The 144,179-nt window shown below is 35.2% G+C and overlaps 1 pseudogene; it reads left to right on the top strand.

Annotated features, from left to right (window-relative positions):
* The first annotated feature begins 28,994 nt into the window (after window positions 1–28,994).
* LOC140597798 (uncharacterized) lies at window positions 28,995–112,044 on the top strand (annotated as a pseudogene).
* The last annotated feature ends 32,135 nt before the right edge of the window (window positions 112,045–144,179 follow it).

Here is a 144,179-nt window from a genome sequence, read left to right as displayed (position 1 = left end):
ACAGGCTCCCCGCTGAGTAGGAAACCCAACATGGGGCTCAGACTCAGGCCTCTGGGATCATGACTTGAGCAGAAGGCAGTTGTCCGACCAAGTGAGCCACCCAGGTGCCCCCAGGTGACTATTTCCTCATCAGCTGGTAAGCTCTGAGACTTGTTTGTGCTTGATCTCTAAGAGCCAAGGTTAAAGAGACTGTAGAGTATTCCATGGAATCTGGAAATAAGCTCACTTTCTTCTTAGTGACAGCGTAAATTTTACTCATACCAGGCTTGCCTAACAATACAGAATCTTCAGCCCATTGAAAAGAATTTTGTTCTACTCCAGGCAATTTCAGAAGTTAGAATATCACAAGGAGTCACAAACAGGTCTGATACACAGGATGTTGCTCTTGTTAGGCTTCGCCCACTTGATTGTAAGCTCTTGATAGACAAGGACTGCTAATTCTATCTTGCATGTTTGTTTTTTTATATAGGAATTAAACAGTATCCTGGATGTCACAGGGCTAACAAAATTTCTTTTATTATGAATTAAATATATTAGTCTAACACAAAAGGTAAATTAGTAGAGCTCAGAGAAGGGTGCTTTTCAGAATGTGTGTCACTTGGTTCCTTGACAAGAGGAAAACTGCAGAAGTTATTCATTAAATGTTTGTATTCTAATTTTAGCTCCCAAGCAATCCAATGAGTAAATATGGAATAAAATACTTCCTTCATACCTAACTTATGGTAAACTTATGTTTACCATTTATAAAATAAGAGAAATTTATCAAATTTCCAGCATCTACAATGAGTTGAGCACGATCAATTTTATTAAGGGATATATATAAATATATTAAAATATATAGATGTTCATTTCAGGGTGGCTAAAATGTACCATAAGTAGGAAAAATATGCAATATATTTTACATATATATAAATATATATACAGATATAAACTCATTTCAATAAAAGCATCTGCAATTGTGTGTGAATGTGTATAGAGAAGAATAAATTCCTAGTAGGAAAACAAATTTGTTATAAATAAAATAGTTACTAAGTTGAATGAAAGAATCTTCAAAGTAATAAAAATCAAAAAATAAACAGAACAATTTATATAGCCAGGCAAATAAGATTACCACCAAAGGTAGGAAGGCTATTAGTGCATAACTATGTCATAAATAAAAATGAAGTTTCAGTACAGAAGTGCAGCTTAATTCAAATTTGAAAGCAAAGGCCATCATAAAATTCCATTAGTACATGGCAACAATTGTATCATTGCATCTCTTTTAATCTGAATATGGGCTCCACTGATTATTTGTTGTTCTTACTTTTAGCAAAAGTAAGGTTTTTAGAGTTTGAGTTCAGGCATGGAGAATTTTAGTATTAGTTTTTCCTCTATAGTTAGGCGTGGTTACATATATTAATAATCTATCAAGATCTACTACTAAACTTTTTTGAACAGATTGCTTCTCACATGCAAGAGTTTTGAGTAGGTACTACTTTGTTTTGCACTTCTTTCTTTTAAAAATTTGTGAATATACATTTGCATGATTCAAAATTCACAGTGATATAAAAAGGTATACACACAACAGCAAGTTCACAACTTTTCTGGAATCCATTGGAGTGCTGAAGTTGCAAGGCAGTCAACTGGTCCAAAAAAAATCTAAGAAAAGACTGGAGCCTTCAGGAAAACACAAGATAAGAACGTGGCTTACCAGGACAGGATGCAGCTGGACAGCAAGAAGGGGTTATATGCTCCTTATTGGCAAACCAGCTGGGGTTATTGGAAAATTGGTGGAGAATGAATGTGCATGGGAAGTGGTGAAAACCCTGGGAACTGCAAATACCAGGAGGTCTGGCAACTGAGACCTCATAGAAAGTGTTGGTCAGTTTCTGAGAAAGTCTCCCTTGTGGTACAGAACTAGAGGAGGGAAACAGTCAGTAGCTTCTATAGAGGTGGGGGAGACATACAAGTTTCAACGGAGACATTTCTCCTCTATCTCCCCTATAAAACTAAAAAACCTAAACCTGTAGGGGGGATGGTCAGCACACTGGTGCTCATGGGTCACTGGTGAAAACCCACTGCAGCTAGGAGAAGGAAATAGGAAAAAAGAAACTTGAAACCTGGAGGATGGGCATAAAGGTCTAATGGACTCAGAACTCCAAAGCAAGCTCCAGGACAAAGAAGCAGATATATAGTGCCTATGTCAAACAGTTAATCAGAATAGAGACCAACTACACCTGTGGCCCCCATTCTCAAGCACACACCCCAGGAAAAGAATCATTAAGTAATAAGTAATTTGTAAAAGACAGACCTTCACTGAGGTCCAATATGAAGAGAACTAGTAAGATTGGCATGGAGCAAGCACTGAAATAAAAAGCCTTCTGAAAACCCCTACCCTAAACACATGGTAGTATTAGAATTTGAAACCTGTGGTAACCTGAGAGTAACCATAGCAACAGCAAATCTGAAAAAAAACAGGTTTAATGGGTTAAACAAATTGCTCCCCTAAGGCAGCAGGTAGGGGGGAGCCATAGTCAACAAGGAAGATGGCTTCAAGAAAATATTCAGGAATAAACTAGAAAGCATACCAAAAAAGTAAGAAAAACCAGCACATTCCTAAAAAACAGAGCAGTCATTAAAACCAAACTCAAATATGATAGAGATGTTAAAAGTACCTGAGAAGGAATTTAAAATAACTATGATTATAATGTTAAAGGCTCTTAAGGAAAAAGTAGACAGCATGCAAGACAGGTGGTTAAATTTAGAAATTATAATAAAGATTCAGATGAAAATCCCAAAAATGCATCACACAGTCACAAAAAAATGTCTTCAATAGGCTCAATAGTAAACTGGGTACAGCCAAGGACAGAATCCATTTACTGGAAGACAGGTGTACAGAAGTCACCCAGGACAGAATGCAGACTGATTAAGGAGCCTACAGATGAATGAAATAAACACAATGAAGTGAGTGGGGAAGAAAAAGCCAACCTAAGTAACCAGAAAATAGTGTTTTGACTGGATCGTACAAGGCTTAAGGCTAAAAGAACTAGAGGGATATTGCATTTTAGTTGGTAGACTTATTTCACATGCACCTATGGGACATATTATCAAACTGCTTTATATGAATACTAGGCTTGAACAAATAAATACGTTTTAGGGGTACCTGGCTGGCTCAGTGGTTGAGTGTCTACCTTTGGCTCGGTCGTGATCCTGAGGTCCTGGGATGGAGTCCCACATCAGGCTCCCTGACGGGAATCTGCTTCTCCCTCTATGTCTCTGCCTCTCTCTGTATCTCTCACGAGTTAATAAACAAAATCTTTAAAATAAATAAATAAGTTTTAGATAATGAGAGTCAGGATCTCACTATTAGAGAAAGAAAGGGGGACACAAAGGTCAAATTAAACAGCTCTCAGTGACCAAGGGATGGAATAATTTGAGCAACAAAATAAATAGTAATGATATTAGATTATAACCCCCAAATAAAATATATATCCATGAATCTGAAGACTTCAGTTTTTAGCCCAACATGTAAAATGATTGGAAATCAATACTCTTAACCTTAAATTGAGAAGACAAAGCTAGACAAACTGAAAATCAATGACTTTCTTAGGCAAGAGAACTAAGGTTGCAGGACAAACTACATTCCCAAAAACTGGAGAGTCAGGTGCATCCAAGGAGAGAAAGTTCCTGAGATTGGCTTACCTGGAGCAAGAATTGCCAATCAAGGATCATTTGTGCAGTGTACATTAGGAATTACCAGGTTGCATAGAGACTATGGGCTGTGAGAAGCTCCTAGAGGTTGCATGTAGAGGGGATCCTCTTCCCAGGCTTTTCCTCCAGGAACACCATCAGGTTTTTACTGGGAGATCTGAGAAAGCTCCTAAGGAGCTGGTCCTGGTTCTTCCACAGTTCTTAGATATTTTCTTCTAACCCATTCCATTCCATTCCATTCTATTCCATTCCATTCCATTCCATTCCATTCCATTCCATTCCATTCCATTCCATTCATTTCCCTGGTTCTGACAGGAAAAGAGAGCAGTAGGTATTGTGAAACTCTCACAGACCCTTCCTAATCTCTAGGATGGAGGACATCACTTGAGGATGAATCTGGAAACATATCCCAATTTGGGGAAAGAAAATACACTCTAGAGAGATTCTATCTTCCCATGTCACCTAAGGTGTGGGATGGGGGGAGCCCTAGTCAACAAGGAAGATGGCTTCAAGAAAATATACTAGAAATACTAGGGCCAGAGAGACTAGTGGATACGAGTGACCAAAGCTCTACCCTTTGAAGAGAAGCAGAAATACTTCATTCGCCAAATCCCCAAGACGGCCTATTAAACGAAGCACACTTGGAACACCTGGGTGGCTCAGTGGTTGAGCACCTGCCTTCGGCCCAGGGTGTGATCCTGGAGTCCCAGGATCCAGTCCTGCATCAGGCTCCCTGCATGGAGCCTGCTTCTCTCTCTGCCTATGTCTCTGCTTCTCTCTCTGTGTGTCTCTCATGAATAAATAAATAAAATATTTTTTTAAAAGATGCACATTTAATCAGAAGATTAGAGTACACCCTTTTTTCTCCATAACCTATCATAAAACTAACAAACCTCCAGAAGTAATAAAGGTGGACTATAGAAAAAGGGCTTCAAGACATGCACTCTCTCTAAAAACAGGACAAAAGGAAACTGAAAGCCAAGAGGAGTGAAAAACAAGATCGCTAGAGAAATGCAAAGCCCCTGGTGCTTACAAGTTAAAATGAACATTAAGTGTACCTAAACTCCTAGACAGATTAACACACATCCTCATACTAATGGCCTATTTACCTCAGTTACTATTACTTTGTGTAATGTGTCTGGTCTCAACAAAATTCACAAGGCATGCCAAAAGGCAGGAATAAACACCATCTGAAGAGACAAAGCCGTATCAGAACCAGACTCAAATATAAAAAAGATGTTGGAATTATCTCAGGAAATTTTAAGTAACAATGACTAATATGGTCATAGCTCTTCAGGAAAAAGTAGACAATGTGCAAGACCAGATGGAATGTCAGCAGAGAGATGGGAACTATAAGAAAGGAGAAAAAAGAAATGCTAGAAATGAAAAACAGATTTGGAAATGAAGACTGCTTTTGATGGGTGCATCAGTCAGTAGACTTGACACGGCTGAGGAAAGAATCCCTGAACTTGAACATAAGTAAATAGAAAATTCTCATACTACAATGCTAAAGGACAAAAAAATGGGGGAAAAAGTATAGGATGGAATGAAATGGAGTGGAATAGAGTAGAACATCCAAGAACTGGAGGACAATATCAAAAGTTGTGAAATGCGTGTAACTAGAATATCAGAGAAGAAAGAGAGAAAGGAACAGAAGAAATGTTTGCAGAAATAATAATGGTTGAGAGCTTTCCAAATTAATGATAGATACCAAGCCATAGAACCAGAAGTTTAGAGAATAGGATACTCAAAATATGCATAGACACATCACAGAGTTAAACTGCAGAAAAATGAAGATAAAGAGAAAATATTGATGGAATCCAAGGATTGGGGAATACTTTCCATGCGAAAGAACAAGATAAAAATTACAGCAGACTTCTCATTAAAAAAAAAAAAAAAAAAAAAAAAGCAAGCCAGAGTGGAGTGAGATCTTTAAAATGTTGAAAACAAAGACTGCATCCATGAATTCTATATCCATTGAGATTATCCTTCCAAAGTAAAAAAGAAATACTTTCTCAGATAAACAAAAACTGGGAGAATTCCCAGACAGCAGACTTGCCCTGCAAGAAATGTTAAAAGAAGATTTTCAAGCATAAGGAAAGAGATATAGATCAGACACTTGCATTTACATAAAAGAAAGGAGAGCATCAGAGAAGGAATAAATGAAGGTAAAAGAAATTCTTTCATTTGTCTTATTCTTAACTGACCTAAAGGACAATGATTTGGGGCAATGATAGTAATATTTTATCTTTATGTGGATAAATGAAACAAATAACAGCAATGTCACAAGAGAAAGGGAAGATTTGGGATACTAGGTTATAGTGTATTTGTACTATACATAAAACAGTATATTGTTATGTAAAGATGTACTTAGACAATTTTAACATGTATATTGTAAACACTAGTAAAACCACTAAAAAAAGGGGTTTTTTTTTTGAAGAGGAAGTTTAAATGATAGAACAAAAAGGAATTAAAATTAAATCATACAAAATACAGTGAGTTTATACTGATATAAATAAGTTATCTAATAAGTAAGAGGCTGAGAAGGGACAACTCCTCCTAATAAGAGAATTTGAATTAATAAACACAGAATGACTGAGGGAAATTAAAAGCCACCATTAGAAAACCACAGTAATAATTGCCGTGGTTAAGATTGATGGGTGAGTGCTAAAATTGTTTGGCAAAGTATAAGAAGAGACAGATTTTTACATAGTCTCATCTCAGATTATATTTCTCAAAACAGTATTTACAAAGGAAAAATAGCGACTTTACAATGAAGAAACCTTCAGACACCACCTTATTTTAGTGATCAAGATTAATACCAATGGAAATGAGACATCACATGAGCCCCCTGATCATCATGCAGTAGAGAAGGTCCATTGTCCGTGATCTTCTTCCCCAACATGCATACCCTCAAGATCATTGTGAGAAAACATAATGCAAACCCATTTAAGGTACATTCTTCAAAATACCTTTCAAAGTGTCATCAAATCAGGGGAATAATGAAGAACTGTCAGACTTCTAGGAAAGACTGAGGATCATAACAAATACATGCAAGAGAATTCTTGGTTGGATTCTAAAACAGAAAATGAAGATTTGAAATACTGAATAAAATCATCTGAATAAAATCTGTATTTCAATGAATAGTATTTACTAATGTTATTTATTTATTTTTTTAGCTATATGAGATGTTGAGATTTAAGGAAGCATGGAGAAAGGTATATGGTACTCTGTTTATTATTTTTCAACTTTTCTATAAGCCTAAGTTATTTCAAAATAATTTGTTAAAAGATATTTAAAAAGTCCACCTCAGCTCCATTTCTATCAACTCTATTCTTCCCTCATTCTCAGCTTTATGTTTATCGTTTCAGTGATGATTTATGCAAATGCAAAGAAATGTCAATGTATGCTTATTTTGCCTTTCTTACATGCCAGTAGCATACTATATATACAATCCTAAATATCAGTTTATTTACTTAAAATATATCCTAGAAATTGCTTCATTGAAGTCTTCTCATTCATTCTCACAATTGCATAGAATTCCACTGTGTGGATACACCATAGTTTATTCAAGCAAAAATTTGGACTCGTGGGTAGCTTAATCCTTTGGACTGTTGAATTTCTAATCTAATAAAAATAATATGCTGTGGATAACCTTATATATAGTATATGTTATCTCATGCATGGGAAAGTATTTCTTTGGGATATATTTCCTGAATTAGGACTGCTGGATCAAAGAGTGAATACAACTGTAATTGTGGTGGATATTTCCACCCTCCTTAGCACAATGGTAGGATTATTTTTCATTCCCACCAAAAATATAATGGACACCTGTTTATTCATAGCTTCACTGTGAGGATCCTAAAATTTTCAAAGTATTTTGTGATAGGTCATTTTATTATTTTTCTAATAACATTATCATGTTACCATTCCTCTTACAGTTAAAGAAATTGGGTCCTAAAGAGACTGTCTTCCTCATATAAATAGCACCATTCAGTGATGAATCCATATATAGAGGTAGTCTTGTTGCTATGGAGTAAGGTGAACCAGGGCACTGCTTCATGTAAGCAAACTGGGTAGATATTGTATCAAATTGCTTCACTGACAGAAACTGGCCATATAATGTCAAGTAACTCTCCAAATTTATGTATTTTCCTGTTCTTTTCATTTGTTTCTGTTATCACTTTATTAATTTTGTATTTACGTAGTCATTCCAGCCTGAATGCCTAGAGTACCTATCAACTCAAAAATATAGTATCCACAACTTGAAACAGGCAGAATTAAATTCTGGCAGTAGGGGATCCCTGGGTGGCTCAGCGGTTTAGCACCTGCCTTTGGCCCAGGGTGTGATCCTGGAGACCTGGGATTGAGTCCTGTATCGGGCTCCCTGCATGGAGCCTGCTTCTTCCTCTGCCTGTGTCTCTGTCTTTCTCTCTCTCTCTCTCTCAATATGTGTGTGTCTTTCATGAATAAATAAAATCTTAAAAAAAATTTTGGCAGTAGAAGTCTAAATAGTGGTTACCCTTGTTTGAGTAATAATCGGCAGTGTGAAACAGGAAGTTTCCAGAATATTGGTAATGTTGTTTCTTTTTTTTTAATTTTTATTTTTTTTAGTGTTCTGTTTCTTGAGCTGGATTCTATGTATGTGTTGTGTACTTTTTCTGTGTGTATCTTAGAATTCAATAAAATGTTTACAGAAAAATATTACATGGCTTAAACCCTTACTGGATAGTTTAACTGAACACCTGTCCATGTCCATGTCCTTTTCTTTACCTTAGTAAGTAACAAGAAGAGTGTTCTCATTCATTCTTCTCTATAGCCAAACCTTGGCACACGGGACTCCAGCGTGGCTCAGTGGTTGAACATCTGCCTTTGGCCCAGGTCACAATCCCAGAGTCCTGGGATCGAGTCCCACATCCGGCTCCCTGCTAGAAGCCTACTTCTCTCTCTGCCTATGTCTCTGTCTCTCTCTGTGTATCTCTTCTGAATAAAGAAATAAAATCTTAAAAAAAAAAAAACCCTTGGCACAAAAATAAAATTTACAAATTTAGATGTGCAAGAGATACCAATTTTTGGTATATAAGTTAGGTAGTGATTTGATTTCTTTTGATTCTAGGATGGTACAAGAATATGGAATACCAATTTGATACAGGAAAGTCATGTTAAGGTCCATGGGCTTCCTTCCATACATCTTGGTAACTACAGACATGCTCAGGGTTCAACCTTACATAGCTCTCTGAAAGTAGGCTTCCGACAGAGTCTGCACAAAGAAATCTGTACCCAGACAGGTTGTCTTTAGTTACAACCTCCCTAAGTGTACCATATAGCCAGTCTTCTTTGAGTTTGGCAGTTTTCTTTCTGTGTTGTCCAGTGTATGTCAGTGTTATCTAGATAAACAGAACTAATAGGATATATTTATGACAGGAAATATATATTTATATAACTCTGTATAGATATAATAGTATATGTATGTGTGTATGTATGTATGTATGTATGTATCTATCTATCTATCTATCTATCTATCTATCTATCTATCTATCATCTATTTATCTATCTAGAGAAGAAAGAGAGAGAGAGAGGTTGAGATTTAATATGGGAGTTGGCTCACACAATTCAGGAGCCTGAGAAGTCCCATGACCTGCTCTCTGCAGGCTAGAGAACCAAGGAAGCCACTTGTATAATTCAGTCCATACACAAAGGCCTGAGAACCAGAAGGTCTGAGAACAAGGAGTGCCCATGTCTGAAGACAGGAAAAAAAAATGGATGTCCCAGCAGCTCAAGAATAAAGAGCTTCCTATCTCACTCTGCCAATTATTACTCCACCTAAAGTAACCACTCTGCCTTTATTTCTATCCAGGCTCATAGGAAATTGAATGATGCCCATCTGCATTGGTAAGGGGGATCTTTTTCATTCGGGCCACCAATTCAAAAGCTAATCTGTTCAAGAACCTCTAACAGATGCACTCAGATATAATGTCTTACTAACTCTCAGATAACTGGGTATTTCTTAGCCCAGTTAAGTTGACACATAAAACTAACCATCACTTCCAGTATATTGGTCTGGGCTCTTCAATTTTTCAGGCCTGGGAAACTACTTTCTCCTTTCAAGTCTTAAATATATCACCAGCTCTCTTGCTGTGCTTGTCCCCTAGGCCACCCTCACTCCAAAAGCCTTGAAATTCTCTCTTCATGCTTCTCACCAGCAAAGGATTCCATTGTCATAGGCTTTTAAAAATAAAAACTTAAATATCAGGAAAAGAACATGTCTTCAAGAGACACTACAAAGGTATCCAGCTCCTGTACAGAGATTTTAAAAAAAAATTAAGAGAAAGGGAAAACTACATTAGAGGAAAAAAATTCAATAAATTACCTGTTATATATTTTCCAAAGAATCAAACTCTTATTTCAAGTACTACACTGGACCCTCTAACACACGTGAAATTAGCTATTTTTGTGCTTTTTAAACTATCAAGATTAAGAATATTGCATTTATCAGGACACTTCTGAAAGACTGTCCCTTTTGTGATTGGAAAGAATATTTTGATAAGCTATCTTTTTGGGGGGAAAATGGAGAGCAATGATTAAAAACTCAAAAGCCACCATAAAGTAACAAGAAACTACCTTCAAAAACAAATTGATTCAGTTACCTATAGAGAATATGTTTTAGGTACAAAGTAGTGGTTGCCCATAGCCTGATTAGATATTACTCAATGATGTTTCAGAACACATCGTAAAGAGCAATCACACTTATACCTAATACTTATGTGTCATTCTCCAGAGATTGAAGATAAAATCTTCCTTACTCACAAGACTTTCCTAAATTTTCATTTAACATTTTAGAGATGTTGCAATGTAATTTTTTTAAATACAGTTTAAGTCACTGCCATAACCTAAGCTGTATCTATAAATACTACAATGAAACCACTAATGTTATTTAATACCATTAAAAGTCATGGTTTAAAGTTGGTTTCCTATATATTTATATGTCGAAGTAATGAAATCATGATAGTAAATTCACAATTACTTTTATAAATCCTGAAATAGAACTATTAGATTTTCTGATAGGAAAATCGGGTACTCAAGGTTCTCCTTTATGCTTCTTCGTTCTCCCTGTTTTGTTTGTTTTTCTCCAGGTTGTGTTTCTTAATGGTTGGAACAGTGGGGAGAGCAGGCGTAGTGGAGAGGGAGTAAAGAAGTGTGTGTGAAGGGGGAGCCTTCATTGTACAGAATGGTCATTAACTGTGATGCAAACGCCAATGTTTCCATGGAAACCTCTGTCCACTACAGAATATACTAGAGCAATTTTTGAACCATTTGTCCATTTGATTAATTATGTCTTTGTGCCGAAGGCAGCTTGGCTTGATTGTCTCATCATGTATTAGAGAAGCTACTGCTCTAACAAATGGGCCTATTGTTTTGGGCCTATTCATCTTGGTGCATCCCTGCGAGCTGATAGACATTTCAACAAAATGACTGTCCCTTAATGAGCTGCAGCCTGTCAGAATTGTTTAGGGCTTCATGTGAGGCACAGACTATGGTCATGACAGCCTCAGTTATTATGACAATGAGTAGGATGTCTATAAAAGAGTCTATATAAATACAATGACCCTCGTTTTGATATTACATAGTTGCTTTTTAATTATCAAACATATATATTATAGTCATAAAATACTCCTGAATTTTGTTCCAACATAAGCTGGAGAGTTTTCTGACAAACTAAGTGAATGACCACCAAATCAAAAAGAGGAAAATATTTTTCATAATTTGATAGGATTGTTCTTGGCTTCCAATTATCTGAAAAATACTATGAATGCAATTATGGGAACTGGCTAATGGAAGCAAAAACCAACATTTTTGTTATATTCTGATAATCATGTTGAATTTTTAGCACTCCTAAATGAGTAAAAGCTAATTTTACTTGAACAGATATTTCTTTAACAAAATAGCAAAACTAAACAAAACAAAAGCAATTCTTAAAAAAAAAAAAACTGGAGGAAGATCCATAATATGTAAAGAAAAATAAATGTTTTTGGTAAATAGGACAAATAAAACATTTTTCTGGCACTCCCAAAACATATGAGATGGTTGAATAATAACCTCCTCTGGTTTGAGAGTACACACCTGTTGATTTGCTCTAAAGACTTGGGATTATGATTATCCCAAAGACCAAATATCTTTCACAGGGATCAGTACTTAATAATGATGTGTTTTCTGTCCACAGTAAATTGTAATAATTCTGCTAAAAAAGAAAGAACATATTGGCAATTTTGATTTCATGTTTGCTCAAAGCAAGAGCAAATTCTCCTTCAGAACAGATGAATGCACTTTATAAGAGGGATGGTGTGCCAGTCACAGCCAGAGTCAACACGCCTGAAACATCCCCTTTGCCAAAAGTTAATTATGACACTTAAGAAAAGCTTCCTACATGTTTTTAAATTGTATATTTCAGTTTTGCTTCTCTAGCTCTTCTGTGCTAGGAGCAGTCATGGTCTATGCTTTATTTCTCCATACAGAATCAATGATTAAGTTGTGTCCCTAAAATTCACAGATGGAAATCACCATTCTGTAGCTACCAACAGCCACACTTAATCAGTTAATAACTGGGGATTAAACTTAATTCAGATTAATTTGTATTAGTATAGAGTTTGTAAATCAATTGCTTTCATATTAATTTACATGTTGTCTAGACATGACATCATGTTAATTCTTTGTGGTGGTTCAACTACTAATTACAGACTTTAAGGGTAACAGATGCAAACTTTTTGTTTAAAGCTTGAAACATAAATCAAGGTTATGGGGTGGTCCAGTTTATTGTAGGTTAGGATTTTTTTTTTTTTAAGTTGGTACAAAGCTACATATTAAAGTCTGGAATGGAAATAATTTAACCAGTTTAACATGGAAATGGCTTCTGATAAAGATGAAGAGGGACAGATTTAATTGCTGGTAAGATAAATTTTAGAAAAACAAGAAAACTGTTAAAAATTAAATTAAAATGCTCCAAACTCAATCAGTATGTAAGAGACTAAAACATTATTAAAATGATTCTTATTTGCAGGTTTCAGTTTGCGCTTCTACCTATTGTGTTCAGGGTCTAAACCTTACATAATAGAGTAACTGTTCTGTGGAAAGTGTTTATTTCATTCTGATAATTCATTTAATTCTAATATCTTTTGAACTTCTTGGAGTTAATGATCTTAATTTTCTGAATACAGTAGGGAGTTGTGATAAAAAGTAAACCAACTAAAACAAATTGGAAACTTTTCCAGCATTTCCTATTACTCTCCAAAATCCAAAAACAAAATTGGTGACCTATGTTCAGGTTGTGGAGACATAATCAAAGGTCATTTGTTTACTAGTTCACAAATTTTCCTTAAAAATCAGAATCTATAAAAATCCCAACCCTTACATTTCATTTTTCCTTATTTGGCTTATATTTGAATTTTAAAATGGACAAGCCCATAGAATTAATTATTGTTTTCATTTGTTAAAATTTTCCTGAACTGGTTTAGGAACTAAGATTTCTCATTTTCAGGACACATGTTATAGATACCTATTTTTTTAAAATCAATGTCAGTTATGCATTATGCATTTTATAACCCGGTTTTTATTTATTGGGATATCCATTTTCTCCTTACAAAAATAGCATTACTTATACACATGTGAGAAAGTCACTGCAGAAGACAAAAAGACTTGATGTTATGTCAAAGTGATTCATATATTCTCTGTTCTTGAATGGATAGAAAGGATGAAATGCCATTGCAACACTACCTTTGTTCCCCAGCTTTTTAATGTATCTTGTATTATTCTTAAGCATGACATTTCTACTCTGCTAGTAATTCTATTGTTTTTTGGTAATCTATAGGGAAGATTGTCCCTACCAGTAAAATGCTTCAAAGTTTAATATTTATGAAACTATCTTTAAATGTGAATAAGTATTAACAACATAAACAGTAGTCTATTTATTTATGCACCATTAGTGATAGCTACTATCACCTTTGTCCCTGAATAAATTTGGGAGAAGTTTCATGAAGTTTTATTTTCAATAAATAACTTTAAACTTAAAATTTGCAAATGTAGTAGAAGGGACTTTTCCATCTACCCTTCACCAACATTTTACCAAGATGATTTTAAATATTATTATTTTATATATATTTTTTAAAGATTTATTTTTATTTATTTATGATAGACAGAGAGAAAGAGAGAGAGGCAGAGACAGAGACAGAGGGAGAAGCAGGCTCCGTGTTGGGAGCCCGAGGCAGGACTCGATCCCGGGACTCCAGGATCGCGCCCTGGGCCAAAGGCAGGCGTGAAACCACTGAGACACCCAGAGGTCCCCTCATTTTATATTTAAAAGTGTTGTTGGTGGGCGCCCATAGGTGGCTTAGTTGGTTAAAAGGCTGCCTTTAGCTCAGGTCAGGATTCCAAGGTCTTGGGATTGAGTCCTGCATTGGGCTCTTTGCTTGGCGGAGAGTCTGCTTCTTCCTCTGCCCCTTCCCTCGGCTCATGCTCTCTCTCACATACACTCTCTCTCTCAAGGAAATAAGCAAAATCTTAAAAAAAAAAAAAAATAAAGTAAAATGGTTGTTGGTATTCTCTTTCTCTCATTTGCTCTATCTCGCCTTATATAAATATACATATATATGTATGTACGTATGATATAAAACAGCTCTTTAATGAAGAGATTATTACCAAGATTCCAAGGGGACTTCAATTAATGAGTTATCATTTCCCATTTACTTTGGGCATTATCTAAAACAAACTTTTTTTTTTTTTAATTAGCCTTGGCTAATTGATGTAGCATACTAAATAATTTCGTTCCCCACCTTAGACTTATACTCGACCAATAGTCATAGATATCACAGTGAGAATATATAAATGTGATTTCTAAATATATTCAAATCACACTAAGTGTCTAAGTTGTTTTTTAGGTACAAATGTGTAATAAGAAAGAAATGGACATTCTAGATTTGGGCAGAGCACTTTTGTATAAAACCTTTTTTACATGTTATAAGCAGAAACTTGTTTTATTTACACAGTATACTTTTGGCCCAGCATAATGTTAGTTGGAAGAAAGAAAACAAGTCCTACTCCCAGATGATATATCCCAGGGATATAACTTAAGAGAACATCATAACTTCAGTCAAAAGAAAGTAAGTTAAGTCAGAATGTCAAAGTTTGAAGCTATGGGATGAAATTTTTCTTTGGAATGAAAGGATGGGAAGCAGCAAAATTTAACTCCCATTCTATATTTCTTAAAGTTTTATTTTTACGATCTTGCACTGTTCTGAACAGCATCTCAAAGGGTGTGCCAAGATAATCAGCTATCAGGTAAAATGAATAGCTGATAATAAACAAGCTTGGGTTTCAAGAGATGCTCAAATTTCACAGCCCAGACTTTACATACATTTCTCATTGGGTGGTCTTTCAATTCTTAGAAAGTTGTCTTGAATGCGTCCAACCATCCATCCTTCTTTTTCTTACCCTTTCTGTGGATCACAGTCTGGTCTTAAGCACAGGAACTCAACCCCGGCACTCAACAGTGGAGGGATCTAAATAATCTCTTATAATTTCAAAGAACTATAACATTACATATCCTATCCAAATAGGATTGAATATGGTAGGAACAAAACAGTGAAGATAATTGAAACCTTTGGAGTACCATGGCTTTTGTTAACATTTTCATAGCATATTCTCATGAAACCTATTGTTATAGGACCAATAAGATAATAAAGTATTCATTGTAGAGTAAAATTTAGATTCCTTAAGATTTTTATGGGGCAAATCATGTCATCTGCAAATAAGGTCAGTTTTGTTTCTTCCTTTTCTGTTTTTATTTCCATTTTTTGCCTTTTTTGTACTTGTTAGAACTTCCAGTAGTGCTGAAAGAAAATGGTGAGAGCAGAAATCCTCACTTTGTTCCAAATTTTAGGAAGAAAACATTATCTTTCACCATTAAGTATAATGATAGCTGTTTTTCTTTTTTAACCAATTGAGGAATTTCCCCTTCCATTTCTAGTTTTCTGAGAGCTTTTATTATGCATAGGTGTTACAATTTGTCTTTTTGTTTCTGGATTGGATGATATGATGTTGCAATTTGTCTTCCCTAGCCTGGGAATATGATGGATTGTGTTGATTGATTTTCAAATACGGAACTAGACTGCTATCCTATGATACTTGGCCATGGCGTATAATGCTTTTTTATATTTTCTCAATTTTATTTGCTAATATTTTAAAGATTTTTGTGTTTATATTTATGAGACCTATTGGTCTTTAGTTCTCCTAATTCTGCCCTGTTGTCTGTCTACTTTCTTTGTCTGGTTTTGGTATCAGGGTAACACCAGTATCATGAAAAGAATAGGAAAGTGTTCTTTTTTTTTTTTCTATTTTCTATAAAAAGATTGTAGAATTCATGTTAATTCTTCTTTAAATGTTTGTGGAGTTTTCCAATAAAGCTGTCTGGCCTTGAAATTTCTTTTCTGGGAGTTTTTAAATTATAATTTAAATTTTCTCAGTAGTTATAAGGATATTCAATTTATCTATTTCATATCAGGTGAATTGTTATGTTCTCAAGAACATTTATGTTCTTTGAGGAATTGGTCCATTTTGTGTAAATCGTCATTTCATTGTCACACATATTACATTTATGTAGATTGTCATACTCCAAATATACTCCCTTTATCCTTTTGAAGTCTACAAGTCTGTAATAATATCCTATAATATTTAATTGCATGTCATCTCTATTTTTCTCTTTGTTATTATTGCTAGAGATCTGTTGATTTGATTGGACTTTAGAAAGATCTAGCCTATAGTTTCATTGATTTTTCTCAATTTTCTTGTTTTCACTTTATTGATTTATTCTCTTACTTTCATTAAAAAATATTTTTCAGTTGTCATCAAGTTTATTTTGCTCTTCTTTTTCTATGTTCTTGAGGTGGATGCTCAGATTGTTGTATTGAGATTTTTGTTCTTCTCTAATGTGTATTTTTAGTGCTATAAATTTTCCTATTGGCACTGCTTTACCTGTGAGTCACAAAATTTGATGTGTTGTATTTTCATTTAATTCAATGAGCTTTTTAAAATTTCCTTTAAAATTTCTTTTTTAGTTTATGGATTATTTAAAATGTGTGATTTAATTTTCAAATGTTTCAAGTTTTATTATCTTTCTGTTATTTCTAGTTTGATTCTATTGTGGTTAGAGAGAACACTCTGTAGGATTTCAAGTTTTAAAATTTGTTGAGATTCATTTCATGACCCAAGATAGTGGTATATTTGGTATATATTTCATGGAAACTTGAAGGCACATGTTCTCTACTATTATCAGGTGGAATGTTCTATAAATGCCAATTAGATTCTATTAATGGTGTTATTAAAATCTTCTAACTGCTGATTTTCTTTCTAGTTGTAGTTGAAAAGGGGGTGTTGAGGTCTCCAATTAGAATTGTGAACATCTCTGTTTCTTCCTTTTAGTTCTCTAAGGTTTTGTTTTACATATTTTGCAGCTCAAAAAACAGTTTGGTGCACGCACAATTATGATGGCTGTATCTTCTTGCTGCAGTAGATAGAAACTTTTATCATTATATAATATCCTTGTCTGTCTCTTGTAATTTTCTTTGATCTAAAGTCTATTTTATACAATATTAATATAGTCACTCCTGCTTTCCTTTGCTAAGTGTTTTCATTGAATGTCTTTTTCCTATTCCAATTTCAACCACCTTATACTGTTATATTTGTGATGGCATTTAGGGCAGGGATGGTATTTTTTGTTACTGCTAGGCATGGTGATCTTCTTGTGGGCTCCACTGACACTGGTGAAAGTGACCTCATTACAATGGGTAATGGTAAACCTTTTGACTCTCCTCTAGAGAGACACTATTCTAGTAGAGAACTGGCAAAGTGGCCTCTTTGTTACCATCCAGGAGAAGGGAAACTTCCATCTCCCTGTTTGGCAGTCTGACATCATCCCATTGGACATGTTGGGTAGTTTCATGACAGCTTCAGGTGTAGACATCTAGGTTCCCCACTTAGCATTTACTGGTGAGGTTGGAGTAGGGCCACAATTTTTATGTGGTGTTTAGCTGGATTAAAGCAGTTATTATGTAAAAGTTCAGTCTTGCTAGGCTGTACCTTTGACTGGAGAAAAGAGTCATTAATTGTGAATTTTTTTGCCTGTGCTCTTTAGTATTTCCTCGTTGGCTATCTCCTTAGCTTCAAAGTATGGAATATATGAGGCAAAAAGGGAAACCTAGAGTACTAAACACTGTTGATCATCGGTTTCTGAGCCCCCTAAACAATCTTACCTTTTTCTTTCCATCTTTTAGAATCTTCATATATTTGTTTCATATAGAATGGCAGGCTTTTCAGTTGTATTTAATGGGAAAAATGGAGAGAAGTATGTCTATTCCATCTTCATGTCATTCCATTCCTGGAAGTCCCCAGGGAAATTTTAAAGTCTATAAGCCTAAAAACATAGGCTGTTGGTTTTTTAAATATTCTAACCAGAGAAAAATTTATCAATATAAGCTATACTTGGATGTCTTTTGAACCCCAGTCAGTTATTTGCCAGGTCTTAGGTAGTGAAGATTATCTTTGGTAGATACTTAATAAGGCCATTTTAATCTAAATTCTTTGTATTAGTCAAATAATCCCAAATTGCAGTGGTTTATAGTAGCAAACTTCTGTCTCTCCTTCAAAATGGTCTTCAGGTCATCTATAGTTCTACTTAAGGCTGTGTATCAAACTCGGATTTTCTGATTTAGGACTGTAGGTCTGCTCCTGATGTTTTCTCATTCTGGAACTAAGGCTAACAGAGAAATTCTCTGAATATATGCTGTTCTTTCATGGAAAGGTCAGGAATAAAAAAACTAACAAACATATGCAATGACTATTAAAGTTTCTGCTCAGAACTGATATGCTGTTGCTTTAGCTCATGTTTTCTTGGCCAAGGCAAGTAATATGGCCAAGCTGAAAGTCAATTGAATGGAGAAGTATACTGCTTTTGTACAAGGCAGACAAGTTACATGGCAAAAGTCATTGATATCTTTCAAAGGAGGGAGTGAATAAATTTGAAAGTTTTACTATAATAATCAGAAAATTCTCAGGCTCTAGGTTAATTTGGAAGAAACCTGATATGATTTGATATATATATTCTGAAATAGAGAATTGTCAAAATGTATTTTATTTTTTTAAAAGATTTTGTTTATTTGAGAGAAAGCACAGAGGGTGAGGCAGAGGGAGAGGGAAAAGCAGATTCCCGCTGAGCAGGGAGCCAAACAGGGGCTCCATTCTAGGGTCCTGGGATCATGACCTGAGCTGAAGGCAGATGCTTAATCTACTGAGCCACCCAGGCACCCTTCAAAATATATTTTCTCTTAAAGATGCAAACCTAGGGGCATCTGGGTGACTCGGTTGTTTGAGCATCTGACTCTTGATTTCAGCTTAGGTCATGATGTCAGGGTTGTGAGATCAAGCCCTGCATCAGGCTCCACACTCACTGGGGAGTCTGCTTCTCTCCTTCACTCTCTCCCTCTGCCCCTCCTACTCATGCAATCTCTCTTTCTAAAATAAATAAATAAATCTTTAAAAAACCAAATAAATGAAGATGCAAACCTCATGTAGGGGAAAAATAGCTTTATAAAATGTTGTAATTATTTTTACATATGCTTTAAAAGATAAAAATAACTAGTTATTAACTTAAAATGATATGTCAAGTAGGTTACCTGAAATGTATGTTATGTTTCAACTTAATTTTTAAAATAAATACCATAAAAATTATCTTCAGGACAGTACTTCTCAGCCTACTTCTGTTTTACTCTGCATTCCAAAATCTCCATCAGAATATAGGTATACCTACAGAGACAGAGATATCTCTATTTTTTTCATGAAATCTTATGTTAAGGCCAGATACAGAATAATTCATAAAATGATAGCAAGAGAGAAAAAAAAGATTTTTAGGCAGCTGGAGTGAGAAGAAAAATAGAAAGAAAATGTTCTGTACTGGGAACTATTTTAAGTCAAGAATCTGGGGCAAAATTTTACATAGCTTCTTCTTTCTAAATGAAAGAATTGATTCTTATCCCCACAAATTCAATAGTGAACTCAAATGAGTTCCACATAAAGGATTCCAGCATAAAGTAAGCCATACACTGTAGTGAGATATAAATTAGTTTGTGTTGCTTACCTTTGTTTAGTTACATATCTTGCTTTTTGTTGATAACTGCATAGGGATTGCAGCTAGTTACCTAACCTGATACACAACCAACTCAAATAAATAGAACTAAAAATTACTTTTAAAAAAATTACTTAATACATCTGTATTCAAGTCCCTGTATACAATAATTTAAAGGAAATATGGAGGTAATCTGATCCCATCTTTCCTCATAAAATACTTCTATCTTAAATATCCTGTTTGAAATCCTATTGTGATGCTGAGATACTATTGCTTACTTTCTAACACCTATGATTGTGAGAAAGAACTTATATTGACTTTAAATTTGCCTTTCTCTATTTATTATTATTATTATTATTAATTATTTTCCTTTTTCTAGTTTTCATTTAACAATAGCAACAATAAAAAACACCTAGCAAGTGGTAATCATAAATTGGAACATACTAGGTTCTCAGGCACTCCAAAAGAGTTAACTACTTTATATGTTGTTAACATATATAACTACTTTATATATGTTAACTACTTTATACGTTAGAGAAGGTAAGACACATGACCAAAGAGATAAAATATGAGACAATATATCATGTTTACACTGGAGATATGCAAAGTGTTAATGGGACTCCAAACGGTTGGGGGAGAGGAACATATGGGAAAGAAGAAAACTATTTTCAAGGTGGATTTGACACAGACTTCAGCATTTAGGTAGAATCCTATCAGGTAAATATGAGACATAAGTAAGAAGAAAAAGATTATAAGTGAAAGCTGTTAAAATGAATGTAGTTGCAACAGAAGGAAGAGATAAGACTCAAAAGGGAGACTAGATCCCTGTATTAGTCAGTTTGGGCTGCCATAACAAAATACCTACAATGGCTTTTCTTAAAGTATAACTGATTTTTTCACACTTCTAGAGGCTAGAAAACCAAGATCAAGGTCTCCATTAAGGTTAGCTTCTACTGAGACCTCTCTTACTAGTCTGTTGATGGACCTCCTTCCTTTCTATGTCCTTATGCACACGTGGGGAGGGAGAAAGCTCTGGTGATTCTATCTCTTCTTATAATGGTACCTGTTCTATAGGGTTAGGGCCCCACTTACGATAACATTTAACTTTAATTACCACCTTTAAGGCTTTATTTCTAAATATAGTCACATGAGCTTAGGGCTTCAACATATGGATTTTGAAGGTAGACAGTTTAGTCTGTAACAATTCCCAAAGTGGAAAACTGTCAATGCAGTAAGAGATTTCGGATTTAATTCAGTTAGACTTAGGGAGCCATCAACAACAACCCTGGGTTAGGAGACTGATATGCAGTTTTCCTTAAAACTAGTACAATTTCTTAATTACTTTCCTGTAGTTCTAAGGCTAAACATGGCATAGCCTGTTTTTAAGATTCAAAAGTAATGACTATACAAATATTCTTACAGTTTCACTTGAAACCAAGGAGTAAATGAATTCCCAAAAAATCTTCATTGTATTCATAAAATATAAATATAAATAAACCAAAATTATTAAAATTCAACCACTCATTCCAATCAAAACATGCAGTACTGTTAGATTTTTCCTAGTACAAATCTGAACTTCAGTTCTACATGTCTGCACAGAATCAGTCTGTATGAAATACTTGATGCCAAATAATCCAAGTAAAATAGAGATATGTTTTATTTTATAATTACTATGAAAATGTGCGTATCAATAAAAAAAATCACAGAGTTTCTGTCTTTGCTTTCTGAACACAATTTTAGGTTGTTTCTTTTACTGCTTTATGAATTATTAAAAGCTTTTGTCATTTCATTCATTTTTGGCTAAAAAATTAGACATGCTTTATGGAGATTTAAAATAAGGCAATATGAAGTAGAAAGCTAAAAACACAATCTCATTAATTCACAACTTAAAAATTCTGCCACTAAAAGGGGAAAAATATTTTAGGATTTCTTTCTCATAATTTTCAATATTGCCTACATAATCTGAATTCATCATATAATTAAATATTCTCTGGCTTTATTTTTGTCAACTCAGGGCTTATGCTTCTTAACTCTTTTTAATTGGGTATTTTTTAAAATAGGTAAGTTATTAAGACATGTTTCGGTCAGTTTTATTAAAATTTATTAAAGAAAAGTAAAAGTACTTCATACTAGCCATAATTTTTTAAAAAACTAAAAGGCATGTTTTTACAATTTGTAATTTCTTTTTTTATTTTATTTTATTTTATTTTATTTTATTTTATTTTATTTTATTTTATTTTATTTTATTTATTTATTCATGAAAGACAGAGAGAAAGAGAGAGACAGAGACACAGGCAGAGGGAGAAGCAGGCTCCATGCAGGGAGCCTGATGTGGACTCAATCCCGGGTCTCTAGGATCACGCCCTGGGCTGAAAGCAGTGCTAAACCACTGAGCCACCCAGGATGCCCTACAATTTGTAATTTCATACTAAATGTTAGTTTGTCCTGTGTGATGATAACACACCTGATTTCTGAGTAAAACATGGCAATACAAAAATCTCCATTATATCAACAATGATGGGATGCCTGGGTGGCTCTGCAGTTGAGCATCTGCCTTTGGCTCAGGGAGTGATCCAAGGGTCCCTGCAGAGAGCCTGCTTCTCCCTCTGCCTCTGTCTCTGCCTCTCTTCCTCTCTGTGTCTCTCATGAATAAATAAATGAAATCTTAAAAAAAAAATCAACAATGATGCAGAAAATTCATTTGACTCTCAGGTAAGGAAACAACGTGCTTACCCTGGTTTATCACATTGAGTTACCTTCCAAAAGTCAACATCACATTAAGTAGAAGGAACATCTCATTTGAATAAAAATGAATAGAAAGTTATTGTGAAAAGACATAGTCATAGCATCTTATAATCGTCCCAGGAATAAACAAAAACATTTGGTGAGAGGCATGTATTAAAAATCAAGGGAAGGGATCCCTGGGTGGTGCAGCGGTTTAGCGCCTGCCTTTGGCCTAGGGCCCCATCCTGGAGACCCGGGATCGAATCCCACATCAGGCTCCCGGTGCATGGAGCCTGCTCCTCCCTCTGCCTGTGTTTCTGCCTCTCTCTCTGTGTGTGACTATCATAAATTTAAAAAAAAAAAAATCAAGGGAAGATTTTATTTTTTTTTAAAGATTTTATTTATTTATTCATGAGAGATACACACAGAGAGAGATCGAGAGAGAGAGGCAGAGACCCAGGCAGAGGGAGAAGCAGGCTCCATGCAGGGAGCCCGACATGGGACTCGATCCCAGGTCTACAGGATCACACCCTGGGCTGTAGGCTGCACTAAACCACTGAGCCACCAGGGCTGCCCAAGATTCTATTTTTTAAAGTTAAGTCATCTCTTTATGTCCTCTGTTTTTCTACCTTTAATTAGTTTACATAGCAAGTAAAGGCTGATGATAATTCTTTATTAGATGGAACAGATTATATAGGAACATATATATGCCCAGGCTGAACTATATTGAAAGAGTAATGAGAATTCACCTAGAATCCCAGGGAGTAACTTGATTTTTTGTTTTGTTTTGTTTTGAGTTCTAGCCTTGACATGGAAAAGTGGCGGGGGATGATTCATGCGGAAAAGAGGGAAGGCACAGGAAGAGAATTGGGATTGGGTACCTAGGAGGCTCAGGCAGTTAAGCATCTGCCTTAGGTTCAGGTCAAGATCCAAGGGTTTTGGGATGGAGCTCCATTTCTGGATCCCTGCTCAGCGGGGCGTCTACGTCTCTGCCCCTCCCCCAGGCTCATACACACACTCTCTCTTTGTTCCTCTCAAAAAAAATAAACAAAATTATTAAAAAAAAAAAAAAAAAGACAGAATGGGGAAACATTGATAAACTAGCCGAATGGAAAAATAGAAGGGATCGGGCACTATTTTGCCATTTCAGTAACCATGAACCTTACCCTAATCTGATTGCAATTTTCTGCTCTTTATTTCTCTATCTCAAACTTGCAGATGAGAAAACTAAGGCTCAGAGAAGCTAAGTGGTTATATTAAGGTCGTTTAGCTCCCATGTGGTAGAAATGTGTTTTTCATTATATTTTGCCAAGCAATATTTAATCTGACATAATAGTGAAGAAATGACAAAAAAAATTTATTTTCATGAAAAAGACACTTCTTTCATGAAATATTTTCATTCTTAAAAATATATCACTTATTTTGTTATGTGATTTTAGAACCTCTAACTTTAACGGAATATATATGTAGGTTCAATATTCCATGTCTGCATCATTCCTGTTGAACTTCAGAATAAACCTGAAAGGCAGACAGAGCATCTATTATATGATAAAACATCATCTCAGAGAGTTTAAATGACTTACCCATAATAATACTTCAAATATCTGAAATAGGGAAATTCAAATAACTATTTTCAGATTCAAACATCAGATGTTATTCTACTATATTGTTAGGTATTTTCATTAGATAACCAAGTATATACTAAATATCTCTTCTGATATTTACATTTTGAGAAAAATCTAATGTTCCCAAGTATATAAGTAATGTACATTTTGTTTTATGCTTTTCTAATTTTTATTGTACACTTTTTAAAAAATTATTTCTAATTTTTATGTGATTTCAAGATAATTTGAAAATACATATTTGGAGTTCTTTATTTTGTCTTATGATTTTATTTATTTATTCATGACAGACACAGAGAAAGAAAGAGGCAGAGAGAGAATCAGACTCCCTGTAGGGAGCCTGACATGAGACTCCATCCTGGGTCTCCAGGATCATACCGCAGGCTGAAGGCAGCACCAAACCACTGGGCCATAGGGGCTGCCCCATATTTAGAGTTCTTTTTTTTTTTAATATTTATTTATTTATTCATGATAGACATAGAGAGAGAGAGAGAGAGGCAGAGACACAGGAGGAGGGAGAAGCAGGCTCCATGCGGTAGCCCGACGCGGGACTCGATCCTGGGACTCCAGGATCGCACCCTGGGCCAAAGGTAGGTGCTAAACCGCTGAGCCACCTAGGGATCCCCATATTTGGAGTTCTTTAAAGCTAACTAGTTGGTTACTTGCTAGTAGTGACTGGACTTACCCAGCATTGTAGCTTTTATAGAATGTGGGAATGTTATACCCACATTCTCACGTGGTATAACCTTTAAAAAAATAACTACATATTGCCTGAAAACTATTATGATTTCAAATGAAACAAACACATATATTGAAATATATAAGTAGGCTCTGGATTGTCAGTGTTACAGTATAGTTATATCACTTGTGAATTTTAAATAATGATAATACATCTATGGGGGCTTATGAAAATCAAATAGAAAAAGAATTAACAATAACAATTTAAATTCCCCTATCAAATTTTAACATGAATATCATCAGTATGTGCGAAGTGTAATTTTGTCCATTATATTACAATATGATATATAATTATATCAAATATAATTTTACTGTATTAAATAAATGTGCCTGTACAAAACAATATATATTATTTTTAGTTAAAAATTTAAGATAGCTTTTCTAGAGTATTTTGATTATATATAATTTTTGCCATTGGTACTGAATTCAGAAACTAATATTCTTTAAGATGTTCTCCCATTATAATCTTCAAAATGGGAAATAAATAAAGGCCAAAGTAGAAAGATAGGATTTCTTTTAACCAGAAATCTGATTTGAAAAAATGGAGTGGGCTTTTGCCAGGATAAAATGGAAAAGAGGAAGTGGAAGTCTTTCTGATATACAATACAAAGAATTCTATGATTTCTTACTCTTGGTTTGACTAATATCAATTTCCATCAACCAAAGGCCACCGAGTACACACCTGTGATCAAAAGTTATTACTTGATGCAGCCAGAGAGACTTCACACCATGGGAATTCATAGGGTACCTCAAAAGAAAGAGGGGATCCCTGGGTGGCACAGCGGTTTGGCGCCGGCCTTTGGCCCAGGGCACAATCCTGGAGACCCCGGATCGAATCCCACATCAGGCTCCCGGTGCATGGAGCCTGCCTTCTCCCTCTGCCTGTGTCTCTGCCTCTCTCTATCTCTCTCTGTGACTATCATAAATAAATAAAAATTAAAAAAAAAAAAAAGAAAGAAAGAGAGTGTAGTCAGGGAAGGAGAAATGGAGTTTTGGGTGCTGGAGTCATAGGATGTCATCAGACTATGTAAATGCAAAGGTTGCTGGAACTGTCAGAGGTCTTTATCTTTAGGATTTGTGAGTCCATATGAAATCACTTTTGTGTGTGGTCTTATCTAAACCAGATTGGTCTAAATAAACTGGTGCTAAAAGAATGAGTTTAGTGTGTGATAAACATAATTTCTCTGGCACCTTTTATCTATTTTGTGATTCAGGGTACACTTTGTAAGTTGTGGTCTGTGTTTCAATTTTCACTGCCACTATGCCAGCAATTTTTTTCCTTTCTCGCTACTGATAAAATTTACAATTGAGGGTATGTTCTTTAAATTCCCTTTAGTCAGTGCTTTCATTTGTATAGTAAATATATTGCAGTAGATATTCAACAAACTCTTTATACTTATAAGTCTGAAGTACTGAAGCCCAGGTACTAAATTTTAAACATCTAATTTTAAGCATAATGAAGGAACTGAATTTTGTATCGGGTAAGCTTTATCCATCATCATCTCAAATCCCACATTGGAAAAATTGTGTAAATATGATGTTTAAGTATAAAAAACTGAAAATGACAAATTTATTTCCCAAATACTAAACACGTGAAAATAAATTGTTACATAAAATTATGGGAGCTTTCAAACACAATGAATTTGATAGTAAGTGCACTCTTGTTTAAAAAAAAAATGATTATAATGAAACTGTTGACTGAAATGAATATTCATCACCTTTGTCAGAGATCAAAAGGATCAAGGCAACCATAGATGAAACTGAAAACAAACAAGCACATTGTTTTATTAGTTAGTTGTTTTAGTCTGCTCAAGTTGCCATAATAAAAATAACAAGAGAAATTTTCTCACAGTTCTGATGACTGCAAGTTCAAGATCAAGGTGCCAGCAACATTCAGTTTCTGGTGGGAGCTCTCTTGCTGGCTTGCACATGGCAACCTTCTCTTCACAGGGGGTATCTCTTCTTTTAAAAGGACACCATCCCTGCTGAATTAAGACCTTACTCTTATGGTCTTATTTAACCTTTATCACATTGTCACTAGCCCTATCTCCAAGTACAGTCACTCTGGGGGTTAGGACTTGAACATATGAATTGAGGCACAATTCAGTGGAGCACTATAAACCCCAAATAAATAATCTGCCTTTGGCAAAACACTATATTCTCTACAAGTAACCTAAATGTTTTCTTACTTTTATCTAATGAAAAAACAAATCTGCATAAAATGGAGGAATTTCCATTACTTTCTCATTGCAACCCTTTATCTTTCCACTGAAACAAGGTCCCCTATGAGAACAGTGAGAAATCCCTTGAACTGGACTGGTAATATCTGCCACTTCTCTGTGTCATTCCCACCTCTGACCTCTTTAGAGATTATCTTGGTAGGATGTCTGATGGGGTTGGCTTTGAGTGATCTGACCTTCAGCACTTCCTAAAACATGGACATAAAAAGGATCAGCTTCCAGCAGTTTGAACTGAAGTGAAGCAAACTATCAAGATAAAGAAAGAAAGAAAGAAAGAAAGAAAGAAAGAAAGAAGAAAGAATAACTTTAAAAACAATTTTACTTCAAGTTTCTAGTTTTCTTTTAAGACTTATCACAGACTAATTTAAATGAACAGATTTCTAGATCATTCACTATCAATAGATTAATTTTTGACTAGAAAGTTTCCTGGCTTTCATCCTATTTCAAATAATGTAAAGGCTCCGTTATGAGAAGATATAAGTGGCTAACTTAATTTCCAAAAACATTATTACATTTATTTTATTCAATATAGTTGGACTTCTTTTTAATGAGCTTTAAAAAAATAAAAAAACATTTCTAGCTCACTGATTCTACATGCAGTGTATTTTTTTTTTTATTAAATAACCTAATTATGATGTGGCTTCATTAATTTGATTTTTAGTTCATTATCATATCAGAAATAGGAATTCTCTAAATACTGATCTATTATCTTTCTACTTGACCCAAAATAGGTAAAAACAAAATAATACAAAACAAAAAAAACCTTAATTCCCACTGCTATAATGAGGAGTATATTTAATCACATGATTTTTTCTTCCTTGTAAGTGGAATGACATACATTGTTTTAGGAAAGACACCTTTTTTTCATTCCTCCCTTTCTTTTCTCTGATTGCAACAACCCTTCTCCCTTAGATAACTCAATATTAAAAACTCAGTGTGTATTTGTACATATTTTCCTCCACATTTTAATAATCTTTTATAGACTTCATAAAAATATGTAGATAAGTATTAATATATGTACTCATACACACATATGAGAGTTGGGTTTTTGTTCCTGTTATTATTTTTGTTTTTCATTACCTTGAACAACTCTATAAAAGTTATCGTTATATATAAGCTCTTATAAATTGGTACCTTTGGCTCTACAGAATAGCTTTCTAGGAAAGTAATAGATTGTGGAGGCTGAGAAAAATTAAGGCCATTCCACCTCAAGTTTAGCATTAGCACAAGTACAGCCATCTTAGGCCCCTGTGAATAAGAGCTGAACTTTACAGGAAAACCTGTAGAATGTCCTCGGCGGGGAATCCCATATCAGAAAGACAGCAGAGCTCAGAATTGCCCTCGGCAGAGAATCCCATATCAGAATAAGAACAGAGCCCAAGCCAGTGACAGAAAGTCCCATATTAGAATGAGAACAGAGCTCAATGCCCTTGAAAGCCCCATATCAGAATGTAAACAGAACTTGAGAAATTCCTCCACCCCTTCTGAAAATCCCCTAGACCAGCCTATAAAAAAACCCAGCTGTAACCCACTTTGGACTCTGCTGTATGGAGTATACTTGACCCAAGCTCGAGCTTGCTAATAAACCCTCATGTGCTTGCATCGGTGTTGGCTCCTTGGTGGTTTCTCGGATACGCAATCTTGGGCACAACATTTGGGGGCTCGTCCGGAATCCAAAACCTCCAGGACCCTATCCAGAGGTTTTCATGCGTGGTGAGTGCACTCAACTTTTTCCACCTTTTGCGCGCATATTCTCTGAGAGCTCTAAACTGTACTTTTACCTGTAGGAATTCCAATCTGTAGTGGCTTAGGCGGATGTACTGGCGGGCCGTTTACAGGGGTCTTGAGGAGATGTCCCTTGCCCCCGCCTGGAGGACAAGGTCCTCATCTCTAAGAAGGACGGAGGTCCTCATCTGTAAGGAGGACGGGGTCCTCATCTGTAAGGGGGATGGGGGTCCTCATCTGTAAGGGGGATGGATGTCTTCATCTGTAAGGAGGATGGGGGTCCTCATCTGTAAGGAGGACAGGGTCCTCATCTGTAAGGGGGACGGAGGTCCTCATCTGTAAGGAGGACCGGCTGCCCGCCCTTCGGGTTACTTTCTGTTTTGTCTATGCAGCTGCACGGGAACATTTGTCTGTGTTACTATGTCCTTGTTAACTGTGCATTTGTCTGTATTACTGTATCTTTGTTAACTGTCATAACTGTTTACATAAGGAGAGGGAAATTTCAAACTTACTGCATGTCAAAATGGCCAACCTTTGGCGTGGGATGGCCCCAAGAAGGAGCTCTCCACTTACCTATTATCTTATAGGTTAAGGCCATGATCTAAAGGGACAAACCGAATGGCCACCCTGACCAGGTGCCTACATCCTGGTCTGGCAGGACACGATTGAGAATTCCCCTCCTTGGCTAAAACCATTTTTACCCCCCAAAGCTGAACTTGGCTGAAGGTAAGGAGAGACTCCGGGTCCACCTCCAGACTCTAATGGCAGGTCTCCAGGCTGCCGCATGCAAGCCTACCAATCTGGCCGAGGTACGGTTATGTAAGACAGGGTAAGGATGAGAGTCCAGCAGCCTTCTTAGAGAGAATACTAGGAGAGAAGAGCTTGCAGGATTTATAGTAGCAGAAAGAGTCTATAATAATAAAGTCAGGAAGAGCAACAAACCAAACTAAGTGACTGGCATACCCAAAACCTGGCCAAGATCCTGCTGGCCACAACCATGGATGACCCACAGGAAAGATGGAGGCACCTCAAGAAGCTGGCTTCAGGGACAGGTAAAGAGGCTCCCTGGTCCCCGTCGGGACCGCCCTAAGCTGAACAAAAACCAATGTGCTTATTGCAAAGAAGAGGGCCACTGGGTGAAATACTGTCTTAACAAAAGACCTAAGGCCCCTGCCAAGATCTTGGAGATGGAGGATCTGGAGGACTAGGGAAGTCGGGATTCGACACCCCTCCCCGAGCCCAGGGTAACTCTCAGAGTGGAGGGGCAACCTGTTGAATTCCTAGTGGACACTGGGGCACAACATTCGGTTTTATTACAACCCCAAGAGAAATTGGGAAACAAGACATCATGGGTGCAAAGGGCCACGGGCACCAAATAGTACTCCTGGACTACCTGAAGAACTGAGGATCTAGGCATGGGCCGGGTATCCCGTTCCTTCATGGTCATCCCTGAGTGTCCCTACCCGTTGTTAGGTCGGGACTTGCTCACCAAGATGGGGGCACAAATTCGCTTCCACCCCAAAGGGGCAAAAATCCTAAACAAGGAGGGGCACCCTATTCAGGTGCTTGTCCTGAGTTTAGAAAACGAATATCATCTCCATCAAATTGCCCTCAGCCCCAATGACTGACATTGACCATTGGCTGTGGGAATTTCCCCAAGTGTGAGCAAAAACTGGGGGAATTGGGCAGGCCCGGCACCAACCAGCCATATACATAGAACTAAAGCCGGGGGCACACCCTGTCAGGGTTCGCCAATACCCCATGCCTCTCGTAGCGCGTACAGGAATCACACCCCACATACAGCAACTACTGGACTCGGGCATATTGAGGCCTTGCCAATTGGCATGGAACAAAACTTGCTGTCGGTTCGGAAACCACACTCTAACGATTACAGGCCAACCCAGGACTTAAGGGAAGTCAACCGGCGAGTAGAGGATATGCACCCTACGGTTCCAGACCCATACACCCTCCTCTATTTAAAAGACGCCTTTTTCAGCCTGCCTTTAGCACCCAAGAGCCAAGACCTCTTCACCTTTGAATGAACGAACCCTGAGAAAGGCATTAATGGCCAGCTCACCTGAACTCGACTACCACAAAGATTCAAAAATTCACCGACCATCTTTGATGAGGCCTTACATGAAGACTTGGGTGAGTTCTGTTCTGAGCACGCTCATTTGATATCCTGTTGGTGGTGGAGGGCCAGGACACATGCCTGCGAAGCACCAGGGACTTGCTCCAAACCATAGCGGCTCTAGGATACCGGGCCTCAGCTAAAAGAGCCCAGATCTGCAGAGCAGAGGTGAGCTACCTTGGGTCAAATTAAAGGATGGACAAAGATGGTTGACAGATGCACGGAAAGAAACCGTCTTAAGGATCCCACAGTCGCAAACTGTCCTCCAGGATGGACAGAGGCATTTCCCACCAAACATGAAACAGCACAGACCGTGACCAAGAAACTGCTGGAAGACATCTTACCGAGGTATGGTTTTCCTGTTAAGACTGGATCAGACAATGGCCCAGGATTCGTCTCTAAGGTAACACAGGGAGTGGCACTAGTACTTGGGACAGATTGGAAATTACCTTGTGCATATAGGCCTCAAAGCTCAGGACAGGTAGAGAGGATGAACAGAACATTAAAGGAGACCTTAACTAAATTAGCCCTGGAGACTGGCGGGGACTGGGTGACTCTCCTCCCCTTTGCCCTTTATAGGGTGAGGAACTTCCCATATAAGATGGACCGACTCCCTACGAGATCATGGTTGGTATTCCTCCACCTATTATCCCCAATTTAAAACCTGAGGTGCTTGCTGAGTTTGATGATTACCAACTCCTTTTCTCCCTCCAAATGTTAAAACAAACCCATGAGCAGGTGTGGCCTAAGCTGAGGGCCCTCTACGAGACTGGGCCACCCCCGGGCTCCCATTGATACCGGCCAGGTGACTGGGTGCACGTGCAGAGATACCAACACCAGACACTTCAATCTCACTGGAAGGGACCCTACATCGTGATCCTGACCACTCCCACCGCTCTCAAGTTCAGCAGGATTACTCCCTGGGTCCACTACACCCATGTCCAGCCAGCAGACCCACACGCTGTTCTCAAGGACTTTGTTAAGACTGCGCCGTTCTCACTTACCCCACTAATGTTGCTTATGCTCTGTCCTCTTTATGCCAGAACCAATCCCCATTAGCCATTTTAAAATGTGCACCCAATTCAGCCTTGCTTTTAAAGTCTTTTAAGGTTTAAAAAGATGGGACCATCTTAACTGTAGAGAGGCTTTTGCAAGCAAGTGTGGGGGGGAGGTTATGTGTTGCCCCAAATGAGGAGTGTTGCTTCTTTACTGATCACTCAGGAATAGTCCGGGAATCTATGGCAAAAGTCAGAAAAGGTTTGGCTAGACGTAAACGGGAGCGAGAACAGCAACAAGGTTGGTTTGAATCATGGTTTAGTCATTCCCACTGGCTTACTCTGAGACCAATCTGGACCCATGATTGGGTCCTTCCTTAGGTTCCTCTGAGAGGGGGAAATGTGGAGGCCGAGAAAAACTCAGGCCATTCCACCTCAAGTTTAGCATTAGCACAAGTACAGCCATCTTAGGCCCCTGTGAATAAGAGCTGAACTTTACAGGAAAAACTGCAGAATGTCCTCGGCAGGGGATCCCATATCAGAAAGACAACAGAGGCCACGCCCATGGTAGAAAGTCCCATATTAGAATGAGAACAGAGCTCAATGCCCTTGAAAGCCCCATATCAGAATGTAAACAGAACTTGAGAAATTCCTCCACCCCTTCTGAAAATCCCCTAGACCAGCCTATAAAAAACCCAGCTGTAACCCACTTCGGGGTCCAAGTCCCTGCTCCACTGTGTCAGGTATACTCGGACCCAAGCTCGACCTTGCTAATAAACCCTTGTGCGCTTGCATCGGTGTTGGCTCCTTGGTGGTTTCTCGGATTCGCAATCTTGGGCACAATAAGATTTTTTTTTCTTAGTAGATATTGTCATATTTTCATTTTACAGGTTAATAATACTGAGGCTCCTGCATCAGAAGGCTGAACAAAATTAAATCACAGTACATTTCAACCAGGAATCTGAGACTACCCTTTCTTCTCATGTCCACATCAACACTAGGTTTTAGAGCATTTAAACTTTCTCTCAAGGTTAAATCATATTGATTTCTGTTTCCCTAATAACTAGTCAACTTCCTTTTTCCCAAGTGTGTTAGTCATTTGGATTGGCTCTTGGTGCATTGTATATTCATATCTTTGTTCATTTTTATACTGTGTGTTTTGTATTTTTCCTGTCAATTTGTAAGAACTTTTTGTGTATTACTGAAATGAACTCATGGCATGTTACGCATTTTCATTTTTCCCAGATGTATTGTATATCTATTGGTCTTGCTTGGTATATATATATATATATCTTTTGCATACAAATGGTTTAAATTTCATTTGGTAAATTCTGAGTTTCTAAATACTCTAGGTGTTTAACATTGTACATGAACTGTCTAGACTTTCTTGCACTATGGCAAGAATACAATCAGCGTTTTAATTCAACTGGTGTTAATTTTTGTGAGTAGTGTAAGACAGGGATCCATTTTTAATTCCTCCTAGATACATGCATTGCTATTTCAGCACTGAATATTAAATATGTTAGTATTTACTCATTGACTACTTCTACCACAATTGTTGAATTAACTTTATTATTTTGACAAGGTATTCAAGATACTATAGCACCCAAAAACACAATGCTTAAAAAGTTTTTAAAGTATTTGTTCATTTAAATTTGCTTGTTCTCTAATGTACTAAAGCAAATAAGTGTGAAGATGGAGTCATGAATTCTGTCTCCTTGCTTTATGACTAGATTTCTTCTGATTTTGATGTGTATGGAAAATGAACTTATCAGTATGTCAGCCATATCTGTATTTCATCCTTTAAAAAACCATGAAATCACTCATTTCCACCAGTATTTTAACTATCCATGCCATATAGGTGTGTTTTTATATGTGTGTATTATGTATGCATACATATTTTTATATATTTGTATGTGTGTGTGCGTGTGTGTGTATGTTGTGTAATATTCTTCTGTGTCTCCCAGGGCTAGGCACCAATGAGCTTTGTGAAATTTGAGCTTATTAAATGTGTATGTCTACTTGTTCTTTGGACACAATAGGAAGAAAGAACATAAAATTCAGGATGGTTATGTGTGTCATACATAAAAGCATGCACTTTGTTTAGATAGTCTAGATTTGAATCTATGTTGTGCCACTTAATGAGCTGTATGATCTTAGGCTTCTTAAGTGCATTGCATCTGAATTTCCTTATCTCTAAGAAAGATATAACAATAGCTGTATCATTTTAAGTACTCAATAGTGTTAGTGTGTTAAAAATTTAATAAAATACATGGCTACTATTAATTGTTCTATATATTATTTCCTTTTTTTCCATTTTGTTCCAGAGTATATTCAGGATATTAATCTGTAAAATAAGAAAAGGAAAGAAATCCAGAATCTCTCCTCTACTCAATTCCTTTATTCTTTTGGTTTTTTTAAAAAATATATATATTTATTTATTTAGAGAGCCCACAAGGAGTGGGGATCAGCAGAGAGAGAGGGAGAGAGAGAATCTCAAGAAGATTCTACACTTAAGCATGGAGCCTAGCATGGGGGCTCAGCCTCAGGGCCCTAAGATCATGACTTCAGCAGAAATAAAGAATGTGATGCTTAACTGACTGAGCCACCCAGGCACCCCTCAATTCCTTTATTCACAACAACTGGTTCTTTTTCCTCTGTTAACGTGTTTTGTCAATAGTGAGAAACACCAAGAAATATGTAGGAAGTCCATGATTTGTCTGGATCATCACTTTCATGCATTTCTACCTTTTAATGTCTATTTCTCTTCTTTGCTTCCTGAGAACCCTCTCTCTACCTCTTCCAATTCTCCAGTGGCATCACTTCAGCCTCTTGTCAACCCCACCTTTATTTACTCCTCTCAAATAAGTCATGTCCTGATACCTTTCTACATGTTTACCTATCCTGAGATAGGTTGCTACTGTTTCAATTTGCACAATGACCCTGAGAAATAGGTATTATTATTACATCTGTGTTACTAAAGATGCTATATGATCTGTCCAGGAACCAAGCCAAAAAATAGCACATCCTATATTCAAACACAGACTTAATAATTATAAATTTCATGTTTTTTCCTGCTGTCCCTTATTTGTATATGACTGTTTTGTTTGATTGACTAATCTGAGTTAGGATGACAATGATTAAGAATCAATAGAGAATTTTTCATGGTTTAACTGATTTGACTCACCACTTAATAGATTTATTTGGTCACAGAAATAAATATGTGTGTACATGTATGTGTGTGTGTAAAGCAATTACTTTACATCTTAGGAATTTTTTTTCAGCATATGCTTTTGATATTACCCCTACCAAAAAAAATCATATTTCAAAATGAGACAAATAGGTGTAAATGTAGAAATATTTCAAGTGCCATAACACAGTGACTAAAAAACTAGAGTAAAAACTAGAGGTTGGAATTATTTATAAAAGGAACTCCTTTACCAGGGCCACCTATGGTACTCAGAGTGTCACTTGACATTTCAGATGTACCCTTACTTTATAATCTAAATACTCAAATACTAAATACTGAATTTCTTTTACATAGATTAGTATGTACTCTTTATAGGAAGGCAACATGAAAATGTACATTTGTATTAGAGTCACCAGATATAGCAAATAAAAACAAAGAGTACCCAGTTATATTTACTTTTCAGGTAAAGAGCAAATACTGTTTTTAGTAGAAGTATGTGCCTTGCAATACTTGGGATACATATATACTAACAATTATCTATTTTTATCTGACTTCAAATTTAACTAGGTATCTTGCGCTTTACCTGGCAACTAATTTTTGTGTATCTAATACAATAGCCAAATCAATTTTCATATTGATATTCAAAGCAGTAACAACCACTAACAGCTACACAGAATCATCACATTGCATTGATGTGTTTTTAATATTGTGATAAAACTCATATAACATAAAATTTACTGCCTTAATCATTTTTTTAAGATTTTTTTATTTATTCATGAGAGACACACACAAATAGAGAGAGGCAGAGACACAGGCAGAGGGAGAAGCAGGCTCCATGCAAGGAGCCCAATGTGGGACTCGATCCCAGGACTCCAGGATCACACCCTGGGCGAAAGGCAGGCACTAAACCACTGAGCCACCCAAGGATCCCAATTGCCTTAATCATTTTTAAGTATATAGTTCAGTAAGTGTTAAGTGCATTCCCGTTGTGCCACCAATCTCCAGAACTCTTCATCTTGCAAAACTGAAGTTCCATACCCATTGAATAACTTGTCATTTCCCCTTCACTCTAGCCCTTGTCAATCAGCATTCTACTCCTGTCCCTGAATTTGACTACTCTAGAGACCTCTTATAAATGGAATCATACAGTATTTGGGGTTTTATGTTATTGGCTTATTTCACTAACCAGAGTATCCTCAAGATTTATCCATGTAACAAGTTTCAGAATTCCTACCTTTTTAAAAGGCTGAATAGTATTCCACTTCTGTTTATCTATTCACCTGTCAATGGATACTTGCGTTGCTTTCACCTTTTTTGATTATTACAAAAAATGCTTCAGAGTTAGTGTCTTAATCTCTTCAAGCTGCAATAACAAAAATCCACTACCTGGGTAGCTTATAAAGAACAGAAATATATTTCTCACAATTGGTTGGGTGAGGGCTCTTCCAAGAGGCAGACTTCTCATGTGCCCTCCTCTAAAAGGAACTGAGCATTACTGTGGGATCTTTTTTATAAAACCACTAATCCCATTCATGAAGATCCAACCTTAATCTATTTACCTGCCGAAGACCTCATCTCCTAACATCATCACATTGGGCATTAGAATTCTAACATTTGAATATTGGAAGATCGAAATAATTTAGACCACAGCAGTTGATTTCTTAGGATCTTCTTTTTATCTTGTAAATGGCCATTTTCTCCCTGTGTTGTCACATGGTCTTTCATCTGGGTAAATCTGTATCCTAATTTTCTTTTCTTATGAAAACACCAGTCATATTAAGTTAGGTCCAAACTTATTTAAATTTAATTATCTCTTTAAAGATTAAATTCAGGGACATCTGGGTGGCTCAGTGGTTGAGCCTCTGCCTTTGGCTCAGAGCTTGATCCAAAGGTCCAGGATCCACGGGTCCGGGATCAAGTTCCACACTGGGCTCCTACATGGAGCCTGCTTCTCCCCCTGCCTCTGTCCCTGCCTCTCTCTCTCTCTCTCTCTCTGTGTCTCTCATGAATAAATAAATAAATAAAATCTTTTAAAAAAAAGATTAAATCCAAATATAATCACTTTCTGAGGTTCTAGGGGTTAGGAATTTTGAGACACAATTCTATTTATAATAGGTATAAAACCAAAAGTGAAATTCCTAGATCATATGGTAATTCTATTTTTATTTTTTGAGGAAACTCTATACTGTTTTTCATAGTAACTGTACCTTTTTATACATCCAACAATAGTGTATAAGAATCTCTATTCTCCACATCCCTCACAACACTTGTAACTTATCTTTTTTACAGTAGCCATCATAATGGGTGTGAGGTGGTAGCTCACCGTGGTTTTGAATTGCATTTTCCTAACGTTGACCATCTTTTCATGAACTTATAGGACAGACCATTTCTGTATCTTCTCAGAGATGTCTATTCAAGGATGCCTGGGTAGCTTAGCAGTTGAGTGTCTACCCTCAGCTCAGGGCATAATCCTGGGTCTGGAGATAGAGTCCCGGATTGGGCTCCCTGTGAGGAGTCTGCTTCTCCCTCTGTCTATGTCTCTGCCTCTCTCTCTCTGTGTTTCTCATAAATAAATAAATAAAATCTTTTTTAAAAAAAGAGAAATGTCTATTCAACTCTTCGACCATTTTTTAAATTAGATTGTTTTGTTGTTGAATTGTAGTTCTTTATGTATTCTGGATATTAAACACTTATCAAGTATATGATATGCAAATATTTTTCCCTTCTGTAGGCTGCCTTTTCACTCTATTGATTATGTCCTTTGATGTACAGAAATGTTCACTTTTGATAAAATTCACTTTATCTATTTTAATTTTTGTTGCCTTGCTTTTCATGTCATATCAAAGGAGTCATTTCCAAGTCTTGTATCATGAAGATTTTCCCCTTTTCTTCTAAAAATTTTACAGTATTATTTCGTACATTTAAGTCTTTGATTCATTTTGAGTTGTTTTATGTATAGTGTAAGGTAAGTGTACCATTTCATTATGTTACTTGTGAATATGCTATTTCCTTAATATCATTTGTTTAAAAATCTCTCCTTTTCCCATTGAATGATTGTGGCACCTTTGCCAAATAATCATTTGACTATTTAGAAGAGAGTTTATTACTGGATTCTTTGTTCTTTCCCATTGATCTATATGTCTGTCTTTATTTCAGTACTACAATGTTTTGATTACTGTCATCAGTAATGTGTGTGAAGTTGGAGTGTGAGAACTCCAACTTCATTCTTCTTTTTCAAAATTGTCTTGGCTATCCTGGTTCTCTTGAGATTCCTTATGAGTTTTGGAATAGCTATTTTTATTTCTGCAAAAAAAATAGCATTGGGATTTTCATAGAGATCATGTAAGTCTACTTTTTGATGGATAGTTTTTCTACTCTTATTCCAATATAGTTCCTAGAATTTAGAGTCATTTCTAATTTTATAAGTTTAGATATTATCTCTCTGTGGGAGGTAGAATGTTAAAGATGCTACCAGGCAGCAAAAAAAGCACTTCTGAGAAGATTAGCATAAAGAGAAAAATAAAAAGCTTAATCTACAAGTCATAAAAATTAAGAAAAGTTCTTTAAAAATATGTATTAGTGTGCTCAGGCTGCCATAACAAAATATCACGGGCTGCATGGCTTAAACAGTAGAAACATATTTTCTCATATTTCTAGAAGTTCAAAATCAAGGCACCTTCAGGATTGGTTGTAGATAAGTTCTCTTACTGATTTTCAGAAAGATGCCTTCTTCTGTGTCCTCACATGACCTTTCCTCTGTGCTTGAGGGAGTGAGTTCTGTGATGTCTCTTCCTCTTATAAGGACATCAGTTCTCTTGGATTAGAGTTCCACCCTCATGACCTCATTTAACCTTAATTACCTTCTGAAGTCCTTAGAAGTTAGTCACAGTAGGTTTAAGGCTTCAATTTATGTATTTGGGGTTGGGGAGGGATTCAGTCGCTAATTACATAGATTGGAAATTAGAGAATAAGAAAGATATATCACTAATGGACAGTGGCAGGATCTCACAGAAATGACCACCTCTGCTGCTTTGGACAAAACTAGAAAAGCAGAGGCATGATGAATTTTCAGAGTCCAATATTAAATTAATAGTTTATCCCTTGGGGATCCCTGGGTGGCGCAGCGGTTTGGCGCCTGCCTTTAGCCCAGGGCGCGATCCTGGAGACCTGGGATCGAATCCCACGTCAGGCTCCCGGTGCATGGAGCCTGCTTCTCCCTCTGCCTGTGTCTCTGCCTCTCTCTCTCTCTCTCTGTGACTATCATAAATAAAAAAAAAAATTAAAAAAAAAATTCTTAAAAAAAAATAGTTTATCCCATGTCCAAAATTGTGAAAATCAGCCTTTTGTGAATGAAAAGACTAGACTCATTCATTCAATGAGTCATTTAAAAAAAAATAACACACAATAATTTTTTTTCCTTTTTGAAAACAAACAAGTACAAACAAGAACATTTACATATCCAAACATTCAGTTTACATTTGGAAGAATGGATTCTAGGGAATTGAGTGAGATTATAGTAACACTTTCCTTTTTCTTTAATTTAGAATAAAATATTTAATTTAAAATGAAAGTTTCCTGAAAATACAAAACACTAAATCTTTACTGATATTGCAGTAAAAAAAAAAATGAGCTAATATATAAATGATAATGATTTATTATTTAGGTGAATATTGTTCTAGCCTTCTTATGATATCTTCTAAAAAACAAGTAAAAGTTAAAAAGAATGAGAGGAACACTGGATATTGTACAGCGGTACTACATATGAATGAAATTTCAAAATTTTTATTTGAAAGCAAAATTGGTGTTTTTACCTTTATAAAATGTAAGAACACTACACGTTTGAAAAATAACTGTCTTCTAAAATTATATCAAATAGCTATTCTATTTCAATCACCATCATATAAATCAGAACTCTGCACAGGCCTTCAAGTATCATTTACAACCACCTGTTTCTTCACCAAGATTATGAATTTAAAATAATAATCCATTTTTATATAATACTGAGTTTACTGTATCACTATTTATTTTGTTTTTATTTATTTACTTATTTTTTTATATTTATTCTCTCTATTTAAAAATTAACACAGCCTGAGTTTAAATCATCCCTAACTATTTGGAAGTCCTGTCTGCTACAAGTCAAGTGGTTCACTATTTGGGATAACAATGTATAACTCACTGATAGGACATTCCAGTTTCACTGTTTTTGACAGCAAATTAATTTCGTTCTCTTCCTGCTACAGGTAACAAAATTTAGTCAAGAACAGCTGACTTGCAAGCAGGACATTGTATAAAAAGTGTATTAGCATAAGAATATGGTGAATTACAACCATAACCTGAGTTAAGACCTGGGAGATGCTTCCAAATCTGTCGCTTCAAATGCAGGAAATTTGGAGGAAGTGATTTAAACTAAATTACCTTCAGCTTTTTTTTTTTTTAATTTTTAAAATAGAAAGAGTAAAATAAAATAATAAAATGGAAATGTGGTAATAATTGTTTCACTTAATGAAAAAGGTGTTGCAAGGACCAAATGTCTATGAAAATGTCTAGCATAGAAAATTTCAAATAGAATTTACTGATAAGTATTGTACAAAAATTTTATATTTGTTTTAAGACACATGGAATTAAAAGTTTCTGTTAAGATCATTTTTGGTCCTAGAATGACATTTTGATATACATGAGAAGCTAGTGGCTTTATGTGGCACAGTGAACTGATGTCTTCCAAATGTTCAGTATCCGAAAACTTGATATTGTTTTGTATTTATCATCCAGTGTTTAGCAGTTCATCCTCAAAATTATATATGTAAATTGTACTATATGCTCCTAGGTAAGAATGATATAGAAATAGCCAGAGTTGCCCCCTCCACACCATTTAATCCTAAATAATCATACTACAGATTACTAGGAGAACACTTTATCAGACTTTTAAAATATAATAAGTAAATATACAAGAAAAGAGGGAACCTGTGTTCTCATCTACTTTCTGTGACTAAAATTCTTTTATGACTTTGGACAACTATCTGACCTTTTACACATTTGGCAATTCTATACAAAAATGAGGGGGAAATATCATGTTTTGTATCTTAAAGAAAATAAAATTCTTTTAAGGTCCCTTCAAACATTTAGATGCTTATAATCAGTACAACCCACCTACTTAAAACTCTACAAATTTCCAAAAAAAATGCTGTCTACAAATGCAATCCCTTGTTATATCAAACAAAGACTACATCATCCAAAAAGAATATAGTGTTAAATATTCATAAAATCCAGTAATTTCTATACTGCCTGTGGTACATCAGCCATAAGGAAATACAATATTATTAACATGAAGAAAATTAAAATAAACAAAAAGTGCATTTTAAAATGCAAATTAGTTTATTTGATTGCACATTCTACACTCAGAACACTTCAAACCTGCAAACTGTCTGACAAGTGAGTTTACAAAGTGAGATTAGCTCTGTACCAGTGACATGTAATTTTGATAAAGTAAGTGATTAAATTCCTCATACCTAGTGGATGAAAAGCTGTTCTGAAAATAATGGTTGGAATCATTGTAATTGTCGCACATAAATTATTTTGTTTATAATAAAATGTAGTTGGAACAAGATAAGGCTGAATCAGTTACCAACATATGTTCTCTCATCTCTTGGGCAGTCAGTCCTGGAGGGTGATTAGCAAACTGGAATGTTTTAATTTGAGTTGGCCAAGTTTCTAAAATTGGATCATGAACATATGCGGTCAAATGATGAGACAATCCCCTGAGAATTAGGATCCATGTATTCCAATTCTACTTTAACTAGTGTCTTAACAAAGTTGCAAATACTGTATGCAGTTTGCAGTTTTCCAGAAGAACTATCAAAATGATAAGACTGAGAAAAATAAGTTTACATGGTCAATAATCTGACATTGGCATTGTAAGAAAACCCAGTTATGGGAAAAAACAGATTGAGAAACATGATATTTTGCCTGATTTTACCATTTCTAGCTGTATGAATAATTTACCCTCCAACTTTTATATAATTAATGACTAGACAGTTCTTTTAGGTTGTTTACTCCTCATCTTATGAGCCTTGGTCTTACCACTTTTAAAATGGGGAAACTCATTTTAGGATTATTCTGAAAAGCAAGTGAACTAATAATAAATATAACACACTTATCATAGTACCTAACACATAATATGTTTTCAAAAAGTTATTAAATTTAGTATGTATAGCAGGTACTCAACAAACACTTCTCTTCACAACCCCATTTCAGCCTGTGAGGTGGCATTTCTTAAAAACCAAGCAGTTATTGGCTGTTTTGTCACACTTGAGATCCCATTAATGATATTTCATTTAACAAGTGTGAACATGGGTTGCTGATAAAGTTGTTTTTTAAACATGCTTTGGATGAGGTAGAGATTGGAGTAGTCACCAAGAAAATTGTGTATTTTTTTGTTTGTTTTCACCTACAATTGAGAAGAAAATCTATCAGTTATAGACACAACCGTTTTCTCAAGTACATAATTAAAAATGTCTGCTTTGACTGGCTTAAAAAAAAATTAAACTGAATAGTCTTGCTGGCATAGATGTATATACCCTATACATCTCTGTTTTAAATACTTCTGGTGTTTTCTACCTCAGGATGCATAATGGAAGAATTAACATATTGAGATACCTAATCTTCCACTAATTCTTTTAGAATTACAGAAAATATGCCTCCCAAAATTGGAAGGAAAAAACCTTAGTCCCATAAAGGAGAAAGGGAACAAGCCTTGGAATAGAATGTTTAAGAAAATGCTGTGTACAGGTAATAATAGGTTCAAACTGGTAGAAAACAGAACAAAGCTAAAGAAAATATAAAAGGTGACTACACATTGTAACATCTGGTGATGACATTGAGGTCTTCCAAATGAACCTGTTTGAAGGTGCAGGGGGCTGAGATCAGGAGAACAGATCACTGATCTGTTAACTCCAGAGCAGCCGTCATACTTTGATGAATAAAAGAAGCACATCAAGTAGTTCCCTTAACTTACCTGTCGCCTCAGTTTCCAAGGAATAATTATAGCATCTACCTCCTTGTTTATGTATAATCTAAGTGAGTTAATAGGCATAACGTATTCATTATTGTTATTATCTTAGACACAAGGCTTTTCCTTCTGTGCATTTCTTATTTTCTAACTCAATAATATTTTGGTCAACCTAGGGTTATTTATTTCTATTTCATTGCAAAACACTCAGAAAATTTGGCCTTTAAAATAAATCTTAAATTTTACTTTGTAATGTAGGAATACTATTAAATATTTTGAACTATCATGTATAAATTTTCATTGTATGTATCTACTTAAATAATCAGTAATTACTACATTACATATTAAATACATTTTATTAATCAAAATTTTTATTTTTTGTTTACCATATGTGTTAATACTAACACACACAATGTTTTAATCTGCTCTTCCATGGTCACTGAGGATGTTATGCATCTTTCATGTGCTTATTGGCTGATGTTCATTTTCTTTGGAATATTTTCATTGTTTTTAAGTTACCTAACTTTCTCTTATAGGTTTATAGTGATCCTATATAGTTTTGCATACAGTTAATGAGTTGGTATATAAATAATAGCCTGTCATGGTTTTAATCTTGTCATTTGATGGGCAAGGATGTTTTTTTCCCTTTTAATGAGTAGAGTACTACTTATCAATCTTTTCTCTTATGCTAAATGTTTTTGGTGTCTCTTTCAACGAATCTTTGCCACCTTTCCCCAGATCATAAAAATATTATCTTATTTTACCTTCTAGGAAATTTGTGATGTTATCTTTTATATTTAGCCTACATCAATCTGGAATTGACTTTTGTGCTATTTTGTTCCATATGGATATGCAACTACCCTAACTACTTCATAAAAGTCTGGCTCCTTTTTTTTTTTCCTCTGGTCATTTCAATGGTCTTTTTATAATAAATCAAGTCCCATTATATTCTTCTCTCTTTCCCCTTTACTCTTGCTCTAACTTTATTCTTCAAATTTCCTGGGCTTTTACTGGTCCTTTTCATTTCCATATAAATAGAAGAATTGGCTTATAAATGTACACATACACTTGCTGGAATTTAAACTGGTATTGCATTGAATCTATAAATCAAGTTGGGGAAAAAATAAAACTTTACAATACTGCTTTTTCTAATCTGTGAACATGTTACATTAACATATTTAACGTATTAGCACATTTAATATTCCATTTATTTAGATCGTAAGTTCCCCTTGGTAATATTTTATAGTTTTCTGTATGGAGACTTTCTGTGTAGAGAGTGTATAAAAAGTCTTTTGATGGATTAATTCCTAATTTTGAGGCTCTAATAAATATTATTTTCAATCTTTGTTAGTAGTTCACAGAATTTCAATAAATTTTTCTTAATTTTTAACTTGTATCCTATGACTTTGATTAATTTACTATTGCCTCTAATACTTTGTACATTCTTTTAAGTTATCTTTCTATATAAATTTTACTTATTTTATCCAGTTGTTATATTAATTTTCCCTCCAGAACTTATTACTCTGTCTAGGAACTCCACTTCTAGGTTTGTAGATTAGGTGTTCAATTTTACAAAATTTTATTTCTGCATAGGTGAGCTTATTATGTTTCTCTTGTAAGTAGTATATCATGATGTATGTGTGTATGTATTTATGCAACCTAATAAATTTAATCTTTTAATTGGAGTATTTAACCTATTTATATTTCATAAAATTACTGAACCATTAAATTTTTGTCAATTATCTCAGAATTTTTTCTGTATTTCATCACTTTTTATATCTTTTTTAAAAAAATTTTTTTGGGGGGGACATCTGGGTGGCTCAGCAGTTAAGCACATCTGCCTTTGGCTCAGGGTGTGATCCTGGAGTCCCAGGATCGAGTCCCACATCTGACTTCCTGCATGGAGCCTGCTTCTCCTTCTGCCTATGTCTCTGCCTCTTTCTGTGTCTCTCATGAAGAAATAAATAAAATCTTTTAAAATATTTTTTTTCTCTTATATCTTCAAGATGCTGATAAAGGCTACTGTTAGCCTCAAAATTTGTAGTCCCTTAAAGTACATTCAGATTTGAAAAAAAAAAAAAAAAAACATGTTTTCAGAAGTACAAAGAATAATCAGTTAACTTTTATAGATCCTTGTTTTAGAACACTGGAGAATGTATGCTAACAAAAAGAAACACATTCAGAAGGAAAGAATGGGATGAAAGAAACCTTGTTCAGCACAGAAACATATTAAATACCAAAAAATATGACTGTGAACTCTAAAAAGAATGCAAACTGTTTTTCAAAGATGGCATACAACTTTAGTTAATTAACAACAGCCTTCATGGAGACTTATGGGGGTAGAGGTGGTAGATGGTTCAGTAGGCACTGAAAGCTGCAGATAACCTTGTACCAAAAGGATGGAAGACTGAGATTCTAAACAAATGAAAAATGTTTGATTGGCAAAAAGAATATTTTATAATACATACGAAACTATGTCCCAGTCCTCAACCCCAGCACCTCAGAGTGTGACTTTATCTGGAGTTCAGGAAGGCTGAAGTGATGAAAAACTCATGGGTTCCAGAAGAAGGAAGTCATGTAGAAGACAAGCTCCAGAAATATGCACTGGAGCCCTCTTGAGTCCTTGCTAAATATTCAGCAGTATACCTAGAAGATAAAACTGCACAGGATCCAACAAAGAGTAACTGGAACTGAACCTGATGGTCTCCAAGACTTGCACAGAGCTAGAAGTCATTTGAGTAACAACCAGCCATAGTAAAGAGTTCTTTTCGATAGGTCAGAATATTCAGTAGAGACCCAATAAGGATCAGGAATTAGTAGTGGGACTAAATTTTCACTAAAATAAAGGTTACTCTAAGAATTCCCTAAAGTTTAAAAACAATTCTAGAAAGAGTCAAAATTATCTACTATCTCACTGCCTATACCACAGCCAATGATAGAAATAAAATAGAAATAAAATAAAAGGCAGTTAAAAAGCAAATAAGTAACAGATGGGAAAAGTAGAATATAACTAGCAAGACAGTAGGTTCAAACAATTCAATAATTGCCTTAAAATAAACTATTAGAAAAAAAAATAAAATAAACTATTAGGAAAAAAATAATAAAATAAACTATTAGGGACACGTGGGTGGCTCAGCAGTTGAGAGTCTGCCTTCAGCTCAGGGAGTGATCTTGGGGTCCTGAGATCAAGTCCCGGATTGGGCTCCCTGTGAGGAACCTGCTTCTGTCTATGTCTCTGCTTCTCTATCTGTGTCTCTCATTAATAGATAAAAAAATATTTTAAAAAATAAAATAAACTATTAATATTCTATTTAAATAAAAGATCTAAATATGTCAGTGAGAAATAAACTTTAAATATAAGGATGCAGATGATAATATAGATTATGTTAAAAGTGAAAGTATAAAAAGGCTATACCATACACATACTAATCATAAAAGACTGAACAATACATATTAATGTATCGACAATAGGCAATATAAAATAACAAGTCTAATTAACAGAAAGAAGACAATTCATAATAACAAAAGGATCAACTTATAAAGAAGACACAGCAACCATAAAGGTGTCTGCATCTGATTAGAAAGCTTCAAAATAAATGAAGCAAAACATACTTAAAAAGTAATAGATAAATCCACAATTAAATTTGAAGAATTCAGCACTCATCTGTCAATAATTAATAGAACAAACAGATAGAAAAATGGGAAGTAAATAGACCTAAAAATCCATTCAACCTACTTGACCTATTTGGCACTCATTGAATACAATGCCCAACAACAGCAGAATACAGAAGTGCACAGGAAATAGTCATTGAGATAAACCACATTCAAATAGTCATTGAGATAAACCACATTCAAGACCATAAAACAAGTCTCAATAAATATTAAAATGGTTCATGGGTGCCTGGGTGTCCTAGTCAGTTAAGCACCCAGCCCTTAGTTTCAGTTCAGGTAGTGATCAGAGGGTCTTGAGATTGAGCCCTGCATGGGCTCTGTGCTCAGCATGGAGTACACTTAGGACTCTCTCTCTCCCTCTACTCCCTCTCCCCACTTTCTCTCTTTTCCCCCTCTCTCTAAAATGAATACATCTTTAAAAAATAAGAATAAGGGCAGCCCAGGTGGCTCAGCGGTTTAGCGCCACCTTCAGCCCAGGGGTGATCCTGAAAACCTGGGATTGAGTCCCATACCAGGCTGCCTGCATGGAGCCTGCTTCTCCCTCTGCCTGTGTCTCTGCCTCTCTCTCTCCTCCCCTCTCACTCTCCTTCTCTCTCTGTGTCCCTCATGAATAAATAAATAAAATCCTTTAAAAATTATTTTAAAAAATAAGAATAAATTAAAAAGGGCGCAGATGGAATATTTTCCTTGACTGAAACAGAATTAAACTGGGAATTAGTAATAAGAAAATATATGGAAAAGTAGTTTTTGAAATATAAACAGCATAATTTTAAATAAAGCATGAGTCCAAAAAGAAATTATAGGGAAAATTAGAAAATATTTTGAATTAGATAAAAAAGAAAGTATGACACAAAAATGTATGGTTTGGAAAGGATTATGTCATGGAAATGCTAGAATAGGATGCTCTCAGAAGCCTCTCCTCCATGAAGCAACCATTAAGTTGACATAAAATTACAAGGTCAACGTTTTTGGAAATCTAGAATCTAATAAAAATTATAGCAACAAGTTGTAAGATTCAAAATCAACATGCAGAAATCAGTTGTCTTTCAGGGTGCCTAGGTGGCTCAGTGGTTTAAGCATCTGCCTTTGCCTAGGTCATGGTCTTGGGGATCTGGGATCAAGCCAGAGTTGAGCTTCCTGCTCAGTGAGGAGTATGATCTCCCTCTCCCTTTGTCCCTTCCTCCATTTACTCTCTCTCTCTTATCCTCTTTTTCTCTCTCAAACAAAGAAATAAAATCTTAAATTTTTTTTTAAAAAATTAGTTGTGTTTCTATACACTAACAGTGAGATATCTGAAAAAGAAATAGGAAAACAATCCCATGTACAATAGCATTAAAAGGGATAAAGTATTTATAAGTAAACTGAACTAATGAACCAAAAGACTTGTACACTGAAAATTATAAAACGATGATGAAAGAGGATTGAAACAAATGGAAGGATATCTTGTATTCATGGATTAGAAGGCATAATATTACTGCAATACCCAAAGTGATCTCAGATTTAATGCAATCCCTATCAACACCTAATTCCTTTTTTTTTGCAGAAATAGGAAAAAATAATCTGTCATTTTTATGGAACCACAAAAGACCATAAAAGACCAAATCTAGGGATCCCTGGGTGGCGCAGCGGTTTGGCGCCTGCCTTTGGCCCAGGGCGCGATCCTGGAGACCCGGGATCGAATCCCACGTCAGGCTCCCGATGCATGGAGCCTGCTTCTCCCTCTGCCTGTGTCTCTGCCTCTCTCTCTCTCTCTCTCTGTATGACTCTCATAAATAAATAATAATAATAAAAAAAATTAAAAAAAAATTTATAAAAAAAAAAAAAGACCAAATCTATCCGAAGGCATCGCAGTTTCTGATTTCAAAATATATTAAAAACTATGGCATATAAAACATTATACTACTGACATAAAGACAAATAGTTTATGCAGCATCAGTTCTGATTTTATTTATTATTTTCTGATTTTATTTCTTCTTCTGATTTTGATTTTACTTATTTGAGTCTTTTCTCTTTCTTCTAGTCTCACTAAGCACTCCTCAATTTTATCTCAATAGAGAAAAATCAACAAGACCAAAGTTTACCTCTTCTAAAAGATCAATGAAATTCTCAAACTGTTATCTAGACTGACCAAGAAAAAAAGAGAAGCCTTAAGTTACTAAATTTGGAAATGAAAGTGATGGCATTAACATAGATGTTACAGAAGTAAAAGGTGTATAAGAGAATACTATGAACAAATGTACACCAACAAATTAGATGACATAGATGAAATGAACAATTTTCTAGAGCACACAAATTATCTAAACAGTTTGAATATAAAATCTGAGCATAAATATCACACATAAAAAGATGAAATCAGTAATTTAAAAAAAATCTCTAAACAGAAGAAAAATGAGGATTAGCTTCGATGGTGTATTGGAAGATTCAATAATATTAAGATATTAGTTTTATTCATAGTGAAATTTTAATCAAAATTCTAACAGACATTTTTTTCCTTTGGAAAGTCATGGGCTGATTCTGAAATTCATACGGAAATTAATTTTTTCCAGTTATATTGAGATATAATTAATATATAACATTGTGTAAGTTTAAGATGTACAATCTATTGTTTTAATACACAAAGTATTGCAAAGTGATTACCACCACAGACTTCCTTCAGATCACATAATTAGTTTCTTTTTCTTTTTTTTGTGGTGAGAACATTTAATATCTACTCTTCTCAACTTTCAAGCATATAATACAATATTATTAATTATAATCACCATGCCATATATTAGGTCCCCAGAACTTATTTAAATCTTGCAAATGGAACTTTATACCCCTCCATGAACATCTCCCTGTTTCCTTCACATCCAGTTTTTTTGTAGATTCCACATATAACTGGTATCATACAGTATTTGTCTTTCTTTGCCTGACTTATTTCATTTAGCATAATACCCTCAAGGTCCATCCGTGTTGTTGCAAATGGCAGTCAGTGTTTTTGTATTTGTTTTCATGGCTGAAAAATATTGATATATTAATATTGATAATAATATATATTATTATTATTTATACAATATATATTACCACATACATTGATATATTGTCATCTCTGTTTCTATTTTATCCATTCCCATTGATGGAAACTTACATTCTGTACATTTCTTAGCTATTGTGAACATGGGAGTGTAGGTAACTATTCGAGATCCTCATTTCATTTTTACTGGGTATACACCCAGAAGTGGGATTGTTGGATTATATGGTAGTTCTATTTTGATTTATTGAGGAACCCCCACAACTATTTTTCACAGTGGCTGCACCAGTTTACATTCCCACCAAGAGTGTATAGTTTTTTCTTCAAATTCTCACCAACACTTACAATATTGTTTTGTTTTGTTTTAATGATAACCATTCTAACAGATGTGAGGTGATATTGCATCGTGGTTTTGATTTGCATTTTTTTGATAACTAATGATGTTAATTATCTTTTGGTGTACCTGTTGACTACATGTGTATTTTCTTTGGAAAAATGTTTATTCAGTTCCTTTGCCTGTTTTTTAATATGTTGGGGTTTTTGTCTGTGTTTTTGTTTGCTTTTTACTGTTCAGTTGTTTGAGTTCTTTATATATTTTGGATATTAACCCCTTATTAGTTGTACAATTTGCAAATATTTTCTCCCATCCTGTAGGTTGCCTTTATCATGTTGTTTATTTCTTTTGCTGCACAGAAGCTTTTTAGTTTGATGGTGTCCCACTAGTTGATTTTTGCTTTGGATTTGCATTTGGTTTTGGTGTCATATCAAAAAAATTATTGCCAAGACCAATGCCAAGGAGTTTTCTCCCTGTTTTCTTCCTCCCTCTTCTTCTTTTTATTCTTGGTATTTATTTATTTATTTATTTATTTATTTATTTATTTATTTATAGAGAGTAGTGGGAAAGGGAGAGAGAAACTCCCAAGCAGACACTGTGCTGAGCATGGAGCCCAATGTGGGGCTTGATCCCACAACCCTGAGATCATGACCCAAGTTGAAATCAATAATTGGCATTAACAGACTTTATAATATAGTTTGACATAAGGAAGATAACCTTCAGCTTTGTTCTTCTTTTTCAGTATTTCTTTAGCTACTTAGAATCTTTTGTATTTCCACAAAATGTTAAGATTTTTTTTCTGTATCTGTGAAAAATGCCATTGGATTTTTGATAGAAATTTCATTGAATCTGTAGTTTGCTTTAGGTAGTGTGGACTTTTTAAACAATATTGGTTCTTCCAATTCATGAAGATGAAATATTTTTCCATTTGTGTCTTCTTTAATCTGTTTCATCAAAGTTTTATAGTTTTCTTTGTACAGATCTTTCACTTCCTTGGTTAAATTCATTTGAAAATTTAAAACTGTTGAAAAAGGAAATAGTTCCAGAACAAACTATCTGACTTTATGATATACTGTAAAGTTAGACTATACTTAACAAGTATATTATTTGCAAAACTCAACCATATAGGTCAACGGCAGAGGATAGAAAGTTCAGATATAGATTCATGTATATTTTGCTGATTGACTTTTGCTAAAGGAACCAAGGAGAAAAGATTGTCTTCTCTGCAAATTATACTGAATAATTACATATTCATAGGAGGAATAAGATAAAATGAGAAAGTGCTCTTCAAAACTTACCATTAGTAATATGAAAGGGCAAGTCCCAAATAGGCCAAAAAAAGTTATATAGAGATTAGATAATATAGAAACAGATATCTCCCAGAATGTTTTCCCTGTATATATAAAGAATTCTGCATTTCAAAAATAAGACATGCAATCCAATTTTTTTAATGGGTGAAATATTTGAACAAGTACTTTACATAAAATAATACACAAATGGTTACTAAGCACATGAAAAGATGCTCAACATCATTAGTCATCAAGGGAACACAAAGTTACAGTATATAACTAGTTCACATTTTTAATTTGAGTTATTACAATTTTAAAGACTGATAATAACAAGAATTGGCATGATGTAGACTGAAATTATCATATATTGCTGGCAAGAATGTAAAATGGCACATCCACTATGGAAAACATTTTGGCAGTTTCTCTTAAGTTAAATCTACACTTACCATATTACCTAATAATTGTAATTCTGAATTTTTATCCAAAAGAAATGAAAACATCTGTTCACACAAAGACACACAAATGTTTATAGCACCTCTGTTCATTATACCCTAAAATCAAAAGTAATACAGTTATCTACCAATACTGTATCCATATACTGGACCATTATCAGCAAAAGGAAGGAACAATCTACTATTACATACAACATGGATGAATCTCAATAATGCTAAGCAAAAGAAGCTGGCAGAAAAAAGCATGCACAAAGAAATCCACTTTTATGAAACTCTAGTTAAAACCAGATTAATTCACAATGTCGGGAAGTAGGTTTTGGGTTGTCTGGGGCCAATAATGGGGTGAGGATTTCCTGCACAGGTGAAGGAGAACACATTTTGCAGTGATGAAGATGTTTGATATCATATTTGTGGTGGCAGTTGAATAGCTCTTTACATTTGTCAAAACTCAAATTTAAGTGTTGTCTTCCCAAAGCAGTTTTGGGGGGCATTTTACCTACATTTGTCAGTAATAATTATCTATTACATGCCTTCTCTATGCAATTGAAATTTTTTTTTTCAATCGAGATTCTTAACTTGTGTTCTCCAAATGGGCTCTAAGAGATTTACGGACCCCATAATGTTACATGCTAAATTTTATAAGTATGAGCATATAGACACTTGGTTTCTGTAAGAAGCATCTGATCTACAAAAAAATCTTAAAAATTCACCTATAGGAAAATCAGAACCTTATTCCTCCTATTTAAAAATTCTGGCTTCTTTTTATTTATGTTTATGCACACAGACTAGGAGAAACAAACCCATCTTTATCTCACTTAACAAATGCCTGTTATTAGCACTCTTGATGTGTTTGTGTGTATAAATAAAAATTGTGAACAAGACAGAAAAAAGTCATAATTGTTTGTTCCAGAATAGTTGTGTACTATGCTGCAATGTGTTTTTCCTCTTAGGACCTCATTTCCTTGTTTGTCTATCTCCAAGTCATTTTCAAAGTCCTGTGAATCTATCTTTTCTTTTTTACTTTAATAACATGTAAGGTAAAACATTCACAGAATAGAATATACATAATTGGCTCCTATATTGAGTATCTTTCTACTTAGCAACTGTTACTCTTTCTTCTTTTAATGAACCATCTTGATCTTCGGATTCACAAAACACCAGATGTATCATCTATGGTTACCTCATTACTGGTAACTATGTAGTGGGTACTCTAACACACGTGTCCAGAAAATGATTATAAACTTTCCACGTGGGAGTCACAGTAAAATTTACATGTGAAATGATGAAAATGATAAAAGTTTTTAGTTTCTCTTCTGGATTTTATCTAGTTTTCCTCCTATTTTCCTGATAGATTACTTAATACCCTCATTATTGACTACGAAAAACACAACCAGAGATTTGGAACACAAGCTTCTATTCTATGAAGTTAAGATACTATTCAACAGTTCAGATTTTCAAGAAATATCAGAAAATGTACTTGCATTTATTGACTCCTTATCTAACAGTATAGCACATTCCAATTCTAAATGAGAAGAACCACTTTATTTTGTGTGAGGAAAAATGGACATACACTTTCATTATCTGGAGACATTTTTGTTGATATTTTTAAATAAGTATGATATATTTCATTCTAAATTCCATAAAGATTGATTGATTGATTGATTGATTGAAGAACAAATAGTTTGAGACAACACTGACATCAGAAGTAATGCTCTGGCAAAGGTAGTTTCTCCTGGAGGGTCAGGTGTTCATCTACTCTGTGGCATTTAACCGAGAGATTGCAGCATCTCTTGAAGAAAAAAAAGGCTAAAGAACTTTACCAAATAAACTGAAAGGATGGGGGGAGGCATTAAGGAATTAATAATGTTTCTATATGTGGAGAAGAATGAGTCTAAAACATAAGTCTTCCTTATGTGATACCATAAGTGATACCTTGAGGCATACTGGCCTAGAATATAGAAAATAAGAGGTTAAATTTTAATATATCCCCATTCCCCAAGAAATGATCCTGCATCTGGAGTTTAAGCAACTGTCAGTAACAGAAAGGTGTCCTCTGATGCAAGGAACAAGTGTTTAGCCCACAGCACCTTATATATGAAGTACTACTAATACTCTCCTTCTCCTTTATCCAATTCTGTGCTTATGGGGAAAATTTTATTTGTGCTTCAGGAAAGCTGTTATGGAGATGTGATTTCAGGTGAGTTACGACTACTAGTTTTCATATACATCTCGTACGTTAATTAACACATTTGTACAGAGTGGCTTATAATTTTTTATTTCTTGTGAATTTGATCCACATGAATCAACTTCTTCCGGGCTTTGAGGTATTTGTCACCCTTGAGACACCAATATGACTGAGAGGACTTATTAAAAGTAACTATGCAGTGTTTTGACTGTATCTCTTGTTTGCCATCTGCTACCTGATTGCCCTTTTCGCCGTCCTCTTTAGAAAGTTAACAGTGTATGACCTAAGGAAGTATTTAGCGAGGTTTGGAACTTACATTTGGCCTTTTTCAACAACGGTTTAGCTTGTTCTACTTACAAAGGGAAAAAAAATCTTTTATGAATGATTTTGAAAAGTGTAACTGTATTTCCAAGGAAACTGGAAATTGCACGAGCTGCTCTTGCTGTTTAGATAGATGAGATCATATTTATGTTTTATGAATGTGTATTATTTTACCAGATGCCCAGAGAAATGTATGATTTAAAGACATTTAATTAATGTTTATTTCTTTGGTCAACTCACTAAGGGGACAGGGAACCCAATTTTTGAGATAAAAATAAGGAATTGAAGATATATATTTCTTTGAATAAGACCTTTAGTGCAGTGCTTCAATGGAACATGGATTTTTTTTTTTTTTTAATGGCTGAGTTATACTCTTGGAAAAGGAATTTATACTGGAAATGCTGACACAACTTTAGCTCCTGTATGGTGGTGTGAACTCGCCGCTATAATAATTAAGCAATTAGGCATGACAGAGAGTGTGAGTTTCCTGAGATAATCACACCCCTGGGGCATTGCAAGTCATGATCCAAAGATAAGTGTTTTTAATCTCCCAAGGGTGTGATTATCAGATGATAACCACACCCTCTGGAGAAGACTTATGACTCATAAAAAATCTTTACTATAAGAGAAAAAAATGATTATGCTGCTGTATGCAGATGAAGCTGGCCATGGAGACAGCTATGTATTTGCCACAAATTAATTAAGGATTGCAAAATGTACACCACTTTAACAGTACTAGGCACCAATCCTGGGGACTGGTTTGTTTTCTCATTATTGTTGAAATATAGAAATGAGAGAAGGATTCTCCACTTCTCAACTTCAGAAAGAAAAGAATGATTGATTAAATGAATCATAAAGATCATATTGCCAAGCCTTTTTACTGACTAGGTCTTATAGGGTATATCCTAAGACAGAGTCTCTTATTACCTAAATTACTCACTTTGCAATAATTTGGTCACTTTAGAATAATCAATGGCTTAATATAAGAGTATTTTGTATCTTAGCATCCATTCATCATTTATTCATTTATTTCATTCCAATACTTAATAAGTACACATGAAGCAACTATGCTAAAGATATAAAGAAGCTAAAAACACACGTTCTGATAATGGAATACAGACATATAAATAATTATAATACAGAGAGGAAATTGCCATCATAATAGTGTCAAAAATGTGCTAAGACAGCAAAAAAAAAAAAAAAAAAAAAAAGTGAATAACCTCATCTAGGGAAGTATAAGAAGGCTCCATAGAAAGAAAATATTTAATCTGGGTTTAAAAACAGTAGCTACTACTTGCTGAGCATTTAACTGTGTGTTGGGCATTATGCTTAGCATTTTACTTTTGTACCTCATGTTCATCCTTATGACAGCTGTGTTGAGGTGAATGGTATTTTTCTTGTGTCATAGATGCAGAAACTAATACTCAAGGTGGTTATATACCAAGCTCAAGGCTAGATAGCTAGTCAAAGACATGCTAGAACTAGAATAAGAGGGTTGCCTCCAGAACATGATCTTTACCAGTAGGCTCTATTGCAAAATATAGCTGCATTCTTGTTTACATCAGAGTCCCACATGAGGTGAAGCATTCCAGGAAGAGGAAATCTGCAATGTAAGAGCAGAGCATATTCCAAGGCCATTATCCGCAGCTGGAGTTTATGGCACATGGGTGTTCAGAATGATAGGAAAAGTGGCTGGAAAACATTGCATTAAATTTGGTCCAAGTTGCAGAGGAGCTTCAATGCTTTGCTAAGCAGTTTGCAAGATTCTCCTGAATGAACCTGCCTCATTGATTTCAAGGTCAGGCAAACTGGTCAGCAAACTGAGGATTCCTTCTCTCACTTTTATCTACAAAGGTCAGAAATACTTCCTAAGAATCCATGTGATCAGTCATTATAAAAGAGATATGAGTCAGACAGATCCAGTATCTGCCCTCCTTAAAAATAATTGTTAATTGTAATTTCACAAAGCTCATGTTGGGTATCTTCAAATTTTTCAAAAGAGAGACAATGGGAAAACAAAATTAATTTTGAATTGAAAACTAAACATAAATTGCATTGTACATTCAAGATATAAAAGTGGCTGCTCTAGAACCTAATTATAATAGAAACCCCGTGAGAGCTAGACTTGTAGCCATGCCAAATACTACAGAAAAAAAAGCATTGAAAGAATGTACATATAAGTAAGAAAGAACTGGTATTTAGAAAGTAGAAGCCTCTGAGAAATATAAAGCTGTATAAAACAGGGGATCTGCTTCTGAGGAGTTTGTGATCTGGGTGAGAGGCAAAACATGAACAATTTCCTGGCAAAATGTTGAGAAAATGAGTGTTATGTATTATTAACTATTCCCTGGAAAACTACTGGCTAATTTTTGGAGTAATAGAAATTTAAATTAAACACAATGGAAATATTTTATTTGATGTCTAAAATGGATCTTCACTTACTATAACTAGGATGGCATGGTATTTAGAGTCATTCAGGCATGGTTTTTAATTCTGCAGATATTGCCTGTGTAATTTTCTACCTATTTTTTGAGTCTTAAATTTCACTGCCCATCTTATAAAATATAGTCAATAGTCCCCAAATCACTAATGTATGTATGTGTGAATGTATGAAATGGTGTGTGTGTACAGTCTAGCTTAGTGCCCAGCCCAAAAGAAGCCTTTATTAAATCATAGCTATCATGATGAGGATCATGATTACTGTACTAGACACTATAGATTTGAAGATGAATGAGGAATAAGTCAGTTCTCTGAATTTGCTAATAGTTTCTGACTGTTGCTAGTTCCTGGGTGCTTTAACGTTCTTTACTGTTCTGTGTTTATCTCTGGAAACAGTCCCTTTGTTAGTTGTTTAAATACTTTAGATTATGACTTCTGTTCCATGCTGGGAACTCCAATGGTATTTATGGTTTAATACAAAATGCACCTTAAAAACTTTAATGTATTTCATATAAAAATATGGTGTTCGATTGCTTATATTGTGTAAAGTTTCCTCTTTAGGATGATATGTGATACTTCTCCTGGAGAGTTGACTCCCCCACACAGATATGTGGACCTCAGCAAATTCATTGTTTCCCTAGCTGTCAGATTCCACAGGTGGACCCAAGCGAGATAAATGTATGTGGTTCTCCCAGCGGAGCTTCAAAGACTGCCTTCGTCTTTCTCTCTCTCTCTCTCTCTCTTTTTTTTTTTTTTTTTGAAAGAGAGAAAGAGCACGAGCAGGGGTGGAGGGGATGGGGCAGAGGGAGAAGAAGAGAGAGAGAAAATCTTAAGCTCCTGACTCAGGGCTCCATCTCACGACCCTGAGATCATGACCTGAGGTGAAATCAGGAGTCAGACACTTAACCCACTGTGCCACCAAAGTGCCCCAAAGACTATCTTCATCTTAATGGGAGCAACCTCCAGGACTTGTTTTGGTTCTTCATGGAGCCTATCTTCTCCATCTGTGGAAATAAAAATAGAGTTGAAATTTTGAAGGAGAGATCTTTCATTCAGATCTTAACAACCCTACCATTGCCCTCATGACAAATTCCTGAAAACATCAGCTCTGCTTACTCAAATGGATTCTGCCCATGATTCTATTCTTTGTATGTTTGCTACACACATTTCTTCAGTGCTTTAATAAGCTTCCCTGAAAAGAAGATATGACAAAGCCAAATAACAAAGTTAAAATCTGAGATACCTGAATACTAACATTCCAGAAGCTCCAGAAAATATATTTGTTTGGGCTTCTGGAATTCTCAGAAAGCCACTGGATATCACTTTAACAGGCAAACTTTTGGAAAGAAAATGTAAAGAATGTAAAAACATGAGCAGATTAATTAGCCAATTTGAAATGTGTTTTATCTGTGTGTAAGATGAAAAGATCTGCTGAGAAATTAGAAATGGACAAAAACAAGTAAGGGATATATCAACATATTGGCACTGACCCATTCAACAATTTCTAACTGTTATTAATATGATTACAGTTTTGATGACATAGCCTTCTTAACCTCTCATGGTAGGGGTCTACTTGGATGTATTCTAAACTGTAGCTGTCTCAATAATAGATTTGGTGAGGTGAGGAAAGATAATTTCAATGTATATTCATTGCCACCCTTAAATGAGCTCATGGAATGTATGTATTACTTACTATTTTAAGTGCTTTACTTTTATTATCTCATCTACTGACAAAAACTTTTTGAGGTATATTGTGTTATTTTCATGTTAAATATGAGGAAACAGACACAAAAAGGTTAAGTGACTTGCCTGTGCTCATGTGACTAGTAAGAATAGAGGTAGGATTTGAGTCCAGGCAGTCTGACTCTAGAGCCTGAGTTCTTCACAATAGGCTTTCCAATTCCCAATAATATGGGGTCCTCCAGAAACCAGAGTTGATATACTGCTTAAGAACAGTAGATCCTAAAGGCCAAATTACTAACTTGAAAACATAACTACTTAAAATCTTTTCTGGAATAACACAGATGAAACCATTAATTATTACTGAATATCTGTATTTGGATAAATATACATCATTAAGTTGTAGTGTTTTGTTTTGTTTTTTAAGATTTATTTATTTATGTGAGAGACAGACATCAGGAATAGCAAGAGGGGCAGAGGGAGAGAGAGAGAGGATCTCAAGCAGACTTTCTTCTGAGCAGAGCCCTAACTAGGGCTCCATCTCACAACCCTGAGATCAGGACCTGAGCCAAAACCAGGATCAGACGCTTAAGTGATTGTACTCCTAGGCACCCTTAACTTGTAGTCCTTAAGTGCATCTTCAGTGCAAAATGCATGATAAGAAAAACTTTATTTTTTCAGACATGACATTAGGAAGACCTAAACTTACAGAGTTAAATGTCATGTAACTATTTTTTCTCAAGCTATTAGAAAACAAATGCACCTTGTTCTGTTTTATTTTTATTTTAAAGTCAGTGTATAAAAGTAGAGAATGTTAAACATTGAATATAGGTTGAGTGAAAAAAGTTTTCTTGTAAAGGGAATACTTTTAGGATATTTAAACAGTATAAATTTATTGAAATTAATTGAATGTAAATTGGCAATTTCCTGGAGCTAAGGGGAAAGGATCCTGAGCAGTGACTGCTAATGAGAATAGGATTTCTTTTTTGAGTGATGAAAATGTTCTGGAATTAGATAATTAATGGTGATGGTTGCACAACCTAGTGAATACCTTAAAAAAGCCACTGAATTGTATACTTCAAAAGCGTAATATTATGTAAAGGTTTGTGATTATATATCAGCTTTTGTTGTTGTTGTTGCTGTTTTGTTTTTTCTTTATTTTTTATTTTTTTTCCAACTTTTAAATAATGCAAAGAAAATTCAATTATTGTAGAATCCTCAGATGTGAAAGGTAGGACAGGTCACAGGAATAGAATTTTGAAGCTGGAATCAATAAAGGAAACTTACTATACACACCAAAAAAGTTCATGAAGCTCAATAAATTGGAAGAATACAATTAATCTGTGGTTACCCATGATTCAAGGGCAATCTATTCAGAATGACCAAATTTTCCAAAACAACAACAAAAAAACATTCTAACAGAGTGCAATAATCACCCTGGTTCTTTATGTACAACATGGTATTAGAAATACAATCTGGATATCCAGCTGTTGAAATTAGAATACCTAGATTTCAAGTATTTAGGAAACCAGCAGAACAGAATGTTTAGACCACAATTATTCTGGAATATCCAGAATTACACTTTCACATATATCAGAAATAATTGACTAAAAGCAACTGTAACTAAATATGACAAAGCAAGCAAACAACAGGATAAAACAAATATTTGAAAGAGTAAACAATACCAAAGGAGAAACTGAAAAAGTAGGCCTCATGAAAGATAAACCAGGAACACACCCTAAGGATGATGTGTCCTGGGAACTAATGGAGGGTTTCCTTCAAAGAATTCCTGTGGACATAGCTCAGATACAATCGCTCCCCTGACTTGTGGCACTCTACTTAAGAGGAATCATGTTCCTGGAAAAGAGAGCATTTGACCATCACTTAGTCTTAGAGAAGGCAGAAAACTACCTGGATTGACACTCCCTCTTTGATTGCATACAATTGAAGAGTCAGAGAACTCTTACCCAATGACTGGAAACAACCAATTTCAACCAGAGCCACCAATCTTCAAATAGCTCAATGGAACCTACTAGTATGGTATAGAAGTTAAGAGCTAACCTGCTTGATTCAAATTCTGGCTTCTTCTTGTATGGGTCATGTTACCTTGGATAAGCTATTTAAGTTATTTTTCCTTTAATTACCTCATTTGTGAAATCAGAGTAATAACATTACCCTTCTCTTAGGGTTGAAACTTAGCCCAGTATCGGGTACACATTAAGAGATTTATATTTTTTAGTTATTATTAACATTGAAATATGAATAATATACACTATATATACAATGCTTTCCTTACAAAGTACCTATTCAAAGGTTTAGAATATAGATATTCCACAATAAGTATATCTTGTCAGTAGAAGATAAATCAAAGTGATGTAATTACATTCATTTAAAAAAGATCAGTGATTTTGCACTAAATCAGATTGTGCCCCCAATTTATACAAATTTGTCTGTCCTATTTATAGTTCTGTAGTAAAGAAATAAGTAGTTATTTTTATTTGGCTGTTTTTTGTTGGGCAAAGGCCCTAAACTAAATTCAAACTATTTACCTTATTACTTGTTTCTTTGAGCTAATGTTGATTTAGTCTAGAAAGCAAACTTCATAGCATCAGCATTTATAGAATCATTTATATCCCAAAGAATGCCACATATGTATGTATCATACATTACAAGATTTAGTTGGGGCTTACTGTATCAACCTAGTAACAATAGGAATCCATAATTTCACAGAGTCATTAATCATTCCTACTCTTTTCACAGTAAACTTGACAGAATGGATTGTCATATAGAAGTCAATTTTCAAATAAACATGATTAAGTAAACAACAGAAAAAAATGAGAAAAACACACTAGACAACCTGTATTTTTCATTAAATTTTATTCTGTTGACTTACCTTTGTGTAAGGTCAGTGGAATCTTTATTACTGTTCTTGAGTGAATAGTCTCCTTTGGTGGCTTCTAAAAAGTTATGCACAGCTGAAGGTTTTAAATGTTCTCACAGAAACAAAATAAATCACCTGTCTTTAGATTTAGAGGACTGGCAAAAATAAGGTCCCAGTCCCACTTTCCAAGCCCTCCCCACCATACCCACAGAGAAAGCACCTCTGGCTGTTGCCTCCCTTCCATTCAGAAAGGCAGCATTTAGAGAAGGTACACAGAGTGGTTTTCACTGAGCTACTTGCATCATTTAGGCTCCAAACATGAAAGCAGAACCACTATGAGTATTCCAGAATAATGAATTTATTATGAAAATTGTGTCTTACACAAACAAAAATCAAAGAAAAGTCCACTAACCAGCTCTAGCATCGAAGAACAAAATGAAGTAGAATAAACCCATGGGGAGAAATGGATTTCTCCAAGTATCCAAATACTTACACAGATATGAAACTTCAATAGTTGAAAAAAATGGATGTATTCCAGAAATAAAGGCTGATTCTAGTATCCCTAAAAAAAAATGGTAAGTGAAAAAATATTATTTAAAAACAGTTATAAACAGATAGTGTTTACAATTTAAATCTGAATATTCCCTCTAACTTTTGACACTAAGAATAAGCCTGGGAAATGTAATTTTCTCCAATCTTCACTAATTGATAGGTACATTTGGAAAGAGAAAATGGTAATAGGAATCTGGCTCTTGAAAATATCTTCCCAAATCACTTCTGCAGCCCCCCACAGTTTGATGTACTTCTGCAGGACCTCATATGTGTGCAAAAAGTCAGCTTCCCAGGTACTGCTGCTTCTTTGCCAGCTATATCCTAGCTTCTGTTGTGTCTGATCAGCACTAGTCCTCTTTCTGCAAGGCATCTGGGGCCATTACCGTGTCCCAAGGGCTTTCCCAGTTGCTGTGCAGAACAAGACCTGAAAGATGTCATGCTTAGTTGCCCTAAAGTGAGGTAAGAAAATACTCTTCACTCCCATTTTGCCCTTTGTATTGTATTCTCTGAGTTTGGTTCCCAAGAAGGAAAGACCATGTCCTCAGGGTGCCTTGTGAAAACTTATCTTTCTGCTCCTATCTGTAGTTCCCTCTCCACCCTGCTCGGATACCAGAATAAGGGGATGGATTTGGAGACAGACCGCAGGGTGCCCTCATCTTTCCTCTGGCGCCCAATCTGCTAATAACGTTTAGTTCTCTGAAGCAACACAATCTGATAGAATATGGCCGGGGGGGGGGGGGGGGGGGGCGGGGGGCGCCTGGGTGTCTCAGTGGTTGAGTGTCTGCCTTTGGCTCAGGTCATGGTCCTGGGGTCCTGGGATCAAGTCTTGCTTCGGGCTCCCTGAGGGGAGCCTGCCTCTCCCTCTGCCTGTGTCTCTGCCTCTCTCTGTGTGTCTCTCATGAATAAATAAAGAAAATCTTTAAAAAAAAAAAAAAAAAAAAGAAAAGAAATACAGTTTAAAATTTTATTTTTTAAGCTGTTAACTTGTCCCTAAATAAAGAGACCTAGATGAAGTTAATTATAATACACTTTATTTAACCTATTATATTCCGAGTATTATTTTAACATCTAAAGTACAAAAACAAATATATATATATATTAATAATAAAGTTTACATGTTTATTATACTAATCCTTTGAAATCCCGCATCTATTTTATACTTACAGCACATCTCTCAATTTACTAGCCACATTTTAAGCTCAATAGCTACACATGGCTACTGGTACTATTTTTGGACAACACAGCTCAAAGACCCAGGAACCCCATTCCACGTAGGTTGATGCTAAAACAATTTTATTTCCCCATCAACACTAGATGTAAATGAAATAACTGGACAATTTCTTGGAAAATAACAGTAAATGACTATCAATATAATTTTCATTCTTCACATACAAGGATAGTCGATGTTTGTAATTAACATTAATATATTAAATTCAAGGCTTCCAGAGTCATAGGCCAGATAAATTCTTTAGCTATAGAAAGTATCGGGGTCTCTTTTATGATTTTCTTTGCAAGGTAGTTCTAAAGTTCATCCTACTCAAAACTTCTCATCAACAAATATGCCAAAAATGACAGTATCTACCGGGGCTGAAACATTATTTCATGATAGGGAGTTGACTCTCCTGGCCCAATCCAAAATGTGGATACTTAAATTTTATTTTTAAACATTTATATCTTGTTTTGTAGAAACTTAATCATTCATTTAAATTCCCAGACTTGTGGCTATCTGAGCACCTAATTTTTTCTACGAGAATTGTTCAAAGTTGATAAAGAATTAAAAATTAAGTGAGAAAATCAAGCCTCTGTAAAGCGTACTTTTGGGCAGCCTCAGTGGCCCAGCGGTTTAGCACCACCTTTGGCCCAGGGTGTGATCCTGGAGACCCAGATGGAGTCCCATGTCAGGATCCCTGCATGGAGCCTGCTTCTCCCTCTGCCTCTCTCTCTCTCTCTTTCTCTCTCTCTCATGAATAAATAAATAAAATCTTAAAAAAAAAACTAAAAAGCACACTTTTAATATTACTCTATAACTATTTCTGTTGTGAGTAGGTCATGCTGAACATTAACAATTTGTTGTCCCCAACCAACCAACTTTGTGTACAAGTTGTAGATGGTGGAATGAAAGGACAGTGTCAATTCAAAGACAGAACTTCAAACTTTACAACAAGTGATTCTTAAAGTGACATGTAGCTGGTTTTTAACCCTCATACTTTTTTTTTTTTTTTTTTTTAAGGAAGATGAAACCACTGGCCTTAGCCATTTATCTAGAGCATTATATGGAAGATTTGTAGATACCTTACCTGGCCATCTGATCTGGACCTTTATATTCAGACTAGAAAAATAAACATCAAGAGAAGTTTAACTCATTTCTTATTCATATATGGTTTTTTTGCATCCTGGGGAAAAAAAGTGTCACACCACCAAACTTTCTGCACTAAGAGGCAGGGTATTTGTGTCTTTGCTGGATGATTTAAGGGTCACTAAGCAGCAGGAAAGCATGCTCACCTCAGCAGAAGATGGGAACACAAAAGCTAGGTAACATTGTCAGAGCACAGCTGGGTGGTCAGGACATTGGCAGTAATTACTAGCCAGTGCAAAATAATGAATTCTAAATGAAAGAATGAAAAGACCATGGCCTCGGGGGTTGGATTTTTCAGGCAAAATTAACATAAATCAAAAGACAGGTTTGGTTTGGCCAAAATACAGGAGGAGACATATTTTTTTAAGTGTGTGAACCTCAAAATGTCTGCAAAAGCACTGGAATGAATTTCCTCTCAATTCTGTCACAGTTGGGGATCCCTGGGTGGCGCAGCGGTTTAGCGCCTGTCTTTGGCCCAGGGTGCGATCCTGGAGACCCGGGATCAAATCCCACGTCGGGCTCCCAGTGCATGGAGCCTGCTTCTCCCTCTGCCTGTGTCTCTGCCTCTCTCTCTCTCTCTCTCCGTGTGACTATCATAAATAAATAAAAATTAAAAAAAAAATTCTGTCACAGTTGCAGCTGTTCTATCACTGTTACTGTTAATAATAACAACAGCAATATTTTCCATAATACCCTTCTCCTCAAGACTTTAGGAATCAGACAAGAGCTTCCAAATTCTGTGAATATCACTTAACCTGATGAGCATTACAAAACATGAAATTAGTGAAAAAGAATAAGGTGTTATCTTGTGATAGGAAAAAGGAGAAAGATGATTTAGGACAAAACAAAATGAAAATAGCAAAAGGAGAAATTCTTTATTAATAACTAGCTAATACAGTGGACAAATTCATGCTCCTTTGGCCAAGCTTTTCTGGAGCAACTTGGACATGTTAATGAGTAGTCATATTTGAAAGCCATCACATCAGAGGTTTAAAAATTAAAAGATATAACCAGTTTTACTTCCTCTAAACTCTAAACTTAGGCCAAGTGTTAAATACACCATAACCATAAGGTAAATTGGGAAGGAACTCAGTGCTAGAACTTTTCACATGAAGATGAAACAGAGGTTTAAAAAAAGATAAAACAGATGGAAAGAGAACAATTCTTTAAAGTAGTCATTTCAGCTTGTGTTAGGTAGTGTTTGTCTTGTACATCTGAGATTGACCACTGAGGTGCTACCTGCTTTTGTCTCTCTCTTGATTTTCTGATTTATGAGACTATACTGGAAAACAACACTTAATGGTTGGCTGCTCCACAGCAAGCATTTTTCTAGGCACTTTACATGGATTATTAATTCAATATCCCACCCTTATGAGGTAAGTGGCATTCTTATCCACCCAACTTTTCAGATGAGAAAACCAACACACCACCAAGCGCAGTGACTTACCACACAACACGTGGCCGGCCTTTGTGCAGCTGGAATTTGTGTCTAAAGAGTGTGACTGAAGGACACCTGGGTGGCTCAGTGGTTAAAGCATCTGCCTTTGGCTCAGGTCATGATCCTGGAGACTCAGGATCGAGTCCCACATCAGGCTCCCCGCGTGGAAGTTTCCTCACTCTGCCTCTCTCTCTCTCTTTCTGTGTGTGTCTCTCATGAATAAATAAATAAAATCTTAAAATAAATAAACAAATAAAGAGTGTGACTCCAAGGCGCAACTTTTTAAGCACTATGCTGTATTGATAAAGGTTTTAAATGAAGTTGCCAGGAACTGAGGAACCTTAGGTGGTTTGCTGGAGCTTTTTGCAGATGCTACATTAGACAAAACAAAACAATCTATACTAATTTCTATCTCAAATAAGTAAAATTCTATCAAGGCTTAGGAGCATCCCATTTTTGTTCCTCCTCTTGCTCCTTTTGCCAATATGTGTTTCTTCTTCCCATCAATCCTGCTTCACATCACATTATGTGTACATTCATATAAACTCTAGCTATCATACAATTAGTCATTTTAAGTCCTTAGGGTAAACTGAACATATCATATTTCTTTAAAAATTAAAACAATGCTTTCTTAAATGAGGTAGAAATTAATAGTATAATAATCTTGCATAAATATCTATATTGAGAGGATCTTATGCTCTGGCATCAAATGAGAGCAAAAATCAAATGAGATTTGGTTTGTCCAGGTATCAGACAATTTGACCCAGCCTTCATCAATTTATTTGCACAATTCCAAGCTGTCTTATTGTTGGGCTAAAATAATTATCAACTAAGAGACAAGAAGAGTCCAATAGAAGTTTGGAACTCTTGCAATCAATACTGGTTGGCATAAAGTCCCACTGGGAAACCATGAAAAATGTACTTGCTAGATTTCTAACAATAGGTCAGATTATTGCTGTGGCATTTCTGACTAATGCAGATGCTTCTGAATTGTGCATTGGAATATATGCTGTTCTTTCTGTAGGGCAGTTGTTTTTATTCCTCTGTTTTCTCAGCATTCTTTGGGAAGAATAGGAATTAAAATTAACAACTTGCAGCCTGTTTTGATTTCCTTCTAAGTAAGCTTCTTCGTTGACAATAATTAAAATGAATGTGCTGCCTTCTTATTGAACCAAGGTTTGCTGTTTGGTTCCAACTATATAGAAATATAATACAAGCATCAAGAAAAGACTGAATTGGGGGAAATTAAATATTTTCCAAATTAGTCAAATACCTAGCAACTATGATTAAACCTCAGCTTTGAGAATGTTAGAATGTACTTGTCTATGTCATGTGAATATGAAATACAAAGCTTTTGGGGGCTCATCCTTGTCCCCTTCAGAAATATTCATGGGCCAGAAGGAAATGGATCAGTGAGGCAATAAATGGCTTGAAAGAATTTGTACTTTATCTTCAGGCAATGTGGGGTCACTGAAGAAATTAAAACAGGGAATTTTGGCCATAAGTTAATTCTGGAAAATTCACTTTCATACAAGATGAATTGGAGAAAGGTGAGGCTAATAAACATGAGAGCAAGTTAGAATATAGTGGCAATAGTCTGGTAGTTCTCAGTGAGAAGCACTTTTGCCCTACTGTGGATGATTATCCACATCTGGAGATATTTTTGGTTTTCACAACTGAGGAGAGGGGGTGCTTCTAGCAGCATCAATTGGGTAGAGGCCAGGGATGTTTCTAAAAATGCAACAATGCATAGAAAAACCTGCCACAACAAGGAATTACTCAGCTCAAAATGTCAATAGTGTCAAGGTTGAGAAATCCTGTATTAGTCCATGCAAAAGATAATGAGGGGCTGACCCAAAGATGTGAAAGGTAGGAACAAATATTTTTAAGATATATAGTCAATCAAATTCAATAAGTAAGCAAGTGATCAGTGAGAGAAGTATAGTCGATGAGAGAAACTAAGTGGCTTTATAATGGGTATTAGGTCAGCATGGATATTGGAAGATTGTGTAGGTCAGTGTTACCTACATGCAAAAGAAGGAAGTGAATATGGGAAGAAGGATTTCAGTAGAAATAATAGCTTGAGAACAGGACATTGAATTGCAGGTGACTAGGAGACATTTTATCTGCTTTACATTAAGATGTACAAGTCTGAAATGAGAATACAAGCCTATTTTGAAGATACAGATTAGGAAAATACCAATAGCATTTGGAGTTACAGGAATAGATAAGATGCCAAAGAGAAAGAGTGTGGGAATGGAAAGATAAATAATATTGAGGGAGGGCAAATGAACAGGCATAGAGAGTGAGAAGACATGTTTGGAGATGAGGAAGGAGAATGTATTCAGCTAGTACATCTCTGCTAGCCATCAAAAGCCTCAGCTTTGAGTATCTATGGCCTTCCTAAGTTCTTGTATTCTTTTTTGTTTGTTTGAGACTTTATTTATTTATTCATGAGAGACACAAAGAGAGAGGCAGAGACATAGGCAGAGGGAGAAGCAGGCTCCCTGCGGGGAGCCCGATGCAGGCCTCGATCGCAGGACCCTGGGAGCACGACCTGAGCCAAAGGCAGACACTCAACCACTGAACCACACAGGTGCCCCCTAAGTCCTTGTATTCTTACTGATTATTAATCACACAGGAATTCTCTTTATGTGAAGAGGGAAAGCAGAGGGAAGTAGAACTGCTATTAGATGGACATTTAAAAAATAAATTAATTAATAGATATTCAAGGGAAATGAATATGAACATCCTTTAATAAATGAAAACACGTGTTACTAAAACTGCAGCAACAACTTCTACCTGGCAATGACAATTCTTTTTAATTGTCACTTGTAACACAAGAGTTGATAAAGTTTAATAATTGAACCTTAGATTTTGAAGTATTTTTTTAAGTCCCTGTTTTTAGAAATGCTCTATAAATTATTGCAGAAAAGATATAAAGTCTGATAAAATATTCAAATACTCTTCTGGAACTCTGACCCAAAATTAATTTTCCAGTTACTTTAGTCAGGAAGTAATTAAAGATATGACAACATATCTTGAATTAATATATCTTGAAATAATAAATATCATGGTAGAAGATTGATCTCAGCCAATAAGAAATAAATACCAGTTGTGTTTATCTTTTGTCACAGATGCTACTCTATTTCTTAGTAACATCTACCTTACCTAAATTTATTGTCTTACAAGTTATACAGTGATACTTATTAACCATAAACAGGTTAGCATTGTTACACATAACTCAGATAAAAAGGAATTAGCATCAAAATTGTTATTTCGAGGATCACACCCTAGCACATAGTTTGTATGCCCACTCTTGCTTTCAAATTCTAAAATATGAGTTTAAATATGTGAGTTAGATCTTCATTTAAGATTATAATAAATCTAATATCTCTATCAATCATGCATCTGTTTTTATTTTTATTTTTTTTCTCCTGATAATGAGTCCCATTCTTTTTGCCTCTTCATCTTCTTATTAATATTGTATTGGATGCTAGACATTGTGACATTATATGATTGCATGTCTAGAGTGTGTTGCTTTCTTTCAAAGAATATGGATGTTTATTTAGCAGGTAGTTAAGTAATTTTGGCTCCACCGGATATTTTTTCTTTTATTTTTTTTAAAGACTTTATTTATTTATTTGAGAGAGAGGGAGGGAAAGAGCACAAGCTGTGGGAGGAGCAGAGGGAGAAGCAGATTCTTCACTGAGCAGGGAGCCTGATGTGGGGCTCGATCTCAGGACCCCGGGATCATGACCTGAGCCGAAGGCAGATGCTTACCCAAATGAGCCACCCAGGTGCTCCTGGATCCACTTGGTATTTCTGAGGAAGAAACCATGGCACTGTTTTGTTGTTTGAGGCTTGTTTTTGCTTTGTAGTGGTTGTTCCAATGTAACTTTATGCTAGGGCTTCTCTAATCCTGCTACTAAAACATTATTCTTCAGGAGTCTGTACTAAATGTTCTGAATATTCAACAAGATGCCTCCAATCTGCCTTGTTGTAACTCTTGTATCCCAAAGACCTGTGTAGGCTCTGTTGATTGTTTAGCTTATACATACTTGGTGATCCTTTGTCAACTATATGAAATTACATTCCAAGGCGGTGCAGATTAATATTCAGCATTAGACTCAACATGAATCCTATGCAGATTTCTGGAGCTACTTTTCTGTGTATCTCTCCTCCCCTTTACTAGTCTGTCCCACAAATTCCAGCCACCTTACCCTCCCTAAGCTCTGACTTCTGTCATCTCATTTTAGCAAGACTGGTGTGCTCTGCTTGAGAGCCCATTTTTGCGTCTTGATCCAGAATATGCCTCTAGGCAGAAAGTCAGGGAAATCATGGTGCCCATCGTGTTCATTTTCTTTTGTCATGGATAACAGCCCCGGGCTACTGTTTCCAATATCTGAAAACAGCCCTTTCCTATATTTTATGTAGTTTTCTACTTATTTGTGGTAGGAGGGCATGTCTAGGACCAGTTACTCTCATAATGAGAAACAAAATCCAGAATTGCTTTTTAAGAACTTATTTTCAAACAGAATTTTTTTTTAAGTAACACTGCAATTTTTGGATACCAGTGGTAAATAATAGCAGCTACCAAAATACTGGTTAAGCTTTATGAATGATTTTATGAAAAATGAAATGTACAGTGACAAAGTTCGGTTTTACCTGTGCCACTACAAATTTCCAAATAATGAAATGCTCTGTTGATAAGAAATGATGGCATTGGTATGTTTTCACTGGAAATATCATGATAGTTCATGATGTCCTGTTTGTTCTCATTTTCTCTCTCTCTCTTTTGATGCTTTCAAGAATTTAGGTATTATAATTACTTCATATGTAGATTGGGGAGGGATATGGAGGAAACTTTTGAACCCTGACTACATGTTACAATCGCCTGCAGATCTTTTAAAATATACTTATATCCCGATTTCTCCTTTTTAGAGCTTCTGATGTCATTGAACTGGGGTGACATTCAGGTATGGGAGATGTATCTATATATAGGTATATATGGAGAGATATATTTTGTATCTATCTGTATTTTAATCTCCAGGTGATTCTAAAAATCACATAGTCTTGAGAGTTAGTCAAATTGTGTTTCATAGAAAAATAAGACTAATATCAACTAGGAGCCTTTCCGAAATGCAGAATCTCAGGCCCTGCCCAAAACCTACTGAATCAGAACCTATATTTTAACACTATCCCCAGATGACTCATATGCATATTTAAGTTTTAGAACATTCTTTAGTTGACAAAGGTATATTTATTGCCTTCAAGGAATTCAAAATGTAAATGATAGAGCATTTAGACCTGTGATAATCCCAAATTAGGATTAACGTCAGAATCAAGAGGTGTCTTTTTAAAAATGCAGATTCCTAGGGTCCACTCTAACCCTGACCCATGAACAATTCTAGGCATGACGCAAAAACCTTGGGCATCTGTATGTTTATTACATGCTTCACATTGTTCTAAAAATTAGAGAAGTTTAGGAAATAAAGTAAAATAAGGACTCAATTTTTTCAACATTTTGCCTCTACTAAAAGTCTTAATCTGGCAGAGAAAGTAGGGCTATCATGAAAGTCATAATGATGGTATACACACACACACACACACACACACACACACACACATATTTTAAACAGAAATTGAGTGTTGTGACAAAAATGATTTGATATAAATTTCAGTTTTTTGTTAAAGTAAGTTTTATATGCTTTGGATATTTTTGCCATGGCTACAATGAGGAAAAATATATGTAGTTGGCCATTTAAAGGTGCTATCAGCTTAGAATTTTAGGCCACTTCTATGCAACGCAAGGGCAGCCTGATCGTGGCTGGAAGGAAATGGCAGTCTGACAGGAAACTGAAAGAAAATTGACAGACGTGGCAAGTGTGAGGAATGGCGTAATGCTGAATAGGCTATTTTGTAACAGAAAAAAGAGAACATTTCAAAACTAGTTAAGTTAGTTATGAGACTTTAACTAGGTCAGAAACTTATGAGTACTTGCGAATAGTTTTTAACACTGTAGAGACTGTCAAAAATTTATCCCACGGTTAAATCTTGGGTGTTTGAATCACAGAGTCTGAGGAAGTTCCTGACTGAAGAGATGCAGGTGAATGAAAACACACCAACACAGACAGACTTTTCTCTATACAAATGTAAGTTCTTAGAAAAGTTCTTAACATTTCTTGTTAAACCAGTATTTTATAAATGGCTAGAAGTCATGAGAAGTCTGCTTTGTTATGTTTCCAAATTCATTGTATCTAGACACAAAACATGAGATTAGAGCTAAGGAGACTGGAGAGTAAGTCCCAGCAAAGTCATCTAATATGTGCCATTTTTCAGATCACTTAACATTTCTGATAGTTAAAATGGAAATTTCATCTCTAAAATGGAATAATAGTAGCTCTCTTCTTAGGACGACTGTATGTCTGATACCTTCTCACACTTGTGGACAACAATCTGAGGAGATGGTAAAACCTTTAGCTGGAATCTCAAAATAAATGTAAAGACCTCACAATTTAATGGAAATACCCATCACAGACAAATATTACTGCATTGGTTCCTAAAGCACAAAAAATTCAATACTATTATAATCTGGTGAGATAATCCTCAAGTAAGGCTATAAACACATTAATTCCCTGACACTTGACAGATTGTGTAAGACATACAATTTTGGATATATTATGGTTATATACAGCAAGAGTTAAGTTAGTACTCATTTGGAGTTTTAAGTTGCTAAGATCTTTATAGATATTTTTCCTCATAGCATATTTTGTTTGATATTAATTGATTCCTTCAATTGTTAGTACAAGAAATGCTTTTTCAGACCATAATATGTGTGAGACACTATCAAAGATGTAAAAGATTCACTGGTCAGAAGGATATGTAGGTGGGAGAACAAACAGCAAATGAACAAAAGACATAATACAATATGATGTATAATAATGACATAATATACATTATATGCCACTATGGATGATCGTAATACATATTAGAAGAAAATAAACAAAGTAATTAGTTACTGAGTAAATATTAGTGATATCACAGGTAGGACTGTTCAGGGGAGATATTTCTGGGCCAATAATATATGATTTTCCCTAATCTGAAGGATGAAAACATGTCAGCCATGAAGATATGTGTCAAGAGAGCGTTCTTGATTCAGAGTAGAAGTCCTGTGAGGTTAGAATATAAATATGCAGGGGGAGAATGGTATGGGTTGAGGTTGGAAAATTAAGATAAAGACTGAATATACAGGGCCATGTAGGCTATGGAAAGTAATTTGAATTTTTATCTAAGAGCAATGGGAAGCCATTGCTCTTAGTTTTACCAGAGAGGAAGGCAATATTTATAAAACATATGACTGGAGACAATCTAAAAGTCCATAAATAGATGACTGGTTAAATAACTTATGGTATATCCACAAAACAGAATACTAGCTAGCTCTAAAAAGGAATGAGAAACATCTTTACAATAACTGTAGACTGGTATCTAGCATATACTATAAAGTATGAAAAATAAGGTGGAGAAAAGTGTATGCAGTATGCTATTAGTTATCTTTAATAAGAGTGAAAACAACAGATGTACACATGCACAAAAATATGCTTTATTGAAAAAGTGAGATAAATCAAAAATTAATTTAGAAGGGGAGCCGAAGACTAGTATGAAATAGTTTGTGTTGGAAGTGAGATCTCTCTGACTACCTTATTTTGTAGTTTTGATCTTGGAATCATGTAAATGTTTTTATAATAATACAACATAACAAATATATGCAGAAATAAACCCTAAGAATTGAAAGCGAAATAAAACATATAAAATGAACTGCATTTCAAAGGACTAAACCACACCAGTAGGCATTATATCAAGTGATTTTACACTGATCTTAGCATAAGGACTGAGAAGCAATGTTGTCAAGTGATTTTAAAATATAATAATTTGCACAGCTCCAGTGGTAAACAGATTAAGGGTAAAAACACTGTAAAGACCTTAAGCCATTTCTAGTAATCATATTGTTTTTCCATAACTATGTGTGTGTCTATATTTGACAAAAATCATTTATACAGATACACACACACACATTAGGATGAGCAAAGAGTAATTATACTACTGTTGTTAGGATCTAAGACTTTCATCATAAGAGAAAAGATATGCAAATATAAGATAATGAAGTCAAATTAATATTAGAATTGGAAACTGAATATAAATTCTTGTTATATTTTATTTTCAACCTATTATTGGTTGAAAAACATTAAATTTTGGGGGGAAACCAATTTTTCCTTTTTTTGCAGAAAATTGGGGCTTCCAGATATGGAACAAGATAAATACAAGAAAAGCATAGAAGACCTTATCATACCAGAAGGAATGGAAGCATTTGTGTCATGTCATCCAAGCTCAGATTCCAATTTGAGGTAGTTCAACCAGCCAAAAAAGGGACAATTTGAACAACAGCAATTATAATAATCACAATAGATACATATTTAAAATAATATAAATATGTTAGAATCTCTGATTTCATAATAATACCCAATAAGAAAAAAATATCCATTATCTTGAAGGATGCAAAAACACCAATCTATTCTAAAAATCTGTAAGTAAGGAGAAGAATTTCCCATTTATTCTGCATTTCCTATACAAACTCACCTTGGTATTAAGAGCTAGATAATGAGATAAAGTTTTTCTTCATAGACATATTCCAGCAAATAAGTGAATAGTAATGTAAAATTAGGATATAACCATTTTGCAACCTTTAACCAAAAAAAAAAAAATGGATTTAGGCTATAAATCAGTATCAGCAATAGCTAAAACTTCTAAGTGAATTATGCGTGGAGAACATTTTTAAGACTGTATCAGGCTAACAAAACCTAATCAACTGATCACTTTAATACTTCAAAAAGACAGCCAGAAACTATGTGACTTTTGATGAATTGCACTAGAAATACAAATATTGACTATGAACTATTCTCGCCATAATATGATCCTACATTCAACTATCCTAATCTAACTACCAGGTTTTAGAAAACACATGAATTAGAGAAAAATGTTAGAAAATACCATGTAAGAAGACATGCAATTACAAAAACTCGAAATAAGGGGCATTTTGCAGATTAAATGACAGTCCATTTTGACATATATGTTGAAAGAAAAGAGGAGAAAAGAGAATATATAAAGAGAAAAGAGATCATCAAATACATATGCAAACTTATTTGGAATCCTTAAGTAATATTTTAAGATAATCATAGAAATTTGAATATTAAATAGATATTTGATATTATAGGATTTTTTTTAAGAAAGAGTTCTTATCTTTCAGCAATATATACAGAGGTATTCACCAATAAAATGATATAATGTCTGCAATTTGCCTCAGTATTTCAGTTTAGGGAGGAGAGTCATGTAAAACTATGTTGAAAGCAATTGGTAATCGGTAATTAATGAATCTGCGTCATGGACTCGTGAAGATTCATTGTAATATTCTCTCTACTTAGAATAAGTTTCAGAATTTTCATACATTCATTTAAAAGAAAAAATAACAGGCATGTGACGATCTCATTTACATTTAGAAAATGGGGCATAGGTAAAAGCAGGAAGACTGGTTAGGAGGTTACTGTAGTGAGGCAGGAAAGAAATGGTGGTGATTTATACTAGACAGTGGCAGTAAAGATTGAGAATTGAGAGAATCTGATATATTTAGAAGTAGTCAACAGTACTCCTAATTGATCAAATTGGAGTTTGAAAGAAAGAAGCCATCAAAAATACTTCTCAGGATTTTTGTTGGAGATCTGGGTGGATGGTAATGTCTTTTACTGAAATAGAGAAGACGGGAAAGTAGAGGTTAGCCACATGGAAGTTCAAGGTGGGAAGTACTCAAGAGTTCTATTTGGAGCATAATAAAAGTCTGAGAAGTCTCTATTGCACATCCAGATGAAGACCGAGCGCAGGGGAGAGATTAGTCCTTGACATACTCATTAAAGAACCTCCAACATATAATGTTTAAAGGCACAGGACTAGATAAGAACATCCTTGGAGGGATAGAAATAAAGAAGCAAAGCCAGGTAGAGCCCTGAAGGTCGGAAGCACTTGATGTCCTGTAGAGCAAAAGAAACAAAAGAACTAAGGAGTAGGGTAAAGAACAAAAGCCAGAGTTGCAGCCCAGTTTTCCTTTTTTAATTGAGTTACAGTTTATAACTAGTTTATAGGTGGTATTCTAATAACTGAGCTTACTAATAAGTAACAAGCCCTGCTCCTTCAAAACCAACATGCAAAGGCAGCGCACCACACAAATATCTATGTAATGATGCAAATGTAAAGCCCTTGATTATAAATTAAAAAAAAAAAGTCAAAACAAAGAAGTCTCTTGGAATGTGACTGGATAATAGTCATGCTCTGATAATCTGATAGAAAGGCTGAACAGGACAAAACGAGTTCCCATTGGGGTACATGTTTATTTATATCCAACTTACCTAAAGTATAAGCGAACAAGTCTAAAGACATTGAGCATTGAGTTTCCTGAATTCAGTGAGAACTGATTAACCCATTTAGAAAGAGCTGAACCTATCTTTATATGTAGCTAATTATGTTCTAATGCATACATTCAGCAATGCCATGAGGCTGTCCATCTGCAAACTGCCAGAAATAAGCTGTCCAAATTCAGAGAACAGTTTATTTTAAGGCTAAAAAAATGACACTGATTTAAAGATTGCTTTCGCTGATTTGATAAACTGTAAGTTGAAACAATTACATTAATGTAGCACATCAGAATGCCAACAATTCTTCTAAAAAGACAAAAGAAAAAAGGAAAAGTAATCTCCTTTAACTTGTATGTATGAACAGAATAAAGGGTGAATTTGAAAGTTCATTTTTTTTAACCTCCTTCAAAGAGTTGCACTACAATAAAGTGGGTGGAAAAGAAAGTGTTAACTGTTAACCTTACCTGGGTGCATGATACCTTCCAGGACAATGTATAAGGGTAAGAAATTTCAAAGGTTGGGAAAGAAAGCCATTTTTTTTTCTCTTTACCAAGAGTTGGTAAAAATAGCAAAGGAATAAGAACATAGTTCAAGAGTTAGTAGGATAGTCAATCTGTACAAATGACCCACATAGGAGGCAACACTGCACCAAAGACAGGGAAGACTCTTCAATGAGGAGCCCAGGAAACAGAAAGAAGCACAAGGCCATGAAAGCAAGGTAGAGGAGAATGAATTTTGAGATTTCTGAGCCTTTTCCAGGGGAACACTTTGACAGGAGACCTTGCTTGGTCCCTCAAGGGGCTGATGAGGATCAAATGCTAATAGACAGTTCATTGCCCTCCCTGGGCTGCCATCCATGTTGAGCCAACCCATTCCCATGATAGTCTTCTTTTTCCTTTCCCTCTACCCCTCGCCTTCCGGCCTAGTCCTTTTGCATTTTCCTAGTGTTTTCAAATGGAGAAATATAGAGATGATTTCACTCTTTTTTTCAGCCAATATCACAGTTTCAATTTTTACTTCATTAGAGCACCTTCTATTTGTCACCACCAAGACAAGCAGAAATGAGAAAAGTCTCATACAGTCTTTTGATAATTCATACAATAGTACATCCTTGCTTAATAGATTTTTATTTCATAATAAGCTTGAGTTATTTCACTTTAAATAAAAGTTGTTTGGCAAAGGTAGATCTAACCTGAATCTGTTGGGCTCGTATTTTTAAATAGTTCTGACGTATTTTCTTTGTTTCTTTTTATAATGCATGCTGAGTGGAAATGGACCAGGGCCAGTCCTAAAATACAGGATTGAGCAGCTCTTGCAATTTCAAAAGCAGTACAATCATTACAAGGTTTCTAATAGGATGAACATAAAACAAGAAAAACTTTATTATTTTTAAAGTTTTATGCATAGGAAGACTATTTTTTCAAAAACATAGGTAAATCAAAATAGGAGATATTTCTCATTTGAACAAATATTGCAATTGACAGCAACAATTTCCCAACTTATAAAACAATTCATCCTTAAGTTCCCCAAAGAAAACTCAATAATCAACAATAATTGTTCTTTGAAAAAATTCAGGAGTTAAATAGTTCTCAATACAAAGCAAATGACAGATCCAAAATATAGAATAGTTTTACTTTGAATTTCCTGATCCAAATCAAGTTATTCTTGATATTTAATTACATCTGAATCATTAAAGCTTAGAATATTTTTAAATGGTGAAATAAATTATAACCCAAGTCCCTAAGTGATATTAAGCAAAAAAAAAAAAAAAAAACCTGCCAAATATTCATAAATCAGAACCACAACATTTCAAAAAAGAAAAAAAAAATGGAAAGGGAAATTTTGCTGTTTTTAAGCACATTAGTGTTATTGGGTGGTGTTTGATGGCTGTGAAAGGTTGATGCATTTCTAGAACTTTCGGCCTTGAAAAGAAGACCCTTGAGTTACCTGGACTGACAAACTAATGTGCAACAATTTTTTTAAACAAGCCATCATGAACCTCACATGGAAGCTAAAAACCCATCAGAGTGCCGCTCCACAAACAGCCTGGTGTTGTCAAATTGCAGGGAACCTGGGCAAGGTTTTTAGTTCCCTAATGCTTTCGCTTCCACACAAGGAACTATAAAAATAGGAGCTCTTGGATGCATTAGAGGAGACCTTTCTCCTCTCACTGAACAACACTTAATTTTGCTTCATTCAGTGATCCAAGCATTGCCACTTTACTCACATTGCAGCTTTTCCCATATAACACTATTTTTTTTAGATGCATCCATCTAAACAGCCCAAATCTGTTACACATTAACATCTCTGAGGAGCAACTCTGAGAGGGTTTTCACCTTGACCTTTCCTTTCCTTGACACAATATCCATCACGGCTTCCATCTCTAGGTTGTTTTTGATATCACAGGAGAAGATGTTGCTGTGTCGGCCAACAGCGTTGCCGTTGGGTTTCTGTTCACAACTCTAGAAATCATTCCTCCTCTAACATTTGATGGAGTGGAGACCCTGTGAGAATACAGGCTTTAGCCTACTGAAAATGTTTTCTGCTTATTGTGTTGCACAAGTATTGAAAGATCAAAATACAGAGTTATGAGCAAAATGGTATTGCTGAAACCCTGCATTATCTACAAAATTCTAGCTTTCCTTTTCTCCCCTTCTCTAACTTATACCATAAAATTGCACCCATAGATAATTTTATACCTCATTAAGAAGAATTCCTCTATCAAATTTCTTTTATTCAGTAGCACACAGTAAAAAGAAACTAGGGGGGAAAAAACTGGGAACAACCTAAATATCCATCCACAGTGAACTGGGTAAATAAACTGTTAACATTTGTACAAAAAAAATGTTATGCATAATGAAAATATAATGTGCTACATTTTCTCTTAATAAAATAAAATACCTTTTTTATAAATAAAAAACATAATGTACTCTATTTTCTCTTAAAATATCTTTTTTTAAAAGATATATCAACTAGAATAAACCAAAGGAATAGAATGCATAGTATGCCACATATTAAGATGTAATCATGTGGGTATTGACATACATTTATAGTCTGGCTATGAATTAGAAGTATCTAAAAAGATGCATAAGAAACTATTCAGTTACCTTTGGAGAGTAGATACAGGAAACATCAGTTATAGGTGAGTTGAGATTTTTTTTATTTCAATTCTGTTTCTTTGCCTTGCTCATATATTACTTACATTAGAAATATACACTTAAAAGAAGGCTTATCTGAATCTTCTGAACTTTGTAACTGACATCTGGCTCAATTCATGACTACTGAGAAAGGTGGCAAACACAGGATCTAGTGTGGTGTAATGGCATGAAAATCCAGAACATTAGATTTTAGCAAACATGTCATTTTATGTCCATGTGTAAGCCGCTTGTTTACTGATACCTCATTTACCTCAACTGTAAAATGTGAGCAAGTAGCTCCACCTACCCCATCTTTAATTTGCTATATAATGTTGTCATGGAAATAAAACAACAGATGGAAGGTCCTGTGAATCTTGCAGGGCTACTATACAGGTATGAAACTGCAATAGAGATCATGTTCACTTTTAGATCTCACATTAATTGAATCTGACCTTATTCCAAGAGTTTTACATTTGTTCTTACTTGGTATTTTTCAGTGGAAAGCTGTATTCCATTAACATTTGAGTATTAAGAAGAACCATGATCGCAATAGTAAATGCTTAATACAAAATTGCAAATCGTAGTAGCAGGTGCATAAATGAAGAGACTGTTAAGTTTGAAGAGAAATTTTTAGGATATAGTTAATAGAAACATGACATTGTAATAAATTCACCCCTCATAAATTTTCTTCCTACCTACCTATAATGATGATAATAAAATTTGTTATTTACTAAATACAAAGAAAGCATGATCCAGAAACTTAATGATGTTATTATATTTGTTACTTATTTCTCAGATCACATTTTTCAGATAACCATTATTAGTATCACTGTATGGTAAAGAAAATTAGACTGAATGATGTTAATTAACTGAAGTCTGATTATAACTCAGATCTGTCTAAAAGTAAAGACTGATCTTTTCCCATCCTAAACTGTCAGGCACTGTATTAGCTCTAGACCAATTTTCAACCCAAATCAATTATCCCCAACTCTCACTATCTGTTATTAATAAGTGCCACTAATTATAATGTTTAAGAATATTAATCTGTTTTCAATGGGACTATAAACTGGCACCATATTTATAGAAATCTATTTGGTCGTCCTTTCTAAGAATGTTATCTATACTCTGTGAGCAGACTTTTATGGATTTACTACAAGTTCATACCAAACATTCAAAGATGGGGACGTGACTTTATACTCAGAGATGCTCATCGCAACATCATTATAGCAACGTGTATAAAGAGAAAAAGTCAAAGTACTTCATGCATCCAACACAAATGTCTCAATGTGTAATACATTTTGGTATGGAAGTATGTATGGGCTGCTAGGAAGTTCTTTTTTTCCATCTATATGGCCACCCACCTTCCTCTGGCAACCACCAGTTTGTTCTCTGTATTTAAGAGTATTTTTGTTTTTTTTTTTTCTTGATTGCTCTAGGTCCATCCACATTGTTGCAAATGGTGACATCTCATTTTTTATTATGGCTGAGCAATAGTCTATTGTGTATATATAACACTTCTTCTGTATCTCTATGAATGGACACTTGGGTTACTTCTATAGCTTGGCTATTACAAACCGGGCTTTAATATCATGGGTGGATCTATCTTTTCAAATTAGCATTTTCATTGTCTGGGTAAATGCCCAGTAGTGGAATTACTGGATCATAGAGTAATTCTTTTTCTTTTTTTTAGATTTTATTTATTTATTCATGAGAGACACAGGCAGAGAGAGAAGCAGGCTCCATACAGGGAGCCCAATGCGGGACTCAATCCTGGGTCTCCAGGATCAGGCCCTGGGCTAAAGGCACTAAACCACTGAGCCCCCCGGGCTGCCCAGTAATTCTATTTTTAATGTTTTGAGGAACCTCCATACTGTTTTCCATAGTAACTACACCAATTTGCATTCCCACCAACAATTCATGAGAGTTTCTTTTTCTATACATCCTTGCCAACGTTTCTTATTTCTTGTCTTTTGGGTTCTACCCATTTACAGGTGTGAGGTGATGTCTTACCATGGTTTTAATTAGCATTTCCTTGAATCAGTGATGTTGAACATCTTTTCTTATGTCTGTAGACTATTTGTATGTCTTCTTTGGAAAAGTGTCTATTCAGGTCCTCTCCCCATTTTTAATTGGATTATTTTGGGTTTTTTTTTTTTTTTTTTTTGGTGTTTAAGTTGTCATAAGCTCTTCATATATTTTGCACATTAACCCCTTATCAGATATATCATTTGAAAATATCATCTCCCATTCATCAGGTTTTCTTTTAGTTTTGTCGGTTGTTTCCTTCACTGTGTAGAAACTGTTTATTTTGATGTAGTCCCAGTAGTTTATTTTTGCTTTTGTTTCCTTTGCCTCAGGAGACATATCTAAAAAAATGTTGCTATGGTTGATGTCAAAGAAATTACTGTGTATGTTTTCTTCTAGGAGTCTTATGGTTTCAGGTCTCACATTTAGGTCTTTAATCCATTTTATTCTTGTGTATGGTATAAGAAAGTGGTCTGGTTTTATTCTTTTGAGGGTAGCTCTCCAGTTTTCCCAGCACAATTTGTAGAAGAGACTGTCTTTTTCCTGTTGCATATTCTTGCCTCCTTTGTATAGATTCATTGACCATATAAATATGGGTTTATCTCTGAGATCTCTATTTTATTTCATTGATCTATGTGTCTATTTTAATGCCAGTACTATACTGTTTTGGTTACTACAGCTTTGTTGTATAACTTGAAATCTGAGATAGTGTATCTTCAGTTTTGTTCTTCTTTCTCAAGATTACTTAGCTATTTGGGGTCTCTTCTGATTTCCTATAAATTTTAGTGTTATTTGTTCTATTTATGTAAAAAATGTTGGTATTGGAGAAAGATTGCATTAAATCTGTAGATTTGAGTATTATGGACATTTTAACAATATTGCTTCTTGTAATCCATGAGCATGGAATTTCTTTCATTTTGTTTGTGTCATCTTTAGTTTCTTTCATCTATCTTTTATGGTTTTTGGAGTTCAAGTCTTTTACTTCCTTGATTAAGTTTATTCCTAGGATGCAATCATAAATGTGACTATTGTCTTAACCTCTCTTGCTGCTACTTCATTATTAGTGTAGAGAAATGCAACAGATATCTGTATATTGATTTTGTATCCTGCAACTTTGCCAGAATTACTGATAGGCAGCTTTTGGAAACATTCTTTGATAAAACATTTAATGATACTGAAAAATGTCATGATGATTCAATGTTAAGTGGGAAATGCATGTATGTTTAAAATAGAGAAAAAGAGAAATGCTAGGAAAATTATCAAATAATAAACATATGAGCAGTGGTTCTTTATATTTTCTTCCAAATATTAAATATGTACTTCATATTTAAAAAAAATAAATAACATATTCTTTTTATGTTTTAAAAGTTTTGGTTTTGGGGCACCTGCATGGCTCAGATGTTGAGCGTCTGCCTTTAGCTCAGGTCCTGATCCCAGGGTCCTGGGATCAAGTCCCACATCAGACTTCCCGAAGGGAGCCTGCTTCTCCCTCTACCTATGTCTCTGCCTGTTTCTGTGTCTCTCATGAATAAATAAATAAACAAAATCTTTAAAATAAATAAATAAGTAAATAAAAGTTTTGTTTTTAATTTAAAATCAACAATATCTAAAATCTAATCATACCAAAACCTTTATCATTCTTTGGTTACTTTGTGCACTTTAAGGCTGAGACTCTAAGGGTACAGCCTCTAAGAGACAAAATGAAACAAAAACTAAATTTAATGTGTCAAATATTTGTCTTTTGTTGCTTATCTGTTGATATGCTTGAGTTTTGGAGACTAGATTTTTGCTGCTACATTTCTTTCATGAGTATTTCTAAGAACCTAATACTAAGTCAGTGTTGAAATGATATCTCTAAATACCTGTTTGTTTCCACTTTTAAAACACAAACTGCATTAGTTCACTTTGTTAAACTTGCATCTATTTCTGACTTTTGCTATGCTGCAATAAACTCACTTTTGTGGTTTTGGACACATACTCAGGTAAACCTAAAAACAAAAATTTTTGATCTGGCACTATTATGTCAAAAGGTAACAGTTTTTAAATATCAAAGGCACTGCTAAGGCATTGTCCAAAGATATCACACTAATTTACACTCTCTTATGAAGCATGAGAGCATTATTTCCCACATCTTATTAACATTTGATATCAACCTTTTTCATGTTTGTCAACATAATACATGGAAAATTGTATCTCTTATTTAATTAGTATTTTTTTTTTTAAATTTATGATAGTCACACAGAAAGAGAGAGAGAGGCAGAGACACAGTCAGAGGGAGAAGCAGGCTCCATGCACCGGGAGCCCGACGTGGGATTCGATCCCGGGTCTCCAGGATCGCGCCCTGGGCCAAAGGCAGGCGCCAAACCGCTGCGCCACCTAGGGATCCCTAATTAGTATTTTTTAAATCATGGATGTAGTTTATCACAGTTTTACCAGCTTAAAAATCCATGTATACTTTTTATGTGAATACCTCCTTCATAATTTTGCTCCTCTTTTCCCTATTAAATTGCCAGTGTAAGAAAATGGTGTAGTTGATGGCAGATGTGGATGTGGGGTGTAGAATAAGTAATCTCCCAAATCCCTTCTCTAAATGATAGGAAATAACTTGAAAATTCTTTGCAAAGCCACATCCTAAACATCCCTTGACCTCAGAGACTCCCCAGACCTCCATGTAACTATGAGCCCTGGTGCTTCCACCAATTTGTCCCACTGGGAATTTGGGTGTGAAGTGAGGTGGATGAAAAGAATCAGAAACAGACAGGGAGAGAGAGGCCATCCAAGGACCTAGGATGTTCACTGTTAGAGAAAGAACATATACATCAAAGAAAATCTAGAAAAAATAAAAAAATTAAAAAAAAAAGAAAATTCAGGAGTTAGAATGAATCTTATGTTCTCAGTTTGGAATCAAGGTATTGGTATAAACCTAAAGCTTTTTATATATACAGATAGATAGTAAGTAATTAATAAATTAGGTTTTGTGAGTCACATACAATTTCTGTTGTTTGTATACACACACATATACACATGTATTTGATAGGCCTTGGGCAGATCCCGGAGTTAGGCTCAGAAGTAACACTTCACTTCTGCTCTTGATCTATCAGCGAAAACTAGTCACATTGGCCCTACTAGATGCAAAAGAACTAAAAAATGTGGTTGATTTTAGGCTCAGGAAGAGAGTAGGATTGGTCCATGTCTCGTCAGTTTCACAGCTCTGAAGGAGAGATTTCCTTCAACTTATAGTGCTTTTTGGCCTTGGTTTAAGATAAGATCCTGGTGAAAACATGGTAATCTGAGGGTCTGGACATCTGTGATATTTTTCTTAATCAGTAAGAGGGAAAATGATTTACTGATAACCCGGAAGGAAACTGTAACTCAAAAGGTTAATCAGGTTTCATGTTCAGTTTCTTGCTTATTTCAGTGATTGAAAGAAGAGGGTGAATGAATACATAGTTTAAAGAATCCACAGGTCTTAACTCCTTTCTGAGAGAGCACCAACAATATTTCTTCCCAGATATGAGGAATGGATTACAGTCTGAATGCCAAGTTCAATTAACCAGCTTTGAACTTTTATTTTATTTTTGCTTCTAAGAACCTGAGGGAAATCAGTAGATTTTGTATAATTGTGGCAAATAAATCCTTACTTACTTCAAATTCACCAAATGTCAAGGTTAGGTAAAAAAATAGAACAATTCTAGATAATCATTTTAATTTATATGAAGGATAGATTTCTATAATAAAAATCAGTTGAATTTTTTATAAATGAATACATAATTATTTTAAAGGAATCAGTAAAAATGTAAATGCCTATTTATCTATATTTATATCATATCTTAGTAATTTCAAATATGAAAGTAATTTTACGTAATAGTATTGGAACAATTACCAGAGGGGAAAATATATGGAGAAACTGACAATCCAATAGTGTTCTTTTACAAAATGCCTTTTTTTTCTCCCAAGGGAGCACATTTTTGCTGTTTTTTGCTATTATCCCAAGCTACTCTGTATTTACACTGCAATCCCCAATAAATGCCATCACTATGCTCACCAAGGGAAATGACTTTAATTCCATCTCTGTTTCTAATCTCCTCACCAACCAATTCTTTTTTTTTTTTTTTGTATATTTTTTTATTGGAGTTCAATTTGCCAACATATAACACCCAGTGCTCATCCCGTCAAGTGCCTGTCACCCTGCCCACCTCCCCTTCCACTACCCCTTATTCATTTAAAGGAGAGAAAATGAGTGGGAAATATCAGAGAGGGTGACAGAACATGAGAGACTCCTAACTCTCACCAACCAATTCTTAAAAGAAAGTCTGAACTTTGGGGTGCCTGGGTGGTTCAGTCAGTGAAGCATTTGATTTTTTTTTTTTTTTTTTTTTTTTGGCTCAGATCATGATCTCAGGGTCACAAGAGCAAACCCTGCATCAGGCTCCACACTGAGCATAGAGTCTGCTTAAGATTCTCTCTTCTTCTCCCTCTGTCCCTTCTCCCACTCCCTCTTTCTCTCTCTCTCTCTCTCTCTCTCTCTCTCTGTCCCTCTCAAAAAAAAGAAAAAAAGTCTGAGGTTTAATAATACAGTGCTATAGAGACAGGTATATTATATAGCCAACTGTAGCAAAATTGAAAAAAAAAAACCTGAAAAACATAGTTGCTTCTTAATGCTGGATCTTTGCTACTATCCACTTACTTTGAGACTTGTAAACCTTTGGGACTGTAAACCAACATTACATTCTGAGGAGGTTTTGGATAACTGAACCCATAATACTCCATATGGCTTACTATCCATCCTTCTGTAATCCTTTCTGCTTTTAATTTGGTTACATCCTCAGAGTCCTAATATTTTAATGCCAAATATTTATGCCAAAAATCCAAGATTTTTAGACCATGAAAGATACAGTTTGAGGGCAGGAACTGAATCTTGTGTTCATTTGTAACACAAGTATTTTCTAATATAGTGACTTTCACATAATTAAGGCATGACGAAAGGAGAAAAATTTATTTTCTCATACAATAATCAGTGTCACATGGTTATTATGCTACAATAAATATCCTTCCCATCCCCAAATTCTTATCTGGGAACATAACTTAGGTTTACCCAACATTCAGTCAAATGAAAGCTACCTCTTTTAAGTGAAGTATTTGAAGTTGTAAAATTAAAGTTTCCTAGAATTTCCTCTTCTCCTGAAATCATGTTGTTTCAATTGGATATATCTTTATGAACTTTTATATTATATATTATATTTCTATTTTCTAATTGATCATAAACTCCTTAAGAGAATAAGCATTAATTAATCTGTCTTCCCTCAGAGTACCCAGCAGCACTTTGGACTTAATAAATATCCAATAGGTATATATGCATTCTGAAAAAATTAAATGACATTTTCCCTTAATTTATTTCTCAAAATAGAGATTTAAATATTTGAATGGTTATTTTAGGAATATTCAAAAATAGTATAAAATATAGCTAAAGGGCACTTGGGTTGCTCAGTCAGTTAAGCATCTAACCCTTGATTTCTGCTCAGGTCATGATCCCACCATCTTGGGGTTGAGTCCCATGTCTGTCTCCCAGCTCAGCTCGGAGCCTGCTTTTCCTTCTGACCCCTTCCCCTCGTATTCTCTCACTCTCTCTCAAATATATAAAATCCTTTAAAAAATTTTTAAAAAACAAGGTAAGCCAGATTCTTTTTCTCTTTTTTTTTCCTGAGCATGGCGATTATGATCAAATATGAAAGTACTGTTCTAAAGATTAGATATTTCTTATTTTCTACCTCCAATATAAAGTCTTAAAAGAAGTCTTTTTTTTAAGGTGTATGGTATCTGCCTCTGTTGCTGAGCACTTTTCCTATCACATTGTCCACAAATTTACAGAATTGAAAAAGATACATGAATGAATGTTAAAAAAAATAAAGAAAGAAAAGAAAAAAAAAAAAAAACACCTCTTACAGCTGCTCTCCAGCCAGGGAGCTTGATCACAAACTCAGAAGCCAGCTCTGCTTCCATATGTTGACATTCCTGGGTGGTTAGATGGAGTCCAAGTCCTCAGAAGGTACATTGCACAAAACCCTATGTTAAGTGAAGTAAGAAAGTCAGAGAAAAGCAATACTGCATGATATCACTTATATGTTGAACCTTAAAAAAAAAAAGTCAAACCCATTGAAACAGAAAGTAGAAAAAGTGATGGCCAGAGGTTAAGTGGTAGGGGAAATAGGAAAGGTTGGTAAAGGGTACAAGCTTTCAGCCTTAAGAAGATTGGAGTATCCAACGTGTGACATGGTGACCACAATTGATAAGACTATATTGTAGAATTGAGATCTGCTAAGAGAATAGAACTTACATGTTCTCTCTCTCTCTCTCTCTCACACACACACACATGCACCATATATATATATATATATATATATATATATATATATAAAATACGTATTATATATATATAATATGTATTATATATATATACATATATATATAATTAACACATCCACGGATGTGTTAATTAACTAAATGGGAGGAATCTTTCACGATGTATGTGTACCAAATTATCATGATGTACACTTTAGATATTATAATTTTATTTGTCAATTATACTTAAATAAACCTGGTGGGGGGAACTATATAGAGACACCAAAAAAGTCACTGAAACAAGAGGATGTCATCATAGGACAAAACAGTAAAACTCGTCTTTTTTCAGTTCAATGGTCCATGTTCAATATTCTTTCAAGGTTTCCCATCTCACTGCCTGAGAAGTATCAGAAGCTCAAAGACATGCACACAAAAAATTGTGACCAAAAACACAAACAAAAAAGACTTTTAAAACAGGAACACAATGGAATTAGTAAAAGTGTTCTGGATGGGTCAGTGAATTTCAGACTTTCTGTACATATATTTTCTTTGTGGAAAGCTCAGTTTTGTTTTGCTTGTTTGCATGCTTGCTCTTATGATTTGCGTTTCTCTACACACGATAGGGAAAACAAGCAAAACACCTTTGCTAATTGCCATCACTGAAGTCATATCATGTTTTAAGCAGGCTAGAGATGACAGTTAAATTCCAAGATGACCTTGGTACATTAAAATATAGCCAACTGTATCTTTCAAAATCTTGAAGAACTGCCAAACTGATGAAAATAATGCAGAGAAGTAGATTAGGACCAAGACATAATAAATTGTATCACTATGTTATGTTCCTAGTCAAAATTGTCAGACAACTTGACTCAGGTATTGCTACGATTATATTTTTTGTAAAATATTTTATGTATGCAATACATACTGTGAGTTAGTGTATGTTATTTATGTTTTAAGTAGGTATTTTTTCTAATAAATTCATAATTTCTGAAATACTTAAAGATTTGAATATTCTAGATATTACTTTAGCAGATAGTTCCATCCATAGATAGATGAAAAAATATTGTCCGGAAGATACAGGAAATAATTTCTAAATGGTTAGTATTTGACGATATATTTGCAAGTGCGTACTTATTCTAGTGAGTCTTGTAATATCAACATTCCTCATATCTACATAGAATAAAGACCTTCATCGTATTATCAGAGATACGAACTCCTTCCACCTTTTTAAACCCCTGTAGCATATGAAGTTTTCTGTTCAAGGCTTCTATTTAAAGTCTTTTCTTTATTATGTTCCTATAGGGATTTCAAGGGCTGCTTCTAGATCTCTTTCTTCCTACTTCAGTTTTGAAAAATCCTACTGGGGTTTCTATTTTTGTGTTACTTCACCAGATGTCCAAACCATTTAAGACATGGCCTCTAAATTCTTGACAGCTATTTGAAGGTGTCAGTATGTTCTCAATTCATTTCATTTTTTTGTCTGAGCTTGTCTTGTGTTTTGCTGTGGAAAGAATAAAACAAACATCTAAGGACTGTCAACTGGGTGCAAGTCACTGTGCTAAGCACTGGGGGACAATAATAATAAGATTTGTTTCCCGCTCTTGAAGAACTCAAACAAAGGGAGTTGGGTATAATTTATTAGCATTTATTTTAAAGTCTAAGAAACTGACCTTTAAGTTTGGATTAACTCATCTCCTTTCCTAATTTCTGTAGGTCCATTCAGTACCAGTGACTTTTTTTTTTTTCAGTACCAGTGACTTAATTCTACAGTTGCACATTCATTATTTTTAGCTTAGGGTGAATGAGACTTTATGACAGTCTTAACCTGCTTCCCTCTTACCATGTCTCTGGCAAACTTGGCTCCCTATCTTGTAGACAGTATTCTAACTAAGCAAATGCATCAAGGCTATGTAACATAATACTCAGCTAAGAAGCTGATGAGCTATTCACTACCATTTTTTTTAAACCAAATTTAATGTCACCAGGAAATATGTATATTCCTTTTTCCTGATCTCGGTCAGGCAGATATAGTTCAGACTGATGAATGCAAAGCTACAAAAATTTGTGTTCTGTTTTTGTTTTGTTTTGTTGTTGTTGTTGTTTTTGCCTATCACAAGAATTCAGAACATATGATTTTGTGGTTAAGGTTTAGGCTGAATATCACAAAGAAATACATTTGTCTTGGATTGGATTTTGTCAGAATCAACCCACCCATGTTCTAGAAGTAAAGTTATAGATAAGGAACTGATGTGTGTACTGAGTATATAGTTGAAATAATTGATACTGCTAGAATAGCTATAGACAATGGATATTTATGGCAAAGACTGCCATATTCATGGCAAATGTAATGGGAATAATTAATACTACTACTAATAACTACAATTATTATTGAGTTTTTATTATATGTCAGACTTTAAGGTAGGGGCTTTATCTAATGAAAAACTTTTTTCAGCTGGGTTTGACAGAAGCCAGAACACAGCAAAGCCTTACATAAGAATCTGAAATTTACAAGGCTCTGAAAGCAGACCAGGGTCAGAACCAGCTTCATGGGCATGCAACCCATGCAGTCACTCAGTGCCTCCTACATTTATTTATTTATTTTTAAAGATTTTATTTATTTATTCATGAGAGAAACAGAGAAAGAGAGAGAGGCAGAGACACAGGCAGAGGCAGAAGCAGGCTCCATGCAGGCAGCCCAACATGGGACTTGATCCTGAGTCTCCAGGATCAGGTCCTGGGCAGAAGGCAGCGCTAAACCACTGAGCCACTCGGGCTGCCCATACATTTAATGCTGTTCAGAAGCTGTACTGAAATAGAATAATTTTATCTTTAAACTGATGTTTGGTTAGTGAAACACAGTGGTAAAATGGAGCATATATGTGAGCAGAGAAAATACACACTGCCATTCCTTTCCATTCCATTCCTATATAACTTTTGTGATACCCAATATGTAGAGATTCAAGTGCACCTCGAATGTATTTGAGATTAGGGAGAATAAAAGTACAATATAAGTCTGTTATCTCTCAGACTAAGTACTAAGCACTGACAGCCCCAAAGAGCCTGGTCAAGTTAGAACTTGCTTCAAATGCAGGGATGCCTGGGTGGCTCAGTGGTTGAGTGCCTCCCTTTGGCCCAGGGCGTGACCCTGGAGTCCAAGGATCGAGTCCCACGTCAGGCTCCCTGCATGGAGCCTGCTTCTCCCTTGGCCTGTGTCTCTGCCTCTCTCTCTTTCTGTGTCTCTCATGAATAAATAAATAAAATCTTAAAAAAAAAAGAACTTGCTTCAAATGCAAAAAAAAAAAAAAAAGAAAGAAAAAAGCAATAATATTTTAAGAAATGCAAATATTCAAGGAACCCTATTGTATCGTTTTTCACTCATTCTACTTGCTGGTATCTGCCCATGACCTGCAATGATAAGGATGAAAAGGAAGAAAAGTGAAAGATGGGGCAACCATAGTTACTTTTCCTTTCAGCCCTTTCTTACTCATCAGTAAACCAGAGGTAGATAGCATTGATAGAATGCACATTTTTCATGAAATGAAATAAAAATAGTTGAGTTAGTTTTGTTTAGCATTTCCACAATTCTGATATGAGCATATGTGAGTTACAAAATACATACTGTGTTATTTCCTTAATTATACATATAAGCTAAATGCTCTTATATTTTCACTTAAAACTGACATTATAAACTGTACAAAGATGAATATTAAAATTCACCATAATAATCTAACATTTTTTTCTTAGAATGGTGCTGCATAGCAAATAGACATCATGACAAGTCTAGAGATAGACTGAGGAAAAGGGAAAAAACATTATATTTTAGTATGTTAATGACATTTTTCTTTTTAAAGATAGGGTCCCACATTTTCATTTTGCATAGAACCCCACAAATTATGTAGCCCAGCCCTGCCAGCATTGATATGGTACTTGGCAGTGCTAGCAACCCAGATTCCTTCTATCCTGTTGCTCCATCATTTGTGACCTCAACTGTAACGGTGCAAGATGCAGCATCCATTTTATAGCACACACAGTGGCAAAACAGATGAAGGTGAAAGCACATAATGCTTTCTTTTTTGGTTAGTTCAAAAAAGATGCCCTATGATCATCCTGCTTTCTTTTGTAAATCAGAACACAGTCATAAAAGCACAACTACTGCAAGGGAAACTGAAAAATAAGTTTTTAGTAACTATGTGTTCAGCTAAAATTTAGAGGTTCTATTATCAAAGAAAAGAGAAGAATTATATTGGGACACAATTAGCTGTATGTATCACACATGCTAACAAAAAGAGAGAGAGACAGAGACAGAGACAGACAGAGGCAGAGAACCTGTGAAAAACCATGAATGGCAAGGTGGAATGATACTGTGAAAAAATCTCCCATTAGGAAATTAATGTAACAATAAGAGAAAGAAGGAAAGAGATTCTATCAGTAAGTATACACAGTAGGCAAAATAATAAATAAATAAATAAATAAATAAATAAATAAATAATAGAAGTAAAATGATATGAATTATTATAAGAGAATTATTAAAAAGACCCTAGACTATGGATTCACAAATATTGAAAAAATCAAATTCCATCCTTGTCTATATGTCTAAGCTGTGTAACACTGTCTGATATTATTCAATATTAATTCAGTTGTCATTTTAATTAATTTCAGTTTTAAAGGCAAAACCCACTGTATTCATTTTATTAATTTTACTGTGTTTCAATTCATGGTAGACGTTTTATTTTGTGATGCTGCATTTTTAAGTGAAAAATATAAACATCAATGCATCATTATAAATTATTGACATTAATTCTCATATTCTGATATGTTAAAAACTATAAATATCAACATATTTTTAAAGCACATAAATTTTAAAACAGAGGATTTCATTTTTATCTCAGCTAGTCTTAAACTATTACAAGGGGAGAGTAATAGTTTTGAGATAATTCTTTCACATTTAAATGATCACATCAAGCAACTTTGAATAATCTATTATATGACATAACTTAACACTTGTATTGCAAGCTTGCTAAAGTAAGTCTGATATTTTGTTTTTGTTTTTATGTTTATGCTCTGCATTCAGTGTAGTACCATGTATAATTGGTATAATTGATACTACACTGTCGGTTTTACTACATCATATAAATATGTTTAATAACAGTCTGGACCTGAAATACCTTTCATAAAATTAACTTGAATAAAGCATCTCAGCATTCTGAAGAACTAAATAATTAAATAGGTCTGTATTATTATCCCCATTTTATAGATGGAATCATAGGTACAAAGATATTAAATAACTTGCGGGAGAACATAGATTTAGTCCATTGAGTAAAGTTGGGAGTAATACTCAGAATTTGCATTAGGAGAAAAAGTTCAGCAGAAATTTCTGCTACATCTGTATTCTACATAGAAAACTAAATTGAAATTATTACTGCTCTCGTTATTAATATTCATTTGGTATCAAAAATATGCTAGGTACTATAATATACACAAAATGAGATAAAACCCCCTAACCCCAGCTCAACTATACATCTAATTCTCCCAACTTATTACTAGTACATCCAAATGGGTGTTTTATCACCTTAATTATTTTCAAGAAATGACACCAATAGCAAAGAATCCTGTGAGTTTAATTGCTAAAGATAATACATCTCATATTCACCCAAGTAGTACTAATCTTTTCTCTTATTATAAAGATGAAGGCAATATTTGAAAATGCGTGATACACCTTTTTTTAAATACATGATCTACTTTTAAAAAGAAATAAGAGAACTGTCTAAAATTTGGACAACTCTGTCAACCCATTAATTTAGGACATATTCTCATACCAAGAATAAATTTCAGTGATAATTTTTAAAAATTATTCCTATTCTATGTGAAGTAGGTCTGTGCTAGCCACATTTGTTCACTATAAACAACCGTCACAAATACCTGTAAGTTTATATATCCCAGGTGTACAGGTTGAGGAAGCAGTCTCTGAAAGATGAAGAAATATGCCCAAGGGCACATAGTTTGATGGTAAATGAAATAGCTAGCCTTTAATCTAAGTAATCCCAGATATTTCTCTTCTAACACAGTTAAAATCATATTGTTGCATAATATTTTTATTAGTCTTAAAACATGCTTAAGATCTAAGAATATTTGTATATTGTTCTTTTTTAGTTTAATTAAATTATTAAAATTACTGATATATTTTGATGTATTTTTACAATATTATTTTGTGTTTGCAACTGACAATTTTCTTTTTTCTTCCTGCCTTTTGTGAAATTATAATTTTTAAACTTCTCTTTCTTTTTCTTTTTTTAGGTTTGGAAATTAGACATTCGTTTGCCTTTATTTGTTCGCAATTTTCTAAAAAGTTTTTTAAATGCACGTATTAAAGTGTAAGTTGAAAGCTAATCAATGTTTTTTTTTTCTACCATATGAATATACAGGATTTATTTAACAGTCTCCTATTTATTAACTTTAGATTATTTATAAATTTTTAGTATTATAACAATTCTATGTCTGTCTATCTAGGTGAATATATACCTACATATTTGCATTCCTGTGTGATTATTTCTATAGTACAGGTCCCTAAAAATGCAACTGTTGTGTCAGATTATATAAATTTAAAACTTTTTATATAACAAATTTTGTTTATCTGTTAATGGGCACTTCGTTGTTTTCACTGTTGGCATTTAGGAATAATGCTGCTGTGAACTTGAGTGTACAAATATCTGTTCAAGATCCTGCTTTCAGTTTTTTGGGGTATATACTCAGAAATGGTATTGCTGGGTCATAAGGTAGTTCTGTATTTAATTTTATGAGGAACCACCATTCTGTTCCCACAGCAGCCGCACCATTTTACTCCACTAGCAATGCACAGACTCCAGTTTCTCTACATTCTCAGCAATACTTGTTATTTTTCTGTGTTGTGTTGTTATTTTGATAATACCCATCTTAATCAGTAGAAAGTAATAAACTGGATTTACATTTCCTTTTCTCATGTGTTTATTAGTCATCTATATATGTCTTCTAGAGAAATAGTGTGAAGTGGTGTACATTATCTATTTTTATTTTTTTAAAGATTTATTTATTTATCTGAGAGAAAGCAAGAGAGAACTTGCACAAGCAAAAAGAGCAGAGGGAGAGAGAATCTCAAGCAGATGCCACACTGAGTGCAAAGCCCCACCCAAGACTCGATCTCAGGGCCCTGAGATCCTGACCTAGGCAGAAACAAAGATTTGGATGCTTAACCTGCTGCACCACCCAGGAGCCCTGATTTTTAGGAAGAGTTCCTCTTAAGTTATTATCTTCACAAAAATAAGTTTTTAAGCAAACATAAGTTTTTATCACAATTAAGAACATTTTCACAATAGCATAACTTATAACAATATTAAATACAAAATGGCAGTTGTTATATTTGGGGGGCTAGTACTTTACTGAGTAAAATATACATACAACTAAAATGGCTAAAATTTAAAAGACTGATAAAACCAATGATGGTGAGGATGCAGAGGAATTCAAAGTCTCATGTTTCTGACAGGAGTACAGTTACTTGGGTAGCTGTTTGGCAGCTTTTTATAAAGTTAAAAATTCACATACTACATACAGCCCTAGATATTTCCCACTCCTAGATATTTTCCCAAGAGAAATGAAATATGGCCACACAAAGGCCTGTGTGCTGGGTTTTTTTTCATAGCTAATTTATTCATAATGTTAAATACTAGAAACAACCCAAGTGCCATCATTTGACAAATAAACAAATGAATGGCATAATCATTCACTGATATATTAGTCTTTAAAGAATAAAACGCCTTTTAAACATGTATGATGCTCAAAATCATTATCTTAGGTGAAATAATGAAGATAGGTGACCACATTATATATGATTCCATTTACATGAAATACAAAAAAGGCAGAATGGTAGTAAAAGAATGCAGGTCAGTGGCTGTAACAGGATGGGGTACAAGAAAAACCTGACCAAAGAGGTACAGAAGGAAACTTCTTAGGATGATGAAAATGTGATATAAAAGCAAAACTTATTAAATATTTCATATTTGAATGAGTTTTAACATTTGTAAATCATACTTCAGTAAAACTGATTTAAAAATTATTGAATTCTTCATGCTTTTCTTCCAAAAAATACCTGTAAGCTGGGTAAGCATGGGAATAGTAAGAAATTTAACTACCTTTACTATTTACCCAATATTCCACTCTGTTCAGTATGTAAATTGTTCTAATCTCAAGCTTCCCAGAAAACTCTATGTTACCATTTATTGTGGAATAATTCCACAGATAGGTGGTATTCTTTAATGTCAGTGGAAGTAAAGAAGATAGTGGAAGGTAACTGCCATCCTCATGAATCATTCCCTCCCAAATTCTGCAGAGATTGCTCAATGCTGTGGAGCAGACATCCTTCAATATCTGAAGGAGTCTCATAATGCTTAAATTATGCCTAGTACTCTCAAACCCATGGCCAGAGGCCAAATTTGCTTTGGTTGGCCAACACAATTTTTACAAATTGAGTCAATATTTTAAAATTAAGAAATTTCACATAAAACGTTGCTGCCCTTAAAATAATTGGTAGGTAAAACATTTTAGTTAACTGATTTTATATGGGATGACACATACTACCGTTTGACTATTTGACTGTGTGTGTGTGTGTGTGTGTGTGTGTTTGTCTGTGTGTGTTTTTATTTTCTGAATTGTTTCATGATGTTTTTACTCAGTTATATGGGGTCTTACTGATGACTAAGAGCTGTTAGTACAGGAAACATTAGCTTTCAAGTCTTCTACTTGGTGAATATATTTCCCAGTTCTTGAATTTTTGCTTTCTTCATTATTCAATTGAGGTTTTAATTTATGTATAGTCAAATAATTTTTTAAACTCTAGATTCTGAATTTTGTACTGCAATTATTTTATTGGACTCAGAAGGTCCCAGAGGACCAGCCAGGAGGTGTTTGGCTTTACTCAGGACAGAATTCAAATGTGAGTCAGAGAAATTGAAAGCAGGGTTTATTGACTAGTGTGAGTGACAGACACGGACTAACAGACAGAGTGTCTAGGAAAGTGTCTGCGAGAGTGTCTGTCTGGGAGAGTTGAAAAAAAAATGAGAATAGGTCTCATCATTACTTGGGGTTAGGGGTTTTATATTGGAAAGGGGTCTAGGGTGCGTGTTCCTTCAGGAATCCAGGGTAGAGTCCAATCAAAGGCAAGTGTCAGGTGAACAATAGGTGTTATTTCATAAATTGTCAAAGTAGGGGATGTTGATACCAGCCTCAGCTGAGGTTTGTTTGAAGCTGATGTTCAAGATCTGGCTCTTCTTGGATGTTATTAGGTGTTTGGAACTTAGGACAAAACTCAGAAAGTAATTAACTTTCTTGCTTCCTCCATGAAGTAGGAACATAGCTTCTTTGGCTTATTTAGAAACCAAATATAGAACATGAGTAAATGGAGCCAACCAGAAAAATAGCAGAGATGGAATCCTTCTAAAGTGGAGTCCTTAAGCTTCTCTATCTCAATTCCAGGAAACATATCAAATAATCTAAGACACATCAATATCTTTAAACTCTGGATACTTAATGTTTTCTGAATTATTTTCTATTTTTACTTCAGTTCAAATAAAGGCACCATAACTCCAAGAGAAATCAGTGCATTGGAAGAGTGTGAATTAAATCAGGTCTTGTTATTTGAAGACAATGAAGGTCTATCACAAATATAGTACCAATTCCTTCTTAAAACATTTTTGTTTTAATTTTTTTTTCTTTTAAATATCAAAATCTGTCCCAGAACTCAGTAAGTCTGCCTTTTCATTGCAGGCTTCCCTGTCCCATATCCTGCTACTTTCTCAGTGGCTGGAATTTAGATTCTGGTTAGACTGATGATAGTTATGAGTCCTAGCAGCGGCAGTTGGATACTAGCATTACATATGTTATTGCAATGGAAAGATCTGGCACTTATACTTTGAATGAATTTCCTGTAGCCAGGCATATATGTAGCTGAATAGAAAAACCATGCTTTAGGAAAACCGCTTAAGATATTTATGAGTGTAGGTAACAAATATTAAGAATATTTTTTTCTCAATATGCATTGTGCAAAGTTAGAAAAATAGTTTCATTTTTTGTAATAAAGTGTAATCCTATTAGCTGTTAAAACTGTAACTTTGTGCTTCATCCTATTTTCAGTAAAAGTCAAACATAGAATAGCTACCATGATTATTCATTTTTGCTCAATATGATCCATGTTTCTAGTCAAACTTTCCTGATTTAAAACAATTACTGAAAGAGACCTACTAACAAGATTATATTTCATTGTGAAAAAGTTTGATTCTATTTCTTTAGCATTTTAAAATATTCCAACTGACACTGACACATCCTTTAATTCTGTCTTGAAAGTTTGCATTTAGATCAGCATATACAATAACAAAGAATACTTCTACTACCAAGATATGCTCTGTGAAAAAAAATATACATTATATGACTCTAAACACATCAATAAACCTTTCTAAAATGAAAGTGAACATTTGTATATGAAATTTCACGTCTCAAACATGTTGGCACTGAGGGGGTTTTAAAAGCAATCATAAATGCCTGAGTAAGAAAGAAAATAAACGTTCTTTTCTTAAGGAAGTGATAACTCAAAGGATTAATGCTTACCTCTAGGTCACCAGGTTGAATCCAATCTAGGTGGATATTGATTAGAAGTTGCTGCCATCTGACAGCTACATTGTGACCTATGGTGAACTAAGTTGCTGTTTATAATCTTAATAAAGAAGAGCCAACACCCTAAAACCTGCCACTGCAATTAGAATTAATTGGTACCTTCTTAGCAGCATTGGGAGAATATTGGGTTAAAATGGCATCTTTTCATTCCCTGAACTTAACCAGTTTAAGAAAAATGAGGAAACCATGAAGTGCCATTTTGTATTCAGAGAGCAATAGAAAGTCACAAAGTGAAGGAAACCCCATCACTGAGCCTGCATCCATGAATTCATCAAATCTTGGGCCACATGCCATAGTTGGGGGAGAAAGACATGGAAAAATGAAGTAGTTCCAGGCTCTGTTTTTCTGAGGACTGGTAATCTAGTAGGTGAGATCAAGCAGTTCACAGACAACTTTAGAGCAAGGGAGAAAGATATACGTGCCATAAAAGACAGTAAGGAAAATGCTCTTCCCAGCATTCAAGGGAGGGAGTGATAACTCAGGTTTGTGAGTGGTGCAATACTAGGATTTAGACAGATGGACAAGTAGAGGGAGGGTACAAAAATGAACCAAGAAAATCCATCTTCATTCACGCCTCTTGTAAACCAGCAATTCATTGAACTTATTAGTTCTTCAAAAATAGTATAGCACAGACTTTCATGTGCTATTTTAAAAGTATATCTCACATTATTAATTATGGGCTTTATTTTTTTAAAGATATTTATATATTTATTCATGAGAGACAGAGAGAGAGGCAGAGACACAGGCAGAGGGAGAAGCAGGCTCCTCTCAGGGAGCCCGATGTGGGACTCGATCCCGGGATCCTGGGATCACGACCTGAGCCAAAGGTAGATGCTCAACCGCTGAGCCACTCAGGTGCCCCAATGATGTACTTTAAGAAATAAAAATGGGGATGCCTGAGTGGCTCAGGTGTTGAGCATCTGCCTTTGACTCAGGGCAGATCCTGGAGTTGTTCCAGGATCTAGTCCCACATCCGGCTCCCTGCGTGGAGTCTGCTTCTCCCTCTGCCTATGTCCCTGCCTCTCTCTCTCTGTGTCTCTCATGAATAAATAAATAAAATCTTTTAAAAAAAAAGTAAGTATCACTGGTTCACACCTTCATTCTATCTGCTTTTTCAAAAAGAAAAAAAAAAAAGGCAGTTCACATAGAAACTAGATTCTAAGAAATATAAAATGATAATCTTAAGACCCTTCATTTAACACAAACATATATGAAATATAATCAAAAACCATTTATTTCATTTACCATCACTTAATTTTAGCAGTGGTATTTTGACAAATACAAGTGTGTTGTAAAGATATCAAAAACGGTGGTTTATATTATGTTCCACTCAAAACATTGTCATTCACTGGGTGACGTTCTCATGCTAAGGAAAAACAGTCTCTCAGCTCAGTGAATCAAGTAGTATATTTCAGTCTGGAGTAAATACTGTATCTTACTAATCAAAAGACTATAGAAATTTAGTCCAATGATTTTTTTTGTCATCAAAATGCGAAAATACTATCTGTTAAATAAACAATGACCATAAGATCTAAATAGAATCAACCAAATACCTTAGAGCAAATGTAAACTCTTTAGGTAATTAATTTGTCCCCCAGATAAGAAGTTAGAATCTACTTCCATTGCACAACTAAGTTAATTTGTAACCAGAGGCATGAGATCTATCTAATCTCTCAGAGGCTCAGATTTTCATCTATCAAATCAAGTAGAGGGGAATTATACCAAAACAGCAGTTTTCAAATTTTGTTAAAGAAGTAAGACTCATTTCTTTTCCACAAAAAAATAATTTAAATCCCGCAGTATAATTCAGATATACAAGAAGTGTCAGTAGTTTGAAGGAGGAAGGATTTGTTTTAGGTACTGCGTGGCCCCTACAGTACACTAGCATACTAAAACTTACTACTCAAGATATTAAGAAATCTTGAGAGGAAAATCATATATAGTTAATATAAACAGAGCCAGAAATTTTAAGAGAAAATGGATTCTTTGTGGCAAGTTGAGCAGAATAGTGCAACTTACCTTGTAGGCTTTTTTAGGAAATTTAATAAAATAATATATGCAAAATATCTAGCATGGTGTTTGGCAAATTAGTGGATGCTCAGTAAATAATCAGTCTTTCTCTCCCTTTTTCCTGAACATATTCCTCTGCAATATCATAATGCATGTAAGATTTTCTATGTGCAAGAGATAACAGCTTTCTTTTTTTTTTTTTTTTTTTTTTGAGATAACAGCTTTCAACAAAAAGACTAAATCATGTATTCTCAAAGGAAGCAGTATTACCCTCCAAAGAGCAAAATCTGGTTCTTGACAGGAACAAAACTCTCGTGATTTTTTTTTAATGCACAAACTATAAATTTGCATATATTGCATAAATATATATACAGTGTATCTGTGGTATTATTATTTCATGGAAGGATAATTAGGAAAAAATATGGCTAAAAAGATTCATTAGGGGGAATAACTATGAAAAAAAAAAGTTAAAAAACACTGGCTGACCTGTTAGAATTATTCAGTGAAGCATAGAGCTGATCCTAAATCAGAGAAACATTAATTCACATATATAGCAATATCTATTAAATATACACATGTATCAATCTTTTAGACATTGTAAGGAATAAAAAATATGTGGCATCCATAGTCGAAGAACTCAAGGCACTTAGAATTCATCAGCAGATGTTAAAAGCATCAAGTTATACAAAGGTTCAGGAGTTCAGAGAAGGAAGATATTTTCTTGCTGGGATGATCAGAAAGTTTTCAGAGGATATGGTTTGTCAGCTGGCCTTTGAAGAGGAAGTATGCCTTAAATGATCAGATATAGAGCTATCACATTCCAGATAGGGCGAATGGTATGAACAGAGTCTAAAAGTAAGAAAGAGCAGGAAAAAAGTAAAAGTAACAGTGAAAGATGACTGGGAATGCATAGAAGGATGAAGAGCCAGGGCTTTATATGGTAAAGTATGGGTAAAGTATGGTAAATGCAGGACTTTAAGGAGAGGAGTGACCTAATAGGAAGGACAGCTGTCACCAGGATGAGCTGAACAGAAAGAGCCCAGCTGGGAGACAATTGAAAGAAGTATCTAGGAATGATATAAAAACTTCTCCATGATGAGAGCAATGGAAATATTGAAGGCTCAGTAGAACTTAGTCCATTAGCTATAGGGATGAGAATGAGAGGAATGACAGGTAGAAATCAAAGGACTTTAATGTTTCAATTCTGAATAACTAGTATAATGGTAGTGTCACCCTCAGGTTTTTCTGTGACTTCTTGTTCTATCCCTGTACCTAAAATCCAGCTCCATTATTACAACGTAAAAATAAAATAAAACAGCTCCTTTTGCTAGGGCTTAGTCTGTTCTCTATAACAGGATACTATAGATTGTGTAGCTTATAAACAGCAGAAATTTATTTTTCATCATTCTGGAGGGTGAGACATCTAAGATTGAGATGATGGCACTTTCTGCATCCAGTGGTGCCTCCTTCTTGGCTCATAGACAGCCATCTTCTCACTGTGTCCTTACATAGCAGAAGGCTCAAGGAGGCTCACTGGGGTCTCTTATAAGGGTACTAATTCCATTCAAGAGGGCTCTGCTCACATGATCTATTCACCCCTCAAAGGTTTCACCTTCAAATACTGTCACATTGGGGATTAGGTTTAAAAAACATATGAACTTTGAGAGGACACAACTATTCAAATCTGTAGAAGTCAGACAGGACAGACTCTACAAATCACACTAATAGTCCGCAACAAAGACTGTTTCTGTCCACACAAGTCCATAGTTGACAACTAACTCTTGAGTGGATTGCCATAGGAATTTATCTTGAGGGGATCAACCCCCGAGATAGCACTCACATTAAAAAATTTTTAAAAATCACTTGACTAATTAAAAAAGTTAGTGATCAGATTGTAATAATTAAACAAAACACGATCAAACTTCATGTTACATAACCATATTATAAATGTGCCCATGTGTGGTGATATACATATAATAATGGAGCCCCCTTGAGCAGCATTTAGAAAAGTCATATCTTGTCTTAGTTTTTTTAAGGGAGCTTTAAATTAAAGGGCGGTGAACAATGACAACAGAGTCATCCACTTAATTATTGTATATGAGTGCCAATTGAACTATATGCAATAGTAAAATAACATGTCTTACTTGCTTCCAAATATATACAATAATAAAGCACATGCAATTAGTTGAAGGAGATAATATTCATTGGACAATAATTATGGCCTAAAAAAATGGAAGTCATGGAGAGAGAGAGAAAGTAGAGAAAATATTTTTTAGGCCCCAAAATTGTTTGAAACCATCTAGAAGATAGTTCTTCTACAGTACGGATTGTGAAGGCTGAAAAAAGTAGATGACTGAGTTTATTGCCTCTCAAAATATAAAATGAACCAGCAACCTGAAATGAAAAAGTGGCAGCAGATGGTTCCAGATATAGAGAGAAAAATATCCCAAACTAGTGGGGCATAAATCCCTTAAAGATGACAAAGAAAAAGATAGGAATAAGTCTCATGTGCCTTTTCATCTCATAATATCATTCTATTCATTTTCTCTACTAATCTAAAATATGATGAAATTTGAATAAAGCTATACCCAGCATGTTAAATGTATGCTTCCAACATTTTTTTTCTTGATCTTTGTTACTGGAAAGGTAGCAAGCATCACTGAAAAAATATAGAGAAAAATTACTTCTGTACCAGCCATCATTACCTAATGGTGGATAAATCTTCTGTCTAGATACACAATTTATTGGATGTACAGAAAAATGAAATAGGTTTACTCACAGGTATAATCATGAATATTGACACTGATCTATGATATGCACCTGGCATGATTCTCTCAGGCCTTTCCTTCTGGAATGACAAATCATACGTTTGTCCTGTAATTTATAACAGGCCAATTACTTCTAGTCCTGCCAGTACCATTAGCTCAGTGTGTGATACACTGCACACATTGTACATTGACAATCAGCTTTCTGAGCACAAGGGAACTGGGAAACATGCCTAGCAAATAACACTGATTTTGAGACTATCAACCTTTAACCCATGACCTATGTTCAATCCCCTTTTCATTAAATATTTAATGTTTTTCAAGAGAAATTCTATGTCTGTATTCTTGACTAAGGCCAAAGCTGACTCTCCTTGTCTCTTTACTCTGTTCACTGTGATGAACAAAATAGAAACAATCTGTATGGAATCTGTCTCCCTCCCTAACCCCAGTCTTTGTTGGTGGAAAAGTTGTAACTACCTGCTCTGACTTCAAAGGAATTAAGGTATTTTTCCTTCAGCAATTAGCTCTACACCAATTCGGCACTTTCACTGGATATTGACCCCTTTCTTTATGTTGGACAAGATGGTTTCAACCCTGACAGTCTCTTGCTTTTGCATGGATGTTTGAATGGAGACACTCAAGGATAATTTATGTTCCAACTGTGCTTTTTAATAGACTTTGGTCTACTTATAAATTGTACGAACTTGGAAAAAGTATCCAGTCATTTCTAACTCTCAATTTCTTCATCAATAAACTGATAATATTGGGGAATAAAAATTTTAAAACACAAGCTATAAATCCAAACTTAAATGAGACCTTTATATATGATAGAGGAAACATTAGCAATTAGCAGAGAAAGGATGATTTAAATAAATGGAATTAACATAATTGGCATTTGATAAGAAAAAGATAGGCCTTACAACAATAATAGGATGATAATAATAAGGTAGATATTTTTGAAGCTGAATAAACGTTCAGTAAACATTTGAAGCTTGCTGTCATGATTTTTATACATTAAAAAATGAAAGTAATTTGGCATTAATAATTATCCAAGGAATTATCATGAATGAAAAATAAGACAGCAGAGAGACTGATACAGCATTAAGATTACTTCTATTTCTTTAGATTGTTGGTGGCTAACTGTGAGAAAATTAATTCCATTTTCATTGAAGTGAAATAGCATGTGAGCAACAAAAAGTATTTTATTATGAAAGATTTTTACTTTCAGAGTTTTCATATCTGTTCTGAATTCATATAAATATATTCCCTAGAAAGGAATACTGAGATATATATATACCCATTAGCATCTAAAGAAAAAAAATAAATTTTCATAGTGCAATAAATACTAAATAGATCAATATATTTAAACACTGGTATTTTTCACTTATTGGCAGAAAGGTTTCAACTCAGAAACTCTAAAAATGAAGAGTTTATTGCAAAAGTAGAATGCGTGTCATGTTAAAAAAAATCCATGGATCAAGGTGCAGCACTTCTAAATATAAGATTAAAACCCTAATAGGTAGCCAAATAGCTTCAAAGACTAATTTATTAACTTAATAATTACCTGAACTAGGTTATATTTATCCAACTCTATTTTGAATAAAACATGACCTGGCCTAAAATGCTGGCATCCCTGAACTATTGATGGACAACAGCAGAGAGCTGACATTTCATTTCTTCCATGGAGCTAAGAACCTTCTCCATCCTGTATCATATCCATCTTTCATAAGGCCAAAACCAAATCCATTACTACAAATGAATACTGTCATTATGACATTATGTGTCAAGAATTATTCAAGCTTGACTGAATCCCATAGTCCATACTAAATTTGTTGAACAATGTTTATCCATTTTAAGTTTGTTCTAATTCAAGTAACTCTTTACTAGAGAAAAAAAATATATTGCAAAATAATTGCAAGATATAAAACCTATTGGCAAACTTCTAATGTGCATCCCTAGAAAACTTATAGTAGATGTAACTGCTATTTCTGAACTACCCCAAATTCTGTATCTAATGACATTTGTTTCAAATAATCAGCCTTCGGGTGCCTGGGCGGTACAGTAGGTTAAGTGATGGACTCTTGGGTTTCAGCTCAGGTTGTGATCTCAGGGTTGTGAGATTGAGCCCCGTTTCTGGCTCCGTGCACTCAGGGCAGAGTCTGCTTAAGACTCTCTCTCCCTCTGTCTCTGTCTCCCATCCCCCACTCTCTCTCTCAAATAAATAAATAAGTCTTCACAAAAAAAAACAAAAACAAAAACAAATTATCAGACTTACGAATCAATGGTTTTCCTTATTTATTTTGTTGGACTTTCAGACAAGCATATTTTATCTTGGCTTACAAATTCATCGAACTGAAAGATAATCTAGAAATCATCTATAACAATCAGAATAATTTAGGTAACAGCGTTATAACAAATTACAAAAGAACCTCATTGCTTAAAACAGTGAAATTTCATCATTCAGGCAAAACCTTCATAAGTCCCTCACACACTGCCCCCATGAGGTGGGTTAGCCTTGCAGGTACCTCCAATCTTGTGGCACCTCTTCCTCAATATGTGCTTCTACATCCTTGTGGGAAGGAAGAAGACCATGAACCAAAATTGATATATGTCACTTTATGTCTTGTATCATGACTGAGATAAGTCCTAAGGTCACTCTTGACTTCAAGGGGGACATGATTGTATTTCAGAATGGGGCCAAAGGCAGAAATTTTTGCCAGCCCTGGGACTGTTTACCCAATCATCTAATTCATCCCTATAATTTTCTGGCTAGCCAAACTGAGATCCAGACTAACGTTGCAAAGACTTGCAAATAGCAGAGATGGAATCATAATATTGTTCACTACTAATTTCCTCAAATTAGAGAATCATGAAAATTGTGGCTCTTAAGCTGATTTGATAATGACAGAGACCATTTTTACTTTTTCCCCCCAGTTTTATTAAGGAATAATTGACAAACATCACTGTGTAAGTTTACAGCATACAGCATAATATTTTGATTTACATATGTTGCCTACATATGTAGATTCAGCGAGCGTCCATCTCCTGATGGAGATACAATAAAAATAAAAGAAATAAAGAAGGGAAAAATGTTTTTCTCCTTGTGGTGAGAACTCTTAAAATTTACTCCCATGTATTATACAGTAGTGTTAGCTGGAGTCATCATGTTTATATATTACATCCCTACTACTTATTTATCTTATAATTGGAAGTTTGGACCTTTTGAGCACCTTTCTCCAATTCCCTCTCTCTCTCTCCATTCCCTGCCTCTGGTAACAAGTCCAGTCTTTTTCTATGAGGTTTGTTTGTTTGTCTTCTTCTAGGAGTTTCAAGGTTTCAGGTCTTACATTTAAGTATTTAAGCCATTTTGAGTTCATTTTTGTGGGTATCATAATTTATGGGTCCAGTTTTATTCTTTCACATGGGAATATCCAATTATCCCATCACCATTTATTGAAGAGACATTTTTCTACTAAGTATGCTTGGATCTCTTCTCAAATAGAAGTTGACCATCTATGCTTGGATTTATCTCTGGGCACTTGATTCTGTTCTGTTGATCTATTTATGTTTTTAAGCCACTACCTTACTATTTGGAGGACCATAGGTTTTACAGTATAGCTTGAAGCTAGGAAGAATGATACCTCCTTCTTTATTCTTCTTTTATTTCATTGATGTCTTGTAGTTTCCAGCATAGAGATCATATACTTCCTTAGTTAAATTTATTCCTAATAAATTTAAAATTTATTTAAATTTATTCCTAATAAATTTAAAACAATAAAATATCTTTTAAATTTAAAACAATAAAAATATCTTTTATTGTTTTTGCTGTCATTATACGTAGGATCAATTTTTTTCCAGAAATTTTGTTGTTATCATATAGAAACACTACTGATTTTTGTATGTGAATTTGTCCTGCAACTTTGAATTTATCAATGAGCTCTGACATTCTTTTGGCTGAGTCTTTTTTTTTTTTTTAATTTTTATTTATTTATTATAGTCACACAGAGAGAGAGAGAGGCAGAGACATAGGCAGAGGGACAAGCAGGCTCCATGCACCGGGAGCCCAACGTGGGATTCGATCCCGGGTCTCCAGGATCGCGCCCTGGGTCAAAGGCAGGCGCCAAACCGCTGCGCCACCCAGGGATCCCTTGGCTGAGTCTTTAGAATTTTCTCTATATAAAATCATGGAATTTGCAAATAAAGACAATTATATTTCTTCCTTTCCAATCCTGATAACTTCTCCCTCTTTTTTTGGTAAGATATTTGTCATCATCAATAGACGCTGAATTTTGTTGAATGCTTTTTCTGTGTCTATTGAGATGATCATATATTCATTTCTTTTATTCTGTTAATGAGATTGATTTGTATATGTTGAACCATCTCATTGCAGAGATAAATCCTATTTGATTATGGTGAATGTTAGTATTTTATTAAGAATTTTTGCATCTATAGGGAACCTGGATGGCTCAGTGGTTGAGTGTCTGCCTTTGGCTCAGGTCGTAATCTTGGGGTCCTGGGATCAAGTCCCGCATTAGGCTCCCTGCAGGGAACCTGCTTCTCCCTCTGCTTATGTCTCTGCCTCTCTCTCTGTGTCTCTCTGAGTAAATAAGTAAAATCTTAAAAAAAAAAAATTCTGCATTCATATTATTCAGGGATATTGGCCTATTGTTTTCTAGTAGTTTCCTTTTCTGGTTTTGGTACCAAAACAATGCTGACATGGTAAAATGAGTTTGTCCTTCCTCTTAAATATTTTTTTGGAAGAGATTAAGAAGGAAAATTGGTGTCAGTTCCTTAAATGTTTGATAAAATGCACCAGTGAAGCCATCTGGTCCCGGGCTTTTCTTTATTGGGAAGTTTTTGATTACTGATTCAATCCCCTTAATAGTAATTGGTCTCTTCAGACTTTCTATTTCTTCCTGATTCAGTTTTGGTAAGTTGTATGTTTCTAAGAATCTTTCCATTTCTTCTAGGTTGCCCATTTGTTGGCCCACAGTTTCTCATAGCAGCCTCTTATCATTCTTTGAGTTTCTGTGGCATCAGTTGTAATGTCTCCTTTTTCATTTATAACTTTATTAATTTAAGTCCTCTCTTTTTTCCTTGATTAGTCTGGCTAAGGATTTGTCAATTTTGTGTATCTTTTCAAAGAACCAACTCTTAGTTTGGTTAATCTTTTATAATGATTTTCTGTTCTCTATTTCATTTATTTCTGCTCTAATCTGTTATTTCCTTTCTTCTGCTAACTTTGGGTTCAGTTCATTCTTTTTTTTTCTACTTCCTTAAGGTGTAGAGTTGGGTTGTTTGTTTGAGCTATTTCTTGCTTCCTAATGTAGGCATTTATTGCTAAGAAATTCTTTCTTAGAATAGCTTTTGCAGGGGCACCTGGGTGGCTCAGTCAGTTAAGCCTCTGCCTTCCACTCAGGTCAGGATCCCAGGCCAGCATTGGACTCCTTGCACAGCAAGGAGCCTGCTTCTCCCTCTTCTGCCTGCAGCTGTCCTTGCTTGTGCTCTCTCTCTCTCTGTCAAATAAATAAATAAAATTTTTTAAAAAAACTGTTTTTGATGCATTCCATAAATTCTGGTATGCTGTATTTCCATCTTATTTGTCTCAAGAAATCTTGTTATTTCCCTGAGAGCTACCTTTAGCTTTGGCTATGAATTAATAATCCCCCTGTCTGTGTTTAGCATAGGAAGGCTCCAAGCCTGGCATTAGCTTTGATCTGGAAGCTGTTGGCTCTGCCTTCCTGCCTCTCAGCTCAAGTGTGCTGGTCTAAACAGCTTCTAGGATTTGTCAGCAGCCCTTCTGGTCAGATGGGGCTCGAAGACACTCTCCACAGTAGGTAGGGCTATGACTCAGCATCTTGCCTGGGAATGGGCAAACCAGGCTTTAAAGCTAGCAAAACTTTCAATTTGAGGATCCATATAAGACAGATATGTGCCATTATAGTTTCCTAGTCAGAGTGCACCTCCAGCTTGGGTCTTAATATGAGCAAAACCACTGGCTGGGATTACTACTTGGGCACCACAGGTATGAACTCTGTCTGCCAAGATACGTGTGGCAGCTGTTGCAAGCCCCTCCCCACTTCCTCATCATAGATTCCCCTGCAGTCCCACGGTATGATCAGATTAGGGGCTCCCACAAAGTGGCCCACAATGCTGGAGGAATCTGGTTGTCCTCCATGGTTCTCTTTCCACATTGGAGGAATCAGAAGCTCAGGGAAGGCCTCTCCTTATGGTGCTGCACTATCTGGGGGAGGGGCAATGTTGTCAGCTTCCTCTTACCCTCTTAATGTAGTCTGTCTTGGTTTTTCAGGTGAAAGGCAGTGTGCTTCAGCATCACCACAGCCTTCTAAGACTATCAGTGGTCTTTTTTCTTGAATGGATACTAGTTCTTTTTGTGAAGAGAACAAAGTCATTAATGACCTGTGTTGCCATCTTGGTGATGTCTACATTTTTTACTTTTTTTTTTTTTTTGACTGAAGTACTAAAATAGGAATCCAAAAAGAAATTTGGGAGAAGTGAAGATCATCCAAGATGATGATCTAGGCAACCAAAATAGCTACCACAAACATAGGTAATGGCAATTACATTAGAATAAACTAATAAATCCCTAGTGAATTATGTAAAGTCTGCTTCCATTTTAATTACCAAATATCTTCTTTATATTCTAACACCCAACAGGGTCCCAGATGACTCACTGAGTACCATTCAGCCCAACATTCTTAATATTTACCATATAGTCTTCTGAGAATATTAAGGTAAATACTATAATTTCCAGACATCATGCAGGCTTTTAGCTCTTTAGAAGATTATAGATGTTTTGTTTAATCTGGAAGCAAAGCCATATGGCTATGGTAGTCCTTCCATTTCCTTCACATAAATGTCACAAAACTATTTAGACATAGGATTAGTCCAAATAGGACAAGTTAACCAAGCCTAAACTGGATACATCTCACAGACAACCAAATACTATCATTAGGGTCCAGAACTAAAATTAGGCACTTGAGTTCTTGACTCTCATAACATAAACAGTTGGGTAAAGAATTAAGAGGTCCCTTTAAGAAATTAAATGCATTATTTAAATGAAACTGCTATCATAATGTTCTTAGTCTGTAGAAACAAAGAAAACCATAAAAATTCTGTTGATCTTCTTTTACTTGTTTGGCCTACAGTATCAGCATTCATTAATTTTCATTCTGAAAATCAAAATGAAAAAAAAATCAATAAAATAAAATCACAGAGTATTCCAGAAAGATCCTTGATTTTTGGAACTAAAACCTCTCATTCTTTAAAGTCAGTGGTGGAATCTCAAAGTCATTACAGCATAGAGACAATAGATATACTTATAATGGCAAGTCTATAATAATACAAAAGTTTAGAGACATTTGGAAAACTATTGTGGCTAACAGATATTATAGGAATGATGTCAGTTAAATGCTGTTTTCTTATTATAATCCCAGGCCGATATTTCATATTAGTCTGATGGTCCAAAAACCATGTGATAGGCACTATGGTAGATAGAAAAATAAACTATACACCAAATCTTAAATAAAATCTAGAACCATCATTTCATAACTCATAATTAAGATGGAAAAAAATTAACTAAATGTCTATTTCATTCTTACCCAACTATTTGTCATTTTAACTAGAATAAAAAAAGAAAAAAAAAAGCCCTTTCTCCCTCTAAAACATGTTGAGGTATGGCCATTATGTAAAAAATTAATACTGGAATTAACAAAGAATTACATTCCACCGAGGCTGCATTTAGGCTTTTGCTACAGAGAATTGCTGTTTGATTCCAGAATGTATCCCTTTCTTGTTCTTGGCCAACCAAAGAGGCACAAAGTTGTTGAGACAGAAAAAAAAAGTGAGAGAATTAACAGTGTTCTGCATGATAATGCTAAGATCTGACTTCATTGTGAAAGTGGCAGCCTTGTGAATTATGGAGGCAATTAGCAATATATTTCTCTTCCTCCTGTGGGCTTAGAATGTACTGTCTCTGAGAATAAATGTTTGTCATTTGGGAAATGTGTTTGGGTTTAAGATTTAACAGTTACTTTGCACACACGTGATGAATAAATAAGCATCTTTGAAATTCATATTAGTGGTAAAACTCCAAGAGGAGTTGACTTAGAGTGTCCACAAATACCCTGAACTATTTCACGACATTTACTCATGTCCCCACAGTATCCCTACAGTGCCAGAGGACTATGGACCAAATATTCTAACTTGGAGAAATGTACTATATTCTGATGGTGTGGGAAGGGAACTCATTGTTTTTTACTAAAGGAAGACATTTCTTGAGAATAAAGGGTGAAGTTTCTCAAAACGGAGATAGCAACAACAATCATAAAGCTCAGGGCAATGTAGGAAGAAAGAGAGGTTTTTGTTTGCTGTTGTCATTTTTTTAATGCACACCTGAATATAGAAGAATAACATTATAAAGTGATGTATGCCTATGAGTGGACATTTCTATGGGATTATGAAGATGCCTTTCTCTTCTATTATTGAGAAAGTCCTACTTAGGATATAGTTTATAGGTTTCTCCTCTTTATTGTGTTTCTTTTCTTTGTTGAAGTTTCAAATTTATTTAAACTCATATTGGTCTATTTGTGCTTTTGTAGAGATGAAATATAAGGGGAAGTATACAACAAAAATTGAACTGGACTGGTTAAACAGGCAAGGAAGAGTATTTAGGACTAATGCAGTAGGGGAGAAAGACTATTCTAATAGGAAAGAGATTGAACTCAATTACTTTGAAACAAAAGCAGGAGATTTTTGAAGCACAGGGGTAAACTAGTGGGAAAATGATAGAGGACATTAGCTGGGAGGTTGGGTCAATGTGATGAAGCCATCAATGTTTGCTAATTGGTGCCTATTGAAGTTAAATTCCTGCACTCACAGAGACTAACAGATGGAGCACCATCCTTCTTGGTGACTACATTTCAAAGGAATGTCTGCCAGGTCCTTGAGGAAAACATTCCTGGGTTGTAGAAGATTTAAATCTCAAAAGAGCAGAGCAAGAATTTACAATTGCAAGTTTTCTAAAATAAATGCTCTTTAAAAAGAGATCAAATACCTAGACTCAGAGAGAAATCCTTCTAAAATTTAGTCAAGCTGCCGGGAACCTTATGGTCATCTTGGTCAGGAGTAAAGGGAGGTGTGACACACCTTGAAATAACTCTTCTTTTCCAAGGGGATTGAATCCAAGAGTTGCAGGCAGTAACTAGCAGCAAGGAGAATTTGTTATATAGTAAGGCCAAAGCAGTCAGGAAGCACTAGAAGATTATGAAGTAATATTTCATGCGTACTGTAGAAGAACTATAAAATAATCTTCTCCCTGCATACAGTTGACCCTTGGACAACATAGGTTCGAACTGCAGAAGTCCACTTATATGCAGATTTTTTTTCAATAAATACAGTATAGTAAATATTTTCTCTTCCTTATGACTTTAATAACATTTTTTTTCTCTAGCTTACTTTGAGCTTGTTGTAAGAACAAAGTATATAATGCATACAAAATATGTGTTATTTAACTGTTTATGTTATTGACAAGGCTTCTGGTCAACAGAAGACTATTAGTATTTAAATTTTTGGAGAGTCAAAAGTTTACATGACTTTTCAACTGTGTGGTGTCAGCACCTCTAGCCGCACATTGTTCAAAGGTCAACTGTATTTTGCAAGAAAGTGACTCTTGGAAAGAGTATCACAGAAGGCTAAAAATTAGGCTATAACAAAATGTACATCTTTTTCTGATTATGAAAATAACAGTGGTGCACCACAGAGAGAGGAGTCTGCCCCAACAAAGAGGAGTATCTTATCATATCTTTATTTACTGGTGTATGTTGATAATAAAGAGTAGACAGAATTTTGGTTGGTTTTATTATTGTGCCTAAATTACCTACAGATATGTACCCTTTACTGCCTATGCCAGATACCAAATACTCCATTTAGTTCCTCACTGAGAAATAACACAGGCATTCACTCAAGAAATAGTTATTCAGAGTCGAATAGCTGTTGAATACAGAGGATGAAAAAATGATCATGATCACGAGAAACTCCTCTCAGTTAGCTAACTGGATGAAGGAGATTATAGAGGAGTTAAAGGGTGATAACAGTACAGTATGATAAATGCTGAGATAAGTGTTCTAGAAGTACACAAGAAGACAGAGGAGGCATTCTGAAAGAAATAATATTTATTTTCAGATACAAAAGATGAGTAGGAAGCAGGCAGTTAGAAGAGATGGCCCACATTCTCCAAAAAAACCATACATATCAAAAAAAGAAAGTAAATAAAACCACCCACAACCAATGTCTATAACATAAATAGGAGACAGGAAATATTGCAAATGCTATTTACATATAAGTGGGAGAACATGTATAAAGCAAACAGAGCCAGATTTGAATCCTATATCTGAGCAGACAGACAAATAGAGACATCCCAGGCAACAGGAAACAGGAGAGAACATTGAGGTTTGAACATGTGCATAATCAGACATGGCCATTTGGGGAAAGACATCTCTTCTAAAAGAGAAAGAAGTAACTTGGAGAGGGGAAAAGGGATATTCTTAAGAAGTTTACTGGTAACAAGAAGCAGGAAGTAAGATCTGAAAATTAAAAGTAATATATAAGCAAAAGAGCATCACAGGATTCAAAGACATAACAATACTCCATCCTTCACCGAATAATTAAGCTTTTCTACCAAGACTCTGTACTCATTGCACACTGTACTAGCAATGGGTGCCCTTGAGCTAATAAGTTAACTAGCAAAATTTACACCTCCCCGTGCATCTGTTATTGCTGGTCAAGAAATGTTTTAAGCATTTTAAATAAGCAGAAAAATTAGGAAATTCTATTTGTCCTCTTGTTACCTAAGATACCGAGGCCTTTCATAAATCTCTCAGATACACAGACAGAAGATTCATGGATACAATGCCCTGCATACCAGTGCTTATCTCACCAGATACTCTTTTCAGTATGTGCACTCTATCAACAAATATGAAAATATTTAAATATGTTGATAAAAATTATAGACAATAGCTCATTATAAAGCTCTTGGGGCTCCTGGATAGCTCAGTGGTTGCGTGTCTGCCTTTGGCTCAGGTCATGATCCTGGGACCCTGCATCAGGTTCCCCACAGGAGCCTGCTTCTTCCTCTGCCTATGTCTCTGCCTCTATTTATGTCTGTCATGAAAAAAATAAAATCTTAAAAAAAAAAGCCCTTGGAGTATTAAAAAAAATTCAAGAAAATGAAATCTCCAAGCCAGTTAGTTTCATTGGAGAGTTCTACCAAAACTTTAAAAATTAACACCAATTCTACACAATTCCTCCTAGAAAACAGAAAAAGAAAAAGAATCCCCTATTATTTTACAAAGACAGTATTACTCAGATTCAAAGTCAAAGACAATATAGAGGTATATACTCCAAGAATGTAAATATGAAAATTCTTAGCTAATAGTTACCAAATAGAATTTAAACATATATAAAATTAATTATATATCACAACCAAGTGGGGCTTATTCTATCCATGCAAGGATGGTTCAGTATTCCAAAATCAGTCACTGTTATTCATCATCTTATAGGTCTAGGAAGAAAAATCACATAATTATATAAATTGATGCAAGAAAAGCTCTGGACAAAATTCAATATTGCATATGATAAAATCCCAGAGAAAATAAAAAGAGAAGGGAATTTCTCAACTTGATGAAGAGCAATGTACAAAAACCCTACAGATAGCATTATACTTACCAATGAAAGACTGAATATACCCTTCCTGAGATTAGAAACAAGATGAAAATATCTACTCTCACCACTTTACTAAACATAGAGCTAGAAGCTATAGACATTGAAATAAGGCAACAACAACAACAACAACAAAAATAAAAGATACACAGATCTGGAAGGAGTAATTGTAACAATTAAACTATCCCTACTTGCAGATGAGATGTTTGTCTACAAAAATAACAACCACACTCCAAAAATTGAAAAGTATATTCAACAAGGTTATAAGATACAAGGTAAACATATAAAAATCAATTGTATTTATATATGGTAGTAGTGAACATATGGATACTAAAATTAAAAATACAATATTATTTTCAATATTCAAAAAATAAAATAAATGTAAATTGAACAAAACATGAGGAAGACTTTTATGCTGGAAACTACCCAGGGCTGATGAAGAATCGAAAGAAAATCAAATAAATGGACACACATCCTGCTCATGGCTTGGAAGACTCAACATAGTAAAGATATCATTTTTTTCCCAAATTAATATACAGATTTAACATAATTCCTTTCAAAATTATAGAAGATTTTTCTGTACATAAAAACAATACAATTCTAAAATTTATACAGAATTTGAAAGAAGCTGGGATAGCTAAAACAATTCTGAAAAGAACAAAATGGAAGAAATCTGTCTCCCTAATTTCAAGACTTTTGGGGTATGTATCATATTAAAGACTGTGTGATACTGGTGGATGGGTGGACACACAGAAAGATAAGACAGGATAAACAACAAAAAGAAATAAAAGGCATCCAAATTGGTAAGAAGTAAAACTTTCACTATTTGCAGATGACATGATACCATATATTGAAAACCTGAAAGACTCCACCAAAAAGCACTAGAACTGATCAACTAATTCAGTAAAGTCACGGGATGCAAAATCAGTATGTAGAAATGATAGAAATAATTTCTAATGATTTAGAATGATTTCTAATGACACTAATAATGAAGCAGCATAAAGAAAATTTAAGAAAACAACCACATTTATAATTGTACCAAAAATAATGATACCTAGGAATAAGCCTAACCAAAAAAGGTGAAAGACCTATACTCTGAAAACTATAAAACATTGATGAAAGGAATTGAAGATTACACAAAGAAATGGAAAAACATTCCATGCTCATGGATTGGAAGAATAAATATTGTTAAATATCTGTACTACTCAAAGCAATCTACAGATTTAATGCAATCCTTATCAAAATACCAACAGCATTTTCCACAGAACTAGAAAAAACAATCCTAAAATTTATATGGAACCAGAAAAAAACCCAAATAGGCAAAGCAATTCTGAAAAAGAGAAGAAAAGCAAAAGCAAAGGCATCACAATTCCAGACTTCGAGTTATATTTCAAAGCTGTGGTAATCAAAACAGTATGGTACTGGCATGAAAATAGACCCATAAATTAGTGGAACAGAGTAGAAAACTCAGAAATAAACCCACACTTAATATGGCCAATTAATCTTTGAAGAAGCTGGAAATAATATCCAGTGGGAAAGACAGACTATTCAACAAATAGTTTTGGAAAGACTGGTCAGCTACATGCAAACAAATGAAACTGGGCCACTTTCTGATAACATACACAAATATAAACTTAAAATTGTAAAGACCTAAATGTGAAGCCTGAAACCATAAAATCCTAGAAGAGAGCACAAACAGTAATTTCTCTGACATTGGGCATAGAAACATTTTTCAAGATATGTCTCCTGAAGTAAGGGAAATAAAAGCAAAAATAAACTATTGAGACTACATCAAAAAAAAAAAAAAAAAACAAAACAAAAAAAAAAACCTTCTGCCCAGCAAAGGAAACAATCAACAAAACTAAAAGGCAACCTTACTGAATGGCAGAAGATATTTGCAAATGACATATCCAAAAAGGGTTAGTATTCAAAATACATAATGAACTTATACAACTCAACACCCAAAAGCCAAATAATCGAATTTAAAAAATGGGAGGAAGATATGAACAGACATATCTCCAAATAAAACATCCAAAAAAAAAAAAAAACATCCAGATGATCAATAGATATATGAAAAAATGCACAACATCACTCATCATCATGGAAATGCAGCAATGATCCAGCAATCACACTATCCTGGGTATTTACCCAAAAAATACAAAAACATTAATTCAAAGGGGTATATCCACCCCTATGTTTATACCAGCATTGTTTACAATAGCCAAAATATGGAAGCAGCCCAAATATCTACTGATAGGTAAATAGTTAAAGAACATGTGATATATATGTATATAGATATAGATACAGATACAGATATAGATAGATATACCATGGAATAGTACTCAGCCATAAAGAAGAATGAAATCTTGCTATTTGCAACAACATGGATGGAGTTATGGAGTATGATGCTAAGTGAAATAAGTCAGTCAGAGAAAGATAAGTATCACCTGATTTCACTCTTATGTGAAATTTAGGAAAACAAAACAAATAAGCGAAGGGGATAAAAAGATAAAGACAAACCAAGAAACAGACTCTTAACTATAGAGAACAAACTGGTGGTACCAGGGAGGAGGTGAGTGAAGGGATGGTTTAAATAGATAATGAGGATTGAGGAGTGAATTTGTCCTGATGAGCACAGGGTAATATATGGAAGTGTTGAATCACTGTATTGTACAACCGAAATTAACATTAACACTATATGTTAACTAAACTGAAATTAAAGTTAAAAAAAAGATTTAAAAAAATGAGCCAGAATAGAAAATCATGAATAAATCCACACATATATGCTCAGGTGATTTTTTTGGCAAATGTGCACATATGGTCCTGGAGTAATTAGGCATCCAGTGACAAAAAATAAATAAAAATTAAATGTGAACTTTGACTATAGTCTCACATCTTGTGCAAAAATTAACTCATAATGAATGGATCATAGACTTAAATATAAAATGCAAATTATAATGCCTTAGAAAAATATGAGAAATGTTTCATTATGTCTTGATAAAAATATATATTCCTAAATTGTCATTTTTTAAATATTTTGGTTTTTTCCCCATATAAAAATATATATTAAAAATATAAATTGAAAATAGTTTTACTTGCAAGTAGGGTTCAGTTATATTTGGTTTCTTCATAATAGTAGGCCATGATGGAGAATGCATTAAGTTCCCTTATGCATATCAAGATCTAGTTACATAAATGAACACACAAAAATTTTCATACAGAAATCATCTATGTACTGAATAACATTTTGGTCAAGAAGCAAATGCATTTCATCTTGACCTCAAGTTTACTGACTCACTGGTTTGTTTTAGGAACAGATAAAGTGGACTTATTCCTCAAAATATGCAAACTACCAAACTTCACCTGAGATGAAATAGGTAATTTGACTAGCCCTCTTATTATTAAGGGAATTTAATTCCTACACTTAACCTTCCCACAATAGCTCCTTACTTACTTAAAATTGTTTTTACTTACTGTTTTAATATGTTCTTCAACCTACTATCTTACCACCCAATCTTACCACCCAGTTCCCTTTCTTCATAATACATATCATAATTTGTAACTGTACTTTAAGTTATTAAAGTCTCTCGCATAGAAATACAAAAACCATAAGGACAGGTATAAGAAGATATTTTTAAAATGTAAAACCATATAATCAGCCTCTAAAACAACATAAAATAAAGGACAGATGAGAAGCATTGAATAAGTCAGAATTTATAATGCAAATTTTCAGTTTTTTCTACTGTATTAGTCTTGGAACTTGCCAATTATCCATCGAGACATCTCCTTTTTATTATCTATGCTTAATCTCTCACTTGCCAAACAGATTCCTTGTCCATTTCACTTTGAGGAGGCCGTGGAGAAGGAATAGAGAAGTCAGATCTATGGATTAAGCCTTGGTGGTATGCTAGAGCCCACTCCCACCTGTTTGCAGGAGAGGATGGTGTTCATCTCTTCCCAACTCCTCCTTCCCTGGCATCACATGAGTAGTTTCTAATTGGCCACGGTGGGAAGATTCATACCTTAGAAATTTTTTTTTTCTTTTTTTTTTTTTTTTGTACCTTAGAAATTAATAAAAACCACAACTCAGAACTTTTTTCCTTCCTGAAGAACCAATTGTTAAACATTTATAGCACACCACTGAAACTTCTGGCCTGTAGCTAAGAAATTAAATAAAAATTATTACATAAAAGAGATCTAAATGGGTTAGAGAAGAGTAGAGGAAAATAACAATTCTTGAGCACCACATATGTTTTCCAATTTAAACCTCCCAATAAATTCTGAAAAATAGGGACGATGATGATGATCCCTAAATAGAGACTGGGAATCTAAAACCATATCATGGTAGATTATGGATTTTATTTATGTATGTATGTATTTATTTATTTATTCATGAGAGACACATAGAGAGAGGCAGAGACACAGGCAGAGGGAGACGCAGGCTCCATGCAGGAAGCCTGATGTGGGACTCAATCCCAGGACGGGGATCATGCCCTGAGCCAAAGGCAGATGCTCAACTGCTAAGCCACCCAGGTGTCCCTAGATTATGGATTTTAGATTTAAAGTCAGGTCTTTCTCTCTCCAATACCTTTGATATTTCCATATATTATGCTTCCTGAAGAAGAACTCTTGTTATTTGTAAATACTTAAGAGATACAAGTCTCTGGATTTTTTTTTTTTAAATCAGATTCAGAAATGTTAAGGGAATCCCTTTAATACTGACAAGTTTACACCATGGATGTATGCTTTCTGTTTGTTATTCATAATTATAACTGAGAGGAAACAAAGAAATCTCTAAATCTAACATGGAAGTTTTAGATGCTCTAAATCTGTTTTCTTTTTTCTTTTCTTTTCTTTTTTCCTCTTCATTATAGTAGCATGATAGTCCATCAAAGAAAATTTGATTTGAGGTTTGAGGATATATAAGTGGTATTGAAACATGGATCAACAGTTTCACAATTTAGAGAAACAGTCTTGACAAACATAAATGTGAATATGCAACTTATAAGAGTAATATCAAACCACAGAATCCTACAAAAAAAACTTCATAACGACCAAATTGAAGCCATTGACCACAATAATGAAATTTTAATATCTCACCCATATAATTAATACATGATTAAAATCAATCAGTATAAAATACATTGAAAACTACGATAGAGTCAGAGAGAAAGCCATCTAGGAAGAACGTGTAAAATATCAATAACTTGGCAGTCACATATGAAGAAAGATATTTCCTGGACTTTAGTTGACCTGCCACCAAGTTGGAACTTCAGAGCTTTATTTATGAGGGGGAAAAAAAAAAGTTCAATATGTTTCAAACGTTGTGATGGATGCCAGTAGATAGCATAGAAACCTATTCTTTCAACCCACTTATTTTCTTTAAAATGTGGCAATATTTGGCGTGCTTGGATGGCTCCTTTGGTAGAGCCTGTGACTCTTGATCTTTGGGTTGTTTTGTTTTGTTTTTAAAACAACTTTATTTTTTTTATTTATGATAGGCACACAGTGAGAGAGAGAGAGGCAGAGACATAGGCAGAGGGAGAAGCAGGATCCATGCACCGGGAGCCTGACACGGGATTCAATCCTGGGTCTCCAGGATAGCGCCCTGGGCCAAAGGCAGGCGCTAAACGCTGCGCCACCCAGGGATCCCGATCTTTGGGTTGTGAATTCAAGCCCCACATTGGTGTAGAGACTATTTAAAAATAAAATCTTTAAATTGTGGTAATATTAAACTGAATGAAAAAAATCATAATGCAATTTCTAAAATTCTTCTACAATAAGACAGGTCTAACATGGATAACCTCTCTGAGAAATAATCTCAAAGAAGAAAGGCTGAACTATTACATAAATAAATGGAACTGCTTAAATGATAAGCAATTTTAAAAGTGTAGTCCTCAGTGAGAAGAAAGTATGGAGACCATTCACAAGCTAAAAGAATACTCCTAACAATGTCAGAGGGAGCGAGGCAGCAGGGGAACATCTGCTTAATGGGGACTCCCAACTAGGTAATATAAACTATTGATCAGATGGTAAACTGATCTGAAAGAAAATCATTTCCATATATCTTATGTCTCAGATAAATCTAATGTTGAAGAATGTCAAAGCAACTAAGTTTACTGGCCCGTGTAAATGGCCAAAGAATGAAACCTAAGCCAAAATCCCAGTTTTAGGTATGCTCCACTTAACTTCCATTCCTCAACTCTTCAGTACCTGGTCACTGTGCAAAAAAACGTATATTAAGTCTGTGTTGCCAAAGGATGATGATCCTAAGATATTTAAGCTCTTCTCTGTGGGTACCCTTATAAATACCTTTTCCCTTCTGTTTTCTAAAATGCTTCATACTGAAGCCCAATTTTGCCAGGCAAAACTTGGGCTAGCCAAATATTTCAAAATATTTAAGAAACACACATACACACTCAGCATATGGAAAATGAATTTGAGAGAGATGGTGACAGTTGCTGTGCTTGTACATTTATCAGCAGCACACAGCACAATAAGCCATCCAAACCTATATGCCAAATTCTCTGATATGATAAATGACAATCATTTAGTAGAGTTAACCTGAGGACTTTTTTAAACCAAAAGTAGGGCAATAACTTGCACCACTGGTGAAGAAAAAAAACAGTGTATGGACCTAGTCTTCCCACTTTTTTTTTCTCTTTCTCTCTTTCTTTCGTTCTCTCTCTTCTCTTTTTCTTTCTTCTTTCTATTTTTCTGTCTCAGTCTCTATCTCTTTCTCTCTCCTCCCTGTCTCTGTCTCATTTTTTTATCACTCAATTCTGAAATAGAAGTATGTTAGCAGCAGAATTTAGACTTTCATTTACATGGATTTGCATCACTGGGCAAAAATTTTGCTATCAAATCAACAATTCAATGCAACATTCTTCCAATATTGCATGCTAGAATAACAATCTATATTATAAGATTGTTTAAAAAGATGCCAGTAAGGGTCATTGAATTGAGTCACAACAAATCAGTTACAAACTTAACCTTTATTAGGTCCAAATGTGAATCCTATAATAACCTGTTTCCTCAAGTATAACACCTTGTTTAAAGTTTTAATCCAATGTCAAATTAGTTTAACAAGAAAGAATTCTCAAGGCAGAGGGAAAATCCAGCATTAGGGAATCTCTGACATTCTTTTGTGTGCTTCTGTGGTTAAAGAGCATACTGGCAGTGTATGAAAACGAATTGTATATACAAGGAGAGTGTCTTATGTTTTACAGGCTCTACTCGTCAGGATAATTCTAAGTGACACTGCTACATCGTATTAGTACATTAACTACAAACACATTTTCTAGTAGTAGTAAGAAGTTTGCAGAAATCAAAATGATGAAGATTTACTGCAATTCAAGTGTTAGCCCAAATGACAGACTAAAAACAATGTGCATCGAACTGTCAGAACAACTATTAAATATTATAATTTAAATTATTATTCCAATTTTGAAATGCAATTAATGAGTTTTCCTTCTCATCACACAATTAACCCTGTCTGATCAGCTTCATAACTTTCCTAGAGGAATAGGGCAGAAAAAGAAGAGGGAAGGGAATGAAAACATTCCCTGAACATACAAATGGACTTCCAGAAACTCTCTGTGACTCCAGAAAGCAAGAACCATGGATTCAAAGAACATTCTGCCACAGGAATGCAAGCAGTACTTACTTGGAGGAAGTGGAGTATTTGCAATGAAGACAGTAAAAGAGAGTTTCTTGTTGTCTAACTGTAAGGGTTTGTGGGTGATAGATGGCGCTCCTCCAATACCCACGTGCTACTCTAAATTTTTCACCATCCCAGTCTCATACTTTGTTAGACCATAGCACTAGCACAGAATAAGGATGGATAAGTGGAGATAACGTCTGTGTCTTGTGGACCAGTGTGCTTTTACATCTGCTTTTTCTCTTCAGCAGCAAGGAAAAGGAGGGCGCTCACATTTTTCATGTTTCCAGTGGTATGATCTCAAAATGGAGAAAGGCTACCCAACCACCTCACATTCTCAGCGAGAGAAAACTACATTTATTACATTAAATCACTGGAATTTCTGGGTTTTCCACTTGCCACCTTCTACACTTTCCTGGCCTAACTAATTCAGCCTGAACGATCTGAAGCAGCTGAACATACATCAGTCTACAGATGCACAGTATATAAGAAATAAAGCTTTATTTTATATCATTTTGTTTATTTAATAATTTTATTTTCTATGATTAAATTAATGTTCAGGTTCCTGGCCATCATGCTAGGACAAAACTTTAATGTACTATACTTGAATATCATTTTTCTTGACTTTCATCTCCTCCCTCACTTACCACTACCCCCATTACAACACCTCTATTAAAGTTATTAATAGGCATCTAGACTTTGAGTCCCGTGTCACCCATGCTATGTCACAATGTTCAACCTCAAAGCCAGCATAACCTTTCAGATCCAGATGCCCCCTCCCTGTTTATTATTTATTTGTTTGAGGCCACATATGTTGCTCCTGGTTGGGTTCTCTGCTGGGACCCTCTGCTCCTGGATGTGTTCTTTGGGATCATGACATGTTCTGGACACAGCTCTAAGTCACATGTGTATACCCGTTCATTCTGCCTCTCCTCCCTTCCACTCGGCTTGGGAGGAACTTACTCTTTGTCCAGGAAGAGTTATTGTCCTTTCGTCACCAAATAAGACACATTATCCATACCCCAAATTATCTCCCTGCTCCATTCTGGGACTTAACAATTTTGAAAACTAAAACAGAGCCAACTGTTGAAAGCAGCAATGGAAAAGGGTAGAAATAGCAGCTGGGAAAGGAAAATAAACAAACATAGATTAGGATTTCTAAAAATGTTATGTTGCTACGCAGTTCATAAATGACTTCATTTTTTTCTTATTTCCTAGAAGATATTTGTATGTAAATGCATATGTGACATGCGTTTTGGGCTTAGTTTATGTTTTGAGTCTTTATTCTCACTCATGCCTTTCACCTGCTTAAAATACAGCCAAAATAATCATCCCATTTTATACAAATGCCCTCTGAAAATCACTCCCAACTTTTCTCATGTTGCCTCTCCATTTCAAATGTATCTCTTTTCCAAGGCCTAGCTCAAAGGCTATTACCTCCTAAAGGCCTTCCTGAATATTCTCTGCTAATACAAATAGCCCCCTTTTCAAGTAGAGCACTTTGTGTTTTGAGAGTGTGCCAACTGAGTGATACTGAGCAAATTACTTCCCAGTCTTTCATTTGTAAAAAGTGATATTAGATATCTACTCCATAGCACTGTTGACAGGCTTAAATAAACAAAGTCTTATTGTTTGGACAGTCCCTAGACTCTGATAAGTATTCAGTAGATGACAATCATTAATATAATGATATTGATAATCATAAATAATATGTTTTATGGTATTTATCTCTATCTTTTTTACAGTAAGTTTTTACCATTTGAGCTTTTATCTGCACTATCTAGGGATATATATTCCCAGTCTACATGGCAATCTTTAAATGGTGATTTATTGAATAAGTGAATCAATGATAGAATAAATCAAAAGGATGACTCCGTGATGGGGCATAGCTTTGTGCAGTATGCAGGACTCAAAATAATGGCACTTAGGCCTCTAGACAGACCATTGCTCCTATGAGGTTGCCCCTTTCCCAAAACATGATGAGCTAATTTAGTCTCCAATCACTGCATAATTTCAGTTGCCGCAAAACTGATAGTTTTGTGTAAAACCAACTGCCACCTTGAAGCCTTCAATCACTGTGGCTTCTGTTCTATAGGACTAGTCATTAGCAAGAATCCAAACCTCAAAGACCCCTTCACCTACTGGTTCTATGTATGCCCTAATGTGATCTCATCAGCCATTTATTCTCCAGCTCCCCAGGATCTTGGCTGTGTTTTGAAACTGTCAAGGCCTTATAAGCTCTTCCCAATAACTTGTTCTCCAAATACTTCTTTACCTTCTGGTTCTAACAGAAATGTGACTTCCCACCAAGGAAGGTGATCTTACATACCCTTTAAGAGAAGGTGTTGCTTCTTCTTCATTCTTAATCCCATGTACTTCAGGGAGACAAGAGGGATGTCCTTTACTGACGTGACCATTTAAAACTAGGACACTCTGAAAAGTTAAAAGGGATACTGAAAATTGTACCAAGGCAACAAGTCATAACCTAGGCTGTCTCAGGCAATTATTCACCATTGCCACATCCAAACTCTTTCTCTTCTTCAGCCTTCAGTAATTTTATTTTCTGTCATGTGACCTCATCCTATGTTGACAGTTCTTTGGCCTCTCTAGTTTTTCTCTTTTTTGGAAACTACCAGTTTCCTCTTCCTTGCAGCATAATTCACCAATGACTTCTGCAGCTTTCTTACAACCATCCTCTCATCCATGATTCCTGTCATAATTACAGTACCCTCAATTCCAAGTTGTTTGACATCCTTTCTCCACTGATCTTTTTTCTCAGGTCAGCATAGCCTCCTACTCACATGATCAGATTCTAGACCTAAAATACACTAATAACACACAGCAGTTACAGATTCTAAACATAACATTACCATCCTATTCTTTCAGATTTAGTGAAAGTATTCCTACTCCAAGATTTATCTAACTTTGTGAGAACTGGAATGCACTGACCACGCTTCCACCAGCTTCTTTCCTAATGTACACTGGATTCATGGTCTAGCATCATAGCTACTCCTTTGTAAGTATGCTTAACCAGCTCACCCTTCTTTGCCTCCATTGTACATGCCTGGGAAATTTTCAAATCTGAATAACTTATAAAACTTGATTTATTCTGCTTCCATGCTCAAGATTCTGAGTATGGACCTAAAAAATCGAAAAGATTGTGCTGATAGGTCTTCCTTCAAGTTTATGCCCAAAGTCTCAAACTGACACACAAATTTGTGAGAGTCCTACAATATACCCTTGGTAATTCACACTCTTTGTCACGACTGTCTCACACCCTCTCTTCTCGTGTCTCATAATTTCATAATTGACTCTTGGGCAATCAACAACTAACCATAAATAGCTAAAATCTATCCACCACCTCCCTTTATCTTTCTTTACTAAATGCCCTGATAATTACTACCTGATAGTCCCATATATCTCTCCTTCTGTTAAAATGAAAAAATCTTGCTGTTATTTTCTAATGCCATTCTTTTTATTGCAACACTTTCTTTCCTAGCAGGTTGTCAGGTTTTCATCCTACCTTCCTGAACACGCCCCAGTTTCCATTTCTGGATCCCTGATTTCTGCACCAGCTTTGAAGCACCGAAACACCCATGGGCTCTTTTTTCTGCCCTCTTCTTGATCTATACTGTCCTCCTAAGTGATCTCATTCAGTCTCATGGTTTCAATTATTACAAATACATTGAAATCCTTGAAAATTTTATGTCTAAAATCACTTTTAGAAAATTTTACTTCTAAAATGTAGATCCATCTCCATACATCTGATGCTGCTTATTGCTTACTTTGCAGTATAAATTTGTAATATAAATCTTCACTTGGCATTAATAACATTGCAGACTTACATAGCCAAACAGAACCATTGATTCAGAACCATATGCCCCCACACACTCAAGCCTTCTTCATTTTTTGCTGAATTACCCCCCAGCTAGTTACTTAGCCACAAACCTAGAGCCATCTTTAATTGCTTTCTTCATGCCTTACTCATATCCAACCCACCAGTAATTTTCACTAGTTTATCTCCAAAATATAGCTTCTCTCTGACTGCATTTTGTTATTTCCTTCATTAATTCTTGCCTGAAATGCTAAAACAACCTTCTAAGTGGTGGTCATCCTGATGGAAGTTTCATGCTCTTTCTGCATCCCAATGGCAGCCAAAGTGACTATTCCAAGTGTAAATCAGATCTTTTCACTCACCTACACAGAGCCGTAGAAAGCCTTTCAACTGCAATTAAAATAAAACCAACATTCCTTTCTTATCTACCTTGTTACTTCTATTTCCCTACTACACCATCTGGGACACTGTGCCCCATTTTAAATGGCAATATGTCTGTCAGCTTAAAAGCTGAGCTCTTTCCCTTCCCTCACTGCTCTTTCTTACACTGTTCACCATGATATCCTTTCAGAGCTGGGTATTTTTCACCTTCCTAGTCTCATCTCAGTTCATCAGAGAAGTCCTCCTTGATCATCAGCTTCCTCTCATCTCACTACTACATTTCCCTCTTTGGTTTTCCTCGTTGAACTTACTAATATGTCATTTATTATATTTATATATCTATTTCTTTTTAGGTTTAGCTTTTTATTAGTTTACCTAGTTATTGCCTATCTCCCCTGCTCCAGTGGAGGCAAGGATTCTGTTTTGCTTGTTCACTTTTTATCTCCTGCACCTAAAAGAATGTGTTACATGGGCAGTACTTCAGAGGTGGTTTTTGATGTCATAATTATTTTAAGCAGCTGGGAGTGATGGTTTTAATATTAATGTAAGAGCTCTAACCAATATAATAACCATAATTTAAAAAATCTCAATATTCAGACATGAGGAAAGGCTTGGGCTGTCAAATTATAATCTTTCTCATTTGGAGACAAATGTATAAACAGTAGGATATTTTTAAAAAATGGTATCTAGAAAGCTTAAAAACTTTATAGGCACATAGATCATGGATAAGTAACTCAATTTCCTCATTTTCAACCCTCTCACCTTTCATCCATTTAACAAACATTATTGACTCTCTACGATAGGTTAGATTGAAGGAGCCTCAATAGTAGATAAAAAAGACACAGGCTCCTGCTTCATGGCACTTACACACTCTACTTTTGATTATTGTCTCTCTAACTTACCTGAATATAAGCTCCAAGAGAGCAGGCACTTCATCTGCATTGTGCACAGCTGTGCCCCAGCACCTGGCACAAAGTGCTCAGTAAAACTTGTTAAAGGATAAATACTCAGTTGTTGTAAGTTAACAGTAAAATAAGGCAGGTGGACTACGGAACACAGTGCCTGCATATTTTGTGATTTTATTATTTATTTTGATTAAACTGAATAATGATCAAACGCTCCCTACCTCCTCTTACCTCCTCAGCAACTAAACACAAGATGCTGCTCAGTTGTTTTGAGAGATGCCATGTCTTTTGCCCCCAAATGACATCAGTGTCACTAATGTAAATAAACCTCTACATCATAAACATATTTAAAAGTTTTTAAAAGTTTTTCACAGCTTGTTGTCTAAAAGTATCATCACCTCACACTTCATTCTACCCGCACTTTCCCAAATGACTCAGCATGCCACTTTTAATTAATGCCCAGGGTTAAAATTCAGTCGCATCAACTCACTAACCTATTATTTAGAAGAGTTGGGACCAGCCATACAGCTGGTCCCTCTCCCAGGGACCAGCTATATAGCTACTACCTATAGCAGCCCGTAAAGAATGTACTGTCTTCCTCCTTGTGATGGGACAGTTCCATTCTTTGCCTCTGTAAACTTGGCTCAGAGTGACAAATCCAAACAGACGACTGACTTCAAAGTTGGGTGACTCACCAGCTTTATAACAGTAAGCACCACAGTGCACATAAAAGAAAGAACTTTTCTCAGACATTACCTACAGTAGAATTCTCTCCAAGTCCTTTTCCAGAAAGCAAGAAAGAAACAACACAAAGGATTAACCTAGTTGCAGAAAGAGCAGTAAAGGACTCTGGCAAGGCAGTTCTCTCTGGCAGGTTGGCATCCTCATGAACAGAAGGCTTGCTTTACTGCTCCCATAGGAGCATCACTCCACATCAGATCCACATGCTGTGAGTCCAAGAACTGTATCTCTGGCTATATTTGGCTGACTGGTTATTTCACTTTCTTTTTGCTCTACTCATCTTATTCTCTATCCCCCTGTGAGGTGAAAACAATCCAGATAGAACTAGACCGTCTTACAGGACTTGTTATTTAATTTTCTCTTTCTGAATAATTCATAAAGAAAATCTTATCAGCTTGCTTTTCCTGTGAGGTTGCCACACACTAGGTTTCCCCACACACAATGTCTTCCTTCTATAAACAAGACAGCTCTGGATTTCCATTCACCTCTTGACTCATCAGGGATGGATGCCAGGTTTGAGTGTTCATTACCAGAAGCCCCTACTTCATTCAGGCTGGTCTACTCAGGCCTTGTGATCGTGCTGCACATATTTCTCTCTCTGCACCATTGCTCTTGCCTCACCTGGACCATCTGTCTTCCCCTGTCCCCCTCCCCAGCCTACTCAATGCTACCAACTGTTTGAGTCTACCTAAGTGCTTTCTTGTCCTCATAACTCTTTTAGTGATTTGTCTGCCCCACTTATTTGTCTTACCCTCATATTACCATACTATACTCTTACATCCTTGTTATTAGTTTTTAACTCTGCTTTAAGTATCCATAAAGGTATAATGTCTAATAATCTAGTGTATTAGGTTCTCCAGAGAAACACAACCAACACGATGAGTATGTGTGTGTCTTTGTATCTATCTCTCTACCTATCTATTGAGAGGGATTTATTTTAATGAATTGGTTCATGCAGTTGTAGAGACTTAACAAATCAAAATCTGCAGGGTAATCCAGCAGGCTGGAGGCCCAGGGGAGAGTTGTATTTGAGTTCGATGGCTGTCTACTGGTAGAATTCCTTCTTGCTTGGGGGAGGCCGGTCTTCATTCTATTAAGGCCTTCAAATGATTGGATGAAGCCCCCACACACATTACAGAAGATAATCTGCTTTACTCAAAGCCTACGGATTTAAGCATTAATCTTATACAGAAAGCACCTTCACAGAAGTATCCAGGATAACGTTTGGCCAAATATTTGGGGACTGGGGCACAGCCAAGATGACTATCAAATTAACTATCACGTGTAGCAATGCCATTTGTGTAAAATAAGAAGTCAGTTGTGTTGAATTTATGTGTGAATGGCCATTTGGGATGCATAAACCAAATTCCCACTGGGTTGGACACCTGACCATTCTTCCAGCCTCATTGTCCATTCATCATCTTTTCTGTCACTTTGTGCTCCCCAGTCCCTATCTGTGCCTTGTTTTTTTTCCTAAGAGGAGGCCTTTGAATCTGCTATATCCTTGTTTAGATGCTCTCTCCTTTTCTCTTTGCCTAACTCCTAGTCATCCCTCAAACAATTATAACTTCCCCAAGGAAACTTTTAGACTCTCCAGACTGATGTCATTTCTTCAACCCTGTATCCTCATAATATAGAAGCAGTATCTTTTGTAGCACTTAGCAAAGTGGTATTTTTCATATTTCTTTATTTTATATTATTTGATTAATGCCTGTCTTCTATATTTGACTATAAATTTCATGAGAACAGAGACTATATACATTTCCATCCCCAGATTCTATCAGTGACTGATGTACAGAATGTAATCAATAATTTGTGTTAATTTTGTTGAAGTTTTATTAAAATGTATTAATAGCTAATGAGATTAATATTCTTTCTCTTATAAAATGCTTCTAAAAAGGCAGATGGCAGCTATGCACTGCTAAAACAACCAGACCAAAACAGGAGCAAAGTAAAGATGTAATTAATTTTTTAAAGATTTATTTATTTATTTTAGAGGGAGAAAGAGAGAGAGAGTGAGAGGTGGGGTTCAGAGGGAGAGAATCCTCAAGCAGACTCCCTGCTGAGCCAGAGACCTATATAGGACTCTCTATCTGAGGACCCTGAGATCATGACCTGAGCTGAAATCAAGAATCAGACACTTAACCATGGGCCACCCAGGTGCCCCTAGCTATAATCAATTCTTATGCATAATGTTCAGTCATCTGTCTGTCTTCTATCTGAGCTGCCTACTTCCGTTGTTCAGGCACTGTCTCAGCACCAGAAGAGTAACTTCACTAGCCTTCCAGTAGCAGATAAACACAACTCTTCCATTAATTAACACGTGGAGATTTTGTTCTTTGGAGTGAGAGAGGGACAAATAGAGAAGGAAGGGGATCAACCTTAAATTTGACATTGTTGACCACGGATAGAGTTTCCAGGCATCTGTTGCTCCATGATACATGATTAATTGGTAATGTGTGAACCAGTTAAGAGTTTAGAGGCAAAATGTTTATCACTTTCAAGGTTGGTCATACTAATTAGAATCTCACTCAAAAAATTTTCTTCAATTCTTCGAAAATTTCAGACTGTTGCATAAGTTATGCCTAGAACTTTTAGTCTAGATAAAAATTTTACATGTGATTCAATCCAGCTGTCAGTGTCATTTCTGGCCCTTTATCAACATGGCTGCCTTTTTGTATCTCTCACCTCCTTCAAACCTACCAAGTTCTGACAATTTCGGATACAAGGTAAAGTGGAATACATAAAACCCTCTGTGTTCCAGTCTAATATTTTGATAATCCCTCTTGTCCTGATGTTTTATTCCCTTACCCGGGTTTTATTTTAAGAAGCTATGTTATTACTATTTCTAAACTAGTCACTTGACCTCTGTGTGTTTTTATATCTTCATTTGTAAAGTAGAAACAATAAGAACATATAATCCACAGGTTATTCTGGGACTCAAGTAAAACTCTGTACCTAAAAGACAGAGGTTAACTAAGCAGTAATTTTTAAATTGAGATATAATTTAGATATATCCTTCTATTGGTTTCAGGTACAACCTAAGGATTCAATATTTGTATATATTGTGAAATGATCACCATGACCAATCTAGTGAATATCTATCAGCACAAATAGTGATAAATTGTTTCCCTGTGATACGAAACACAAGTATGCCATACTTTCTAAATAGCAGTGCAATTATTATTAATCAAAATAAATATTTTAAATGATCCATTTGATGTGTAATTATCCAATCAAGTAGCTATGGACATGCCTATATACAACCATATTCAAAAAGGCTATGCCTAATTTATCAGGCTGTTTATCACTATATAACCCCTCATCCTTTACACTGTTCTTCATCTTAATACTGTGTATTCTGTTCCAGTGAGTATTTCTTTAAAACAAATTAATGAATAGCTGATCAATAATAGAGGAATGAAGTCAGTATTACATGCAAGTTAACTTGATTCATATGCAACCTTCATGAGCATATTAATATTTTGCTCCAAAAATAATACCTGGAACTGAAGGCAAAGATGAATAATGTGCTTGAAAATAGGGAGCCAGGCTGGAGGAATACTATACAATGTAAAAAACGCCTTTTACCTAATCAGTTTAGCAAACAGATAGTGAAGACTTAGGTGTGTTCTGATTCTTACATAGATACTATTAACTAGAGAATTCCTGTATATATTCCACAAAGCCTCACTCACCTCTGTCTCGCCTGGGCTCAGTAATACTTTTTAACTTGTACTCAAATTAACCAATCCCTTCATTAAATCCTGTTATCAATTTTGCAAGCTTAGTGATAATAGCCATACAGTTTAATACTAAAAGCATAAGCTTTAGAAGCAGACAGATGTGAGAGAAAATTCTGATCCTCACCAGTTGATCAATCTTGGGTGAGTCTCTAACTTCTGGAAACTGCCATTTGTTCATCTATACAATACAGTTAATATTATCTGCCACTGTTTCACTGTGAGGATTAAATGACACAATTCCTGTAAAATATTGTTATAACCACTGCATTTAAATTACTGTTGAGACACAGTAAGCAACCGTATGTGGAATTGTTTCTCTGCTCATCAGTTGATGTCCAGATTCTAATTCTTTGGCTTTTTCTATATAACAAAAAGCATTAGTGCATTTTAGGCTGTGAAAATGAATGCCCCACCCCCATGTGAACAAAATTCAGTGCATTGATTTTCATTCTGTTTCACTGTGTAAACTAAAAAGTTTGACCTCCATTATCTGCAGATTATCTGCATATTTGAAATGAAAGTTTTGCCTCATAGGGATTCCCATTCTAGATAATTATCTCAGCTCCTTACTTCATATTTGTGTTTAGCCTTAACATCTTAACCATCCCAGCCATCCTGTGTCCCTAATTGTGACCATTTATTACTGATATTAAAAGCGCCAAAGAACAGATATCATTATCTTCAAGGAGATTCCAAAGCATGTCCCAAACCTGATGCTGAGATCTAAACCACTCAGCATGTTTGGCAAAATACTCACTATCTAGCTATCTGTTTTTGGAATAAGTGCCCCTCTCCATTCTAGTTAATTGAAAACAACTCTAAATTGCCCTCCTGAGCATAAAGAACCAGGGATTAAGATATAGTAGCGGAAAAGTATCAGGGTTTTAAAGACTTATATAAACAACACAGTTGTTTGAGCGGGTGACAAATAAATTCAAGCTCCCCAGGACACACTTGTTTAGGATTTTCCCAATTAGGCATTTTATTTGATCTTCGGGTCTGGGTGAGCCACAATTCTCTAGAATTGAAGAGGAGATTAATGGACCAAAGACAATGGCTAATTCATCTCCAGGGCTTTGTTTATTGCTTGTCTTTGCTAATTTAATACTGTTATTTCCAAACTTAAATAAATCAAAATGAGAATTGGGCTAGGGCAGCACATCTCGATGAGCTACGCAATTGCAGGGTGATTCTTCAACATTCCCACCTTTATATTAAATATCTTCACTTGAAAATAATGCTCCCTTTTCCGAGCAGTGTAAATAGCAGAGGAATAACACTTTGCATATTATCTCCATTAAGTCTGCTCATTGGTGGCAGGGAGGATACAGAATAATTTAGCATATTTACAAAGAAACTGAAGACACAGACTTTTCTAAAGAGCTTCAGTTTAGGGACCTGATTGCTCATAATAGCTTAGGGGAAAATGAATACAATATAGGGCGCAGATAAAAGAAAGCAGGTTTTCTTAATGATGGCTCTAGAATCAGAAATGAAGCACAGCAGGTCGGGAAATCCTGCAGGAAAAAAAAATTAAGATATCTCGTTTCTGTGGTCAAACAAACTCTGTTTTCTATTCTTGCATGCCCTCATCTTTGAATTTGGGAAATTCATTTTGTAAGTGCAGTTTCGGTAAAGAGCAATGATGTTTTTTCTATCTTGTTGAAAAAGAATTTAAAATCACTTTTTTATCCTACCCCAAATCAAAAGACATTTGCTAATTCTTTGAACATCAGTAAACCAATAAGCAATAGGAAGAAAACACATATTTAAAGAAGAAAGTACAAACATAAAAGGGTTTCTTGTTTTGTTTTTCCACTTTTAGTAGGAAATAATTGACATACATCATTGTGTAAGTTTAGCAAAATACATGATGGTTTGATTCACATGTATTGTGACACATGAAAGCTTTAACTCCTAGTCCTTCACCTTTTTTGTCCAGAGTATGAATTCTGGGCTAAAATGTTGCCAGCTGAATAGCTGAACATTTAGTCATCTCAGGGTATCACACTTTAGACCCATCTATATTTGTTAAAAAAAATTCTTTCAAGCTCACCAAAATCCTTGAAAAACTTCTTAGCCACAAAACACTGTCTTCAGAGCAATATGGAAATGTGAGGCAAAGTCCTTATAATTCTAACTCATGAACACTGTCCTTTGTCATGCACAAATAGTAGAATCAAAGCTAATTGTTTTTAACATCTAACAAATGCCTCTATTTGCTTGTTCACGAAGCATAATGGTTATGCAATAATTGAAAATAATTTAAAAGCAGTCCATCCCCAATGAGAAAAAACATAATGAAGATAATTAAAGTTTATTAGGTTTGTAAAGAACTCAACAGATTATCTTGTTTAAAAGCACTTTAATTTTTTTTTTTTTAAGTTTTCCCTAACATATGGGGAAGGGAGAAACAGCTCCCCCGGGGCCATGTAGAGAGTCCAGTTTTCTTTTTATTACTCTATGCAAAGATTCTCAGACAATCTTGGTTGTAAAGCGTGTATCTTTATATTCTTTTTCTTTTCATTTTTTATAACCACAGGGAGAACAGCCTGGGAAGTAAATGTTCTTTTGCCATGCTTTATCCAGAGTGCTTGGTTTGTACGAGGTAGGTCACATCGGGATGACACTTAAAGAACTGTAGTTTGATTAATCTTCTCAGTTTCATTTCCCTTTTACCATCTTAACTTTCCGTTAAGTTCCTGTTTTCAAAATCTCCATTCTCAGACAACATTCACACTTCATGAAAATAGTCCCTTTCCAAGGGCTAATTGAAACTCCACAGCTTGTATTATATCATTTAGCAAAATGATAAAATGTATTTTATTTCAGAAACAAGTAATGGAGAATTTCAAAGTCAGTCTTTCCAATTACATGAGGTTTACAAATGCTCCGTAAAAAAAGGCACCTCTTCTATGCACAAATATTTATTGCACCCCCGATAAATTGAAAATTATCATGGTAGTAAATATACACTGAGTGCAAGATTTGAACAGAATATGAAACCTTCCCTTTTTGAGTCTTGTACAAATGATATGGTCTTTACAAAAACAAATAGAAAGCAAAAATATCCATCCATTTTGAAATATGCATCCAGAAAATATGCATCCAGAAAATACTATGGACTTCAGAAGAAAAATGCTTAATATCTTTGGGGTGCTTATTAAATGCCAGGCAATATTCCATGGGCTTTACTTACATTAAGTTTTTTAACCCTCACAGCAGCCATATGAGTATTATTATTTTCAGCCACTTTCTACTGATGAGGAAACTGAGATCCAGAAACAAATGGTAGGTCCTGGGTTTTACTCGAGGCACAGCAAAACTATGTAAGGAACCAGCATGATACACCGTCTTCCTTACAGTAATGAAATATTATAGCTGTTCTTATTAGAAAGGAAACCAAAGAAAACTGGTTGTACTCTGTCCACATTTTTTCACACATTAGGTTTTCAGACCCACTGTAAAATCACAAGGAAGTCATTTTCTATCTGGGACCTCCTGGGAAACAAAATACAGTTGCTATCCTTATCTGTTTTCAACTCTGGGTTCTCCTCTACTGTAATGAATGCTCTCTAGCATTTGAATACACATGTAATGCTGTAGGAATTTATCAGAGTAGAGGGGAGATTAAAAGGAGGGAAAATATGTATTACAGTTTGTGGGAAATCCAAATAATGGAAAATACCTAATGGGTTGCAGCACCAAAAATCTATGTATATCTGGGGAAAATCAACACCCAAGTAATTTTTTTTAATTTATATATAGAATAGGGTAAGAACTGTATTCAAAGGAAGAGCATAGGAAGAAACAAATAGAAAGCAATATTTCAAACTCTTTCTGCCGAGGTTCTGTTTCCTGTGGACACGAATAATTCTTTAGCAACTCCACTTGGCTCATAGATGGAAAAAGTTGAAAAGTCCATTCATTATAACCAAAACAGAAGACTACACCTAACATACTAGATGCCTCAAACAAGAGAACTAGTGTTCAAAATTGCCCTTTTATTCATTTCTTTCTTATTTGCATATTCTTTCCAAGATATCCTTTAATGAAATTCAAGATGGAAATGTTGCCAACTGTTAGTTACATTCCTAGCAATGGATCAGACTTGAGCAATTTAGTAAGTTCCACCTTTCAAAAAATATTCAAAGAATAATTCAGAAAGAGTGTGTCTTTTCTCTCTAAGGCTACAACATTAAGATATGGTCTAGGAACGAACACTTACTTATATTTAAAGGAACAGTTGCCTCAATTAAGGACTTTAATAATTTGTCACTGTTCACAGGATCTCAATAGTAACTACTGCTTCAATGTCTGCTTTTGATTCCTGCTGTTTCTGAAACAGTGACAATTAAGCAAAAAACATGGTTTGTAAGATGGAATTTTGGATAGAAATTAATTTATTTGTTCAACAAAAGTGTAGGACTTGTGCTGGGCACTGAGAAAACAAATAGGGATTCAGGAAATAGTACATTACAAAAAGGCAAAAGAAAAGAAATTGATTAAGGAACAAAGAATGATATAGCACCCCACAGCTAGTAACCATGGGTGTTCTTTCCAGCCATAGCCCTAAAGGCCAGAATCTAGAGAGCCCTGGATGGAATGGGCCATCTTTCAGGAGTAAGAGAATCAATCCTAGTCTCACTATGCCCTCACCCTGTCATCTCCTGCTGGTACTTCCCACCAGGTGAACCCAAGCAGAAAAGTCTCCTGGAACACAGATAGAATGGGAAAGATAGAAATTGGACCTGGAGATACTAAAGAAGTATCCAGAATAAACATAGCACAGCACCTTTCTTTGAGTGGCTTATAGATAATAGGAACACATGGACATATAAACCAATTGAGACAGCAAGGTATAATTTGTTCTAGAAAAGTATTATTCTATAAAAGTATTATTTTACCAGCATGCTTGATACTATATGAAATCCTTAGTCTTCACATTGCCTTCCATCAACCTATGTAACAAACACCCATGACCAAAGATATTGAAGGTATGGGAAGAAGCCTATGGAGAAGAAGGAAAGAAAAGCAATAATAAGGAAGAAAGCTAAGAACCCAGGAAAATGTAAAGTTTGGCTTCCACATAGAATAATAATAATATTAATAATATATTAATTAATAATATTATTAATAATATTCAGCTGTTGACAACTCAGTATAGAGCTTAATATCCATATTTATTTGGAAAGAAATCACTGATCAATGGAATCATTAACATTCAGAATGTTGGAAGGAGTGTTAAGGAAAGGTCTTTCTTTCCTTTTTCCTTCCTCTAATCCTCTCTTTCATATGGATTTCAAACATTTATTATGTAGTGTGCTTTTTATAAGGCACTGTGAATAAAACATCAAGCAAAGCTGACACACTCCATGACATCATAAAACTTACATTCTACTGAGTATAGTTGACCTGCACCAAATAAACATAAATCCAAAATACAATGTGGTTAATCTTATAATGGAAAAGTAGGGTGCAGCCTGAGAGAGTCTGAGAAAAAATAACCAGGCTAATCTGGGGACAGGGAAAGAGAGAAAACTTCCTTGAGATAGCAGTGCTTAAGCCAAGAATTAATTAGGTGAAGTGATGAGAAAGAAGAAATGAAAATAAAATCTACAATTAATCCTAAGGAATTAAAAAACTGAACATTTCTGTGAAATAATGGAGAATATTGATCAGAAACATATTTAGGATATATGTATATATAGGAATGTACTTACCCATAATTTTTCTATGGGGAAAATTAGAAACAGTAGTCAATTTATAAGAATGAAAAGGTTGGAATAAAAGGATAAGATGCACAGTGAGATATTCTTCAAGGATATTTGTAATATTTTCTAGAGATATCCAACACACAATACTAAAGCAAGTGGAAGATTTTTATTTCAGTCAGAAATTGAAGCAATTAGTAAAAGTGTGAAATCCATAATCATTTGTTGAGCTGCTTTTAAAAGTGTTTATCATCACATTTAGTAAATTTCACTATCATAATTGACCATATTCTTCTTTCACACATGGCAGGAAGAAGCACACATGCTCCTTACTGATGCCACTAGAAGGCACATGCACTAAACCCCAGGAGCAAAATTTAACTTTAATGCATATATAGGAAAATCACTTTACTCATAACTATGCACAAGTATAATTACTGAACAAGGATGAAATGGCATGCAATTAAGTGGAATACCCAGGGATCACCCAGGGCATAGTTACAGAATAAAGGAGACCAAGGAATAGCTGTTCAGGGAATAGCAAAATCATCTAAGAACAATGTTCTTTTTTACTCTCCTGTTGACTTCTTAAAGGAAGCTGGAAATGTGTCCTCTTGGATTTAGATGAACTAATGCCCTTCCAAACAACCCTCTGTCCTCTCTTCCTAGTTACATCCAGATTCTCTCTGATCAGAGATTCTCTCTGATTCTCCAGATTTTGAGGACAAAAAAAAAATCATCATCACAAAATATAGGTTGTATTTGTTATGGCATTTTCAGTTCCTGAAAGGTTTATCTTGGTCATCACAGGAAGAGGAGATTAGGTCTGATGTCGCCAAGATGTTGAAAATGACACACTGACATTATGTGTGACTTTATTACTGTACTCTAAGAATAGTGATTTTATGTCCCAGCTTTTCAAAATCAGTCTCAGCTTATGCCTATTGCCTCAGTGTAATTATTAATAGTAACCACTTTCATTTCCAAAGGTACTCTGACTTAAATGATTAATTGGACAGTTGCTCTATCAATAAGAATATTATAAGGATAACATGGTAGGAAAGTATGTTATTAGAGTGAATCAGTGTTTTCAAGGAAGTAAAATTAAATTTGAATCAGTGCATCTCCATTTGTTGTCCATGCACTGCTTGTTAACAAATATAAATAACACAAGGAGAGATACCAAACTAAAAATTTGCCACAATCTATTACCAATTATACATAATGAATACAATTCCACTTTTACTTTGGGAAAATTCCACTTTTACTTTTGTGAGAAAGTTTTCTCCAGCAACTTATGAGACGTATGCCATTGCCTAATTTTTTTCAAGATTTTAACTTGTATTATATCAATCGGGTTCATTGTGCAGTTCCATCATTACACTGATCTTTATATACATTGACTTATTTTCTCTCCAGAAGCAATGATATTCTCATGGAGCATGTGATATATGACCTGTGCTGTGCAGTACAGCATGCCCTAATCTTTATTCCATGACACTTGAGTGGACCTACTAGAATTCAAGGGTGTTTTAAGCAAATAATGATGGAAGAGGAACACATTATAGCCCACCTCACTATCTGACTTTCTATATAAATTATACTTGATTTTTATCTCAATGCACCTCTTTAAACTTTGTAAATTCTGCATTGAAATTTTTGTGAAGATACTGTGTTACTCATATAAGATTTCCTTGAGACCTGAGGCCATACTACAATTCTTTGCATAAAGAAGGAAAGCACAATTTGAACAAAATGTGCTAAGAATACTTACAGGTCCACCCATTCTGTGTCTTGAGAACTATCATATCTGTTCTTCTCTACCAAAAATTGGTAAGCAGATTTGAGGGAACTAAAAATGTATAATAAAGAAGAATATCTGAAATGCTTTCTACCAACAGCTTAAGAAATAATAGTTGAGTCCAACACAGCCGCGATGCATCAGATCAATTCAACACAGATCTAACAGAAAAACACAAAAACATGGTTCATTTCATCCGTATAGTATGAAAATCTGTTTTGTTTCGTCCAGAGAAATCAACAGATCACATGGAAATGGAAAGAGTGAACTAAGTTTCTACTGAAACAAGCCAAGAAAAGAGTCAGACAAACAAAAGTGTAGCTAAAAACTCTCATCATGGGGGGTAACATTTATTTCTAGATAAATACGCCATGCTCTTTGGATTTGACTCCAATACCTATTTATGTAGATGGAAAAAGAGAACCAACCAAATGTCCCCCTTCGCCACTTCAAAAAGTAACTGCTGGGAAGAAGCAATTACAGTCAAATTGCTTACACCTTAAACCCCAGGTGATCTAGACGGATGGACAACCCCTACAGAGTGAGTCTGTAGCTCTGAGACTCACCGGAGTGAAGGAGGCAAAGCCATGACAGGTGTGTTTTGTAGGAGGGAAAGCAGAAAGACCTTCAAAGTTATAAGACTAAAGGCCTGTGGGAGAGGGTGAAAGCCCTAGTTCAACAACAGAAGTGCATTTTAAGAAAACCAAACATGCATTTGTTAGGGTAAAATGAAAATACAAAAGAAAGAAAAGATGTGGGAAGGAGGGATATTATATAAATGGAAGGGATGAGTCATTGTATATACAGGTTTCCCAGCTGGACTATGGCTTACATATTCAAAAAATATTTTTTTGAGAAACTATAATCCACAAAGCTCTATGAGGAACCAAAGATGAATCAGATACATAAAGATCCTGCCCCTATGAATGAGCTTTTAGAAGAAAAAGGATAACTAACCTGTAAACAAAAACATAGGAATATGGATAACATTGGTTAACTAGCTGAAAAACACATCGCCTTCAAGGGAACAATCAGGAGTTTGAGAACTTGGACATCACACTTGCTGAGTTTGGATTCCTGGTTCTACCACTAAGTAGTTGGGTGGCCATGGGCCGGTATTTAAAACTGTAAAATGAAAATCATGAGTATAATATTCACATGATTACAATGAAGATTAAATTAGATAGCACATATAAAGTACCTAGTGCCCTGTTTGGCATGAACATTTAAGTAAAAGTAGTTACATGATTTGTCCTGACTGGTTCCTAGGGAAGCCTGCTATCTCCTCAAGTGTTGCTTTTATTATTTGGAAAGATGAAGTGAGTATTACCAACACATGTTATAGGACTCTAGCATTGGGAAGCAAAAGGGTTTTTTTTTCCCCCTCTAATCTTCTAGGTGCTTGGCAGAGACCCTCTATAAAAGACAAACAGAAGAAAAACAGAAGTTTAATAACATGTATACATCCTACATACATGGGTGGGATCCAGGAAGAAGGAAAACTCCCCAACATGGCTACCTCCTTAAATATCAGGGGCAGCTAGAAACAAAAGAAGGTGGGGTGAGGGAGTGGAGTCAGTTATGGGAGGCTATCAGGAAAAACACAGTGAACAGGAGTGAGGTTGTTAATGCAGGGTTAGGTCTTCACCTTCTCCATAGATAGGAGAGTTTCCCAAGATTTAGTCAGCCTTCTCTTCCTGGAAAAAGGTGAGGACACTCTTACAAATGGAGATTTTCCTTATAAATGTAAATGTCTTCTTACAAAAGAATAACTTCTACTCAGTTTTCAGAGCTTTTCCTGTGTCTGCAGTTTCTTAAAAATAACTAGCTCAAGATAATCCTTGTGCCAAAGATGCATATTTTGGGGTGGCAAATTCTGCTTCTCTTCCCTAGGAAGGTAATAAGCAATGTATTATGAATGATCTTTATGTTGCACACATTCAAATGAGTTATGTTATCAATACGGAAAAACAGAAGTGCGCATTAGATGGGTTTTGTTTTTTGTTTTTTGGTTTTTTTTTTTTTTTTTTGGTGATTAACAATTTCCCAATATTAGTTTCTTTTGAATAGAGGTTTTTACTCCACCAAGACCTACTCCATCTTTGGATTTTTACAATAGGTTTTAGTTGTTTGAGAGGTTTCTATGCAAATCTCTCTTGAGGAAATCCCAAACCGGCTATGAGCTGGTGTGCCTTGCCCTTTAATTGATTTCCAGATGGAGAGCACTGCCCAGGGAGTCATGCAACACACACTCCTGTTGAGCCATTCTCCTTTATCTAGATTACCCTTGATGTGTTATCAGGAAACCCTGCAGTGCTCTCTCTCTTCAGGGGATCGTTCTTTCCTTTGGGTGGAGATGCCAGGGTTTTACAGATAACACAGTTGGGGGTTTTCATGGCCATACCTCTCACAATCGCAAACTGAGAAACAAAACCTCTCTTGCAGCTAATAGAACTCAGCTTCTTAAATTCTAGCAATATCCTATCCAACACAATATACTATTTTAAATAAAGCACTTAAAAAAAAACCCTTATTTTGTCAACACACTGTTTGGTGCTCATGATGATTTACTCAAGAGCAAACGCTATCAGATACCTGTGGTTTCTCTGTGCTACCTCAGGGGGGCTTCAAAACCCACCACTTCAGATCTCAGCACTTCAAAGAGTTTCCCCTGAAGCCCTGTTTACAGCATAAGCTAAAAAACAAGGTCCTGCTTGCCTTCACACACCTTTTCGCCACATTAAAATCCATGCTGCACCAAAATAACAACTCTCTCTACATCAGTTGGTGATGGATTTGGGGGGGTGGCTGCCGTTCATTTTAACTTTTTAAAATCACAAATCACAAGCCAAGTAAAAAATGATCTGAGTGGACTTTTGCCAGATCTTATAGCCAATACTTTTCTCTCGATAGGATATAGCTCCACCTTATGGCAGGAAATTATTTAAAGTGGAGACAGAACCTGGAAGGCATAATGGTGGCAAGCGTGTTTTTTTATTTGTCTTTTTCTCTAGAATCATACTTTTCCCTTCCCTTCAACTGCATTTGCAGTTCTACATGCAGAAGAGACAGAAAGGCAGTTTGTCCATTTGTCATCCTTGGGCGTCTGTAAATGCCTGATGCTAAACCTAGTTAAGGACTTTGAGTCTGAGGATGTCTAAGGAGACAAAGGAAAGATGGGTTTATAAAGCTGGGGGAAAAAAATCATGTGTTTTGATATTCTGGTTAATAGTGCTATATGAAGTTCCTCTCCAATAACTTATCACCTTATCTCTCCATTCACCTTTTTTTGGTGCGTGCCTCATCCATCTTTCCTCTTTCCTTGACACCAGTGTCTGCAAGCTGACTCCTAGAAATGGAGAATCACCTGCTGCCCCAAACAGTGAGGCAAGTTTTCTTTTAGACTCCTCACAGCTTGACCGTAGCTATTTGCTATTCCTACATCCTATTTCTTTACAGCTGTATCCTTAGTATGGTGACAGCTGGCTACTATGACTTGTCTGCAAACTTCGTCATGGAGTATACTGGGCTAGGTTAGAAATATATTAAAATTTCATAGGAAACTTCTGAAAAGTCTTGGCATTTATTCAAAGAACTCCATATATATTGGGAAAGAAAAGGGGATTAACTTTTGTTGCTATCCTTTCCACGTGCCTGTAACTCTGTTAGGCAATAGGAAGTATTTTACCAGATTTAAATCTGCAACTCTCCTCTAAAATATCCATATTCTCAGTTTACCTACAACATTCAAGGGGTTTTCCAAAGGTCAGGCAGCTAATAAATCTGCTACCACACTACACCACATTTTTCTACCATATCATTTGGCTGAACCTTTGAGAAAAGAGTTTCATGGCAGATGAACATGTAGCATCTTTCAAATCCCACTGAAAAGATAGCTAGCTACTTTGCCTATGACCTTTCCCAGACCAAAAATGTTAGAAGGAATCTTGAACAAAATCTTATATATCTTACTCAATCCACAGTCAGCCTTTATTGGGTACCTGCAATGGGAAAGAAACTACACTAGGCATTATAAGAAGCTAACAACAACAGAAGATTATCATTTCTTTCCTCAGTGGTACTAGTGAATTAACTCAATCAACAAACATTGATAAACAGCATTCATGTTCCTGGCAATGGGAGAATAGGTGAAGTTATATCTTCAGGAGAAGTTAAATGTGTAAGTAACTTTTATTAAACTTACTTACAACTAGCAATTCACATGAGAAAGAATTCAATGTTTTCTAGGCGAGAGAAAGAAAAACAGGAGCTTTGAAAATGCTTCCTCGGGTAAAGTCTCACTGGAGCTGGGTCTTTAGGGTAAATCTCTCAGATTTCCTATTTCACATTACTTAGAATCAAATGAAACAGTTTGATTTCAAACATGACATT

Source organism: Vulpes vulpes, chromosome 1, assembly GCF_048418805.1.
Source record: "Vulpes vulpes isolate BD-2025 chromosome 1, VulVul3, whole genome shotgun sequence".
In the NCBI taxonomy this organism is placed as follows: Eukaryota; Metazoa; Chordata; class Mammalia; order Carnivora; family Canidae; genus Vulpes; species Vulpes vulpes.
The sequence above is the reverse complement of the archived record's forward strand: the minus strand, read 5'-3'. Positions and strand labels throughout refer to the sequence as shown.